This window comes from Ovis canadensis, chromosome 12 (genome assembly GCF_042477335.2).
Source record: "Ovis canadensis isolate MfBH-ARS-UI-01 breed Bighorn chromosome 12, ARS-UI_OviCan_v2, whole genome shotgun sequence".
NCBI classification, from domain to species: Eukaryota; Metazoa; Chordata; class Mammalia; order Artiodactyla; family Bovidae; genus Ovis; species Ovis canadensis.
The window spans coordinates 70102941-70247119 of record NC_091256.1 but is presented as its reverse complement, the minus strand read 5'-3'; the positions used below and the strand labels follow the sequence as shown (position 1 = coordinate 70247119).

At 43.7% G+C, this 144179-nt stretch overlaps 2 protein-coding genes and 2 long non-coding RNA genes across 12 annotated transcripts in view; all 4 read left to right on the top strand.

The window, feature by feature from the left end:
* The window catches only part of LOC138416629 (quinone oxidoreductase-like protein 2), a 31252-nt gene extending 30563 nt beyond the window's left edge, over window positions 1-689 (top strand). For both annotated transcript variants that reach the window (XM_069546148.1, XM_069546147.1), the window contains exon 10: window positions 600-689. In XM_069546148.1, coding sequence (XP_069402249.1) covers window positions 600-668 — 69 coding nt within the window. In that variant the 3' untranslated portion in view covers window positions 669-689. The remainder of the gene's footprint in view (window positions 1-599) is intronic.
* A 29702-nt stretch (window positions 690-30391) lies between these two features.
* SEC16B (SEC16 homolog B, endoplasmic reticulum export factor) lies at window positions 30392-96218 on the top strand. Of its 8 annotated transcripts, XM_069546139.1 has the most exons (27): window positions 47920-48083; window positions 51099-51452; window positions 52923-53035; window positions 53160-53254; window positions 54248-54375; window positions 55136-55244; window positions 56677-56821; window positions 59961-60112; window positions 60507-60568; window positions 62442-62577; window positions 63030-63260; window positions 71149-71246; window positions 73617-73698; window positions 77767-77884; window positions 79094-79205; window positions 81047-81152; window positions 82906-83046; window positions 84402-84521; window positions 85294-85366; window positions 86679-86963; window positions 87815-87882; window positions 91574-91726; window positions 91878-91976; window positions 92384-92492; window positions 92627-92706; window positions 94330-94428; window positions 95054-96218. In XM_069546139.1, the coding sequence occupies exons 2-27, from the start codon at window positions 51157-51159 to the stop codon at window positions 95120-95122; spliced, it is 3279 nt and encodes a 1092-aa protein (XP_069402240.1). In that variant the 5' UTR covers window positions 47920-48083; window positions 51099-51156; the 3' UTR covers window positions 95123-96218. The 8 variants fall into 8 exon arrangements, with proteins under 8 accessions (XP_069402243.1, XP_069402245.1, XP_069402247.1 ...); XM_069546142.1 differs by lacking the exons at window positions 47920-48083; window positions 53160-53254 and adding an exon at window positions 30392-30504 and having other exon boundaries at window positions 54255-54375; XM_069546144.1 differs by lacking the exons at window positions 47920-48083; window positions 53160-53254 and adding an exon at window positions 30432-30504.
* Window positions 96219-101499: 5281 nt separating this feature from the next.
* Window positions 101500-111360, top strand: LOC138416631 (uncharacterized). Its single transcript, XR_011247786.1, has 5 exons — window positions 101500-102328; window positions 103606-103665; window positions 104190-104316; window positions 110282-110511; window positions 111095-111360. It is a non-coding gene; the product is annotated as an uncharacterized lncRNA (long non-coding RNA).
* Window positions 111361-143707: 32347 nt separating this feature from the next.
* The window catches only part of LOC138416632 (uncharacterized), a 20959-nt gene continuing 20487 nt past the window's right edge, over window positions 143708-144179 (top strand). Inside the window, exon 1 of the long non-coding RNA XR_011247787.1 lies at window positions 143708-144009. This is a non-coding gene — a long non-coding RNA (uncharacterized lncRNA). The remainder of the gene's footprint in view (window positions 144010-144179) is intronic.

Genomic DNA, 144179 nt, shown 5'->3' with positions numbered 1-144179 from the left:
TTGCTTTTGCTCCTTTGTCAAAGATCAGCTGACTGTATTTGTGTGGGTCTATTTTTGGGTTCTGTAATAGTTCCATTGACCTGTTTGTCTATTCTTTCACCACTGCCGCAATCTTGATTACTGTGGCTAACTTTTAATTCATGTTTTATACCTTTGTACTTCTAAAAAAGGATTTCAGAGAGACTGTAATTTCAGTTACGCTGGAAACAAGGTAATTTAAATAAAAAGAAAAAAATTGTAGAAAATTACAGTATTGATCCTTCTGGCAGTGGCCCCATTCTTTTCAAAAGCTAGAATATTCAGAAATATTACAGTAGAGTATGGGCAGGCCTGGAGACTTTTAACCTGATGTTATTTATCTGATAATGTTAAAGATTATAGTTTAGACAGAAAAATTCAGAGGTTAGATTATCCTTATTGTTTTCCTTTGAGTTTGTGGTGATCAGTTAGTTAATATTGCATTAGATAGTTACATGCATTTGGTTGGAGACATCTTAATACTTCAGCTGTTTTAAGAACTGAGCGAGTCGAGTAACAAATCTTTGTTGAAATATGCATCGTTGCAAGTCTGACCACATATTTTTGGATTTTCTTTTTAGGTCAATGATGCCTTCCTTCGTGTCACACAGCGTAAATCCACAGGCAAGGTGCTTCTCTCCCTTAAATAAATTTTCACTTCAGCAAACTCAGCATGTCTAAATCCAAACTCATCATCTTTCCAAAGAAACCTGAGTTCCCTTCCATGTTTTTTTTTTTTTTCCCATATTACCACCTTCCTTATTAATCCAGTTTCAAGATCTTTTAGAGTCATCTTTTATTCTGTTTTCTTATTCCTAGATAGTGTGATCATGTACTTTATTGTCCAAACTTGGACACAGTTGAGAGTGAAAGGATGTTATTAGTAATTACACGAGGAGAACAGGTGTCCCAAGGTGTATGATCACCTATTCATAATGCATCCATGACCAGGTTCTGTCATCTCCACCTCCAAGAAGTCTTACGCACCACATCCTCTTTTCCATTCTGACTAATCATGTCATATCTGCTAATTCCAGTGACCTCCTAACTAACTTTCCTACCTTTAATCTACCCCCTCCCTCTCCATTCTTGTTATATGTTATTGCCTTGTTGACCTTCCCAAAGTGCAGCTACAATTGCGTGTTGTCTCAGAACCCTACAACGGCTCACCATTGTCTCCATGGCGGTGTTCGGACTCCTTGAGTGAGCGTTTCACCATGGCCAGGATTTTGCCTCTCTCTGCCTACCAGCCCATATTGGACAGCAGCATTGGTCTCTCAGTGTACACTGAGATTGCTTGTCTCCTCCACCTTCCTCTTCTCAAGCTGTTTCTCTTCTCCCTTATCTTTGTTAAACATAAGCTGTCCTGGCCTCTGAGACCTACCTCTGCCACGAGCTTTCCTCCTCAGGTGGGTGGCCATCTGTTCTCTGCTTTCTTATAGCACCTCCCTCAGGCTGTGTCACATTCTGCCTCGTACCAGCAGGAGTGGCATGTCGAAAGGAATGAACACAGGATTCTGAATTCCAGAGGTGGGTTTGAGTCTCAGTCTCAGCACATTGGAGGTGGTTACTTAAGGTCTTCAAGCTTTCATTTTCTCCTGAAAGTGAAGTGAAGTCGCTCAGTCGTGTCCGACTCTTTGCGATCCCATAGACTGTAGTCTACCAGGCTCCTCCGTCCATGGGATTTTCCAGGCAAGAGTACTGGAGTGGGGTGCCATTTCCTTCTCCAGGGGATCTTCCTGACCCAGGGATCGAACCCAGGTCTCCTGCATTGCAGGCAGACGCTTTACCCTCTGAGCCACCAGGGAACCCTGAAAAGTGGGTGTTACAGTCTCCACCTCACAAAGTTATTCTGAGCAATACCTTCAGTGATTGGGCAAAGCACCGGCACACAGTAGGTGATTAGCACTTGCTACTTACTTTTACTTCTTTTTTTCTTCCTTTCCCAAGGTAGCATAAGTTCCTAGAGAGCAGGTACCATGTCTGAATCACCTTTGTACCACACACACACCTAGTACAGTGAGTTACCCTTGAACTGAATTGAATTTGAATGGTCTAAAAGTCTTAAGTTGTGGGATTAAGTTAAGAACATGTTACCTTGGGAACAGCCCACATGTTCACCAACAGACCAATGGATATACTTACAATGGAGTATTATTCAACCTTGAAAAAGAAGGAAATTCTGACACTTTCAGAACATGGATGAACCTTGAGAATATTGTGCAAATTGAAGTAAGCCAGTCCCAAGAGGCCAAATACCATTTAATTCCATTTATGTGAAGTACCTAGAAATGTCAGATTCCTTGAAACAGAAAGTAGAATTCTGCTTGCCAGGGCCTGGGGTGGGGGAGGAAATGGGGAGTTATTGTTTAATGGGTCTAAAGTTCCAGTTTGGGAAGAGGAGAAAGTTTCGGAGATGAACAGTGGTGATGGCTGTAAAACAGTGTAAACATAGTTAATGCCACTGACCTGTACACTTAAAAATGGCTAAAAGGGCAAATTTCATATTGTATATATTTTACCAAAATAAAAAATAGAAGAATATATTACCCTCACATCTAAGTGACTTTATTCAGAGAAGAGAGCAGAGAGTAAAGAGAGTGACTAGCTTAGGTTGAAGGATGCTCCTGTCTCTGCCTGAGTCCTGGTCTGTGGGGAGAGGTTCTTTCTTTTTTGGTTATAAACATTGTTCTCCAGTCCTCTTTATCACCACTCAAAAGGGGGGAGAGTAAGATGGGGGCAAAAACACACCTGATGCCATCAGAATGGAGGTACTTCTACTTGTTCTTGATGAGCTCCAGTTCCGATAAACATGGTAAGAAGCTTTGTTTTCTTTTTCTTTTTTAAAAATTTTATTTATTTATTTGGCTGCTCTGGGTCTTAGTTGTAGCATGTGAGATCTAGCTCCCTGACCAGGGGTCGAACCTGGGGCCCCTGCACTGGGAGCTCAGAGTCTTAGCCGCTGGACCACCAGCGAAGTCCTGGGTTTCTTTTTCTAACCATTTGTCAGAAGTTTAAAAAAAAAACAAACCCATAAAGCCATATAAGACGCTGTTGAAGTATGCTTACAAGCAGGTATGGTACGATCATTAAACCAAGCAGTGAATTGACAGCTAGATAAAATAGACAAATTGCTTGAAAGATGTAAAATAAGAAATTTAGCACAAGAGACAGAAAATTGGAAAGAGGCTTTGTTTTATGATAAATATCCAGACCATTCAAAAACACCCATCTTCTCAGGGTTTCCTCACCAAAAAGCTTTTGGAAAAATTGCATTATGAAATATAAAGTGAACATTTAGGGAGAGAATTTAAAACCAAGAAATTAGCAGAAGGAAGGGGGAGGGGGATGAGAGCAGGGACCACCATGCGTCTGTTGTGGGCCCGCGTGGAGCTGCCATGAGAGCCAGAGCTCAAACTTCTTCCATGCCTGGCTGCCCATTTTAGTCTCCGGGGGCTGCATGCCCTGTGGTTCCATTGAATGACAAGCCTGTCTTTGCCTGCATTCTCCCCATACTCACTTCTTAACGTGAGCTGATTTTGTATTTAAATGAAAGTTAGTTTTCAAAAATATCAAGATACCAATTTTAGAATTTTTCTGCTACCCCTTGGGATAATTGAAAGACATGCTGGATAGACCCCAGGAGAGAAGGAAGACAAATCAAGATTGAGAAAAGTGTACAACCTCTCCCCCTTCCCAAGGGAGCTCCCTTTCCCACTGTTCAGAGCTGATCAGTGGATGTCACTAGTAATAAAGATCGATTGTCCCCAGCTCACTAATGTCAAAATGACTTAGATTGAAAGAGGCAGTTATTAAGGAGAGTGAGCTTCTTTAGGTTTAACAAGTATTGGTTAGAACCCCTAATGACCTGTTCTCTGCTTGTCTGTGTTCCTCCTTCATTGGAATGATTTGATTTGAAAGCATTTGACTCACATTTTAGTCATCGTTTGGTTGTTCCACCATCTGAGCCATTAGTTAGTCTGAAAAAAGAATCAGTGCGGCTCCAAGTGACAGCATTTATTCTATATTCACAGACTTTCCCCAGCTCCCCATTGTAGGCTGGCTGCTGAAGAAATCACTCCCACACAGTTCCCTCTTCTTTTTCTCTAACTGTGGGTCTATCCACCTGCACACACTTCTTTCGACAGCAGAAGTGGGATTTTGTGCTGTTAGCTGTGGGATAATCCTGTCTGCATATCACCCGCATATTTGTCCCTGCTCCTTCCTCTGCAGTCTGCACGGCTATAGAAAGCTATCTTTCCTGTTGGAGCTGTGGTTGTTGTTGTTCAGTTGCTAAGTCATGTCTGACTCCTTGGGACTGCAGGGACTGCAGTACACTAGGTTTCCCTGACCTTCACTATCTCCTGGAGCTTGCTCAAATTCATGTCCTTCGAGTCAGTGATGCCATCCAACCATCTCATCGTCTGTCACCCCCTTCTCCTCCTGCCCTCAATCCTTCACAGCATCAGGATCTTTTCCTATGAGTTGGCTCTTAGCATCAGGTGGCCAAAGTATTAGAGCTTCAGCCTCAGCATCAGTCCTTCCAATGAATATTCAGAATTCCTTTAGGAATTCTTTGGACCATAAAGACGGCTGAGCACTGAAGAACTGATGCTGGAACTATGGTAAAGACAACAAAAGATTTGTTCATTGGCAAGTAAAGGAAAATAATAGTATTTACACAAAATCACTTCTATTTAAAAGCCAAACTAAGGAAACTAAGTAAAATTCACATTATTATTTCTTTCTCTTATTTGCCTTCCAAGATTGTATAACTGGATCAAGACCAGTGATTTTTCAAAATGTTTACTATTTATACAGATCATGTGAGGAAAGGAAATGGTTGTATATGATGCCCATCCTCACTTAGCACTTGTTCAATTGCTAAGTCATGGTCAACTCTTTGGGACCTCATGGACTGTAGCATGCTAGGCTCCTCTGTCCTTCACTATCTCCTGGAATTTACTCACATTCATGTCCACTGAGTCAGTGATGCTATTTAACCATTTCATCCTCTGCTGCTCCAGTCTCCTTTCCCCTTCAATCTTTCCCACTATCAAGGTCTTTTCCAGTGAGTCGGCTCTTCGAATGAGGTGGCCAAACTATTGGAGCTTCAGCAACAGTCCTTCTAATGGATATTCAGGGATGATTTCCTTTAGGATTGACTGGTAGCAGTTATTGAAAAGAATGAGACAGGGACTTCCCTGATGATCCTGTGGCTAAGACTCCATGCTCCAAGTGCAGGGGGCTTGAGTTCAATCTCTGGTCAGGGAACTAGATCTCACATGCTGCAACTGAAGATTCCATGTGCCAAGCTGAAGATCAGCTCGGCAAGTTGAAGTTGGTGAGTGCTGCAACTAAGACCTGCTGCAGTCAAATAAATCAATAATGAGAAAAATCAGGGAAGACAAGAATATGTTAGGACCCGGTGGCAAAAGAAAGCATGGTGAGTAAAAGGGGTTGGACAAAGGCTAGTGGTGCTGGAGCCTAAGAAATGAAGGCGAGTGTTTAGGATGAGGCTTCAGGGGGGACCAGGTTAGGCAGTGCTGGTGGGTCAGTGCTGGGTGTTTTGCCTTTACACTGCAGGCAGTGGGATTCCATTGAAGGGTTCTAAGCAAGGGTTGGGAAGGGATGGAATGACCAGAATGGCATAGTCTATAATGGGCAGGAAGGATTGGAGAGGAGGAGATCAACTAGGAGTCTGTGAAAGTCCCAATGAGATAGGATGGTAACCTTGAACTATGGTGGTGATGATGGGGAAGGAGAGAAAGGAAAGGATGAGAGCTGTGCAGGAAGAAGAGAGAAAAGTTGAGATGACTCCTAGTTTCCTGATAGGTTTTTTGAGAGGAGGGACATCAAATGAGAACTGGGGAGAGCAAGATGGCGGAGGAGTAGGCGGACATGGAGAACATCTCTCTCCAAGGATACGTCAGGAATATACCTTCAGACACAGAAGTACATGCAGAACACCAGCTGAGAACAGCCAGCAGTACCTGACCAGCAGAAAAGAATATATAGAACCATGCAAAACTTGGTAGGATGAAAGAACTAGGAGGGGAAACAGGAGTGTTAGTAGAACTGGACCTGCCCTCGGTGGGTGGGGGAGCTGAAGCAGGTGTCTGATCCCCACATCAGGGCAATTGTCTGAGTCAGAGGAGAGATATTTAAGGCTGAGAGTGAAACAACTGATCTGTGGCAGCCTAAATGGACTGAGAATCAGACAGTCCTTGCTGCAGCCATGCATACCCTGGACAGGTATGCAAGTTCCTTGGAAGGTGCAGCGGCTGGGAGCTGGAGTTTAGGGATTGTGGAGCAATCCCAGGTTGAGGGCTGCTGTTGACTGCAGAGAGATGGATCAAGAGGATAAGAAGGAGGAGACTGTGGTGGGAAAGGCCTGTGGAGGAAAGCCAGGCAGCCATGGAAGCAAGGCGAGTCACATGTAGGGGGTGGAGCTATCACCAGAGCCTCTCCCTCCCCACACACCAGCTTCCAGCAGCTGAACAATAGAGAGGCTGGCCCATCAAAGGCCTGATGCACTGAACTACAGAGTAGGGCCCCAGCCAGGGGTGCCCCTCTATGTGCCTGATGTGCTGAACAACAGAGAAGGACCCCAGGCAAGGGAGCCCTCTAAGTGCCTGAACGGGTGGAGCTACAGAGAAAGATTGACCAAAGAGGCCTTCTGATTGCCACCTACAAGAGTCTCAAAAAGAGACTCTGACAGGGCCATAACTCATGCGGCAGACGGAGTCTGTGTCCCTTCACACTTGGCACTGCCAGGGTCCCCGCAAACCAAGCAGCTGTGCCATATTCACACTCAGCTCTCACTGGGGCAGAGCTGCCACAGTCATACAAAAAGAGGCGTGTCTGTGTGTACAGGGTCTCTTCTGTCATGTCTGGACATTTTGGACCCTGTAGACTGTGGTCTGCCAGACGTCTTTGTCAGAGAGGTGGTGGTGGCGGTGGTGGTGGGGCGGCCGTTCTCCAGGCAAGAACACTGGAGCGTATTGGCCAATTCTGGTTGCCATACCCTTCTAGAGCGCTATATTTCCTGCTGCCCTAGCCGCCAACTCCCCTGAATACCTGGTGCTGCAAGAACCCTGCCACTCAAGCAGCTGTACCACCTGCACACCTGGCCCTCACAGGGGCAAACCCAAGTCCTCCAGGGCAGCCTCAGGAGCAAACCTCAGTGGAGGACCCACACGTATAGGTGGAAATAAGACCACAGTTGAAACCCAGGGGTAGTGTGGCTAAGGAAGAAGGCCCCAAACCTTCCCACCGCTGTACAAACTGCAGATTAAATCCACATGATCAACTAGGCAGACTCTGTGTCTATGGAATAGATGAAAGATCATTGCGAACTCCTACAGAAAAAAACGCAGTAGTTCTGATAGCTGTGGACACTGGAGGCAGGAACACACAGGAGTAGGACCAGATTAGAATCTGAGCTGCTCCCACAGCAGGTCCAGAGATCAGCACAGTACTGGAGGGCGTCCTAGGGAGGTAAGGTGGACTTCCCTCCCTGCCAGCGAGGGAAAGGACTCTGACAGCAACGACTCAAGAAAAACTTTTATTATTATTACATTTTGACTTGTTCTCTGGATTCTTTTGGATTCCGCCCCCACCCCCACCCCCTGCCAATTGTAGTTATCAATTTTATTGGCACTATGAAATCTAATTAAGATTTTGAGCTTTTTTTTTTTCTTGGTCACATTTTTTATTGTTGTTATAAACCTCTGCCTCTGTGCTGGGCTTTTGTAGTTCTGTGGAGTTTTCCTTTATTTATTCTTTTCTTTTTTTAATTTTAATTTTTTAAACCTATTATTATCTTTTCTACATTTATTCCTTTGTTTGCTTTTCCTACGGTATTTGCCCCTTGCAGTTAATCTTTAATGTATATAAATCTTCTTCTACCTCTATTTAACTTTGCATATCTATCTTTCTTTCCTTTCCTCTCAACACATTTGTTAGTTTTATTTTCATTACTTTATTCCCTATTTGGAACCTTGCTTTAGTTTTGTTTTCCAGTTTGTGCTTTAATTAGTTTTGTTCTGGTAGATATAATTTCGGTTTCCTTTGTTCGCTGGGTTAATCTATTGTACTTTATTTTTGTTGGACTGTTTTGATTTTGCTTATGGGTGCATATATGTATATTCAGTCACAATTTTTATTGTTGTTATAAACCTCTGCCTCTACACTGGGCTTTTGCAGTTCTCTGGAGTTTTCCTTTTCTTCCCCCTTTTTCTTTCTTCTTCTGTTTTTTTTTTCTTTCTTTTCTCTTTTTTATAATTTTAATTTTTTTTAAGCCTATTATATTTTTTCTACATTTATTCCCTTTTTGCCTTTCAGACTGTTCTTTACCCCTTGCAGTTAATCTTTAATGTATATAAATCTTCTTCATCTACCTCTATTTAACTTTGCATGTTTATTCTTTCTTTCTTTTCTTTTTTCCTTTCCTCTCAACATATGTGTTAGTTTTGTTTTCATTGCTTTATTCCCTGCTTGGCACCTTGCTTTAATTTTGTTTTCCAGTTTGTGCTTTAGTTTTGTTCCTAACTGGTAAGTATAATTTTTGATTTCCTTTGTTCCCCAGGTCAATCTGTTGCACTTTATTTTTGTTGGACTGTTTTGACTTTGCTCATAGGTATATATGTATATGTATATATTCCATTATTTTAATTATTATTTGCCTGATTTTGTAACTGCCATTTGTCTGGGGTTCATCTTTGGTTACTTGTTTTGGGGTATTTGTTTTAATCTCACTTAATGCTATAACAAACCACGTATGGAATCTTCGTTCCTGACCAGAGATCAAACCCTGAGCCTTTGGAGTGGGAACACTGACTCCAAGACCCTAGGCTGCCAGAGAACTAACCCTTAGTTCACTTCAGTCGCTCAGTCGTGTCTGACTCTTTGTGACCCCACAAACTGCAGCCCGCCAGGCCTCCCCTGTCCATCACCAACTCCCAAAGTTTACCCAAACTCATGTCCATCGAGTCAGTGATACCATCCAGCCATCTCATGTTCTGTCATCCCCTTCTCCTCCTGCCCCCAATCCCAGCATCAGCGTCTTTTCCAATGAGTCAACTTTTCACATGAGGTGGCCAAAGTATTGGAGTTTCAAAGTTATGACAAACCTAGATAGCATATTAAAAGGCAGAGACATTACTTTGTCAACAAAGGTCCATCTAGTCAAGGCTATGGTTTTTCCAGTGGTCGTGTATGGATGTGAGTGTTGGACTGTGAAGAACTAAACCCTAGGGAGTATCAAATAGTGAGAACTCACACAAAGGAAACCACTTGAATACAAGACCCGGCATCACCCAACCACCAGTAGCACCCTGTGCTGGATGCCTCAACTAAATAACAAAGAAAACATAAATACAAACCTAATCATCAGCAGACAGGATTACGACCTCACTCAGCCTTGCCCAGGAAAAACAAATAAAAAAGCTCAGCACAAGTCTCACCCTATACCAAGCTTATACAAACCACTGGACCAACCTTAGGAGGCAGAAACCAAAAGGAATAAAGAATTCAACCTTGAAGCCTAGGAAAAGGATACCTCAAACACAATAAATCATATATATATATATATATATATATATATATATATATATATATATATAATGAAAAGGCAGAGAAATACAACACAAATAAGGAACAAACTAGAAACACAGAAGTCCAAATTAATGAAGAGGAAATAGGCAAACTACTTGAAAAAGAATTCAGAATAATGATAGTAAAGATGATCAAAAACCTTGCAACAAAATGGAGAAAATGCAAGAATCAATTAACAAAGACCTAGAAGAATTAAAGAATAAACTTACAGGGACAAACAGCACAGTTACTAAAATTAAAAATACTCTAGAAGGAATCAATAGCAGAGTATCTGAAGCAGAAGAATGAATTAGTGAGCTGGAAGATAAAATGGTAGAAATAACTTCTGAAGAGCAGAATAAAGTAAAAAGAATGAAAAGAACTGAGGATAGTCTCAGAGACCTCTGGGACAGTATCAAACATACCAACATTTGAATGATAGGGGTCCCAAAAGAAGAAGAGAAAAAGAAAATGTATGAGAAAATTTATGAAGAGATTATAGTTGAAAATTTCCCCAACATGGAAAAGGAAATAGTCAATCAAGTCTAAGAGGCACAAAGAGTCCCATACAGGATAAACCCAAGGAGAAACACGCCAAGACACATAGTAATCAAACTAACAAAGACTAAGCAGAAAGAATATTAAAAGCAGCAAGGGAGAAGTAACAAGTAATATACAAGGGAAACCCCATATGCTTAACAGCTGATCTTTCAGCAGAAACTCTGCAGGCCAGAAGGGAATGGCAGGATATATTTAAAGTACTGAAAGAGAAAAACTTACAGCCAAGATTACTGTACCCAGAAAGGATCTCATTCAAAATTGATGGAAGAATAAAAAGATTTTCAGACAAGCAAAAGTTAAGAGAATTCAGTAGTGTCAAACCAGCTTTACAACAAATGTTAAAGGGACGTATATAGTCAAGAAATACAAGAGAAGAAAAAGATCTACAAATTCAACCCCAAACAATTAAGAAAATGGCAACAGGAACATATGTATCAATGATAACTTTAAATGTAAATGGATTAAATGCTCCAACCAAAAGACACAGACTTGTTGAGTGGATACAAAAACAAGACCCATATATATGCTCTCTACAAGAAACCCACTTGAGACCTAAAGACATATATAGAATGAAAGTGAGAGAATTGAAAAATATATTCCATGCAAATGGGAAACGAAAGCTGGAGTAGCAGTCCTCACATCAGACAAAATAGACCTTAAAGAAGATTACAAGAGATAAAGAAGGACAATACATAATGATCAAGGGATCAATCCAAGAGGAAAACATAACAATTGTAAATATCTATGCACCCAACATAGGAGCACCTCAATACATAAGACAAACACTAACAGACTTAAAAGGAGAAATTGGAGAAATTTACAGAATAATAGTAGGAGACTTTAACACCCCACTCACACCAATGGACAGATCATCAAAACAGAAAATTAATAAGGAAACACAAGTCTTAAATGATACATTAGAGGAGACGGATCTCATTGATATCTTTAGGACATTCCATCCAAATGCAGAATACACCTCCTTCTCAAGTGCACTTGGAGCATTCTCCAGATAGACCTCATCTTGGGTCACAAATCAAACCTCAGTAAATGTAAGAAAATTGAAATCATATCAAGCATCTTCTCTGACTACAACACTGTGAGACTATCGGTTACAAGAAAAAAACTGTAAGAAACACAAACACATGGAGATTAAACAACACATTTCTAAATAACCAACAGGTTATTGAAGAAATCAAAAGGGAAATTAACAAATTTCTAGAAACAAATGACTATGAAAACACGACAACTCAAAACCTATGGGATGTGGCAAAAGCAGTTCTAAGGGGAGATTATAGCAATACAACCCTACCTCGAGAAACAAGAAAAGCATCGAACAGCCAACCTAACTTTACACCTAAGACAACAGGAAAAAGAAGAACAAACCACACCCAAAATTAGTAGAAGGAAAGAAATCTTAAAGATCTGAGCAGAAATAAATGAAAAGAAATGAAAGAAACAATAGTAAAGATTCAGTTCAGTTTAGTCACTCAGTCGTGTCCGACTCTTTGCGACCCCATGAATCGCAGCACGCCAGGCCTCCCTGTCCATCACCAACTCCCGGAGTTCACTCAGACTCAGGTTCATCGAGTTGGTGATGCCATCCAGCCATCTCATCCTCTGTCGTCCCCTTCTCCTGCCCCCAATTTTTCCCAGCATCAGGGTCTTTTCCAATGAGTCAACTCTTCACATGAGGTGGCCAAAGTACTGGAGTTTCAGCTTTAGCATCATTCCCTCCAAAGAAATCCCAGGGCTGATCTCCTTCAGAATGGACTGATTGGATCTCCTTGCAGTCCAAGGGACTCTCAAGAGTCTTGTCCAATGCCACAGTTAAAAAGCATCAGTTCTTCAGCGCTCAGTCTTCTTCACAGTCCAACTGTCACATCCATACATGGCCACAGGAAAAACCAGAGCCTTGACTAGACGGACCTTAGTTGGCAAAGTAATGTCTCTGCTTTTGAATATGCTATCTAGGTTGGTCATAACTTTTCTTCCAAGGAGTAAGCATCTTTTAATTTCATGGCTGCAATCACCATCTGCAGTGATTTTGGAGCCCCCCAAAATAAATAATAAAACAAAAAACTCGTTCTTTGAGAAGGTAAACAAAATTGACAAACCTTTAACCAGACTCATCAAGAAAAAAAGAGAGAAGAATCAAGTCAACAAAATCAGAAATAAAAAAGGAGACGTTACAACAGACAATGAAGAAATTCAAAGGATTAAAAGAGACTATTATGAATAACTATATGACAATAAAATGGATTACCTGGAAGAAACAGATGGATTCTTAAAAAGTCCAATCTTCCAAGACTGAACCAGGAAGAAATAGAAATTATGAACAACCCAATTACAAGTACTGAAATTGAAGCTGTGATCAAAAACCTCCCAAAAACAAAAGCCCAGGATTGGATGGCTTCACAGGAGAATTCTATCAAACATTTAGAGAAGAGCTATTGCCTATCCTTCTAAAATGCTTCCAAAAATTTGCAGAGGAAGGAACACTTCCAAACTCATTCTACAATGCCACCCTCACCCTGATACCAAAAGCAGACAAAGACAACACACAAAAAGAAAACTAAAGGCCAATATCACTGATGAACATAGATAACAAAAGTCCTCAACAAAATTTTACCAAACAGAATTCAGCAACATATCAAAAAGCTCATACTCTGTGATCAAGTTGGGTTTATTCCAGGGATGCAAGGATTCTTCAATATACACAAATCAACCAATGTGATATACCATATTAACAAATTGAAAGATAAAAACTATGTGATAATCTCAATAGATGCAGATAAAGCCTTTGACAAATTCAGCACCAATTTATGATTAAAACTCTTCAAAAAATGGGCATAGAAGGAACCTGCCTCAACATAGTGAAGGCCATATATGATAAGCCTACAGCAAACATTATTCTCAATGGTGAAAAAGTGAAAGCATTCCCCCTAAGATTAGGAAAAAGACAAGGGTGTCCACTTTCACCATTATTATTCAACATAGTTCTGTAAGTCCTAGCTACAACAATCAGAGAAGAAAAAGAAATAAAAGGAATCCAGATCAGAAAAGAAGTAAAGCTCTCACTGTTTGCAGATGATGTGATACTGTACATAGAAAACCCTAAAGATAGTATCAGAAAATTACTAGAGCTAATCAGTGAATTTAGCAAAGTTGCAGGAAAATCAATACACAGAAATCTCTTGCACTTCTATATACTAACAATGAAAAATCAGACAGCGAAATTAAGGAATCAATCCCATTTACCATTGTAACAAAAAGAATTAAATATTAAGGAATAAACTTACCTAAGGAGACAAAAGTACTGTACACAGAAAATTATAAGACACTAATGAAAGAAATCAAAGACAACATAAACAGATGGAGAGATATTCCACGCTCCTGGGCAGGAAGAATCAATATTGTGAAAATGACTATACTACCAAATGTAGCCTACAAATTCAATGCAATCCCTATCAAATTACTAGTAGCATTTTTCACAGAACTAGAACAAAAAATTTCACAATTCATATGGAAACACAAAAGACCCAGAATAGCCAGAGCAGTTCTGAGAAAGAAGAATGGAGCTGGAGGAATCAACCTTCCTGACTTCAGATCATACTACAAAGCTGCAATCATCAAGACAGTATGGTACTGGCACAAAAACAGAAATGTAGACCAACGGAACAAGATAGAAAGCCCAGAGATAAACCCATGCACCTATGGTTACCTTATTTTTGACAAAGGAGGCAAGAATATACAGTGGGGCAAAGACAGCCTCTTCGATAAATGGTGCTGGGAAAACTGGACAATTACATATAAAAGAATGAAATTAGAACACTTCCTAACACTATACACAGGAATAAACTCAAAATGGATTAAAGACCTGAATGTAAGACTGGAAATTATAAAACTCTTAGAGGAAAACATAGGCAGAACATTTGACATAAAGCAAAATCCTCTATGACTCACCTCCTAGAGTAACAGAAATAAAAACAAAAGTAAACAAGTGGGACGTGATTAAACCTAAAATCTTTTTCACAGCAAGGGAAGCTACAAGCAAGGTGAGAAGACAACCCTCAGAGTGAGAGAAAATAATAGCAAATGAAACAACTGACAGAGAATTAATTTCCAAAATATACAAGCAGCTCATACAACTCAATGCCAGAGAAACAAACAACACAATCAAAAACTGGGAAAAAGACCTAAACAGACATTTATCCTAGGAAGACATACAGATGGCTAACAAACACATGAAAAGATGCTCAATATCACTCATTATTAGAGAAATGTAAATCAAAACTATAAAGAGAGATCACTTCATGCCGGTCAGAATGGCCATCATCAAAAAGTCTACAAACAATAAATGCTGGAGAGGGTGCAGAGAAGAGGGAATGCTCTTGCACTGTTTGTGGGAATGTAAACTGATACAGCCACTATGGAAGACGGTTTGGAGATCCCTTAAAAAACTAGGAATAACACCACCATCAGTTCAGTTCAGTTCAGTTGAGTCACTCAGTCCTGTCCGACTCTTTGTGACCCCATGAATCGCAGCACACCAGGCCTCCCTGTCCATCACCAACTCCTGGAGTTCACTCAGACTCATGTCCATCGAGTTGGTGATGCCATCCAGCCACCTCATCCTCTGTTGTCCCCTTCTCCTCCTGCCCCCAATCCCTCCCAGCATCAGAGTCTTTTCCAATGAGTCAACTCTTCACATGAGGTGGCCAAAGTACTGGAGTTTCAGCTTTAGCATTGTTCCTTCCAAAGAAATCCCAGGGCTGATCTCCTTCAGAATGGACTGATTGGATCTCCTTGCAGTCCAAGGGACTCTCAAGAGTCTTCTCCAACACCACAGTTCAAAAGCATCAATTCTTCGGCACTCAGCCTTCTTCACAGTCCAACTCTCACATCCATACATGACCACAGGAAAAACCAGAGCCTTGACTAGACGGACCTTTGTTGGCAAAGTAATGTCTCTGCTTTTGAATATATGACCCAGCAATCCCACTCCTATGCATATACCCTGAGGAAATAAAAACTGAAGAAGGCACATGTACCCCATTGTTCATTGCAGCACTATTTACAGTAGATGGAACATGGAAGCCGCCTAGATGTCCATTGACAGAAGAATGGATAAAGAAGTTGTGGTACATATACACAATAGAATATTACTCAGCCAAAAAAAGGAATGCATTTGAGTCAGTTATAATGAGGTGGATGAATCTAGCACCTATTATACACAGTGAAGTGAGTCAGAAAGAGAAAAATAAATACCGTATTCTAATGCATATATACGGATTCTAGAAAAATGGTCCTGAAGAATTTATTCATAGAGCAGCAATGAAGAAACAGACATAGAGAATAGACTTATGGACATGGGGAGAGGGGAGGAGAGGGTGAGATATATGGAAAGAGTAACACGGAAACTTACATTACCATATGTAATAGATAAAATAGATAGCCAGAGAGAATTTGCTGTATAGCTCAGGAAACTCAGACAGGGGCTCTGGATCATCCCAGAGGGGTGGAATGGGGAGGCAGATGGGAGGGATGTTCAAAAGAGAGGGGATATATGTATACCTATGGTTGATTCATGTTGAGGTTTGACAGAAAGCAACAAAATTCTGTAAAACAATTATCCTTCAATAAAAAATATATTAAAAGAGAACTGGGTTTTGGCAGTGGAAGGGAATGTGACTGGGACAGAAGATTAACTTTTCTGCATATTCAGACAACCAAAGGATGTCAGGTATGCAGTTTTATACTTTTCTGGTGCTCAGAGGGGAGGTGTGGCCTAGAGATAGAGATTTGGAAGTTACTTGCCTGGAGGTGACCATGATGCCTGCGGCGTTGCTGAGACTGTGCCTGTAGAGCATGTAGAGAAAGAAGGGAAGAGAGTTTGTGAAAGTCGCTCAGTTGTATCCGACTCTTTGCGACTCCATGGACTATACAGTCCATGGAATTCTCCAGGCCACAATACTGGAGTGGGTAGCCTTTCCCTTCTCCAGGGGATCTTCCCAACCCAGGGATTGAACTCAGGTTTCCTGCATTGCAGGTGGATTCTTTACCAGCTGAGCCACCAGGGAAGCCCGAGAATACTGGAGTGGGTAGCCTATCCCTTCTCCAGCAGGTCTTCCCGACCCAGGAATCGAACTGGGATCTGCTGCATTGCTGGCTGATTCTTTTCCAACTGAGCTACCAGGGAAGCTACCAGGGAAGAGAGAAAGGAAGAGTTTAGATTGACCTTAAAAACCCTTCCTTTCAATAGAAGTATAGACTATTTTGTGACTATGCTTTGACCACTAACATAGACTTAGAGGTAGTTTGGTGCTTTAATATAAATCACAAGTGTTTATAAGGAAGGCTGTATTGCACAGTGGATAAAACACCATTCTCTTGATGGAGGGCTTGTGTCTAGGACTCCAGTTCCAGCTGTTTGACTAGAGGCTAGACTAATCTTTTTCCTTTTCTCATGTAAAAAAATGAGGATAATGTTGTGGGGTTTTTTTCCTACTGTGCATGGTGTGTAGTTCACGTGAGGGTCAAGTGAGATAATGTATATGAAAGTGCTTTGCAAATTGTCATTTCCATAATAGATTACAAGGTTGCCTAATAGCAATGTGTTCAAATTCATTTCAGCCTTGAAGCAAAATTTATATTTTTTCAGCCTGTGCTGGGCTGGGGCTTCCCGGGTGGCACTAGTGGTAAAGAACCTGCCTGCCACTGCAGAAGAAGTAAGAGACTTGGGTTCGATCCCTGGGTCTGGAAGAACCCCTGGAGGAGGGCATGGCAACCCACTCCAGTATTCTTGCCTGGAAAATCCCATGTATAGAGAAGCCTGGCAGGCTGCAGTCCATAGGGTTGCACAGAGTCGGACATGACTGAAGTGACTTAGCACACATCTTGGGCTGACTTGAAGCAAAAGAATTGCTTGATTTTAAAAAATTTTTTATTGAGGTATTTTTGAATTATGTGTTAATTACTACTGTACAGCAAAGTGACTCAGTTATACATACATACATACATATATATATGAAGGTGAAGGTGAAGTCTCTCAGTCGTGCCCGACTCTTTGCGACCCCGTGGACTGTAGCCTACCAGGCTCCTCCATCCATGGGATTCTCCAGGCAAGAATACTGGAGTGGGTTGCCATTTCCTTCTCCAGGGGATCTTCCCGACCCAGGGATCGAACCTAGGTCTCCCGCATTGGAGGCAGATGCTTTAACCTCTGAGCCACCAGGGAAGCCCACACATATATATACATATATATATACATACACATATACATACACACACATTCTTTTTCGTATTCTTTTCCATTATGATTTATCACAGGGTATTGAATATAGTTCCCCATGCTAGACAGTTGGATGAATTGCTTAATTTTTAAAGAGTATCTCTCAAATATTTCAACATTTGATTTTATCTGAAGCCATTGTGCTCTTTTGTACGGAACAATGGACAAAGTGATGAGGGCCCGATGATCTGATATACCTCAAAGACATACAGAGCCAGACAGGATCCAGAGGACACCTAAACTGATCCAGGGGGTCAGGAGAATCCTTTGTGAGGGATGATAAAAGAATTAGGGCTTTTCATCCTGGGAAGACCCAGGCTGAGAGGGGAATATAATTGAAGTTTATAAAATAATGAAAATCATAGGATAAAAATATGAACTTATGAAATCCCAGAGCACAAGAAGTAGGGGCAACTTTATCATTTTAAAGAAATAATTTTAGGGCGAAGTAAAAATAGCACTTCCTTCCACAGAAATAGTGAGTATATGGAACTTCATACTCTAAAGGTTGGCCAGGACCAAACCAACTAGTATAAGAGAAAGACATATTATTGGAGGGTAGAGTCATAGGAGATTATAAAGTGAAATTAAAACCATTGGGTAAATCTTTCTAATCTTGGAGGATGACAACATGGAGACTGACCATTAAGCTTTCCTGTCCCTGTCTGGCATTTGGTCCAAATCAGGGTTCCTGAGGGAATATGCCAGAAAGGACAGAGCACAGACTGAGTTCAGAGGGCATGGCTACAAGTTTTACCTCCTTGATCTTAGGGACTTACTTCTTTATAACATACCCCGGTTTCCCCAAGTGGGGGAAAAACGGTAATATCAGCACTAAAACCTGCCTAACTATTGTGAGAGATTCAAATGAAGGCCTTTTTTTGGAAGTGTTTGTTTATTTATTATAAAATATGTATCTATTTGACTGTTTCAGGTCTTAGCCACAGTATGCAGAATCTTCTTTGTGGTCCATGGACTCTCTAGTTTGGACATGTGGGCTCTCTAGCTGTGGCATGACGGTTCTGGGGCAACTTGGTTCTAGTGTGTGCAGGCTCAATAGTTGTGGTGCGTGCGTGGGCTCAGTTGTTCTGCAGCATGTGGGATCTTAGTTCCTTGACCTGGGATCAAACCTGCATCTCCTGCATTGCAAGGTGGATTCTTAACCACTGGACCACTAGGGAGGTCCCTGGAAGTGGTTTATAATTGATAAGCAGATGTTATCTATATCAACTTAAGAACGTCTGCTTTTATTGTAGCGTTTCTAGTTTTCTGTCCACTGGGTGGGTTGACCTTCATCTTGCCTTGCCTGATCCTGGTTGGCCTCCTTGGGGAGCAGTATTTCTCAGTTCAGAGCAAAGGAAAGGACTGAGGGCTGGGAACAATCCCGGATCCTCTTGGGAGGTGGAGAGAATGCAGATATATCTTCTCTCATCCCCCTTTCCTCCCTGGGAAGATGTGAAAGTAAAAGCTAAGGAGAAATTTGCAAGCATCTCTTCTCCTTTATATGTTTTGAGTGATAAAATGTCACCTAAAAAGCCAGTCTCTGGATAGCTTTGAGGGTTCTTCTGAATCTTGGGAAAACTACAAAAGGCCAATATAGGGGCCAGATGAGAAAAACCACAGGGACTGGTTTCTCATGGTTTCCTGTAGGTTTAGGATTTGACGGAGAGAGAAAAATTAGGACTCAAATTTCCTTTAAAGATGGTCATTGCAGTTCACTATGGCCGGAAAGCTGATGGACATCTGGAGGGAGAGAGCACGTCTTGTCTGGAGGGTCATCTGAATTTTGGGTGTGTCCCTTGGGAATCTGACTTAAAGCAGGTAAGGCAACAGCAGGAAGATACACTGATAACAAATAACTTACCTCCTTCATGGCAAATCGGGACTGCTTCACCAGGCTTCCAAGCACTCCACCATCCACCCTCCCCTGACCTCATTTCCCATGAGGTATAGTGGGAAGGGAATGGCCCATGAGTCAGGCAGCCCTAGATTTGAGTTTTGACTTCACCACGAATTATCTGAGTGTGCCTTAGTCTCCAATTCATAAAACGGTGATAATAGAAACTCCACTTATCTCTAAGTTGCAGTGAGGAGCAAGTGAGATTATATCTGTGGAGCACTTAGCATGGTGCCTGGAGTATCATAGTCCCTAAATCAATGTCAACTTCTGTCACTATCCAGTACCCTGGACTCTAAGGAAAGCAATCGCTGGAGACTGCAGCTGTGTGAAAGCAGGGGCCAGGATGCAGTTTGCTCACTGTTGCGTCTGTGGTGCACACACAGTGCCCGAAGAAACACATCTTTTCACTCCAAGAGACTGTCATTCCCTTCAGTGCAAGCTGTGCCCATTCTGAGCTCAGCTGAAGTCTTGTTTGCTCAGTGAAACCAGCTTATATTGACCTTGCCCCCTGGTACCTCCCATGGCACATAATTCAGCTCTCAGGTAGCCAAGGATTTGCACAGTTGCCTTGTTGCCAGGTGGCTCGGGGTAAAGAATCCACCTGCCACTGCCAGAGGCACAAGAGTTGTGGATTCGATCCCTATGTTGGGAAGATCCCCTAGAGGAGGGCATGGCAACCCATTCTGGTATTCTTGCCTGGAAAATCCCATGGACAGAGGAACCTGGTGGGCTACAGTCCAAGGGATCGCAAAGAGCTGGACATGACTGAGCAAGCATGCACCTGTTGTATTGTATGTGGTAGTGTTATCTTTCAGGGATGTTCAGCATTTAGGGGGTTAGAGACCCAGCCTGGGAGTAAATTCCTTAGACTCAGAACCTGCCTCTGATACTCTTTCCCCTGCATGGGACCCAGGGGTGGAAAGTGATCATGGTATCGCAGACCTGAGGGAAACTGTCCTTAGGTGCTCCTTTTGACACATGACACGGTGGGATGCTTTGCAGAAACCTCTCATTCTGAGGTCCTGGGAAACAGAGTCTGTGGCACTTAGAGCTTCCTCATTCCTGGTTTCTTTGAGTTGAAGGGACAGCTGTGCAAAGGATGTTATATTTTTGCTGATTTGTCTCAAAAAACACAAAGCAGCATTCAGAATGTCTTTCTCATAAGACCAGCATTCACATATCAATTGGAGCCACTTTTGTAACATAAGGTGATAGCTTAAAACATTCCCCTTCTTTTCCTTTTGTTCTGAAACTGCAAAAGCCAGTGGTAGAATCTGGGAACCAGGTCCACTGAGTTTCTCTCTCCCTTTCTTCTCTGAAGAAAGGTCAAGGGTCGTGTCTTTTTGAAGGGAGAGCAGGCATGGGGAAGTGACACCCACACCTGGATGCCTCCTGCTGTTAGTTTCTGCTCCAGTCTCCAAGTCCACTTTCTGATGTAGATTCCAGGGCACCCTTCTCAGTTCTCATGGAGCCAGGGACCACTGTGACCCACACGGACCCCTCCCTGCAAGTCAGCATCAATAACCTATTGAATAACTATTCAATAACCTGTTGAATAGTTCCCTTTTGACTTGAGCTTGTAACATTTCTTATCATTTTTTATTCATTTTTTTTATCCTGTTCTTTTCTTTAAAGGTTATATTTTTAAGTTAAAAATAAGCACAAGGAGACCTTGTGATCCTCTTCTCACTGACCTAGATATTTTCAGTGCTGGAGGACTGACTGCAGCATCTCATCTGGGGATATGGGCTGGCTCTCAAAGAGCCAATTAGCTAAATGTAACAATAAAATATTAATCCTATTTCCGACACATACAATCCTCTCCTTTTTTCCCTGTACCTATCCAACCTATTCATTCTTCAGTGTCTTGTAGAAAAAGCCACAGACTTGAGGATAAAAGATTTGGTCAACTCCTGACTTGAAAGTTACAAACTGTCTGACCTTGGGTGAGTCATGACATGTCTGGGAACCTTGGTTTTCTTGCCTGTGAAACAGAAACATTGATCATCTCTCATGGAGTGAGAATCGGGGGGCTTAGGGTCTGGCCTGGTGACTGGGGTACACAGAACAGCCTCCAAAGAAATACTCACCAAACTTCAGAAAGCCCCATTTGAGTAATCCTGAATCATTAATCCCTCCTATTTTGGGGTTTCTGTGTTATTGAGTCTATCTGTCTGCACCATACAAGTTAACAGTTAACTAACCTTGACTTTAAAACGTGGCTCTAGTTTCTTCACATTCCCAGTTGGTGGATGGATAGGTTCTTTGCAGAGCTGCGCCATGCATTGTTTTCCTCTTGTGTCATTGTTACAATAATAGGCACTTAATCCTTGATCACTGACTGATGGAGTACATTACTTTTTCAACTAAATTTCGGTTCTTAGCACAACGCAGGTTATTTTCCTCATCTTTATCGCTCCTTCACTGCTTGCTGCTAATAGTGAGGTAGCTGGAAGTCTTTGAGGCTTTCATTATCTTGTCACTTTGTAGCTTCTCATCAAATATATGCTCTATGTATATTCAAAGATACTGCTGACTTGCCATGAACACAAAACTGAATTGTTTATCCACTAGGAGAATGGGTTTTCCCCGAATCGCCTTTGTTTTCACACTTAGGCAGGGTTAAGGAGGGTCCATGGAGCTGGATGTGTGCCTGGTGAGGCTGCCCATTCCCCTGTTCTGACCCTGAGGTGCGAGCAGTGAATTTAATAGAAGCCCCAAGAGCCTGTGCTCTTTGGATAAGAACACTATTCCAGCTGTAACATCACCTCCATGGATTGCCTCTTATGGGTTGAACTGTGTCCTTCTCCTCTCCCCAGAAGACATGTTGAAACCCTAGACCTTAAATGGAAATAGAGTCTTCATCAGTTCAGTTCAGTTGCTCAATTGTGCCTGACTCTTTGTGTCCCCGTGAACTGCAGCACGCCAGGCTTCCCTGTCCATCACCAACTCCTGGAGCTTGCTTAAACTCATGTTCATCGAGTCAGTGATGCCATTCAACCATCTCATCTTCTGTCTTCCCTTTCTCCTCCCACCTTCAATCTTTCCCAGCATCAGGGTCTTTTCCAATGAGTCAGTTTTTTGCATAAGGTGGCCAAAGTACTGGAACTTCAGCTTCAGCATCAGTGAATATAGATGAATATTCAGAACTGATTTCCTTTAGGATTGACTGGTTTGATCCTCTTTCAGTCCAAGGGACTCTCAAGTGTCTTCTCCAGCACTACAGTTCAAAAGCATCAATTCTTTGGTGCTCAGCTTTCTTTATAGTCCAGCTCTCACATCCATACATGACTACTGGAAAAACCATAGCTTTGATTAGATGGACCTTTGCTGGCAAAGTAATGTTTCTGTTTTTTAATAGGCTGTCTAGATTTGTCAAAGCTTTTCTTCCAAGGAGCAAGCATCTTTTAATTTCATGGCTGCAGTCACCATCTGCAGTGATTTGGAGCCCAAGAAAATAAAGTCTGTCATAGATATAATCTTCTAGATATAGATATAATCAAGATGAGGTCATACTGGATTAGCGCATGTGTGCTAAGACGCTTCAGTCCTGTCTGACTCTTTGTGACTCCATGGACTATGGCCCACCAGGCTCCTGTGTCCATGGAATTCTCCAGGCAAGAATACTGGAGTGGGTTGCTGTGCCCTCCTCCAGGGGATCTTCCAGACCCAGGGATCGAACCCTCATCTCTTATGTATCCTGCCCTGGCAGGCGGGTTCTTTACCACTAGTGCCACCTGGGAAGCCCATACTGATTACAGTGGACTCTGATCCAGTGACTAGTATCTTTTAATTTATTTATTTAGAAATAATTTTTCTTTGTTTTTCGCCCTGCTGTGTGGCTTGTTTTCCAACTGGGGATTGAACCTGGGCTCTTGGCAGTGAAAGCACCTAACCTAACCACAGAACCACCGGCAAATTCCCCAGTGACTGATGTCTTTATAAATAGGAAGGACTTGGACACACACAGAAGGAAGACAGTCATGTAAAGATGGAGTCAAACATTGGGGTAATGCAGCCGCAAGCCAAGGGATGCCAAGGATCGCTTGGAGTCATCAGAAGCAAGGACGAGGCAGGAAGGATTCCCCCGGTGGGGCCTTCAGAGGGAGCATGGTTCTGCTGATTTTCGACTTCCAGCTCCCATGGGAGAATAAGGTTCTGTTATTTGTAGTAATTTGTTATGGCAGCCCTAGGAAATGAATCCACTGCCTGAGAGTCTAAAGAAAATGCAAAAGAGAGGTTCTAATTAGAATCGATTACCCATCTTCCCTGAAAGGCGTTGGTACTAATCCATCATGCCTTCCTTTGTCATTACTTCAATGCAAGACTCCCAGGCCCCCTTCCTTACACATCATTATATATCTCCTTATTTGACTCCCATCCTCCTGACTCCCAAACCATCTCCTATGTCCTCAGCCTCTTCTCTGAATGTCCTATCACCTTTTTGCTTGGATACCTGGCTCACTCTTGGGGATGAGGAGACACCCCTCAGGTGTCCCAGGACCTGATTATGGGATTGGTGTCTGCTTTGCTCCTCACGGCCACTCCCAGACCTATTTGAAAGACGGGCCCTTGAATCTCCAGAAACCTCCGCATTGCAGTCCTCCACTAACCTGCCATCACCCCCTCATCCAGTGATGCTTCAACCCCTGCTGGCTCACTTCCACCCTCATCTGTCCTCACTCTTGGTGGATGGACCGCTTAGATCAGTCAGCCCCAGTGCTGACTGCACTCTAAAATTATTCAAGAAGCTTAAAAAAAAAAAAGCACAGGCACCACTCCCCCTCCTCCAGGTTGATTGAACTGGAATCTTTGGGGGTTGGAGGTCTGTGTAGTTTTTAAGAGCTCCCAGTCATTCTACTATGTGAAGGTTTGAGACCATCAGTAGAGGTGATCCAAGTATTATTCTGGCTTCTTGGATCCTTAAACTTCCTTACTTTCAACAATCCTTTTTCCCCTCTCAGACACCCACTCAGTAACACTGGTGTTTGTCATTACTAGTACCTGTCCCCACTTAAAACTGTTGGTTTCTGGCATTTCACTGTGACTGCCCCTTCTTCACTTCCAGCTTGCTCCCTTTAGAACCCCAATTCCAACCATTCCCTGACCTCGCCAGGTCCAGCAGGCCATCATCTCTACCTCTTTCCTCTTGTCTGTTATGCCCCCTGGCCTTGCCTTCCACCTCACCAATGTGAGTCCATGACCCAGCTCAACTCCTCTGCCTCTCCACCCTTCTGCTGCCCGCACCTGGCAGACCCCAGGATCTGATAGCCCTCTACTCACCTGTTCATGTCTGCATCCAAGCACCAGCTCTCAGAAAGTGACTGAGCGAAAACACACAGCCCCTGACTGGTCTTAATTTCACGAACACAGCACTCAAGTGGATTTGGCAGTGCTACCTCATTTCCTTAGTTCATTCATTTCCCTTTTCTTTGAGAAGCTCTTTTACACCTTCCCTCTCCAGACCAGCTCACGGCAGGAGCCTTCTCACACCTCCAACAGGTCAGTCTTGTTCCTGCCTCATGACGTGTCAATTACAGTTCACGCTGTTTCCATTCTTTCTCCAGATCTTGCCTGGAGCACCCCTCACTGAACTGCCTCTCCTCAGCGAAGTGTTCGCTGACTCTTCTACCTAAAGGAGCCCATCTCAGCCCTGACACTCTCTAGTCTCCATCACTTTCTTATTTTCCTTAGGGCACTGACTGCCGTCTGTTTTATTACATGATGGACTGATTTTGTTTGCTTGTCTGCCTCCCTTATCAGCCTGGAGGCTTCATGAAGACAGTTTGCTTCTGGTTTGCCTAGGTCATGGCTAGACCCCCAACACCGGGGACAGAGCCTGGCACCCACTAAGCTCTCCAGTGACTGAAGACATGAATGAATGAACGAACAATAACAACAAAAGGATCTATGTTGTCTGTTTTTTTATTTTGAAAAATTTTTATTGGAGTATATTTGGTTAACAATGTTGTGTTAGTTTCAGGTGTACAGCAAAGTGAATCAGTTACACATATACCCATATCACTCGTTTTTAGATTCTTTTCCCATATAGGTCATTACAACTGTATGAATATTGCATACAGTTCCCTGTGTTATACAATAGGTTCTTATTATTTATCTATTTTATACATAGTAGTGTATACATGGCAATCCCAACCTCCCAATTTACCCTCCCCGCCCCCCCCCCCCGCCCCCCTACCCCTATCGCCTGGTAACTATGTTTATTTTCTCCATCTCTGTGTTGTGTGTTTTTGAACTGCTGCCTTGGGAGACAGTATAAACAATGATGAAACATTTGTAGGCCTGGATTCAAAGTCTGGGTTATCCTTGCTGGCTGTGGGACTTCTGAGCAAACTGCTCATTCTCTGTGAGTTTCAGTTTTCTCATTTGTAAAGAAAGGAGCAGAACTTCTCCGTCAGTGACACATGGAGACATGGGTATATGGGGAGAGTGGCACGCTGGGAGAGGCATGGGAGCTGCCTGTGCCTTCCTATATACCTCGTTCTGTGCGTCTCTCCTATCTGGCTATTACCAAGTTCACCCCCTTCCCCCCCAAAATCAAGGTAGATCATGGACCTAACTGTGAAAACTGAAACTGTGGAGCTTCTAGAAGAAAACATTGGAGAATATATTCATAACTTTGGGGCAGGCAAAGATTTCTTTCATGAGATCCCCAAAGCACTAACTTTAAAAGAAAGAAGAATTGATAAATTGGACTTTATCACAATTAAAAGTTTCTTCTTATTAAAAGACAGCTAAGAGGGAGGAGGGATAAATTAGGAGCTTGGAATTATATATATTTGTATATATCTGAATCACTTAGGTGTATACCAGAAACTAACACAACATAAGAAATAAACATAATAAATCATAACATAGTAAATCAGTTCAGTTCAGTTCAGTCACTCAGTCATGTCCGACTCTTTGCGACCCCATGAATCGCAGCACGCCAGGCCTCCCTATCCATCACGAACTCCCTGAGTTCACTCAGACTCACATCCATTGAGTCAGTGATGCCATCCAGCCATCTCATCCTCGGTCGTCCCCTTCTCCTGCCCCCAATCCCTCCCAGCATCAGGGTCTTTCCCAATGAGTCAACTCTTTGCATCAGGTGGCCAAAGTACTGGCGTTTCAGCTTCAGCATCACTCCTTCCAAAGAAATCCCAGGGTTGATCTCCTTCAGAATGGACTGGTTGGATCTCCTTGCAGTCCAAGGGACTCTCAAGAGTCTTCTCCAACGCCACAGTTCAAAAGCATCAATTCTTCAGCGCTCAGCTCACAGTTCAGCTCTCACATCTATACATGACTACTGGAAAAACCATAGCCTTGACTAGACAGACCTTAGTCGGCAAAGTAATGTCTCTGCTTTTGAATATGTTATCTAGGTTGGTCATAAAATAAATACATAGTACATATACAACATAGTAAATCTCAACTAACACAACATAGTAAATCAACTATACTTCGATATAAAAAGACCTTAAAAAAAAAAGACAGTTAAATGAAAAGGCAAGCCATAGACTGGGAGAAAATATTCCTAATAAATATCTCTAACAAAGGACTCAGATCCAGAAGTAGAACTCCTATGAATCAATAATAAAAAGAAAAAAATAAAGCTTAAAATGGGCAAAAAAAAAAAAAAAGAAAAAGAAAGAAAGAAAGAAAGAAAGAGCAATAATAGGAATTACTCCTTAAGGCAGCTGCATGGATTGTGTAAAATTAGTCTAAATGCTTTTAGCTGTAATAATTTAATATCTATTCACAACAACCCCTGAGGGAGTTATTATTAACCCCGTTTTACAGATAAGAAAACTGAGACCCAGAGCTATTCAATGACTTACCTGATATCAATGGGGCTAGAGAGTGGCAGAGCCAGGACCTCAGCTTGGTAGTATGGCTTTAGAGCCCACACATATTGTATACTACCTCTGCTCAAAAACCCTTTGCTTTTTCTCTCCTGGGAAGTTTAAGATGTTTTCCCTTCTCATAACTTAGGCTTGGACATGAGTTTGAGCAAACTCCAGGAGATAGTGAAGGACAGGAGAGCCTGGTGGGCTGTAGTTCATGGGGTTCTGAAGACTCGGACATGACTTAGCGACTGAACAACAGCAACTTAGCCTTATGGTGGGTAAACGCTGAGACTGGACTGTCATTAGACGTAATTTAATTTAAGGGATGGAGCTTAAAATCCTTTCAAGAGGAAACATTTGTGCATATTGTGGTCTGCTGTCTGCTGTGGTTCACCGACATCTGAGTTAATTCCTTGAATCTGCTGGTGAAACTGTGAAGTAGGTGCCTATAAGAAAGCATGTATTTGGGAACATAGCAGTCATTGCATTTTCTCCTTTTTATTCAGTTGTTCAGTTACATATACACAGGTCTATACCTTTTCAATTTACTGGAGATGTCTGAACCAAGGAAAATGCTAGTTTGTGAAAATATGGGTATACTTTTTGCATCTTTTCCTAATGTGTCTCTTTTTAAGTGAGGGAAGTGTGTGGAAAGTTAGATTGGCAGATTGTCTTTGGATCAGGGTCACAAGTCCCATGTAAACTAAGGCCCAGTATCGTCCATAATAGCCTGAGCAGTAGATGTGTTCTCAAACAGGAAACCTCGTATTTTGAATATTCTTGCCTATCTCTTTTTGCATCGATTCCTTTTCTTCTCATCCTTGAAATTGCCTTAGGTTTATTTTCCTCTCATCTCTTGTAGCTGACATTACCCATATGGCATTTATTTACATCTGCTTTTTACAGATTTCTGTTTGTATCCTTCATTTGTCTAGGTGAGTGAATATTAACAAGATAACAGAGCTTAAACTAATCATAAGACGAGATGGCAAATGCAGGTCATATTTAAGTATTCTTTGCATAAATCTAAGGAGGTGTTCTTTGCATATAAAGCAAGAAAATGGTAATTATGGGTGTCTTCTCTAGTTATGACAAATCAGGTTATGTATGATCTATTCTTAATATTTGCAGCACAGTGTTGTGAGATGATCTCTGAGAGCCAGAGCCCTAAGTTCCACTGTGTGACCTTGGGCAAGTTATTTAACCTCTCTCATCTCTAATTATTTCTACCTAAAATGATGAGGTGAATTCAAGATCATCTTAGGTTAAAGTTTTTTGGCCTCTACTTTGGATTATTTTTGTAATTGAAAGTAAGGAACAACATTTATTTTTTTAAAGTTATTTTCAAAATATTTCTATAATTAAACTATTTTATCTAAATCAGGTCTTTTTCTCATTTAAGTTTAAAATTGAGAGCTTCACCCATTCCAGAGTAGTGAATATATACACACAATATATGCTTTCTGATTCATACACACATCTACTTAATACATAGTCTTTATGGTGATGGGACATCTTGAATTTTCTATGATTGTACCAATTAAAAAAAAATTCTGTGGTGTTTCCATATAAGTAATTTTACATCCAAGTACATTCATATACCTCATTTCATTTTAATTCAGAAAATGTGGCCAGTGAATACGTAGTGACCTTGCCTGTAGTTTAATTATGTAAAATATGTTGGTTGTTTGGTCGCTGATCAATAAGAGCTTATTTCTCAATTTCTGGCTTTGTTGCTAAAAGCAGGGACTGACGGGTCCAACAATTCCAGCTCCCTTTTCCTCAGGTGGCATTTTCCCAAATGATTCCTGAGTCACCCATAGAGGAATAATCTGAGGCAGTATGGGCTACAGCCCTGTCACAGCTCTGTGTGTGGACATGCCATAGAGCCCCCCTCACTGCACCACACATCGTGGGAAGGTGTGAAGATATGACCCCCCTCTGCTGTCCGTCTCAAAGGAGAGGAGGGCCATGTGAGGTCTGGGCTACAATAGTGTTTTACATTTCTCTTTGGCATGGCTTGTCTGCTCCAGATAAGCGCAAGAACATCTTCAGAATTCTTGAGTGTATTTGGAACGTGAAGGAAAAAACCCAAATCTATTTAAGATTCAGCAGAGGGCCTCAGAAACAGAAGAGCTCAGGCAAGTTACCACTTGTCAATAATTTTTACATAACAGAAGCAGTTTTATTGCTTGTTCTGATTATATAAAGAAAAATTTTCTTTGAGACAGATTGAAATACATATAAAACTATAGAGAATAAAATAAAAATCATCTGGAAGCCCACCACACTAAGATATCTAATTAACACTTTTGTTAACTTCCACACACTTCTCAAGTATACATGCCATTCACATACAGATACTTTTATATACATGGGATGTAATAAATGCTGTTTATTGTGAAGCCTTTAAAAAAATCACATCCATCCCTGGTCGTTGTCCTTGTATCGCCTCCCCCTCAAACAAAGCAAATATTATTAACTGCTGGGTATATATATCTTTTATATACTTTTATCTATATAGATACATAGTTATATATAACCACATATTATAATATATATGCATATATTATAGCATATGGGATAATATTATACTTTTCACTCAATTATATGTCATAGAAACCCCAAACAGAATAACATTATACCTTTTTTATTTTGGCTCATTGATGTTTCATAGAAACCCCTTCAAATCAACCCCTTCAAACCCCTTCAAATTATATCTCTAATTCATTGTCATTAGATACCTGAATATTCCACAACTTAAATGTCTCATAATCCATTAAAAAAAACTCTCTATTTATGAGCATTTACTTTTTCAGTTTTCTGCCATTCCAAGCTCCTAATTTTTTTCAGCTCAGGCTCATAATTTTTTAACTTCCTAAAATCTATGATGCTGTCTACAAATCTAAATTTTACTTTCTTCACTTGAATTTTTTTGGTCAGTTATTAACTTGCTATCATGATTGTTTAGAAAGTCATCATAATATTTAGGTTTCTTTTGGAATTCTCATTTAGATACATGAAAGGGTCTGCGATTTCTTTCTGTAATTCTGTTATAAAAGAGGTAGTACCCAGACCTTCTCAATATGGTGGTCAGATCATGTTTCCAGCCTCAGGATCTACATATAAATCATTCCGTCAGGAAACTGTTGCTGAAGCAGAAAGGTTCTGGGCAGCTGACGTGGCAACACAGCTTACAGTGTGTGCCAGTTGTGAGGAACAGCAGGCTGTCATGTTGGGATATAGCAGAAGCAGCAGCAGCAACTCCTGATTTAGGGGCAAAAGATGTAAGTACTTACTTTGACCATTAACCAATTAACACAAAGCAAACTCAAACTGAAGAAGGCTAAGAGGGAATTCAGTTCCCACTAGAGACCCTTTAGAAGATTCATTTGAGAAACATTTGGTCTTAACCAGAGTAGAAAGTTTTCAAGCCGGCACATGGTTTTCAGCAGAAGGGGAAACTCACAGGGTCTTGTTTGAAAAAAACAAGCTTTAACTGTGGCTAACGCCCCTTTCAAGTCTTAACTCCTCCAAGGACCTGCATACTCTGGCAGGGGCTGTCCCCTGTGGGATAGAGTGCATTGCTAATGTGCAAAAAGGACATGTGATTTCAGCAAAGATAAAAATTTTAGGCAGGTTTGGTTATGGGAAGATCAAAGGAGGCTTAGCACATAGAGTGTTTGAGGGAGGGAGAGAGCCTGCTAAATATTTAAGGTGGATTCAAACTGGTGAAAGCTAACTTAGAGGCAGCGGTGGAAACTTCTATTCTCAAGCTATATAGGTGACCAGGGGCATGGGGCCTGCCAACCCAATGACAAATGAAGCCCTGGCACGGATCCTTACCTTGAGCTGCTGTTCCTGAGACTGCCACCCTGGAAATCATGTCTGGAGTTTCTGGTATTTTCAGAGTTTCTAAACCATATGTTTATGTGTTGGTGATTTTTTTTTCCCTGTTGAGATCTTTTACTCTGATGTTCAGCTCTTTATAAAGCCTCACAAAGGATCAGCAGTGGTCCACCCTAAGTGTGGTTAACTTACTAACAGGTATTTCTGATGGTTACCTCTATGCTGGGGGTGCCTAAGTGAACAAGATGAAAGAGGTCTCTGGTCCAATAATGTTTGCTGCCCAGCAGGAAAAGCAGATGTTATGAGAAGAGGCATGAACAGTGGGTGGGGAGTCAGGAGACCTGAATTCTGGGCAAACCATATGGCACTCTGGGCTGCAGTTTCTGTGCTATAAAATGAATGGGTGGGAGGGATAACTGTCAGTAATTGATTCCTTATCTACTGTGAGTTTTCCCCTTGCTGAACAGCTTTTTACCCAGCATTGAATTTGCTCCATGTCTTATTTGGGAATGAGTACTTTATTTATGAAATAAATTTCACATGTCATCAACTAGGCTTTATCAAATTGTGATTTTATTTTTTTAAATAATTTTATTTATTTATTTTTTGGCTGTACTGGGTCTTCTTTGCTGCGTGGGCTTTCTCTAGCTGCACCAAGCGGGGGCTACTCTCCAGTTGTGATGTATCGGCTTCTCACAGTGGTGGCTTCTCTTGCTGCGGAGCAGAGGCCCTAGGATGTGCCGGCTCAGAGGTTGTGGCTCCTGGGCTCTAGAGCAGAGACTCAACAGCTGGGGCACACAGGCTTAGTTGTTCTGCAGCACGTGACATCTTCCTGGATCAGGGATCAAACCCGTGTTTCCTGCATTGGCAGGCGACTTCTTTACCACTGAGCCACTAGGGAAACCCAAAATGTGATTTTCTGTGACCTAAACTTGAAGGATCCTTTTTGGATGGGTGCACATATAGTATGATATTGGTAGGAGGAAAGATTGTTTCTGAAAAAGGTATCTTTAAGGTAGTGATTCCACACAGATTCATCTTAAATATCTATTTCCAAATGGTTATCGATTAGAACTTTTCTAACTGCTGCCGATTTTTGAGGAGCAAAGACACAAGAGCCTGGCACTAAGGAAAATGAAATTTCTTAAAATAGGTGTGACCCACAGGCTACAGCTTGACAGAAATTAAATTGAATCAAGAATAAGTCAGGCTGTGCTTCCAATAGAATAGGGAAAAAAAAAACCTACCACAAGTGACTGTGTGTTACGTCCTCAGCTTTCTGAAACCCAGCACCATCAGCTCAGTCATTTTTAGCTTTGGAAATTGTGGGCGTCTCATTAACATGTTTTAATAGAATCTGAAGGATAAGATCAATTTCTTTAACATAATTAGTATGCATATTTCCCCCATCAGCCTTGCCTAGCACCCACCTGGGCATTTATATGTCCCTTGCTGCCTCCAGCCCTTCTCAGTGGCAGAAGTGTACTTCCTGACCCAAGTAATCCCTTCTCCTGGGCTATGAGCTCTATGGCCTCCTAAGGGACCACACCCATCACTCATTTCCCTTGTTCCCCCATCTCTTTAGCTTCTCTTTTACACTGGCTTTCCACTCCACCATAGGGAAAAACATATTCAAGTGTCTCCCGTTTTATACCAACCAAGCAGCCAGCCAATAAACAACCCTCTTTAATGTTCTACCCCCTTTCTCACCATTCCACGAACCCTATGGAATCCCGCGGATACTTTCAAGCTCCTATGTAACTGGATCTCTTACTGGTTTTATTCTCTTTACCTCTTCCTATGTCTTGATGCCTTGGTTTCCTTGATGCTGTTCCAACTCTGCCCTCTTAGTCTTCATGAACTTCTCTTTCTTTGCCTTTTACCTTTAATTCTTCATCTTATTTGTTATTTTAAAGTCTGTGCTGTTCCTTGACAATGTCATTCATGTCCATGACTTTCATTATGACTTGTGTGCTGATAACACGTAAATCAAAACATATACAAATCTTCAGGAAAGAAGCAACATATAAACAAATAAATACCACCCACCACACATTTGCGTCCCTGCAGACTTTTCTCAGGAGCTCGTGACTCATATTCACTGTCCGAGACAAGTATACTGGTATATATACTCCCCTGAAAGGGCATTATCTTCCTCTCTAATTGAATATGGTGCGTCACCAGAGCCTGTCCAGCTGGGCTTCCCCTCCATGCCTTTGAACTTACTGATTCCTCTTCTGGAACCACCCCCATGCTTCAATTCACCTGATTAAGTCCTAATTATCCAATAAGGTTTAATGCGTTTTTTCCTTCCTCCTAGGAAGATTTGCTTGAGTTGGTTGCCCTTCTGTGATCATATAAGAAGCTATGTAACTTTTATCACTTTTATCTAAGGTGATTATTTTGTTTGCCTTTCCAGCTGATAGTGAAAACCTAAAAAGCAGAATTATATTCTTATTCCTGTGTCCCTAATGTCTACAACAGCATGAGGTACATACTAGTTATCCAAGAAACTATTATAGATTGAATGAATGGTGGGCCAATGGCTGCCTGCAGCTCCAGGTTGCTATTCTATCATCTCAGTCAATCCAGTGGGAAAACTTATTTCCCAGCAGTTCAAGCATAAGCTCGGGGAGCATGCTTTGTAGACATGTCCCTGGACATGTGCTAACTACCAAATGAATCACTTCAGGCAGGGAGCTGCAGGACTCTGTCATGTATGAATTTGGTGCCCATTCTTAGAACAGGGATGGGATCAGTCCTATCCATGCTATATAAACTGAGAGAGGGCAGGGAAGCTCATCATAGAAAAACAAATGATTTATTACCAGAAGCTGGAGGAAAGGAGGCAGGCAGGCAGTAGTAGCACATGTCTGCCACATTGTGTGCAAACAATCTGGATGCTAGGGACAGCTAGGGCTACGCTCTGCTCTGCATGCTGGCGGAGACAGCTAGGACAGTCTCTTCAGTCTCAGCCCTCATCACTGCTGTCTTTATCCACTCAAGCTGCTATGATGTGATACCATAGACTGGCTAGCTTACAGACTGCAGTAGTTTATTTCTTATGGTTTTGGAGGCTGTCAAGCTGAAGGCCAAGGTGCTGGCAGGTTCAGTGTATGGGGAGGGCCTGCTTCCTGGTTCATAGATAGCCATCTTCTCACTTCTCATATCTTCTCACTTGTGTCTTCACAAGGTGCATGGGATCTCTCTGGGGTCTTTTTTTCTGGGGGGGGGGGTGGTGGTTTATAAGGACACTAATTCCATTTATGAGGACTCTGCTTTCCTGACCTAATCACCCCTCCTCCAAAGTCTCCACAAATACATCAGTCTGGGGATTAGGTTTCAACATATGAATTTTGGAGGGATACAAAAATTCAGCCTTAGCAACTCTTTTTTGCATTCTAGGCTCCAGCCACACGAACGTAAAACCTACTGATGATGTGCTAATGCGCAGGTCCTCCTTCACCTCGGAGCCCTTATCATATCCATCCTCCTGCTGGAACACCTGCTCTCTTGCTATCCCTTCCCTTCTTCCAGATAAACAGACTCGCATCCTTCCTGGGTGTGAGCCTTCCTTCATGTGATCTTCACTGAGACGTCTTTCTTTGCTGGGAAGACTCCTCTGCCTAGGTTTGGCACCTCTGGGCTGTGCTTCATCTGTCTCTTACTGCCATCCTTTCCTAGCACTGATCACTGGAGTTGCCTGTTAGCTTGTCTGTAGTCAACTCCAGGAAGATAAGGAACAAACTCACCTCGGTCACTTCCTGTGGCCTGCACTTAACACCTAAGACAGTGCATGGCACATAGTAGGCACTCAGTAAATACATGGTAAATGAAGTACTCAGCTTCTCACCCATTTCTTGGTTGTTAAACAGGAATTGGGATTTTTTGGGGTTTCTTCTACATAGTCCTGGGACTTAGCAGCTTTATTAGAGAAACCGTGGAGAGTCAGCTTGTGCAGGAGAAAATATTCTTATTACAGTGAATAATGAATCATATGTGTTTAAAATATTATTTACTGAATGAAGGAAATAATTTTTAAAAATTCTCCCGGGGTGAGGCTGTATACCCTAGTCAGGTTCATTCAGTGACATTATCCCTCTAATGAATGTCATTTGGACCAGCGCTAGGACATGGTGTCGCAGTGTCACGATGTCATGGACCATAGAGAGTATTCATCCTTAGTGGAAAAGGAAGTATTCTCAGGAGGTTTGTACAGAAGCTATGTCGCAGAAGCAATGTTGAGCAAGGCAGTAAGTATTTTCTCAGCATGCAGAGAATCTATAACATCCATATATGGACAGCTCCCAGAAAATAATGAACTTTGGCCATCTCCCTTTCTATGACTACAGACATTTATTCTTAGAAAAGAAACTTCTCCATCAGCTTGTCGTGTCCTTCAGTGTCCTCCAGAAACTGAAATCTGAGCTTTGTTTTTTGGCATCATAAGCGGCTCCTATGGAAATTGTCCTGGTGTGCTAAATTCAGCATTAGAACAGCACTCCTGGGGATCTTGGCTTTATCTGTAGTCACTTATTCCAGGCCGAGAGAACAAGAATGTGAGTGCCACTAAAATGTGTGTATGCACTCATGCTGTGCACACATGGGCTATTTCTGTATGTGCAACAGCGGGCAGAGGAGTAGAACCAGCAAAATGGTATGCACCTTTACTGACTGACAAATGAGACAAGGAGGAAACACAGAAGCTAATCTTTGAGTTTCTATTTTTATGAATATATATTCCCATATGTATGTCAAGTTCAATGAGCCTATTTACAGTGACTGATAACTTTGAAGTATGGAATGGGTATTTAAATAATTGCAATTTTGTATTAAATATGCTTGCATGTGTGCTAAATTGCTTCAGTCGTGTCTGACTCTTTGCCACCCCACAGACTGTAGCCCTCCAGATTCCTCTGTCCATGGGATTCTCCAGGCAAGAATACTAGAGTGGATTGCCATGTCCTCCTCCCGACTCAGGGATCACACCTGTGTCTCATATCTCCTTCGTTGGCAGGTGGATTCGTTACCACTAACACCACCTGGGAAGCCCGGTATTAAATATTTCACATGGTTTTTACTAACCAGTACGCTTTTCTGAACAAAGCCTTGAGTAGAGGTCCTGTAATTGATTTTTTTGCCACTTGATGACTGATACTGACACTGCATGAGTTTGGTGAAATCTCTTACCTTTTCTGGACTCACTGTCATTGCCCCTAAACGGACAAACTCTGCCAATACCCCTGGGTGATATAAATAAAGAACCAAGGATGCCTGTCTCAGGGGAAGACAAGCTATGAATGCAGTGGATTGTGATGATGAGAGAGAGAGAGCAGGAGAAAAATTAAAAGCAATAACCCAAGATTAGATTTGAAGCCAATGATAAAGGCTAGCTAAGATAAAGGCTACGAACTACTATGATAAGAGAACCTAAGAACTTACACTCTGAACAGCCCAGAAGGGAATGCTCCTGCTATGATCTTTTACACAACGACACTGGCAACAAGCACTGGCGAACACTTCCTATGTGCAGGCACCATGCCAAGTGCTTTTCCTAGCTCGTGCATTCATCTGGCATCAGATATTCACTGAGCACCTCCTACATGCCGTGAACAGTACATTGTCTTACTCACCCAACAACAGCCTTGTGAAAATATCTATTATTATGCAATCACTTAACAAATCAGAACACTCAGGTTAAGTAACCTACTTGAAGTCTTACAGTTAGTCAGGGGAGGCTCTGGGACTCCAATCCAATTCACACCGCAAAGCCTGAGCCCTTAACCATTGTATTGTATGGTACTCATGAGCTTTGCCTACAGTTTAGATTGTCACGCCTTTAACAGCAGGTAAGGAACCTGGAAGATGATGCTGTGAAAGTGCTGCACTCAATATGTCAGCAAATTTGGAAAACTCAGCGCTGGCCACAGGACTGGAAAAGGTCAGTTTTCATTCCAATCCTAAAGAAAGGCAATGCCAAAGAATACTCAAACTACTGCACAATTGCACTCATCTCACATGCTAGTAAAATAATGCTGAAAATTCTCCAAGCCAGGCTTCAGCAGTACGTGAACCGTGAACTTCCAGATGTTCAAGCTAGTTTTAGAAAAGGCAGAAGAACCAGAGATCAAATTGCCAACATCCGCCAGATCATCAAAAAAGCAAGAGAGTTCCAGAAAAACATCTATTTCTGCTTTATTGACTATGCCAAAGCCTTTGACTTTGTGTGGATCACAATAAACTCTGGAAAATTCTGAAAGAGATGGGAATACCAGACCACCTGACCTGCCTCCTGAGAAATCTATATGGAGGTCAGGAAGAAACAGTTAGAACTGGACATGGAACAACAGACTGGTTCCAAATAGGAAAACGAGTACGTCAAGGCTGTATATGGTCACCCCGCTTATTTAACTTCTATGCAGAGTACATCATAAGAAACGCTGGGCTGGAGGAAGCACAAGTTGCAATCAGGATTGCTGGGAGAACTATCAATAACCTCAGATATGCAGATGACACCACCCTTATGGCAGAAAGTGAAGAGGAACTGAAAAGCCTCTTGATGAAAGTGAAAGAGGTGAGTGAAAAAGTTGGCTTAAAGCTCAACATTAAGAAAACGAAGATCATGGCATCCGGTCCCATCACTTCATGGGAAATAGATGGGGAAACAGTGGAAACAGTGTTGGCGTGCTGCAATTCATGAGGTTGCAAGGAGTCAGACACGACTGAGTGACTGAACTGAACTGAAGGAACCTGGAATACAGAGAGGCAGAGGTTTATGGCAAACCTCTATTTAACAGGCACTGTGGTGTTTTGCCATAAATGATTTTAGTCTATCTGCATCACAGCCCTGTGAGGTACTTTTTCAGTGCAGTTCAGTCCAGTCGCTCAGTCGTGTCTGACTCTTTGTGACCCCATTTCCTGCTGCACGCCAGGCCTCCCTATCCATCACCAACTCCCAGAGTTTACTCAAACTCATGTCCATTGAGTCGGTGATGCCATCCAACCATCTCATCCTCTGTTGTCCCCTTCTCCTCTCGCCTTCAATCTTCCCCAGCATCAGGGTCTTTTCAAATGAGTCACTTTGCATCAGGTGGCCAAAGTATTGGAGTTTCAGCTTCAAAATCAGACCTTCCAATGAATATTCAGGACTGATGGACAGGGAGGCCTGGCGTGCTGTGGTTCATGGGGTCACAAGGAGTTGGACAAGACTGAGCAATTGAACTGAACTGAACTGATTTCCTTTAGGATGGACTGGTTGGATCTCCTTGCAGTCCAAGGGATGCTCAAGAGTCTTCTCCAACACCACAGTTCAAAAGCATCAATTCTTCGGTGCTCAGCTTTCTTTATAGTCCAACTCTCACATCCAGACATGACTACTGGAAAAACCATAGCCTTAACTAGATGGACATTTTTTGGCAAAGTAATGTCTCTGCTTTTTATTATGCTATCTAGGTTGGTCATAGCTTTTCTTCCAAGGAGCAAGTGTCTTTTAATTTCATGGCTGCAGTCACCATCTGCAGTGATTTTGGAGCCCCCCAAAATAAAGTCTGTCACTGTTTCCACTGTTTCCCCATCCACTTACCATGAAGTGATGGGACCAGATGCCATGATCTTAGTTTTCTGAATGTTGAGTTTTAAGCTAGCTTTTTCACTTTCATCAAGAAGCTCTTTAGTTCTTTGCTTTTTGCCATAAGGGTGGTATCAGTTGCATATCCGAGGTGATTGATATTTCTCCTGGCAATTCCAGCTTGATTGATTTATCTTGTGCTTCATCCAGCCCAGTGTTTCTCATGATGTACTCTGTATATAAGTTAAATAAACAGGGTGACAATATTCAGCTTTGACGTACTCCTTTCCCTATTTGGAACCAGTCTGTTGCTCCATGTCCAGTTCTAACTGTTGCTTCCTGGCCTCCATATAGGTTTCTCAGGAGGCAGTTCAGGTGGTCTGGTATTCCCATCTCTTTCAGAATTTTCCAGAGTTTATTGTGATCCACACAAAGTCAAAGGCTTTGGCATAGTCAATAAAGCAGAAATAGATGTTTTTCTGGAACTCTCTTGCTTTTTTGATGATCTAGCAGATGTCGGCAATTTGATCTCTGATTCCTCTGCCTTTTCTGAAACCAGCTTGAACATCTGGAAGTTCACGGTTCACGTACTGCTGAAGCCTGGCTTGGAGAACTTTGAGCATTATTTTACTAGCATGTGAGATGAATGCAATTGTGCGTTAGTTTGAGCATTCTTTTGACATTGCCTTTCTTTGGTACTTTTTAGACTTTATTTTAAAAATGAGGAGACTGGGACTGATAAGGTTGGAATGACGGTTTTCCAAAGGCACATGGCTGAGAAGTGGCGATGTTAAAACTAAATCCAGATTTCAATTCCTATTTCCCTTCTCCTGTGCCTTTGCTCCTTCCCAAAGTGCTTGAGGGAAGGAAATTGCACAAGGAAACATAAATGGGTTGGGGCTGTGAAACCTAGAGAGAAGAAGGCTAAGCGGCATGACATTTCCCTCTATTTGAGGAGTTTAAGTGAGTTTGAGTCATGTATGTGTGTTACCATCAAGGAAGAGTATCTTCATTTTTGAAAATATTTATTTATTTGGCTGCATCAGCTCTTAGTTGCACAGGCTTAGGAGTTGCAGATTGTGGCCTTAGTTGCCCTGTGGCATGTGGGATCTTAGTTCCCCAACCAGAGATTGAACCCATGTCCCCTGCATTGGAAGGCAGATTTTTAACCACGGGACCACCAAGAAGCCCAAAGGGAGAATAATTTAACTCTAAAATATTGAGGTGTGTTTCTATAAGGAGTCTGAGGACTTACCAGCTGGAGAACAAACACTTCCTGCCCCAGGTAAAGCAAGAGAGTCATTGGCCACCTAGGTACTCTATAGAGTCTTATGTAAGAGAGAATTTTTATCCAGCAGTGGAAAGCTTGGAGTGCTACAGGTCTGGAAATCAAAGAGCTGTATGCCTTGGCCTGAGTCTCTCTGGCTTAGACACTTAGACATCACCTGCATGGATGGATTCCTTCCAGAGATTCTTCCCAGCTCATCAATTATGTGTCCAAATGTCTGCTCTTGTTCAAATGTGTCTCTCAAACCTTTCCATCAAATGGCAGGGAGTGACTCCTGGGGATGCAAGGTATGTGTATGTGAACATGTGTCTGTGTGGGATGTGTGTGTACCTGTTTCGGTGAAAGTATGAAATTTTTTTGAAGTTTTTCATGTTTTGTTGTAAAAAGTAATACAGATTTGAGTTTTATTCCATTATATTCCATATTATAATATTTTTGTTTGTTAAAAATTAAGGTAATATTTTAATTTGCTTATAAAATAAAATTAGTGCTGATCCTGTGGCATCCTGACAGTGGCTACAAGTTGTCCAGTGTGAGAAGCATAGGACTGCGTTGTCAGGAAGTTTCTAATTCTGAAGTTCTTACCTTAACCCATCGTTTTATGTCATACGTAGTTGTGTGACATAGTCTCTCAATTTTTCCCTGATCTCATGGTTCAGTGGGGACACTGGGTTAAATGTAGAGGAGGAGCTGTGGATTTCAGAGCAGTAATGGATAACCAATTAATTCCTGACTGATGACTTGTACTGAATGCTTCCTGAGCACTTTATAGCATTTTCAGGGAAATGGTAACAGTTAACATTTATTGAGCATTTAGTATACATCACATTTATAGTTTTTTAATCTAAAAATGTACCCTTAAATTATAGCTCTCTGAGAACGGTTCTGTTATTATCGTTCCCATCTTATAGAGCAAGAAAAGGAGATATAGAATAACTTGCCCAAGTTCACACAGCTAGCAGATAGTGGAGCTGAAATTCACACTCAGCTTTATTCTGTCTATTTCCAGTTGGCTTTGGGGGCTTGGAGGACTCTCCCAGCATTTATAGCCTTTTATTTCATTTAGCAGGTGTGTGAGTCATCTTTGCCTGATGGAAGCTTGATGTGGGGTTAAAAGTCAGAGCAGTATCCATCTGCCATCCCACTCATCCAGGTTCAGGGAGCATCGATAAAAAGGGAAGGGTGAGAAGAGGAGAGACTGAGGCCCCATCTCCTTCACTTCTAGGGTAAGAGCGACAGTCCCAGGATTGGCATGGGTAGCTCATGCTGCCTGTGCCAGGTTAATTGTCTCTGGACCTTATACCAGGTTTTCCTGGCACATGTCCTTGCTGATAATGGAACTGCTGACAGGCATGTGCTGCTATGCCTGTCACCTGCCACCCAACCCTCCTGAAGAAGGAGGTTTAACCCTTGGTTGCCAATCCCTGGCTGAGGCCATGAACTCCATATCTCCAAGGCAGACTCCAGGGGCTGGATTTGCTGGAATCTACAGGCTGCTCTGTGCTAAACCTTCTGCTCCCCGCCCCGCCCCTGACTGCTTCCTGGAGCCAGCACTATGAGATGCTAGCTGACTAAAAAGCACTTCATTGTATCAGATGTTTTTGGAAAGTCTGGGGTCGCCATTATCCAGTCATTCCCCTTTAACTGAAGTTTTACATTTTGAATCATGATTGAATGTTTTTCTTTTGCTGTCTTATTGGAGAGGCCTCTTATGTATTTCTAGGCACCTCCCTTAAACAAGGTATGCACAGAATTTGTGTTTCTGTCTCATTTATGCCCTATGTGGCGCCCCTTCCACCAGTCTTCAGTCAGTCCCCTTAACTCACTGCCTTAACATTGCCTTTTACTTTCCCTAGGAACTCTCTGTCAGAGTTTAATTCTATACTCAGGCTGGGAAAACTACTGGATACAATCTGCAGCCGAGACTGTTGCTATACATTTCAGAGGTCCATTCATCTATGGATGAAGTCTTTATTGTGCTTTGTCACACACCAGATGCCGTGCTAGGCCCAGTGGTCATAGCATGGACAAAACCCCAGATGCTCAATATCCTCATGGAGCTTCAGATCCATCCAAGGGACCAGTCACAGCTGCCTTTCCTGCCTACTGCTTCCTCTGAGGACATGTTCCTGTTAAAGCCCACTCCTGTTTTCCACATTGGCCAATCCAAACCATCACCATATTTCTCAAGTTTATCAACATAAGTTCACTTTGATCTCTAGCAGTCTATTCTGCAGAGAAGTCTCAGTAAGTACCCAGTCCCTTTTTGAACAGACTTGTCTCCATCCAAGCCTATCTTCGCCGCCTTTATCTCTTTCTAGGAGGAAAAAATGCCCTTTCTTTAAGCTAGGCTTAACTGTTACTTCTATACTTCCGTATGATCAGCCTCTTTTGAGATTTAGTCCTTCAGTAATTTTGTTTCTGTATCTCCAATCTCCACATGAATCAGCATTTAACCTTTTTCATCTTGTCCACACGAAGCCAGTTCTTCAATCCTGAGTGCTTCATAGTAGTCCTGGCTATTGTCCCCTCTTCTTCATACCCAGGCTTCTCAAAAGAATAATTCTTACTGTCTCCTTTTACTTACTTCCCATTTGCAGCACAAGTGATTTCTGTGTCTAATTCCTCACACCATTGACTGTATTTCCAAGGAAATTGTTTGTGTCGTGATCATCAAACCTCCTTATTGGCAAAACCAGTGTAGGGAGAATACTTTCACTGTTGCCTCTTTCAATGTCTCTCCTGCATTTGGCATTGTCGATGACTCTCCCATTTCCGAAGCCATCCCCTTCCCTGGCTTCTGGGACACCATTCTCTCCTGGCTTTCGGCCCACCTTCATTATTGTCTTTCACAGGCTCCTCTTTCTGTGTCCAGCTTTTCAGTATCTACTGCTTCAATGAACTGAAAATTTCTTTAGGGAAAGGATTATGTTATTAATCTCAGTGTCCCCAGTGCAAGTGACAATGCTGGGCATGGAGTGGGTGTTCAATAAAGATTTGTTTCGTGAATGTATGACTTCCAGAATCATCTTTCCAGAAGAGCAGATTGTGCGCAGCCAACCAATCTTGGAAGCTTTGGGGACTCACTGCTCTGTTTTAGCAAATTGGGTAAATAATTAATTACTGCTATGACAGGACCACATTTGGATATAGTATTGATTAAAAACCATGTTAGTTGACTTTGTCTTTGAAAACAAGTTTATTGTAGAAAAGTTAGAAAACTTGAACAGCTAGAAGAAAAAAATAAAATCATCCATAGACCCATTACCCAGACAAATAATTACTGGTCATCTGTTGGCATAAGGCCTCTCAGTTTGTTTCCTAAATTTTTACTTTCAGAAAAGAAATGGGGTCAAGCCTGGAGAGTATCTCAGCCAATGAGCTGGCCTTTATAAGGCTCACCAGTCATTAAATCCTAGTGCTCAGGGATTCATGGCAAACCTGACCTGGATCTAGGTGGGTGTTCACATCTAGCAGCACTATTATGGTGGGAAGAGATTAGCTGCAGTATTAGCAGCGATGATGCTTTTATTAGATAGATGTCAAACTAGGACATTTGCACCTGGTTGAAGCAAGATCCTCTTAGTGGTCTGGTATCTGGAGAGGAAGGCAGAGAAAGGAAATTCACAATTAGTAATTGACCAGGGCTCCAGTTCCAGGGTTCGACTTCCCTGGTGACTCAGATGGCAAATCATCTGCCTACAATGTGGGAGACCCGGGTTCGATCCCTGGGTCAGGAATATCCTTTGGAGAAAGAAATGGCAACCCACTCCAGTACTCTTGCCTGGAAAATCCCATGGACAGAAGAGCCTGATAGGCTACAGTTCATGGGGTCACAAAGAGTTGGACATGACTGAGCGAATTCACTTTCACTTTTCTTTCCAGTTCCAGTGGACAGTTGGCATACAGAATAGAAATTGGGCAAGAGGACAGGACACTTGGGGAAGGGAAAAATGTTAAGACTATAACTGTTTCAGCATATGAGAGCCTATGGGCTCATGTGAGGGCCCTGCAGTCAGGACTTGAGGTGACAAGACCAATTTTAGCCCAACTCCTGTCGGGGATGAGCTGCTAATGTACTGTCAAACTGAGTGAATTTTGTTAGAAACCAGGAAGACTTGAGCCGCCAGGTTGAAAGACTTAGTAACTGTTGATTTATGGGGCTAGGGAAGGCAGGGACTGATAAATCCCAAACCTTTTGGAGTGCTGAAACCCCATACAATCTGTTTCATTTCATGACCCATATAACTGTGGTATGCCATATGTCTACATAAAATAATTAAAGCTAATTAAAATTAATTTTGGTTGGTGAGTATATGAAGAGTTTCATAATAACTCTTGAGATGACTGGAGAGGCTTTGGGATGTCACAAAAGGAGCATTTGCAATAATGGGGCTAGATGTTTAACCCAGACGTGTGAGATGAAAGCTAGAAATAGAATGACAATTCTGTGGTTGAAAGAACACTGGACTAGGAGTTAGGAGTTGTAACCATTGTGCCGGGAAAGTGATTATCTGAAAACAACAACAACCTGGTTTCACAACACTTGCCAGTTTCTGTGCTGTAAATACCCCCACTGTGGTGGACTTCAAATTATCAACAGTTTTACTGTTGGCTCCCATAATTCTTGAATAATTCATAATCACACTTTGGTAAGCCCAATGCAAGACAAGTCCCGTACATCTAGATCATCTTAACTGAGCTTCTAGCTAGCTTTGTGATGTTGACTAAATCACTTTATCTCTCTGGATCTGGTTTTATCACCAACCAAATGAAGTTGCTAAAATAACCTGTAAGGTCTTCCAAAGCTAACATTTCAGTGACACAGCGGTGTTATAGGGCAGGGCTGGGCTGTGCTGTGCTTAGGCGCTCAGTCATGTCTGACTCTTTGCGACCCCATGGATGTAGCCCTTCAGGCCACCTCTGTCCTTGGGGATTCTCCAGACAAGAATACTCGAGTGGGTTGCCATGCCCTCCTCCAGGGAATCTTCCCAATCCAGTGATCTAACCCAGGTCTCCTGCATTGCAGGAGGATTCTTTACAGTCTGAGCCACTAGGGAAGCCCAAGAATACTGAAGTGGGTAGCCTGGCCCTTCTGCAGAGGATCTTCTTGACCCGGGAATTGAACTGGGGTCTCCTGCATTGCAGGCAGATGCTTTACCAGCTGAGCTACCAGGGGAGCCCTTGGGGCGAGGCTAACATCATGTTATAAGCCAAAAGAGTTATATCAGATTTTCATGAATGTTATTGTGAGATATTGGGACACATAATTTGACATCTGAGACTGTGTTGTAATCAACCATGTTCTGATTCCTGTGGTCATTGTGTGTGTCCTTTTCCAATACCTCTTACATGGAGGATTAAAAATGACAGGTTATTAGTGAGCCAAGCCTCAGAGCCCACCAGTGGGGTTAGAAACCACGACCCAGAGTCAGAGAATTCTACATTCAGCTGTCATGACCTCAGAATCAGTTGAAGGGCTGTGGCAAAGCTTTTTCTTAAAACATTAATTAATTAATTAGGCTATTTCAGGTCTTAATTTCAGCATGTAGGATCTTCCTTGTGGTGCATGGACTCCCTAGTTGTGGCACTCAGGTCCAGATTGCTCCATGACCCGTGGGATCTTAGTTCCCTAACCAGGAATTGAACCCTTGTTCCCTGGCTTGCAAGATGGCTTCTTAACCATTGGACCACCATGGAAGTTCTCTGTGTCATAATCTTATAGCTTAGATACCTTAGCCTATCTGGTCATGAGATCAACCGTGGACTGTTAGTCCAGGCCTTCCCTGGACTAATAAACAGCATGACAGGTTAATTTGCTCAAAGATTTTTGATGACAAGGACTGTGCCCTTCATATTTATGTGTGTCAAATCCTAACACATAATAAGGACTCAGTAAGTGTTTGTTGAAAGAAAGGATAAACATCTGAGCCTTTTTAGAACAAATTCTGAATTTGATTTGTATTTTCTCCCAGCTCTATTGAGATGTAATTGATGTATAACATTGTACACATTTAAGGTAGACAGCATGATGATTTGCTAAATTTTAAAACATTAATTCAAAGGTAGACATGAGCTTCTTTGTGTTCACCTGAAGAAATTTATTTTTCAAACAAGAGAAATTATTTTCTTGTTGTAATAGAAACTTCTCAGTGCCTTCAATTCAGTATTGAGCATTTAAATTTGCCTTCCATCTGGATAATACAACTGATGCACAGTCAGAATCCAATGGTGAGAAATTCGAATGAGGAAAACATAAACCAGCCATTTACTACCCACCAGTGAATACTCTGGGCTTCTCCAGTGGCTCAGACGGTAAAGAATTTGCCTGCAATGCAGGAGACCTGGGTTTGATCCCTGGGTTGGGAAGATCCCATGGAGAAGGAAATGGCAACCCACTCCAGTATTCTTGCCTGGAGAATCCCATGGACAGAGGGGCTGGGTGGGCTACAGTCCATGGAGTCACAAAGAGTCACACACGAGTGAGCAAATAACACACACAGTGTGTACTCTGCCTACCTCAGCCAGTAGAATTAGATTATCTCCTTTGAAACGAAAATAAATACTTATTTATAAAGCATACATAATTATATATCATTACCAACATTTAAAGGCATACCTCATTTTATATCGCTTCACTTTATTGTGCTGTTTTACAGCCTGAAGTCTTGGGGCAAAGCTGCGTTGAGCAAGTCTCACGGCACCACTTTCCCACAAGCACTTGCTCACTTTGTGTCTCCACATCACATTTTGGTAATTCTGGCAATATTTCTCTTGTTTTCTGTTTCATTTTGTACACTGGCAGTATTTTAGATTTTTCCATTGTGATCGTATTTGTTGTGGTTATCTGTGATCAGTGATGTTTGACATTACTATTATAATTGCTTTGGCAATTTTTAGCAGTAGAGTATTTTATATTTATTTATTTGTGTTTGGCTGTGTCAGCACCTAGTTGTGGCTCGAGGGCTCAGTAGTTGTGGGTTTAATTGCCCTGTGGCATGTGGGATCTTAGTTCCCCAACCAGGGATCAAACCTGTGTCCCCTGCATTGGAAGGCAGATTCTTAACTACTGGGTCACCAGAGAAGTCCCCAAGGATTTTAAAATTAAGGGATATACATTAAAAAACCTTGTGTTCTTTATTTACGTTTGGCTGCACTGGGTCTCTTTTGCTGCACGTAGGGCTTTCTCTAGTTGCAGCGAGCAGGCTTCTCATTGCAGTGGCTTCTCGTTGCAGAGCATGGGCTCTAGAGTGCAGGGTCAGTGGTTGTGGGGCATGGGCTTAGTTGTCCCATGGCCTGTAGAATCTTCCAGACCAGGGATCAAACCTGTGTCCCCTGCATTGGCAGGTGGATTCCCAACCACTGGACCACCATGGAAGTCCTGCATTTTTTGTATTTTTTTAGACATACAGCTATTGCACACAATAGACTACATATCATGTACAACGTAACTTTTACATGCACTGGGAAACCAACAGATTCCTATGACTCACTGTATTTCAGTGGTCTGGAACTGAACTTGCAATATCTCTGAAGTCAGCCTGTGGTCCTCATGATGACCCTTCTAAGTTAAGTGTTGTTATTTCTCTTTCAGGGGATCTTCCTGACCCAGGGTTCAGACGCATGTCTCCTGAGTCTCTTGCATTGGCAGGTGGATTCCTTACCACTGAGCCATCTGGGAAAACCCACCTTGTTATTCCTCTTTCAGAGAAGAAACAGAGGTTGAGCAATAGAGCCTCCCGTGGCCCAGACAGGAGTTAACAACGCATAGGTGGCACTCTTCTCCCCAGGCCAGGCTGCCTCCGGGCTTTCTGCACTTCCTCTCCTTCGGGTCTCTGTTCTTTGTTTGCTGTGCAGGTTTGGATTCTTTCACATGTGCAGGAACCTGGCTCAGCCCACTACCAGGCAAACAGGAGCAGCAGCCTCTGACTGGGTTCTGGGCAAACACGCCAAGCTGGGTCTGGACGAAGGAGGGACTGGGCTGTACTTTGCCCTCGTGAATCAGCCCATGGAGGCTGGGCAGTTGCAAAGGTAGCTGACAGGCTGTAGATCTGAGAGCCAGGTAAGTCTGGGTAGATGTGGCACCTGGACTTTGACAGTGTCTAGAAGGGGAGAAGACACTCCTGGAGCGTGCGAAGGGAAGGTGGCGGCTGTCAGAGCAGGTGTGTGGGGACTCGGGCACCCTTGTAGGCTTTGTCTTGGCTGTGCTTGCTGTGCTGTCAAATTAGGAAAGGCAATATTGACCTCAGTGGGGCCAGGAAAGGTCATTTATGTGGATGTGTGAGTATGACTTGTCCCTGTGCATGCAATGCCTTTATTTGGAGTATCTTAAGTGCTTTTCATTTGGGGTCCTTAATTGTAACCTGAGCCCTAACAAGCTGGTATTGATATCTTGGCAACAGAAATCAACTGGAGTTGACTTTGGTGAAGGGAGTGGGTAATGTGTCTTTGCAGTCAGAGAAGGGCTGTCTAGTGAAAATATCTGGGGATGAGGTGGAAGAGGCTTTCATCTTCTTTTTTTTTTTTTAATAGGTTTTTTTTTTTTTTGCTGTGGACCATTTTTAAAGTTTCTATTTATAAATTTGTTTCAGTGTTGGTTCCTGTTTTATGTTTTTTTTTTTTTTTGCCATAAGGCATGTGGAATCTTAGCTTCCTGACCAGGGATTGAACCCACACCCCCTGCATTGGAAAGTGAAGTCTTAACCACTGGACCACCAGGGAAATCCTGAGGCTTTCTTCTTGTTGAGCTTCCTTGTGTCCAAATGCTTTCAAATCCCATAGGCCTCAGGAAGGACTCAGGTAGCCTTTCACTGTGTCTGGGGCATTTGGCCTTTGCTGGGATTTGCTGGAGAAGGCTCTCGTTACACCTGACTCTTTCAAGGAAGTAAGCTGACATGGGAAGGAAGATGCAAGTTTTCCTGAGCTGTGATTGTTCTGGAGGTAGAAGGCATTTCTGCCCCTTGTTCTTCTGGAGCATTCTGCTCACAGCTTTCTGCTCATAGCTGTGGACCCTGGCTCCGCAGCATTGGAGCAGAGTGACGTCTTGATTTCAACACATACACCCTTTGACCTTTGCTTCTGATATTTATTATTATATTGAGCTGGGAGTTTCAGGAGTGGGAGCAAGTTGTGGATCTGATCAGAACTTTTCAACCTAACGTAGTTCCCAAGGGAGAAGGAACATGGGGTCTGATGGAGCCATGTATCCTCCTGACCCAGGAGACTCCGGAGCAGCTGTAAGGGGTGATGGGTGCTTTTCTTTGAAGGCAGCTGGGTGCCAGTGCTGCTCTGTGATACAAGCAGAGAAGCTTGGAAGGTAACTCGTCATTGGGAGCTATATCCCAGTATGAAGAATAAGTGGGGAAAACCAGTTTGATCCTGGGGAGACTTCCAGGTTTTAAAATCTCCAGGCAGGAGACACAGCTCTCTAGTTTGTCGCAGAAGCAATCCCAAACCCTGTGTCTCCTCACTTCTCCTGGAGGAGGGGCAGGCATGGGCAAGTTATAGAGCATAGTTCTCTAAGACTTTAAGGATTTAGAAAAGATGTCTCTTGAAGTCACTTTAAGCTGCTTCTTCTTCTTTTTAAACATCTGTTGATTTGGCCATGCTGGGTCTTAGCTGTGGCAGTGGGATCTTTGTTGTAGGTGTGGGCTCCAGAACAAGCAGGCTTCAGTAGCTGTGGGATGTAGGCTTAGTTGCCCCGAGGCACGTGGGTTCTTTCTGGACCAGGGATCAAACCTGGATTCTTCACCACTGGACCACCAGGGAAGTCCCTAAGCTTCTTTTTATCTAGGAAATCTTTTCAGCTACTCACCCTACGCTAATCTCTATCTCTGATAACACTGTTATTTATTGAACCACTACTGTATACCAGGCATGGTGTTCAGCACTTTACATAAGTATCCCTAACACTGAGAGTGACCCTGTCAGCTAATGAGTACAGTCCTTATTTTATGGGTAAGGAAATTAAGGCTGGAAAAATTTAACTCGCTAATAAGTGGCAAAGTCAATATTTTTTTTTATTAGAAAATAATGTATTTATTTATTTATTTTTGGTCGTGCTGGGTCTTTGTTGCTGCATGCAGGCTTTCTCTAGTTTGGGAGTGTTTCTCACCCATGGGCTTCTCATTGTGGTGGCTTCCCCTGTTGCGGAGCACAGGCTATAGGTGTACATGCTTTAGTAGCTCCAATATGTGGGCCCTAAGGCTCATGTGCTTCAGTAGCTGTGGCTCTCGGGCCCTAGAGAACAAGGCTCAGTAGTTGTGGCTCACAGGCTTTAGCTACTCCTTGGCATGCGAGATCTTCCTGGTGTGCCTAGTTAACTTCAGTTGTGTCCAACTCTTTGTGATCCACTGGGCTGTCGCCCGCCAGGTTCCTCTGTCCATAGGATTTCCCAGGCAAGAATACTGGCATGGATTGCCATGCCCTTCTCCAGGGGGTCTTCTCGACCCAGGGATTGAATCCATGTCTCTTTAGTTTCCAGCACTGGCAGGCAGATTCTTATCCACTTTACCTCCATTGAAGTTCAGAGTTAGGATCTGATCTGGGTCTAGCTCTGTCTAAAGCCCACTGTATTTCTATGACAGCACAGGGCCTCCTGAATAACTGTTTGTTGGTGGAATAGGTGAGCACACATGTCTTAATTGGAATACTTTGACTGTGTTTTGGAGCTTTATATATTGTTGTTCTCTCTCCCAGGCCTCCCACATCTATTGTTGCTCCCAATATACTTTAAAATTTTCATAACAACCTCAATATAATTGTCTAGCCTGTTATTTATTTCAAGTATCTGCTTGCGATTTTTTTCAGGTGTCTCTGTCTCAGTGCCTGTGTGGTTTGTTTTAGATAGAATTGCCAGTCCAGGTTCGATGCAGGATACAGGATGCTTGGGGCTGGTGCACTGGGATGACCCAGAGGGATGGTATGGGGAGGGAGGTGGGAGGGGGGTTCAGGATGGGGAACACGTGTACACCTGTGGCGGATTCATGTTGATGTATGGCAAAACCAATACAATATTGTAAAGTAATTAGCCTCCAATTAAAATAAATAAATTAATTTTTTTTTTAAAAGAAGATTTTTGAGGACCATGGGTGCTTCTTTCACAAAACCCAATTAAACATCATGCTTGGATATAGGCCTAAAATGATAATTCTTTTTTTTTTTTTTTGATCTGGCAGGAAGATAAAATAACTACACAGCTGACTCAAAACACTAGAGAAATTCAGAAGATCTAGGATGGAACCTTGGATTCCCCAGAGGCTGCCTCAGCCATCGGGGAGGCCCCCAGCACCATCAAAGGATCCAGACCGAGGGCTTCGGAGAGATAGATACTATCAGCCTATCCCTCACTCTTGGCACAATGGAGAGAGGGTCCATCAAAGGCAAGACATGGGCAGGAGCCCCCAGCCACAGCAGGACCCCAGAGCAGACCACCAGGAGCCTCACTATGCAGCCAGATCTGGGGAATGGCATCCACCTGTGCCCGGGGTTGACTATTATGAAGGTGGTTATCCCAGTCAGTTGTATTCAAGGTATGAGTTTAGAGCTTGGACTTGACCCAGCTCTCCTAAATGCTTATGAACAGATCGTTCTTTTCCGTCTTCCTTTTCCTTTTATTTCTCTTCTTCCTTTTCCTCCTCCTCCTCCACTGACTTAGCTAAACCCTTTCCTCTCCCAGGCTGGATTTTGGTGACTGAAAATATAGTTTATTTCCTTTTGTTAATCCCTAGGGGAGCTTCTTAAGAAGCCATCACAACGAGATTGGGTGTTGGGGGCAGAGGAGAGGGTAGAAAGAATGGTGAAATTCAAGACGGCAGATGAGACCCTCTTACTCTGGGATCACAAAAGGCAGGATTTGTGGACTATGGAAAGCTTTTCCTGTGGATGTCTATAAAAAGTTCCTTACCCTCGTTGATAACTCTAACCCAGGGTTAGCACCAAACCCACCAGCAACATAAGAGTCCTAGTGCCTAGATCAGCACCTACAGTGTGATGCCTACACAGAAAACATATACATTGAGTGAATGACTGGGAACTTAAACAAATCAGAGAGCAGATAGAAGCCTGGAGTCTCCAAGCTCAGAATGAAAAGGTCTCTGTGAGGTAATGCTGGGAGAATCTGGAGTTTCTACTTCTGGCCTTCATATTTTATGGAATGTTGCAAGCCATCTATTGTTTTACTTTAGCTTTTTCAGGTGAGATGATATTTTCCTGCATCTAGGTTTAACGTTGAAATTATGACAGCTATTGTAAAGAATGCTGCCCCTATGAAATAGTAAAGAATTATTAATTGATAAAAATAGTGTTGAATTCTTGAAGGAAGGTCTGTTAAGGGTAGAGGCAATAACAGCAAGCAGATTTAAAATGGTCCAATTTGACTTTTCTGTCTCATTTCCGTCTATAGTATGCATGGGAATTACAGTGGTGTATTGGGTACTTTACACAATTATCTTGCGAAGGGGTTTCCTAAGGTGATATCAGGGCAGGGTTTTCTTAGATAATATTTTGTGTTGTTGGATGTGTATATTTGAGGAGTAAAAGGGATCATGAGGAAGGAGAAGAGACACTTGGCTGTGGTTTTACTGTAAAAATTGCAGCCTTGTTCTGACACAATGATCCTATTCCTGCTCCGATTCTAGATTTTTGGTTGTAGGATGAACCATAGCTTTAGAGCAGATTCTGGATAGGTATCACAGTTTTGTCCTCTGAAGTTGTTTTGTTTGTCAAGTCCTTCATTGTGTTTCTTTTTTTAAAAAATCAATCATTTATTTGGCTGTGCTGGGTCTTAGTTGTGGCACTCAGGATATTTGATCTTCGTTGTGGTATGTGGAATCTTTAGTTGGAGCATGTGGGATCTAGTTCACTGACCAGGATCAAACCCAGGTTCCCTGCATTAGGATCATGAAGTCTTAGCCACTGGACCACCAGGAAAGTTGCTCTCCATTGGTTTTTCTCTTTGCTATGCTCATCCTTGAATGAGTGGCCTTTTTTTGATTCTTTAGGTGGAGCATTGAGGATCTCTATCAGAGCTATTACTCTCCAGCCCTAAGGGAAGAATATGCTTATGGAAGTTATTACTACCATGGATACCCACAGCAGCTTCAGGAAGAAAGAGGTATGGAATAATCTCCAAGAAGCCTTTGGGATGGTACCACTGGTCTGACAGGGCAGAGGCCAAAAGGGCCATGCTCAGAGCCTCATCCTAGGCCTCCACCCCCACCTGCTTCTTTCTTGGTCAGATGTTGCTGTTGCTAAGTGGCTTCAGTCATCTCTGACTCTGTGCGACCCCATAGATAGCAGCCCACCAGGCTCCCCCGTCCCTGGGATTCTCCAGGCAAGAGTACTGGAGTGGGTTGCCATTGCCTTCTCCGCTTGGTCAGATGAGGCCACAGCAAACACACTGCTGCTAGCCGTCTTGAGAAGACATAGAAAACAGTCATTTTTCTTTGTACATGTAGGTGTAGTTGATGGGACTGAAACTATTATTATGAGTGTTATGGAGAGTTTGTACTTCATCCATTTTTTTTTTCTACTCATTATAACCAAGATTATAGTCTCTCCCTGATCAAGTAACAGTGAAGTCAGTTCTTAACAGTGAAGTCATCAAGTGTGTGGGTGGGCTGTTATGAGTCTGACCATCACAGAGTGGCAGATTTGCACAAAAAGGAATTTATACCCTATACCAATAGTAAGGATTTAGGTATGTGTTAATGGCAACTTCTGACCTGCTAGTAAAGAGAAAAATCTGTTTCAGTACTGAAAACACATACACACACACACAGGATCCCCACTGTTGTACTATCCTGTACAGTCATGCTGATTGGTTCAGAGAAGACTGAGATTCATCTTACAGACTTTCACTGTTGGCTTTCACTTACCAACTTTATTCAATTTGGCAAATACAGTTAGCCCTCCGAATCTGCAGGTCTGTCTCCAACTGGTGATTGAAAATATTTGAAAAAAAGAAAATTCCAAAACTTAAAACTTGAATTTGTTGCTTGTTGGCAACTATTTACATAGCACCTATGTTGTATTGACAACTATTTGCATAGCATTTATATGGTATTATTAGTTTTAGAAGTCATCTAGAGATGATTTAAAGTTTGTGGAGGATGTGCATAGATTATATGCAAATATTACACCATTTTATTAATATATAAGGGACTTTAACTTTCTCAGGTCCTGAAACCAATCCCCTAAAGCATACAGAAGGATGACTGTATGTCTTTATACCTGCCTTACTCCAGTAACCCAGCTTCACAACTTGCTAGAATCTCTGAACTTTTAGGAATAGGAAGTGACCTGTCTTTGTTTTGTTTTCTCTGAGGGTGCAGTGCCAAGGCAAGGGAGTCCTTATATCTGGCAGGAAGATCATCGAGATCAAAAGTACCTCAATGAGCATCAACATGAAAACCAGAATAGGCCTTTTGGAACAAATAGGGAGACCCAGTTCCAGTAAGTGCGAAAGGAGAGGCTGGTTCAACATAATTCAGCCAAACTCAGACTATGTTTGGCAAAATTGATGTCATCTGGTACTGGTCCTTCATCTTCAGAAGCCCGTCTGCTTTTGTTCTGGCCACAAGGATGGAGCTCAGGCTGGCCCGAGCCAGCTGTTCGCATGGACCCTGGAAGGAGGGGTTCTTAATTCTGAGTGGCAGTTCCCCAAACCTGCCCAAGTCCCCAAACCTGTGAGGTTACTTGAGGTCCATGCTGAAGGAGGGCCTTAATTCTATGTTGGCCTTGGAACAGATGAGGCCTTGCAGAAGTTCTCATGATTGCATCCTGCCTGGGGATGGGGTGCTTCTCCTCTGCCCGGTCCTGTGCCCTAACAATGGTCTCTCCCCTGGGACGAGAAGAGCAGGGAGGAGCATTTTGTACATGTACCTGTCTGGTACCCTTAGGCCTTTCCCCTCCCTGAAACTCACCAACCTGCCTGCTCTGATTAAAGTCATTCTGGGATGTCAGACCACAGAGATCCAGCCTTCTCTGCAGAGTTTGGGGCCACTTCTAGTAACTGTACTATGAACTCCGTTCCTGTTTTTCTGGTTTAATAGACCGTGGCAGCACAAGGGAGGACAAGGCTTTTCCCTGTGGCACATGTGCCAACCCGACACCTGCCCACACTTTGCGGCAGAGCAGCCTCTAGTACAGGGCAGCTCAGCCTTGCTGGTCTGCCCTGGATCCCCTCTCACATGCTCCTGTCACTTTGCTACAGATCTAAGAGTCGGAATCCTTATAAAGACAGTCCTGCTTCTAACTCTGGACAGGAGAGGCCCGGGGGCCTGTTCATGGAGAGTCCGCTAACTGGGGCACAGAAAAACAAGGTAACCTGAAGTGACACAGGGCTGGTGATCTGTGACACTGCATCAGAGCTGACATCATCAGCAGTGGCAGGGCAGGGCCCTGGGGGTGGGGTCCCTAATGCCAGCAGTCTAAGGGGTACCATTCCTCCCCTCTTGGCAGAGCCTTCATGCCTACGTCCTCCTTTCCCTGATTCCTGTTTCAATCTTCTGGGTCTGGGGCCCTTATTGAGCCCTTTTGCATTTTTTTTTGCCAAGTTAGCTGTCATGAAGTATCACCCAAGTCACTCCAAGGTGGGAAAGAAAAGAAGTGTTTCTGGTACTCCGGTGAGCTAGCAATTTGGTTTACTTAGGAAGTGGGAAGTTGCTAGCATCTTTTAATTTGGGTATGAAAAGCAGAATTTAAAACCTTTCTTGACTCTTCCATTTCTCTCTTCTGAAATCTTACTGTGTGTACCAGTTGGGCTATGAAATGGAGCTCTTGAATTTTTTAAACTTTCAATTTTGGAATAACTTTAGATTTATGGAAAAGTTACAAGAGACAAGGTCTTAATTTTTGACAGTCTCGTATTAATCTTCTATCCCTGATTAGATTTGTATAATTTGGGGGAACGGTTTCTTCTGTATACCTAATACTTAACAGGGCCGGGCACCTATTAGGACTAACAGTAACAACACAATAACAGCAGTCATATATGAGTACAGTACTTTACAGTGTGGACAAAGAGCTTTTGTATCCATTGTTTGCATCTGCTTTACAATCCTCCCAGAATATAAGCTCTGTGAATTTCTTTTTTAAAAAATATTTATTTATTTGGCTGTACTGGGTCTTAGTTGTGGCATGCATCTTCATTGCAACATGCAGGATTTTTTTTAGTTGCAGCATGTGGAATCTTTTAGTTGTGGTGTGCAAATTTTTAGCTGCATCATGTGGGATCTAGTTCCCTGACCAGGGATCAAACCTGTGCCCCCTGTATTGGGAGCACAGAGTCTTAGCCCCTGAACCACCAGGGAAGTCCTTTTGTACCCATATCCTTAGGGAAAGCATTGCACCTGGAGCATAGTAAGTGCTCATTAGATAGTTGGTGAATGAATGCAAAAGGTAGGTACTTGAACTTTATAGGGTAGGTATGATTATCTACATTACAAATGAAGGTACTGAGCTTAGAGCGTCTACGTTGCTTGTTCAAGGTTACAGAGCCTGGTATTAACAAAGCTGGGATTTGAATTAAAACCCCCTGACCCCAGGACCTGCACTCTACCCATGGGGCCTAGATGAATCCTTTAGCGAGAACTGTCAGTTGAATGATCCCTTCTTTTGCTTTCAATATGTCCACATTCATTAGATTTATTTGAAAGTTTGAATTTTGTTGCTTTGAAGAAACACTTCAGAGGACTGTCTCTCTGAAAGTGTCTCTGATTCTTCCCATGTGTTCTTGTCATTTTTAACTTCCAGCCATCACTGATGGAGGAGTCCAACCTTCTCTGGCAGCATGAGTCTGGTCTCACCTCCAGCAGCTATGAGCTCAGTCAGTACATGGCAGATGCTTCCGAGCTCTATGACCCCAGGACTTCAGCAGCCTGGAGCCCAGTTCAGGCTGGTGGGTACTGACGTGATTAAAGGAGTTGGCTGAGTCTGATGAGAAGAGGGCTGGGTGGCACAGCTCTTGGAAGGTCAACTTTACCCAGTATTTCCAAGAGTAGATCCCTTGTCTGCCTCATTTGTATATGTAGGTCCCCTGGGCAGAGTGGCCAGCTTTGGCTCCATTCCCTGTCTTTTCTTTTGTACTGAAGAATGCATCATAGCTGATTCTTGGAAAGGAACATGGCCCATGGCCATCATCAGGTTGGGAGAAGAGGCCCTCAGAGGTACTGTAGGTAACGAGGGAAGAAAGTAAAGACCAGAGTCAGTTTGGGAAAGTCAAAGCAGGTCACAAAGGTCTGGATGTAGGAGGTTTGTCCTGAGTATTGGGGCTATGAGAGCCAATCCCCAACCTGTCACCCTCATGAGAGTCTAGGCCTGGTACATTATCATTTGTACTAAACCATCAATTCCTTGCATTATATTCTTTTTTCTTTTTAAAATTATTTTTTTATTGGAGTATAGTTGCTTTACAATGTTGTCATTTTCCACTGTACAGCAAAGTGAATCAGCCATATATATACATATAGCCCCGCTTTTTTGGATTTCCTTCCCATTTAGGTCGCCATAGAGCACTGAGATGAGTTTCCTGTGCTCTACAATGGTTTCTCTTAGTTTTCTATTTTATACCTGATAGTGTATATATGTAAACCCCAATCTATCGATTTATCCCATGCTCCTTTCCCCCCTTGGTGTCCATACTATGTCTGTCTCTCTCTTTCTGCTTTGCAAATAGGTTCATCTGTACCATTTTCCTAGATTCTACATATATGTCTTCATATATGATGTTTGTTTTTCTCTTTCTGACTTATTTCACTCTGCAAGAAAGTCTGTAGGTCCGTCCACATCTCTGCAAATGGCACAATTTTGTTCCTTTTTATGGCTGAGTAATATTCCATTGTGTATATGTGCCTTATCTTCTTTATCCATTCCTCTATCAATGAACATTTAGGTTGTTTCCATGTCTGGGCTATTGTAAATAGTGCTGCAATAAACATCAGGGTGCATGTATCTTTTGGAATTATGGTTTTCTCTAGGTATATGCCCATGACTGGGATTGCTGGGTCATATGGTAGTTCTATTTTTAGTTTTTTAAGAAACCTCTACACTGTTCTCCATAGTGACTGAACCAATCCACTTTCCTACAAACATTATAAGAGGGTTCCCATTTCTCCACACTCTCTCCAGCACTTTTTGTTTGTAGATTTTTTGATGATGGCCATTCAGACCAGTGTGAGGTGATATCTCATTGTAGTTTTGATTTGCATTTTTCTAGTAATTAGTGATGTTGAGTATTTTTTCACGTGCCTCTTGGCCATCTGTATGTTTTCTTTGGAGAAATGTCTATTTAGGTCTTTTGTTCATTTTTTTTATTGGATTGTTTGTTATTTTGATATTGAGCTACATGAGCTGTTTATATATTTTGGAGATTAGTCCCTTGTGTGTTGCTTTGTTTGCAAATGTTTTCTCCCATTCTAAGTGTTATTATTTTGTCTTGTTTATGGTTTCCTTCGCCGTGCAAAAACTTTTAAGTTTAATTAGGTCCTACTTGTTTACTTTTGTTATTTTCATTAGTCTAGGAGATGGGTCAAAAGAAGATCTTGCTGTGATTTATGTCAGAGTGTTCTGCCTGTTTTCATCTAAGAGTTTTATAGTGTCGGCCTTACATTTAGGTCTTTAACCCATTTTCTGTTTATTTTTGCGTATATAGTGTTAGGGAGTGTTCTAATTTCATTCTTTTACATGGGTTGTTCAGTTTTCCAAGCATCACTATTGAAGAGATTCTTTTCTCCATTATCAAATATTGGGTAACCATAGGTATGTGGGTTTATCGCTGGGCTTTTTATCCCATTCCATTGATCTATATTTCTTTTCTTGTGCCAGTACCGTGCTGTCTTATTACTGTAGCTTTGTAGTATAGTCTAAAGTTAGGAAGCCTGATTCTTCCAGCTCTGCTTTTCTTTCTCAAGACTGTTTTGGCTATTCAGGGTCTTTTGTGCTTCCACACAAATTATAAAATCTTCTGTTCTAATTCTGTGAAAAATGCCATTGGTTGTTTGATAGGGATTGCACTGAATATGTAGATTGCTTTGGGTAGTATAGTCATTTTCACAGTATTGATTCTTCCAGCCCAAGAACATGGTATCTCTCTCCATCTCTTTGTGTTGTCTTTGAAATCTTTCATCAGTATCTTATAGTTTTATGAGTACAGGTCTTTCGCCTCTTTAGGAAGGTTTATTCCTAGGTATTTATTCTTTTTGTTGCAATGGTAAATAGAATTGTTTCCTTAAATTCTCTTTCTGATCTTCAGTTGTTATTGTACAGGAATGCAAGGCATTTCTGTGCATTAATTTTGTATACTGCAACTTTACCAAATTCATTGATTAGCACCAGTAGTTTTCTGGTGGCCTCTTTAGGATTGTTTATGTTTAGTATCATGTCATTTGCAAACAGGATATTTTTACTTCTTTTCCAATCTGGATTCCTTTTATTTCTTTTTCTTCTCTTTTTGCCATGGCTAGGATTTCTAAAACTATGTTGAATGATAGTGATGAGCACAGGCATCCTAGTCTTGTTCCTGATTTTAGAGGAAATGATTTCAGTTTTTCATCATAGAGAATGTTTGCTGTGGGTTTGTCATGTATGGCCTGCCTTTATGATGTTGAAGTAGGTTCCCTCTATGCCGACTTTCTCGAGAATTTTTTTAAAAATCATAAATGGGTGTTGAATTTTGTCAAAAGTTTTTTCTGCATCTATTGAGATGATTGTATGGTTTTTATTCTTAATTTGTTAATATGGTACATCACATTGATTGATTTGCATATACTGAAGAATCCTTGCATCCCTGGGATAAATCCCACTTGATCATGGTGCATAATCCTTGTAATATGATGTTGGATTAGGCATTATAGTCTGACATATTCTTAAAGGCCTAAATCTGACTTAGAGCATGTATTTCTTCTAATTATGTAACCCACCCAGAATCTTATCTGGGTCCCAGGTGAAATTTGGAAAGAAATATGTCTGTGGAATATTTCTTACATAAAGCAAAGCAGTGGTAGTAATGCTAACAGTGTCCACCTGTTTTGGTTGGTCAGAGGACATCTCAGCAGCTGGTCCCAAGGAACCCATGAAGTTCTATGTCCCTCACATGCCTGTGAGTTTTGGGCCAGGAGGTCAGCTGGTGTGTGTGAGTCCCAGCTCTCCCAGTGATGGACAGACAGCCCTTGTTGAACTGCACAGCATGGAGGTAAACAAGATTCTGTGTCCCCTGAATGTCAGCACGTTACTCCCTGCTTGCCTTTGCCTGAGCCCTGGCATCTCCAGAAATAGAGTGCTCTTGGAGGGGTCTGAGTCATGTACCCTGTGGACTGGGGTGTGTGTGTGTGTGTGTGTGTGTGTGTGTGTGAAGGCATGCGTGGGGCTCTTCTCTGAAAGAAGTAATGCTAGACTGATGTTTTACCTGTGATGCTGTTGGCTCATATCCAGAAACTAGAGAGCTCGTTTTTGTCTTCCTGCTTTCTCCATGAGGCATTGAGCCCCATCCTAGGACCACAGCTCTGGGTTCTGATATGGACTCAACTGAGGAATGAGACACTGGGGGCACATAGTCTTGAAGACCAAACTTGAGTTTTTTGTTCCAGGTTATTCTTAATGATTCTGAGGAACAAGAAGAGATGAGGACTTTCTCAGGACCGCTGATCAGGTAAATCACCATAAAAGTTGCCAAATAAGGGCTTTTGAAACCTATAAAATCTTCCTGCCCAAGTCAGCATTTGGGGCTTTGGGCTTGGCTTCCTTGAAAGAAAATATCTGTCCCCATTGGAATGGAATCTTTGTGCTATAAGTTGGAGCCAGATGTGGCCTGAGCCATTTTGACAAGCAATTTGAGTGTTGAAAGACAGAAAATGTTTAAAAATCTGAAATCAATTCTATTTCACAAAGGCTATGTGGTAGGAGGTTTTAATGTTCTGGGTACTTAATAATACTTAAACTGGTAGAAAAGTGGAGCACAGCCTGGGAAATCATAGGCAAGTTGCTCATATGGAAAACATTTTTCTGGAGAGATGTATAACCCAGTCAGCGTGTTACTAGACAGTGTGCAAGTCTGCCCTCTGCAGGACTTAGCTAGAACTGCTTTTCAATTCCTAGTCATGTTTCTGATAAATACTGAGGATGTTCTTTGTTGTGGAGAAAAGAATTCAGGCTGGTGTCAGAGGTGAGATAATACATTCTGAAGCCCTTTAAATATCGTCACAGCTATACAGATGTGTCCTTATCCTGAAGCTTCCCCCTCCAGGAAAATCCCCAGGGTATTTTGACAGTTCCTTCAAGTAAAAATGAATTGTCTCCATTTTTACACACAGGTGTAGTAGCAGTGTGGCCTAGAGTACCGAGTTGGGTGTTTGGACACCTAGGGTACGGATGTCCATTTGACTGACTTCATTAAATAATCTCAAGCAAATAATAATTCCTGTTTATTGCATACTTTATATATGCTACACAATTGGCTAATTCCTTTTTGTATGAGGTAGACTTTAAAACAGTGTTTTAATAGAAGTATAGTTGATTTACAATGCTGTGTTAGTTTCATATTACAGCAAAGTGATTCAGTTATATATAAATCTGTTCCTTTTCAGATTCTTTTCCATTATAGGTTATTACAAGACATTGAGTTGGAGGTAGACTTTTAAAGACATTTTATTTTGTTTATTTATTTTAGCTGCACCAGGTCTTCGTTGCTCCACGCGGGCTTTCTCTAGCTGTGGCAAGCGGGGGCTATTCTTCGTCGCAGTGCCCTGGCTTCTCACTGTGGTGGCCTCTCTTGTTGTGGAGCACAGGCTCTAGGCATGCAGGCTTCAGTAGCTGTGGCACACACGCTCAGTAGTTGCAGCGCCAAGAATCAGTAGTTATGGCACATGAGTTAGTTGCTCCACAGCATGTGGAATCTTACCAGACCAGGGCTTGAACCTGCGTCCCTTGCAGGTAGATTCTCATCCACTGTACCACCAGGGAAGCCCTGGAGGTAGACATTTTAATCACCCCTGTTTTATCAAAAAGAGCAGAGGCTCAGAGGCGATAAGCAGCTTGTGTAGACTGAGAAGTTTAGGCTAGATTTAAATCCAGGGTTGTCTGATCTCAAAGTCTGTGCTCTGACCTGCCACCCAAATAAATAGTCATTTCAGGTCTCTGGGCCTCAGTTTCTTCCTCTGTAAAATGGAGACAGTGTATGAGAGAATCTCTGAGGTCCTTTCCTGTTCTATATGGAAACAACGGTCCTGTAACTACAGACTCACTGTCCCCATCCTGGGTTGCTGCTACTGCTGCTGCTAAGTCGCTTCAGTCGTGTCCGACTCTGTGCGACCCCATGGACTGCAGCCTGCCAGGCTCCTCCGTCCATGGGATTTCCAGGCAAGAGTACTTGAGTGGGGCGCCAGTGCCTTCATCCTGGGTTGTCCTGTTTCTATTACTGTCTCAGTTCCAGCCCAGGCAGCGCCCTCACGCTGTAGGAGGGGCTTGTGGTCCTGCCTGGGAGAGGAGTCTGCCCCTCACTCTTTGCTCCTTGAAATCTCTTCCAGGGAAGATGTGCACAAGGTGGACATCATGACGTTTTGCCAGCAGAAGGCAGCACAGAGCCGCAAATCTGAGACACCGGGGAGCAGAGACTCGGCTCTACTCTGGCAGCTGTTGGTTCTCCTTTGTCGGCAGAACGGGGTCAGTATCACCGCGGCCGGAGGATGGGCAGGTGCAGGCTGGACTGAAATTTAAGTTTTCCTGGGAGAGAGAAGATTCGTCTTGGGGCAAAATTATAAAAGGTAACATTAAAGAAGCAACAAACGGCCTCAAGAAAAGAAACTGCTGAGGTCAATGCCAGAGTGCAAACGCTAACTTTTCCCTGCCCTTCTCCACTAGCCTCTGGTTATTGCTCAGTTCTTGGGTTACCTCACCAAGCAGATAATACACCTATGAGAGTGTGCATATTTCTGGTCATTGTGGCTCCTGACAGGCAGAAAATAGGCATGAGAATGAAGGTGGAGTTTCAACTACCACAATGCAAAAAGGACTGTCTTGTGTTTACCTGTGGGTCTCCTCCTGAAGCGGGCGTACCAGCTTCTGCAGCCTGGGGTACCAGCATGGCGACGAATGGGATTCTTTTTGCCTTGCAGTCCATGGTGGGGTCTGACATCGCCGAGCTGCTGATGCAGGACTGCAAGAAGCTGGAGAAGTACAAGCGGCAGCCGCCTGTCGCCAACCTCATCAACCTGACGGACGAGGGCTGGCCAGTGCTGGGCTCGGGGACCCGGGACCTGCTCACCGGGGAGATTCCTCCCAGCGTGGAGACGCCTGCGCAGATCGTGGAGAAATTCACCAAGCTGCTCTACCATGGAAGGAAGAAGGCAAGTGCCGCGCCCACCCCTGCTTAAAATAGTCCGGGCAGCCATATAGCTCACCCCTCCCCCAATGGTATGAGTGACATCTACTCATTTTATAACTAAGTTCAGAAAGGTACAAAGGAAAAAAAACAACAACAACACAAAGTCCTACCACTAAAAGATAATACCTGTTAACATTTTGATATATTTACTTCTAATATTTTCTATGCATATGTATAAATATTAAAAGTTAAATTAAATTACATATACAATTTTTTTCCTTTTTCCCCTTAAGACTATATGGTGAAACCCTCTCATGGCATTAAACTGTGCCACTAAAATCTAGACTATATTCCATTATATGAATGTATCATATTTTATGCACAATTCACTGTTGTTGACTATATAGGCCATGTACACTTTTGCCATTCTCTGGTAACTCAGTGGGTAGAGAATCCACCTGAAATGCAGGAGACCAGGTTTTCACTCCTGGGCGGGGGAAGATCCTCCGAAGAAGGAAATGGCAACCCACTCTAGTATTCTTGCCTGGAAAATCCCATGGACAGAGGATCCTGGTGGGCTACAGTCCATGGGGCTGCAAGAGCCAGACACGACTTATCCATTAAACCACAACCACCATAATTATACAATTCAAAAGTCTTGTTATATAAATATCTGGATGGTCTTTTTATTATTTTTTAAGATAGATTCCTAGAAGTGGAACTACTGGGTTAAAGAGTATGTACTTTTAAAAGGCTCTTCATATATATACTAAATTAGTTTCCAGGAAGTTTGTTTACAAATGAATACCTCCATCAACTATATCTAAAATATACATGTCAATACTGAATACTTTAATTCCACTGATGAAGTGATGTCTTCTGTATTTTTTGATATGTAAGTTAGACTTTAACATTTTTATATAATTTATTCAATTTTAAATAGAAGTATATTTGACAAATGAAATGGCAAGATAATGTATACAATGTGATTTGATATATGGTGTGAAAGGATTCCCCTCACTGAGTTATTAACATATACATCACCTCATATATGTCCCTATTATTTTATACCCTAATTTTGAAGTTGAGCTCACATTTTACAAAAGTCTGAAGTGAAGTGAAGTGAAAGTCACTCAGTTGTGTCTGACTCTTTGCTACCCTCCATGGACTGTAACCCACCAGGCTCCTCTATCCATGGGATTTCCCAGGCAAGAATACTGGATTGAGTTGCATTTGGTAAACTTAAATATTTGCATAAATGGTTGAAATCAATTTGAATCATTTAAGAATAAAAAGATAAAAGGGATATAACAGGAGAAATAATGCTGTTCCCTGTTCCCTCCCAGCCGCAAGATTTTTCCTCTCTGAAATATACAGAGGTATTTCCTCCATATATAATTATTTCCTCCGTCTTTGCCCTTATAGCATATTACATATCATGTCTTCACTTTCCTTTTGTCATTTAACAAGATCTTATAGGAAACACTCAATATTAGCATTGGTAAATTTTTTTCCATAAAGGAACAGATAGTAAATATTTTAGGCTTTGCAGGCTTTCCTCTACTTAGTTCCACTGTTATTGTGTGAAAACAGCCATGGATAATCTGTTAATAAATGGGTGTGGCTGTGTTTCAATAAAACTTTATTTATGGACATAGAAATTTGAAAATATCACTTTCATGTGTAATGAAGCATTATTCTTTTTTTGATCTTTTTTCAATCATTTAAAAGTGTAAAAACTTTTCGTAGCTTGTAGGCTGTACCAAAACAGGCAGTGGGCTGAACTGGGTCTTCTGGCCACATTTTGGTGACTCTTGTTTCTTATTATATACAAATACCTTCCTCATTATTACTTACAGCTACATAGGTGTCTATAGGTGAATTATAATCAATTCAATTGAACTTCTGTAGATTGACACAGGTCATTTCTAGTCTTTTGCAATTACAAATAATGTTGCAATGAATAACACTGTCATTTTGCACCTTTGGAGAGAATATACGTAAGGAAAGTTTGTAGAAGTGGAAACTTTGGATCAAAGGGTATATGGTTTGTAATTTTGATAGATATTTACAAACTGACTTTTTAGAGGTTGTATTGATTACTTTACCAATATACGAGAGTGCTTGCTTCCACCTACTCTCACCAACCCAGTGTGTTTCTTTTTGATATGTGCCAGTGTGAGAGGTGAAAAAAATGTAGTTATTTGCACTTTTGTTATTATAAATGATGCTGGATATCCTTTAATCTGTGAATATTTTTGTCACGGATTTTCCAAAATTTTCTGTGGAGTTTTGATACCCACATATTGATTTGTAGGAACTCTTTACTTTTTAAGGATTTTCTGTCTGAAATCACTTTTTTGGGGTGATATATAGAAAGGCTTTTCCTGCTTCAAAATTAATTTTTGAAAATAAAGTTGAAATACTTTTGTGACTTCACCTTTACCTTTAAATCTTTAATTGTGTGTGTATCTTTGTATGTGATGTTATCTTTTAAACGAGAGATAGACATGATACTCAGTGAAAATGGGATCAACTTGTAGCATATATGTGTGTGTATATAGTCATTATATATTTAATATACATATTCACTATATAGTAGGGAGTGCTATTTCACCAGTGATTCACTTACTCAATAAACATTTATGTAGCAGCCACTTCTAAGGTATCAAACCCAGTAGGGGGATACAGAGATAAATCAGTGATAATCTCTTTCTTAAGAATAAGTAATGACCATAACAACAACAATAATAAAAGAAAATATTTGAAAAATACTTTCTATGTGCCAGATACTCACCTATCAGCTTATATGCATGATCTCATTTATCTTCATAGAAACCCTCTAGTTTAGGTTCTATTCTTATTCTATGTATTTATAAATGAGGAAAGTTAGTAATAAAGCAAGAGTTAGATTTAGGAAGCCTGGTGGTACCTGATCTCGGGCTTGTAACCACCCACCACATCATCTGTCATACTACGACCCAAAGGTAGCAAGGGTAGATAGAGCCCTGTGGGAGTTTAGGGTGATCTGTGAGGAGCTGGACTCCACAATATTTTTAAAATCTTATATTAACACTTGACTAGGGTCTTAATTCTGGCATTGTGCAAGACTGATATCCTCTATATAATTTCTCAATTCATCACTTATTCTTAAATTATATTTTTGGGGATGCAGAGTTTTGACTAAAGTAGTAATTCCCCACCAATCACAGTGGTTGTCAGAGGAGGCCTTACAAAGAGCTTAGAAAAGAAGAGAAGCGAAAGGCAAAGGAGAAAGGGAAAGATACACCCAACTAAGTACAGACTTCCAAAGAATAGCAAGGAGAGATAAGAAAGCTTACCAGTCTTTAGTAAATCCTTCTAAAAAACACTACTATGAAATAGTTTAATGTACAAAAATATCAATCTTCTTTTCCCCAAAAGAACATTTCTTTTTTTTTTTTTTTAAGATTTCACCTGGGTTTCTTTTCTTTTAAATGGAAGTATAGTTGATATATAATGTTGTGTTAATTTTTGTTGTACAGCAGAGTGATGCAGTTATAGATATACTTTTTCTAAATATTGTTTTCTATTATATTACAGGATTTTGAATATAGTTCCTGGTGCTATACAGTAGGAACTTGTTTCAAAAAGAGCAATCTTAATGTCATTTTTACTTCTACTGACTATGATGCTGAATTTCCTAACTGTGATTGTTTAAATTTATTCTCTCTTCAAATATGATAATATGGGAGATGTTGGGATAATCAAATACATTCTCATTTGGAGGTGGAAATACCTCATTAGTAATCTCCTGTCCAAATATAAAATTATTTTGGGGACAGTAAGGAAATTGCATGGTCAGTTACAAAGTTGTGTCTGACTCTTTTGTGACCCCATGGACTATAGTAGCCCACCAGGCTCCCCTGTCCATGGGATTTTTCCAGGCAAGAATACTAGAGTGGGTTGCCATTTCGTCCTCCAGGGAATCTCCCTGACTCAGGGATCAAACCTGTGTCTCTTGGGTCTCCTGCATTGGCAGGTGGCTTCTTTACTACTCAACCTCACATATAAATTAAACTCTTACTGAATAGTTTTAAAAATTAAATGAAGAGATAAATATATGTATGTGTATGTTTTAAAAGCAAGATCTGATGCTGTAAAGAGCAATATTGCATAGGAACCTGGAATGTCAGGTCCATGAATCAAGGCAAATTGGAAGTGGTCAAACAAGAGATGGCAAGGGTGAACGTTGACATTCTAGGAATCAGTGAACTAAAATGGACTGGAATGGGTGAATTTAACTCAGAGGACCATTATATCTACTACTGTGGGCAGGAATCCCTCAGAAGAAATGGAGTAGCCATCATGGTCAACAAAAGAGTCCGAAATGCAGTACTTGGATGCAGTCTCAAAAACGACAGAATGATCTCTGTTCGTCTCCAAGGCAAACCATTCAATATCACAGTTATCCAAGTCTATGCCCCAACCAGTAATACTGAAGAAACTGAAGTTGAATGGTTTTATGAAGACCTACAAGACCTTTTAGAACTAACACCCCAAAAAGATGTCCTTTTTATTATAGAGGACTGGAATGCAAAAGTAGGAAGTCAAGAATAACCTGGAATAACAGGCAAATTTGGCCTTGGAATGCGGAATGAAGCAGGGCAAAGACTAATAGAGTTTTGCCAAGAAAATGCACTGGTCATAGCAAATACCCTCTTCCAACAACACAAGAGAAGACTCTACACATGGACATCACCAGATGGTCAACACCGAAATCAGATTGATTATATTCTTTGCAGCCAAAGATGGAGAAGCTCTATACAGTCAACAAAAACAAGACCAGGAGCTGACTGTGGCTCAGATCATGAATTCCTTATTGCCAAATTCAAACTCAAATTGAAGAAAGTAGGGAAAACCACTAGACCATTCAGGTATGACCTAAATCAAATCCCTTATGATTATACAGTGGAAGTGAGAAATAGATTTAAGGGCCTAGATCTGATAGATAGAATGCCTAATGAACTATGGAATGAGGTTCGTGACATTGTACAGGAGACAGGGATCAAGACCATCCCATGGAAAAGAAATGCAAGAAAGCAAAATGGCTGTCTGCGAAGGCCTTACAAATAGCTGTGAAAAGAAGAGAGGCGAAAAGCAAAGGAGAAAAGGAAAGATATAAGCATCTGAATGCAGAGTTCCAAAGAATAGCAAGAAGAGATAAGAAAGCCTTCTTCAGCCATCAATGCAAAGAAATAGAGGAAAAGAACAGAATGGGAAAGACTAGAGATCTCTTCAAGAAAATTAGAGATACCAAGGGAACATTTCATGCAAAGATGGGCTCCATAAAGGACAGAAATGGTCTGGACCTAACAGAAGCAGAAGATATTAAGAAGAGGTGGCAAGAATACACAGAAGAACTGTACAAAAAAGATCTTCACAACCCAGATAATCATGATGATGTGATCACTAATCTAGAGCCAGACATCTTGGAAAGTGAAGTCAAGTGGGCCTTAGAAAGCATCACTACGAACAAAGCTAGTGGAGGTGATGGAATTCCAGTTGAGCTGTTTCAAATCCTGAAAGATGGTGCTGTGAAAGTGGTGCACTCAATATGACCAGCAAATTTGGAAAACTCAGCAGTGGCCACAGGACTGGAAAAGGTCAGTTTTCATTCCAATTCCAAAGAAAGGCAATGCCAAAGAATGCTCAAACTGCCACACAATTGCACTCATCTCACACACTAGCAAAGTAATGCTCAAAATTCTCCAAGCCAGGCTTCAGCAATATGTGAACCGTGAACTTCCTGATGTTCAAGCTGGTTTTAGAAAAGGCAGAGGAACCAGAAATCAAACTGCCAACATCTGCTGGATCATGGAAAAAGCAAGAGAGTTCCAGAAAAACATCTATTTCTGCTTTATTGACTATGCCAAAGCCTTTGACTGTATGGATCACAATAAACTGTGGAAAATTCTGAAAGAGATGGGAATACCAGACCACCTAACCTGCCTCTTGAGAAATCTGTATGCAGGTGAGGAAGCAACAGTTAGAACTGGACAGGGAACAACAGACTGGTTCCAAATAGGAAAAGGAGTACATCAAGGCTGTATATTGTCACCCTGCTTCTTTAACTTCTATGCAGAGTACATCATGAGGAACGCTGGACTGGAAGAAGCACAAGCTGGAATCAAGATTGCTGGGAGAAATATCAATAATGTCAGATATGCAGATGACACCACCCTTATGGTAGAAAGTGAAGAGGAACTAAAAAGCCTCTTGATGAAAGTGAAAGAGGAGAGTGAAAAAGTTGTCTTAAAGCTCAACATTAAGAAAACGAAGATCATGGCATCCGGTCCCATCACTTCATGGGAAATAGATGGGGAAACAGTAGAAACAGTGTCAGACTTTATTTTTTGGGGCTTCAAAATCACTGCAGATGGTGACTGCAGCCATGAAATTAAAAGACACTTACTCCTTGGAAGAAAAGTTATGACAAACCTAGATAGTATATTCAAAAGCAAAGACATTACTTTGCCAACTAAGGTCCGTCTAGTTAAGGCTATGTTTTTTCCTGTGGTCATGTATGGATGTGAGAGTTGGACTGTGAAGAAGGCTAAGCGCTGAAGAATTGATGCTTTTGAACTGTGGTGTTGGAGACTCTTGAGAGTCCCTTGGACTGCAAGGAGATCCAACCAGTCCATTTTGAAGGAGATCAGTCCTGGGATTTCTTTGGAAGGAATGATGCTAAAGCTGAAACTCCAGTACTTTGGCCACCTCATGTGAAGAGTTGACTCATTGGAAAAGACTCTGATGCTGGGAGGGATTGGGGGCAGGAGGAGAAGGGGATGACAAGAGGATGAGATGGCTGGATGGCATAACGGACTCAATGGACGTGAGTCTGAGTGAACTCCAGGAGATGGTGATGGACAGGGAGGCCTGGTGTGCTGTGATTCATGGGTTGCAAAGAGTCGGGCATGACTGAGTGACTGAACTGAACTGATTTTTTAAAATTTGCAGCTTTTGATCCATGTCACCAAATTAATGGGTGTGATTACTTTGACATATGAAGTTGACTAGTTAATAAGCACTTAATATTTAGTAAGCAGTTAGTTATAGTGTTAGGTGGGGTAGGATAATGGCCATGTATACTGGCTTAAACATAATAGCAGCCCTTTTCTCTTCATGTGACAGTACTGGGCAGGTGAAGAGAAGATGGGGCAGCCCTCCTCCATAAGCAACCCAAGGACTCAGCTGTGTGAGGCTCTACCATCTTCAACCCAGAATCTCTAAGGCTCCTGGGTGTCATCTGCATTCCAGCCAGATGGGGAAAAGGCCATGGAGGATTGAGCATGGGGAGTCCTATGGGCCAGACCCAGAGGCTGCACGCATTGCTTCCATTTCCATCTGATACCCTAGAACTCAGCCACATCTCAGTGCCAGGGAGGTGGGAAATACGGTCAAGCTCTTGGCCCAGGAAGGAGAGCATGGATTTGGGTGAGGAACTAGGTGTCTCTGCCACAGTTGTTAATGAACAGTTCCTCTACTGTGCCCTGTGAGCACCATCTTACAACTCATCTTTAGAGACTCAGTCCTTGGTGTGAAATGCCTCTCTCATTCTTGGTGCTTAGGCTCATGACATTTTCTCAGGAGATAAAGGTAACTGGTAACCATGTTGGTGGGGAGCTAATGAAATCATGTAATAGGTTCTGATAACATGAAGGTTCGAGAAAGGGACACTGGAGAGAGAAATACCTGCCAGCTGAAGCTGGTTCCCTACTCTTTCTTTCTCAGATTCACATGGGAGGCTCTGCGAGTCTTCCTGGAAGCCTGGCCTCTACCTGCTCAGGGGGCAGCGGCGCCCAAGCGCAGTTGCTGGTTGTGTTGGAGGAAGGTGAGCAGAGGTACTGAAGGTGATGTCTGTATTTCAGGAAGCCTTGGAGTGGGCCATGAAGAACCATTTGTGGGGCCATGCTTTATTCCTCTCCAGCAAGATGGACCCAAGGACCCACAGCTGGGTCATGAGTGGGTGAGTCGGGGACTTGCACAGGAAGAGCCCAGTGGAGCAGAGGGACCTCCCCTCCAAACGTGGGGATGAGGGTAGGGAGAAATACAAGACGCAAGGAAGAGCCCAACCCTCCAAGCGTCTTTCCAATTCTAAGTCGGGCGTAGTATTTCTCTTCTCCAGATCCTTATAACCTAGGTGCAGATACATTCTTTTTAGCTGCTGAGTTGAACAAAACATTTTAGTGACATTTTCTCAGGGTCAGAGCTTCCAAAGATTAAACAGGACTCTGCATTGCAGTAGCCTTCTCTCATTGGAAGAGAGAAGTTCCTAGAACTCTAGAGAGTTCCATCAGTGAGGGGTGGATCACTTAAAGGTGACTGACAGAGCGTTAGGACTGAGAGGTAGTAACTCACTGCTTAGTCCTGCGGCGGGCTGTGGGTGCTGAGAAGTAGGGAGGGATCCGGAGTAGGAGGACTGTGAGCTGTGGTAGAAAGGGGTTTATCGGGCTGGAGGTTAGATACGGAGACTTGCTCTAGTGGGAGATGTCAAGACTGAAGGGGTGCCCTCGGTCATAGTTTGCACTGGCATACCAGAACCTGGGTGCCAGGGGGCACTGGGAAGAAGGCTCAAACCAGAGTGGGATAGGAATGGAGGTGTGAGTACCTAGCCAGGAGTTTAGAACAGGGGCAATGAAACAGTTGAGGAGACTCAGGATCAAATGGAGGTGGTGGGTGTAGCGGGTGCTGGGGTCAGCCCTTCAGGCTGCAGTTAGCATCCGCGGGTGGTTGGGGACAGATGTGTGGCAGGATTGGTGTGGGGTGAGGTGGGGTGGTGTGGGGTCGGGGGGCACCTCCCATAAGGAGCAGGCTTGGGTCAGACAGTGAGAAGGATGTTAACTCAAAATTTATCTTCTCGTGTTGGTTAAAGCCTTGAAGCTACCTTCTCAGCTCGTTGTTTTAGTTGCTCAGTCATGTCTGACTCTTTGCAACCCTGTGGACTGTAGTCCCCCAGACTCCTCTGTCCATGGTATTCTCAGGCAAGAATACCGGAGTGGGTTGCCATTTCCTTCTCCAGGGGGTCTTCCAACAAAGGGATTGAACCTGAGTCTCTTGCATTTGGCAGGCAGATTCTTTACTGCTGAGCCATCAGGGAAGCTTTATCTTATATTTAAGTGAAGTGAAGTTGCTCAGTCGTGTCCAACGCTTTGTGACCCCATGGACCGTAACCTACCAGGCTCGTCTATCCATGGGATTTTTCAGGCAAGAATACTGGAGTGGGTTGCCATTTCCTTCTCCAGGGGATCTTCCCAACCCAGGGATTGAACTTGGGTCCCCTGAACTGCAGGTTGACTCTTTACCATCTGAGCCACCAGGGAAGCCATCTTATATTTAAATTGGCCGTAAATCCTGCTGGGCAGAGTTGGATAAGAAGATGGACACCCCCACTTTAAGTTGGGTCTGTGGGGCTCACATCTGTCCCAGTGCCTGGGAGTCTGTTCTTCACCATGGCCCCTGCTGAGTCTCTTTATTACTCCGACCCCCAGTCTTCCCAGTAAATAGTGACCACCATGTTCTTCATTATGTTCCTGGGCCAGAATAGTGAGGAGCACTGGACTTCTATGAGGAGAAGCACTCCCAGCTCTGGAGGAAGGATGCTTTTAAAGACAGCATTCTGAAGGATAAACTTCCTTTAGGTTTTGGAAGCGAGCATCCCACAACCCTGAGCTGTAGCGTACATCTCTGCTACAGATTTCCGCCTTGGGCCATTGATGTTTGATGGGGCCCAGTGAATCGTGAAATATCTCTCTTACTGAGTATGCTTAAATCTCAAATCAGCCATAGAGCTTATTATATCCTTGTTAAGCAGATCCCACGGTTTGTCATCAGCAGGATCATTTCTGGTCCCTGCTCTACGCCTCTTCAGTTACTGAAAATGACTATTTAGTACTTGTGAGCAAAGGCACAAGAGACCAGGTTAGCGAGAAGCCCCCAAAAAACAGCACTGAGAACTGTAGGCCTGGCCTGGAGGAGGACTGCCTCGGGACAGTGGGTCTCGAGGGTGGCTGGGGAGGAGGGGTCTGGAAAGAAGAGGTTCAGGTTTACCGTTGGGCTCTCAGGGTTCATTGACTTATGCGTGGCTCATCTCCGTGATAGATGAAAGTCTATAAAAATGGTTTGCTCAAGAGTTAGGGTGTCAGTGCTGAAGTGCAGGTCTCCCCGGGTGGTAAAGTCTGTTTGGGGTGTGTGGGATAGGTGTCCGAAAGTGGGATGGAGCTGAGCCATAACCGAAAGGCAGAGAGAAACTCAAGTTTCAACAGAAGCCACCACAAGGCAATGGGTTAAAGGTGCTCTTGATTGGGCCCCCACTGATGGTTGGTCCCTCTCTCTGCAGCTTCACCAGCACGCTGGCGCTCAACGATCCACTGCAGACTCTCTTCCAGCTCATGTCGGGGAGGACCCCACAGGCAGCCACGGTACCCTTCATAACAGGAGCCCAGCATCCGAAGGGTTGAGTGGGTGGGGACTGCTCAGGGACGAAGTGATGGCTTTAGAGATGACAAATAAAATAACAACTGCCCCTTAATCACCTCCCATGTGCCTGGCCCTATGCTAATTAATGTGATGTATATTATTTCATTTAGTACGTGGAGGTGGGAATTATTATCTCGGTTTTTCAGTCATGAAATCTGAGTTGCAAAAGTTTAAAATGACCCAAGATCACAGAGCTAGGGGCAGAGGAGTCAAGATCGGTCCAGGTCTGTCTGATTCCAAAGATCTTGCTCTTTCTACAAATCCACAGCTACCTGCTGAGTGAAGACTAGCAAGTGAAGCTGAGGCTGCTCTCCCCGCTTACCACACCAGGCTTCCTTTCTTCCCCACCACTGCACGGGACCCTTCAAAGAGGGACACTTTAGATTCTGCAGGTCATCAGTGTGAGATGTGGTTCAAGAGAACCCTGAGGCCATCTTGTTAGTTTTCCCATTATAAGAGACTTGATCTTTCTGTCCCAAGGTATTCCTTCCTTATCCTCGAAGTCCAATAATTTTAGTAAGATATATCTTGTTGTTGACTGTCTGTGTCGATTTTGGGGGGGATAGAGCACGCTCTTTTAATATGTGCATCCATCTCTTACAGTTCAGGAAAAAATTCTTGAATTATATCCTTCAGGATTTGTTTTGTTCTCTTATATTGGTTTTCTTTTCAGGAACTCCCTCTATATACAAAATATAATAGTATATATATATATGTATATGATTGATTCTTTCTTTTCTTCTTTTTTGCTGTGTCCCTCCTGTGTGTCCCTTACTATGTTTTCATCAGTATCTCTTGCTTGCTGTGCTCTTTAAAATTTTGTCATTAAAAATATATATATATATAATTTATTTATTTGACTATTTCTGGTCTTAGTTGTGGTGCTTGGGTTCTTTGCTGTGGGAGTGTGGGCTCCAGAGCACGTAGGCTTAGTAATTGCGGTGTCTGGGCTAATTTGCCCCATGGCATGTGGGGTCTTGGCTCCCTGACCAGGTATAGAACCCACATTCCCTGCACTGGAAGGCAGATTCTTAACCACTGGACCACCAGGGAAGTCCCCTCCATTTTTGTCTTTATTTCTTTGATTTTTCTGCCACTTCTCTCCTGAGCTTTGCGGTCACATTTGCCTCCTCCTGTTTTCCACCATCTCTTTCCTCTGCTCCTATAACTTAGCTTTAGCCCCTTGCTCCATAAAAGAAATTGTTTCATTATTTTACTTACATTCATGATGAAATATTTGGTGACCTTTTTTGTTTTGTGGTATCTTTTTTTTTTTTTTTTTGGTGAGTGTTCTCTCTACCTTCTTCCCTCCTTTTATCTTGATGGTATATTTGTACAAATTCTGTATTTGTTCCTTCACAGGCTTCAAGCCTTCCTTGGACCAGTTATTTATAGGAGGTTTGAGCTGGGGAGATGCCAGGGCCATGTTCCAGGCCAGCTGGCATTTCCACACAACCTGGTATTTTCTGTGAGCGTCTTTGCTTCTCCCCAGCCGGTGGAGATGGCTGTGGGATCTCCTCTCTCTGCCTCCCGAACCCACCTCTGCTTAATCTCTTTTGGAAGCCTTTTCTTGTATTTAGAGGCTTGGGTTTTTGTTGACATTTAGTTTTAATGAAAACACACTCACACTTTTGCTCTTTTGTCCTTCTTATTGCTTGTGGACAATTTCAAGAAAAGAAAAGAGAAATGCTGACTTTCATGCCCCTTCGTCAAAGCTATATTAGAACATGGGATGCACCTCACAGTTCTGCCGAATGCCTGTGCCCTGCAGTGAAATCCTACCATGTCACAAAAACGCTAAATGCAGGGAGTGATGTAATCAACATATGGTCCATTGGGTCTCATTGCACTGATAGAGTTTGCTAAATGATCCCTGCTTCTGGGTGAGAAAACCAAGGAGCCAGAAGTGATATGGCAATGTGGTATTTGACACCCGTGTTGGAGAGTTTCCTAGCATCATAGAAGCCAGTAAAAGGCTAGACTTTGGTACTTAGAATAAGAGGTGTAGTGGACGAAGCATGGTAATTGGAAAACAGAGATGTGGGCTTCTGTCACAGGCTTAACCTAGTCTCTGCTCCTCAGAGTCTAGCTGTGTGAATGGGTCTTGTTACTTAGTCTCAGAGTCTCAGCTTTTCATCTTTGTGGGCATTTGATGCCTAACAGAGTTATTGTAAAAATTAAAGGAGAGAGAATATCTGAATGTATTAATGACCATACTTGGCCCATTGAAGTTAGTTAATAAGTGTTCTTTCTCTCCCCACCTCCATAGACCTGCTTTACAGAGATTTCCGCCCTCCACCCCCAAATCACCTGGGGAGGAGACAGAAGAATTGCTTCTAAGTTTTTGTTCTTTTAGCAAGAGCTTTTCTGTTGCTGGTTCCCTTAGTTCCAGCCAGAAAGAGCCTGGCTCACACGTTAAAATGGGGATAATAATAGTACTTAATGCATGTGATTGTTCATAGGAGAAATGCTTAGCACAGGCTATGGCCCAGGGTCAGAGTGCAATAAGTGAGAACTGCTATTATTTTTGTGATTTATTATCATCATTCCTCTCATTCACACTGCTTTGCCCAGATAAACAAAGAGTATCTTTAAAATGGAGCTGGATAAAGCATCTTTTGTTCTGAGGGATAATTACAAATACAATACCAAATAATTGTGAATTGTTTTGACCTCCAGATCTTAGCTATTACCGTCAATCTCCTGTTCTGTCCATTCTGTGTAACAAATTGGAGGACAGACTGGTCTGCAAATCACCTCCTTTCCTCTGCTGTGCTTCCATGTGTGTGTGTATTTACACCTACATGTAATTTCTAAAGTGCAAACCACGTGCAAGGCACTATGCTATGGGCTTTACCAATCTTGTTTTATCATCAACAGTAATCCAGTCAGGTAGACATTATGATCTCGATTTAAGAAATGAAGAAACAAAGCTTCAAAGGCATTAAGAAACTTGCTCCAGAGGCAGGGCCCCTGTTGAATCCAGAGCCTGTGACATTGGTTTGTTTATTGCTATTTCCTCTGCCCTGAAATTCCCCGTCCTTCAGGAGAAGGACCGCCCATCCGGTCCCATGGGGCTTCCACCCGCGTCCACTTCTCTGACTACCCTCTACCGCCCCCTCGTGGAGCTCTGCTGCCCCTGCGTCTCACTAGCGACTAGTGCTGCCTGGGCGCCTTGGGCCTGTTTTCTCACTCCTCAGGAGGCGGTAGGAATTAGATTTCACAGAGTTGTGCGAAGATTAAAGAAGGTCATGTGTAGAAGATGACTCTGTAAAAACAGAAGACATTAGCCATTTGGTAAAATACTAAGGAGCCCAGTGTTCCCCTGTTTTCTTACAGGTTAATATGGACTCTTCTCATGAACCAAGGTTTTGTGATCCTCCTTCTTCCATGGAAATATCAATTTTTAAAAAAAAATTTTGTCCCCAGCTATCGCGATTAGGGGCACCAGGATGAAATTTGAAAATTAGTGACTAGTAGTGTGATTTTATTTTTATCTGCCTCCCAATATTGGAGAAGGAAATGGCACCCCACTCCAGTATTCTTGTCAGGAGAATCTCATGGACGGAGGAGACTGGTGGGCTGCAGTCCATGGGGTCGCTGAGTTGGACACGACTGAGCAACTTCACTTTCACTTTTCACTTTCATGCATTGGAGAAGGAAATGGCAACCCACTCCAGTATTCTTGCCAGGAGAATCCCAGGGACAGAGGAGCCTGGTGGGCTGCAGTCCATGGGTCGCAAGAGTCAGACATGACTTAGTGACTCAACCACCAACGGCCACCTCCCAATATTCCTGTATATGTGTGTATGTAATGTGTCTGCCTACCCATCCTTCTAAGAGTTTTGCTTTTTAAAAAGAGAAAACTCAGAATCAGTGAGTGGCCGCACTGCAGGCAGCCAAATAGGGATTCCTGGCAAATCAGAAAATAGACAACAGCCTTCCTTAACCTATGTTCTGGCTGGGGCTGTATTACTCAGCCAATGTTCCATGTTTCTGCTGCTTTTCAGTGTTGTGGGGACAAGCAGTGGGGAGACTGGAGGCCACACTTGGCAGTGATTCTATCGAATCAGGGTGGGGACCCGGAGCTGTACCAGCGCACGATTGTCACCATGGGGGACACCCTGGGTAAGCAGAGACCAGCTCCGTCCCCTCCTCGCCTCTGTCCCCAGGCCGGCTTTAAACACCCTGTGCTTAGACTTAGGCTCCGTGTTGGGCCTGAGTCTATGCCTCAGGCATTCCTTTGACCCAGGAGCCTCAGTGTTTTGGGGACAGAAAATCCAGAGAGAGGAGTGTCCTTCTTGCCTTTCCGTTTCCCAGATTTCTGCTGCGAGCGAGTGCAGGCCAGGCCCCTGAGACTCCGGGGTCCCGCCGCTGCAGGAGGCTGCCCTGAGTGGTTGATTCCTGTGCCGGGTCAGAGTCCCCGGCGGATGGAGTTAACACCTGGAGCATCTCCCCTATTGTTGTTGTTAGTCCCCCAGTGACCCAGCCCGACCAGATAGGAAATTCTATTTTCGCCTGAGCTACCCTGGGGAACTGTGTAGTCTTTATTGCTATCATCTCTTTGTGAATGTGGCCTTTTAAACACTTAGGGGCTGTTGGATGTTGCGGATCAGTGGTTCTCAGACTGGGTCAAGGGACAGAATATTTAGAAAATCATTGCTTTGTGGCACTTCGTGAAATACTGCTCTGCTAAACTTAAAATAGCTGCAGGTAAAGTGCCCAGTCAAATGACAAGTTATTCAGCACCTGAGTAGAAAGAACTAACTTTTGTTGAAACTTCTTGGGTGCCAAGCTAATTACTTTGCCTACCTGAATTAACTCAGTGTTGAAGTAATGAAAAAGGTATGGGAGAACATTTAAAAACTGGGAACAATTTGGTAATGAATGTGATTTTTATGAGCACTGGGAAAAGTCTATTGTTTGATTTTGGCGGGGGAGGCATGAATGCCCCAAGAAGCCGAGTTTAAAAACCGCTGCTTCCAACAGTCTGCTTCTCTGCTCAGGTGTAGGCATTTCTTACCTATTTCTCCCCTTCCAGAAGGACTAAAATGCGTAGAAACGTCCTCATCAAAAGTCCATTGAGGGGAATGTGAAATAGTGCCTTCTTCTGGCTGAAGAGAAATGAAGTGTAGTGTCGGAGGGCAAAAATGGGGTGGGAGAGGGAGTAAGGTGTGGAGTCTGTAGCTCGTGTCTTGGAGAGCTTGTTGTTTTATCCCGTGAAGCTGTCTGCTCTGACCTCAGAGCCTCTCTCTAACCCTCTCCCCTCCCGCCAGGATGGTGGGTCCCTCCCTTGGCGGGCGTGTTCCCTGACCCAGGCTTGTTCTCCGCCTACAGCTGGGAAGGGGCTGGTGGAGGCTGCTCACTTCTGCTACCTCATGGCTCACGTGCCCTTCGGCTACTACACCGTGAAGACAGACTACTTGGCCTTGCTGGGCAGTAGCCACAGGTATGCCAGTCTTCTGGGGGGCAGAGAGTGGGGAGGACGTCTTCCAGGGGATTGGGTTAGCCCCAGCTGGGTGGCGTGGCTTCATTTTTCCATTGTCGTTTGTGAATGTTCAGCTGCTGCTGACGGTTTTTCAGCACAGGTGGGCTCTGGGCTGAGAGCCGCCGGGAAGAGTGCCCCATCACACCGCCAGGGGTCCTCAGGCCCAGGCCTTGCTCCCGGAAGCTGCGAGCTGGTGCCCGTGGGTTGTAGTGTGCCCCTCTGGCCACTCGGTGGCGCCCTGGCTCCATGACCAGAGATTGACTCAGAAAATGCTAATAGCGCGGTGGCTTGAGGCTCTGCGTTAGGCAGCCCCGGACCTATTCTCAGAACTGGCCTTGGGCAAAGCCTGCAAGTGGAAGAAGAAGTTTGTGTTTCGCCCCCACAGCTTACACTGACTTGACACACAAGCTACTCAAAAGTTAGGCCTGTCACTTGTTCCCCGCTGGGCATAACATGAGACTTCTCACAGAGAAGGACCTTGATAAGCCCCTAGACAGTGGATAAATGGATGAAAAGACCAGGTTGCTCCTTAGCCACCCTCCACATTCTGGATCTTTCTTTCTCTCTCTCTGTTGATAGTTAAGATTTCCTAAGCTCTTACATTGTACCACGTGTTTCATTTGCACCGTTTCCTTTAATCATTACACATGGACCCTGTGAAGAAAGTGTATTTTTAAGCTTCGCTTTGTAGAGGAGGGAAACTGAGGCACAGAGAGGTGGAGTAACAGGTCTAAGATTGTACAGCTAAAGTGCAGTCAGGTTGGACTTGGAATCCAGACTGTCAGGCTTTTCTTCGTAGAAATGCGTTGTCTCATGACCTGTCTGTCAAGGTCATGGTCTCCGATAGCACATAGTTAAGTTGTCAAAGAAGCCTGTCTCGGCCAGATGTGACAAATAAGTGAAATGGGTTATGTAGCGTCCCCAACCCTTTTGGCACCAGGGATTGGTTTTGTGGAAGACAGTTTTTCCACGGATTTGGATTGGTGGGGGGAAGAAATCCTCGTATGGTTTCGGTATGATTTAAGTGCATTACCTTTATTGTGCACTTTATTTCTGTTATTATTGCATCAGCTCCACCTCAGATCTCCAGGCATTAGATCCTGGAGGTTGGAGACCCCTGGGTTAAGGTGTCCCCCTCCTGTGTACTGTATGAGGATGTTTCTGGAGATCCAGCCCTGACCCCAGGGGAAGCCCTGGTGATTATGGTTTCAGCCCCCACGGCAGCTGTTTTGGGGCCCGTGGGGACTCTGAGGGACCCCAGATCACGTTCACTCAATCTGCTTTCTCACTGGAATGAGCGTGCAATGTAGGGTCCGTCATTTGACTTTGGGCTTTGCGGTGCTACCCTCTCTCTGCAGGGCCTTTGTCTTCAGTGCTCTCGGAACATCACACGGCTCCCTCTTTCCTGCTCTTCTGCTCAGGCTGGGGTGACCTTTCCCAGACACCCCCTCTGGGCTCTCAGGGCACTCAGGGTGGTGCTCAGCATGCTCACAGGGGGGATGCAGTGCCCCCTGAGCTGAGCATGAGAGCATCTTGCCTTAAGTGACCCTCAGGAAAGATGGCAGGAACCACCCCCACTCCCTGAAGCCCCACCCCCACCCCCCCCCCCGCTTGGCCCCGCCTTCCCCCAGAGCCTTTGGGGGCACAGATTCTCCTTCTTCTCTTGGAGCTGCCCCAGGGATCAGCCCAGGACAGAAACTCTGCCTTGAATGGATGCAGCTGGTGTTTGGCTATCTATGAGTGAAATCCGTCCCCCATCCGCCCCAACCTCAAACTCTTTTATTGTTATTCCCTGGTTTTAGTCAAGAGTTTTTGAAATTTGCAACAACTGAGGCTATCCAGAGGACGGAAATCTTCGAGTACTGTCAGATGCTGGGCCGTCCCCGATCCTTCATCCCTTCTTTCCAGGTAACTGAATGCTCACGAGGCCCTATCAGCATCTGATGGCTGTGGGCGGCTGGATTCTCAGCCTTGCTCTCTGGCAGGCGGTGGCTGGGCTAAGTCATCCACTGGACTTTTCCTCATGAGCTGGAGTGTGGGAAGGGTTAGGATTTCTTTCTAGGTCCCCTCAAGGTCTGTGTTTTAAGACAGGAAAGCAAAACATGGCAGCAGCCTCTGTGCGGCGGGCTCCTGCCTCCCTCCTGACAAAGGGGAATCAGGCAGGCGCCCCTGGGCCCCGCTCTTGTCTGCAGCTCCTTCCGCTATTCTGTCTCCAGATGGCTCCGTCTTCTCCTTGGCTCCACGGCCATCCTGCCCGGAGCGGCCCCCGGCTGTTCACGTTCCTACTCTCCTCTGACCTGCAGCTCCCATCTCTCTTGGATGCCTCCATCTTTAACTCTGGAATGCCTCCCTGCTCTGTCCTTTGGCCCCTGTCCTTCCTTTTTCCTCTCAGGGCTGCAGGTGTGTGGGCAGCATCCATGTCCAGGTTCTAACCTGTCAACCTCTCTACTGGATGCCCTGGTGTCCCCTTTGATCCCCAGAGACTTCTTCAGTGATTGTAGCGAGAGTGTATCCGGTGGCAACACACACACACAGACATGCAGACCACCACCAAACACAAAACAAAGCCTTGGAGATGAATGGATTACTGTCTATAGGGCCGTGACCCAGTTAGTATCTTCTGTAAGGTTTTCACACACACACACACACACACACACACACACCACCACCAAACACAAAGCAAAGCCTGGAGATGAGTGGATTACTGTGCATAGGGCCGTGACCTGGTCGGTATCTTCTGTGAGGGTCTGACCGGAGGCCCGCCTTTCCCAGCGCAGCCCTGCCCAGCGGGCTCCTCTGTGTCCGCGCAGGTCTTCAGTCTGTCTCTTCTGTACTCATCCCACCTCTCAGCTGTCTTTGGGCTGATAGCAGTGAGATTCGCTGTTTTTAGGGAATGAGTTTTGCACACCTGGCACTGTGCTATGATCCTCTAACTGAGTGATCTCTAATTCTGTGAGGCAGGCATGATTACCCTCTTTTCACAAAAGAAGTTCCAAGGAGTTACGTGCTATTGGCTCACATCTCTTGGGTACCATTTGCTCTAGGGACTTTACATGGATTATCTCATTGAATCTTTGAAACCACCAAGGAGGAGATCGTAGTATCATCCCCATATTAGAGCGAGGAAACCAAGGTGCGGAGAGGAGGTGGGTGAACTAGTTTCATGCTCCATATCAGCATAGAGCTGGGGTTTGAACTTGGGTCTGTCTGATTCTCAGCCCCTCTGTTCTCCATCTGGCTCTGTCCCTCATGCGTCTCTGAACCCTTACCTGTATCTGCCTGTACTCTCCCTCTTAGGCTTGAAGCCCCTTCCACCAGAGGCATTTTTTTCTTCTTTTACCTGTGCCCCTGGCGCCTGGTCCTCTGCCAGACACCAGGATTCCCAGAGATACAGGCTGCCTGATAAGAAGTGGAGAGGCTGGTGCATTTCCATGGTGACCAGTGCCTAGGGAGACTCAGCGGATGTGCCTTCCACCCCATTCTCTGCAATGATGGAACTGCAGGCTGGGTTTGGAACTGTGCCTATACATAGATAGAATGCCCTAAATGTTGCAAGGCCCTCTTTAATATTTGGACCCAGAGTTAGAGAAGTTGGCAGTCCACTGACTTCCAAGAAGTCTTATCTCCACTTCTCTCTTTCTGGCCCTGCTCCTCTTCGCAGGTGTATAAGCTCCTTTATGCTTCCCGTCTGGCAGATTATGGCCTCACGTCCCAGGCCTTGCATTACTGCGAAGCCATTGGCACAGCCCTCCTGAGCCACGGAGAGAGCAGCCACCCTGTGCTATTAGTGGAACTCATCAAGGTGAGCTTCTCAAAGGGTTCTCTGCAGGTGTGTTATCTTCAGTGTTCAGAGAAAGCTATTGTAAAGCGGCTCAGAGCCCCATTTCATCTTCTTTGAACATGCTATAAAATTGGAGCCCCTGGCTGTCTTTGACCACATATGCATGCCCAAATGTGATAAGCAGAGGCCTGACACTGCATAAAGAAGGATGCTACGGGTGGGAGGGGCGGGGGGCGGGAGTCGGTTTGAAATAGGGGGACTGGAAACCAGGCGTGTGCTGTGCAAGGAAGTCATTCTTGCATCTGCTTTTTTGGTACAGTAAAAATGCATGTTATGGCAAACCATTCTAATTATAAAAGCTGGGCTAAGAAAATATATTTTAGTGATTAAAATGGGAAATGATCCTTATTAAAATGCTTTTAAATGCATGGAATATTTTATCACATGTGAGATACATTCAAAAAAGAGAAAACAAAAACATCAACTTTTAGTTCCTGGGAAAGAAAACAATCAGGCAAATAGTTGTTCCAATTAATTGAAGAAAAATCCATTAGCTGAGAGTAAAAAGGCAGCCTACCATCACTTTTTGCTTTGCTTTAAATGAGGCCCAAGTGTTGGATTCTGTAGCCAGTAAAATCTGTGCTACTGAGTGCCCTTAATGGCAAATTCCTGCCAACAGGATGATGGTTGTAGGCAGCTCAGGAGACAGAAGGGAGGAGTCACAAAGTTTGGGGACTTTACGATGGGATGTTATTGTTGTTGTTTAGTCACTGAGTTGTGTCCTACTCTTTGTGACCCCATCAAGGCTCCTCTGTCCATGCGATTTCCCAGGCAAGGATACTGGAGTGGGTTGCCATTCTCCCCTCCAGGGGATCTTCCTGACCCAGGGATCAAACCTGTGCCTCCTGCATTGGCAGGCAGATTCTTTACTGCTGAGCCACCAGAAAAGCAATGACTGAATAATCTTGCAACATAAGCAGTCCTTCGACCGGCAACATGGGCATCACCTCGTGGGGGGCTTGTTAGCAATGCCTGATCTCAGGCCCCACAGACTTCTGGGATCGGAATTAGCATTTTAACAAAATCCTGGGTGGTTCCTACCAGCTCTGAAGTTTGAGAAGCACTGCTCCTGAGAACAGCTTTGCAGAGACGTAGAGCAGAGTAGCAGTTTCTCCTCATATTTTATTTAGTATCTAACACCAGGATGGTTTAACTGTTTATGTTGCGATTTGAGGAAGGTATCTGCTGAATTTGCTATTTGGCAGTTCTTTGTAATCTGATTTACAAGTGAGCAAAGGCTTCCTTTTTTCTTACTGCCATTTCTCCTACTTCTCTCCCTCCTTTTCTCTCTCTTACCATCTGGAAACCGGGCACAGCTGGCAGAGAGACTGAAGCTGTCAGATCCTCTGGTTTTAGAACGCCACCGCCACCGAGGAGACAGGGACCTGGAGCCGGACTGGCTGGTGCACCTTCGGGGGCACCACAGGGAGCTGCAGGTGAGGGGGGGATGGTCCTCTAGACACAGCGTAGGCAGGCACTGACCTCAGCAAGTCCCCCAAACCATGGAGGGCTGTGGTGTCCTCTGTCCCCAAGGCAGCACAGCCTGGTGGGGGAAGGCGTAGCACTCAGCTTCCGCTAACGCTCTCCCCTCCCGGGGGGAGACATTTTCCTGTGTTCCCCTGTGAGACAGTGGGACCCTCTCCCGAGTCACCCAGCCACCCTTCTCTGAATGACCATCAAAGCTTCCGTCTCTCTCTGTGAGGAACAGTGGCTCACGGTGGCCTGGTGCCACTTTCATGTAATGTAGAGCAAATGCTTAAAAGACTTCCGGACCTTTCCTTTTTTTTTTTTTTTTGTTCTGACAATTGCAAAAGCGGCTGGTAGTAATTGTCACAGTAATTGGAACAAGGCCTCCTCCATCTCCTTTCTTCCTCTGTCTGTGAGAAAGAGGCAGGTGGATTTTTTTTTTTAGACACACGTGGCCCTTGCTTCCCCCGTGTGCTTTGGGCCCTGGGGCCCCGTGGTTTAGTTCCCTCTTCTTGCCCCTTCCTCTGGGAGAGGAGGATGCCCTGGCCTCTGCCTGCTGTCTCCGAGCAGAGCTGGGAGGTAGGAAGACCCGTGGGCCCCCCACCCCCAACCCCTCACAGCCCCCACATTCACCTGAGGCTCCCTTACCTCGTCACTGCCGAAGTGTCTTCATTTCAAATCATGTTTCCTATTTTTGTTTTCCTTTGTGTCACCTAAGAGGATTTTACTTTATCTTAATAGCAAAAGGAAGCAGGAGATGTTGGGGGTCCTCAGTCTGCTCAAGTGGTTATTTCGGAAGCCGGAAAAACTCCAGGTACCTAAACTAATGAACTGAGTGTGTAAATAATCGACTCTTGGGATCTGATTATAGGAGATAACCTAACAAAAAACTTTCCCCTGTCCTTGCCTGGAGTGCCTTCCTCGCCTGTGTCAGCCTGACCTGTGGTCCAGGCTTCTCTCTACACAGCCCCGCCGGCCACAGCCTTCCCTGGCACTTCTGTTTCCGCATTGCTAGAGGTTTTGTTTCACACTCAGGCTTTAATCTTGTTGTTGCTGAGTCGTTACATAGTTGCCTCGCTTGTGTCAGTACCAGCTCCCGGGTGGATGCATTTCTTGGTGCCCGAAGTGGTGGATCACCTGTATTTCACGTTAGCGGTGGGGGGGGGGGGTACATCGGAAGTGCCTATGCTGTTTGAGCATCAGTTGCCGCATACGTGAAATAGGCTTCAAAGTGTTTTCAGCAGATCCCTCCTTTTCCCTTAGGATGCTTCAGTTGTTGCACTGGGCAGACATTATTATCCCAGTTAACTCCATGCTGTTTCCCCAAATAGCACTCACTGGTGGGGTGAGGACAGGGGTCTCACAGCTTTGCTTCTGGCTGGTTCCCAGCCTTTTGTACCTCCTTTAGGGATGATTAAGGGGATAGCAAGGATGGGCAGGCCTTGGTCTCTGCATCCCAGCTTTGCTGCTGTGCCCCGGAATCGGTGAGGGGAGAGGGATGTAGGAAAGCAGGCTGGGTGCTCCTGAGCGGTCACTTCCCCTGGGAAACAGCCATGTCTCCTGCTGCCCTATCAAGCGGGTAGGTCAGCCGACCTCATTGTTCCCATAATTTGGGCCAACCATTGTCCACGTCCACAGTCCACGCCTTGGTCTGTCTTGTCAGCAACACAGCCGGAGCCAGAAAGAATGTCACCGAGTACCCTTCCTGGGCCAAAGCTCTTATCTTTCAAAACAAAGCCATCATTTCTGTAGTCTGATTTGGGTTTTACATTGAAACTTTCTAAATGTCAAGTACCCCAGTCCATTAGTAAATCCATAAAAAAAAGTTTATCCAAAAGCTAAAAAGTGTGGAGTTAGACTAAATGGTCATTTCTGCCATCCCAACCCCCTGGTTTAAAAGGCTCAGAGATCATACAGGCTGTGAGGAAGATAGTTTTGAAAACTCTAAGTCATAAGCGGTGGAAGGTGTTACAATCGCTGCTGTGTTATACTTGTCCCATTGATGGTGGCCACATCAACTGGCCTGTCCTCGTCACTGCTTTCCAAAGAGCAGGCTTATTCCTGGCTAGTCCACACAAAGGCCACATTACAGGTCTCACCTCTTCTTCTTTATCCTGTGTCCTTAGAAAACACTTTCTATCAGGATCTTTCTGGACCTCAAGGCAACTCAGAAGCCTATGGTGACCACTCAGCTCTGTGGCCAACTCCGGAGCAGTCAGGCCCGGCCCAGCTCAGCCCACAGCAGCTCGGCTCCTACCCAACAGCTGGCGGTTCTGGGCAGATGGGGGTCCCAGTGCCTCTCTCCTCGGTTCCTGAGACCCATCTGCTGGGGCCCATTGGCAGCGTGGCAGTGACAGGGGCTCCCAGAGGAACAGCCTGGGAGGAAGCCCAGCAGATACACCTGGCCCCTGGTAAGAGCTGCCAGCAAGGCAGCGAGCCTTGGGTGGGGAGGTGTGGAGGGGAGCAAGCAGAGGAGGGCGGTGCAGGGGCCAGTGTGGGATGTGGGGTGGGAGCTTGTGAAGCCCTGGGTGGTGGGTGTGCACGTGATTGAGGGCTTCTGGGTGTCAGACCTGGGCTGGTAGCTTCGCGTTCATCCGAGGGAGATGGCTCTCTCCCATTCCAGCCCCGCTCTCTGCTGGGACAAACACAGCACAGCCTCCAGCAGCCGCTCCGGCCCTCCTTTTGGATTCCGTAGTTTCCAGGAGAGAGGCGTAGAAGGCAAGACAGGGCCACTTGTGCCTCCAGCTGCAGTTTAGGCCGAGGCCTCTTTCTGACGTCATCCGTGTCAGGGGCTGCAGGCAGAGGCGCGTGCTTCTGTCTCGTCCCGTCAGGTCTTGGACAACAGGTGCCGAGTGTGGGTGAGCCGTGCCGAGTGATGCCAGGGAAGTGCAGGAAGCCAAGCGGAAGGGCCAGATCTTAGATGTTCCAAGACAAGGGCCCATCCAAGATGGGAGGCTCACATGGAGGGGAAGCCTGGGAGGATCCCTGTGACCCAGCCTGACTTGGCTCTCATTTCAGGGTTCCCATGGAATGACCTTGGTTTGGGGTGGAGGTTGGGTGAGTGGCATGTTCTGGGGTGGCCAGAATTGAGAGGCTTGTGCAAATGGACCTCATATTTATTCTGATCCACTGGGGGCTATGTGCCCAGAGCTCCGGCCACTTGGCAATTAGGAAAGCTGGCTGTGTTCCCATTACCCTTCTTCAGGAGAGAAGGGAAAGACCCAACTTCGCATCCTGATTTCTGTTGTGTTTTATGCCATAGGAGAGAACACAGTGTCTCCAGAAACCCTCCAGCATCCTGGTGGGCAGAAGGCTGTTTCCAGACCCCGGGTGAGAGGACAGAGTCCCCAGAAGACAGCACCCACTCTGAGCTGTGGATTCCCTCCAGCTGCCCCAGTTGCTGAGCCACATGCAGGCACCTTCCTGTGCCCTGCACCAGCCCTTCCTTCCACACTGCCCCTTGCTTCTTTCTACACCGGATCCCGAGAGGTGGAGAGGAGGCTCATTCTTGTTCATTTCACTCCTGCCAACCTGTGTCCGTGGGGGCAGGACTGGGTTTGCCTTTGGTCTCGCACATCAGCCCCCTCCGATGCCCTCTTCTTACTGATGCACTGAACACTTGCTGTGCTCTGCGCCATCAGGGAAGACTCTTGATATTTCTATCTTTAACATTTTTACCTTGCTCTATTTCTGAGAAGGACCTATGGCAGCTGTGTCTCTTCTCTTCAGGTCTTGGAGGTAACCATGTCTAGTTAATCGTCTATTCAGCTGTTGAGTGAAAGAATCCCTCCACTAGTAACAGGCATTGCTGGTCCAAATTTAAGATACTCTCTAGCTTTGCCTGGTTGGAAGTGATGTCATAGAACTATCTTGAGTAGTAACTAAGCTACAGACCTTAAAACATGTTTTTCCCCCTAAACTAGTGCTTTATTGTTATACAAAATCTGAAAAACAGAGAATGTCATATAAAGTGTCAAACAGCCATCACTCAGACTCTCATAGCCAAATAGTTTATTTTCTTCTTAAATTTTTTCTATGTACACATTTCTCATGCTATCTGAAAGCAGAGCCTTCCTATGAAACCTTTTTTAAGTCTAAATGAAGTGAAGGGAAGAAGCAATTACCTCAGTACACATCTTGCTCACAATGCACAAAATGAATCGAGATGAAGCACAGATGCTCACAGATACGGTCCAAACCCACATGAGATGCTGAATGCAGTTTCCGGTAAAGGAGCTTAGTGGGGCCAGTCTCACTGATTGCGGTACGAGCTGCCTCTAAAATGGCTTCTACAAAACAAACGCTGAATGCTTTTTTTGCTTTCTGACTTTTTTGGTAAAAGTGAAAGTCCTCTTTGGGTTTTTGTTTGTTTGTTTGTTAGTGAAAATAGGTACTAATGTCAGTCTTTGGTAAAAGCAAAGTTGTATGATACAAACTTTCAAAGAGTGAAGGAGGCCGTCCATATGGGTGTATATATAGATGTGTGTATGTGCTTCCCAGTGGTGCTTGTGCTAAAGAACACGCCTGCCAATGCAGGAGACTTAAGCAATGCGTGTTTGATCACTGGCTTGGGAAGATTCCCGGGTTGGGAAAATGCCTGGAGGAGGGCACGGCAACCCACTCCAGTATTCTTGCCTGGAAAATTCAATGGACAGAGGAGCCTGGCAGGCTACAGTCCATAGGGTTGCAAAAATTCAGACATGACTGAAGCGACTAAGCCCACATGCATAAATGTGTATATATATACACATACATGTCTTTCCGACCCCATGGACTATAGCCTATCAGGCTCCTCCATCCATGGGATTTTCCAGGCAAGAGTGCTGGAGTGGATTGCCATTTCCTTCTCCAGGGGATCTTCCTGACTCAGGAATCGAACCCAGGTCTCCCGCATTGCAGGCAGACACTTTACCATCTGAGCCACCAGGGAAGCCTGTTATACATGTGTTTTTAAATGGTTGAAAACATACGTAGATGAAGCTTTATTTTCTGTTTTTAACACTATAAAATGATATTTTCCATGTCATTCTTAAATATGATTTTTAGTATTGGTGTGATAAATTCACTGTATGGAAACATCATTGCTCATGTGTTTATTCATTCACAAATACAGAGATCCTGCAGTGTCCCTGGTCCTCTTATCGAGGCTGGGGATACATAGGGAACTAGACAAAGCCTACCTTCATGGGGCTTCTGTTCAGTAGAGGTGACTGCAAATAAACCACTGTACACTTGAGGGATGTTCCTTTAGATGGTGTGGGAGGCAGTGCGTCTCTGAGCTCAGCATGGAGGGTGGACATGAGCCAGGTGAGTATTCAGGGAACAAGTGTTCGAGGCAGAGGGCATAGCAAGAGCAAAGACCCTGTAATAAGATGACCTGGCACAACTGAGGGAGAGTATGGGCTGTGTCTAGAGAGAGGGACAAGGGAACTCTGTGATGGTCCAGTGGTTAGGACTTTTGCTTGTGCTTTCATTACTGAGGGCTTGGGGTCAGTCCCTGGTTGAGGAACTAAGATCCTGCAAGCTGTTCAGTGTGGTCAAAAAAGTAAAAAAAAAAAAAAAAGAAAAAATTGAGGAGAGGGCTAAGAAGCCAGACTAGAGAGACAGAGAAAGGCAGGATCATAGAGGGCCTGGTAGGCCCTGGAAGGAGCTCGGATTTTAATTCGTCTTTACTACTTTGTTAAGCACTTCAAGTGTCTCTCTCTTCCTTTTCTTTTCTAATCTTTCTCCTTACTCCTCCCTTCCCTTCCCTTCATATGTAAAACGCAAGTGATGGACATTCTAATATATAAGCCCTTGTGTATTTCTTGAATTACTCAATTAGGAGAGAAATTCCTAGAAGGAAAGTCGGACAGCTTGGGTTTAAATCCTTGCTCTGCCCTTAACTAGCTGTGTGACCTTATACGGGTTGCTTTTCTGTGTGTTAGTTTTCTCGTATGTTAAATGGGATGATAATAACAGTACCTACCTAACAGGATAGTTGTAAGGATTAGATGACTCACTGTATATAAAATGCTCAGAATACTACTTGGTACACAGTAAGTTCTATACTCATTAGAATAAAAAATGAAACTTTTTCTGTATTTGCAAAAGTGTTTTTTCTAAAGGTTATACCAATTATCTTTTTCTGAGAGTACAAATTGTAAATACAGCACAAAAGGACAAATACTGTATGGTTCCACTTATACAAGCCGTCTAGAATAGGCAAACTCATAGAGACAGAAAGCGTAGAGGTTCTCAGGGGCCAGAGGGAAGAAGGAAAAATGGGGAGTTAGTTTTAATGGGAACAGAGTTTCTGTTGAGGTTAATGAAAATTTCTGAAAATGGAAAGCGGTGATGGTTATGCAACATCACGAATATTCTAATACACTGAACTGTACGCTTTAAGTGGTTAAATGGGTAAACTGTAGGAAATGTATTGGGTTGGCCAAAAAGTTTATTTGGATTTTTCCGTAAGGTGTTACAGACAAACCTGAGCGAACTTTTTGGGCAACCCGATATATTCTACCACACACACAAAATTAATACACAGGGATGTGGGTGTATTTTACTTCCCCCAGTACAGCTGCTCACAGGTCATCTTGAGCAAGTCAGCTAGGAAGTAAGGTCTGGGATGAGTTCGATTCGGTGGTTGTCAACCTTCCCTGATCTTTGCATTTAGGGGTTCCCTGAAGGGTGTTTCCTGGCTCTCTTCATCTCCAGTGGAAGCATTCCATACCCCTGCTCCAGGCCTTGGCATAGCTCTGGAAACCTGATGCTCCTGGGGACTGGTAGCACAGTGGCCAAAACCCTGTAGGATTAAGGATGATCTGAAGATTGAGACTGGGCTCTGCCCTTGTCCTGAGGCCTTCAGCAAGTTATTCCTTGTGGCTAAATCGTGGTTCCCCATCAGTCATATTAGATCCTGTAAGGCTATCCCGCTGATCTATCGAGCAAGGTCAGGTGAGGGAATTCATGTAAATGTGCCTTTGTAACCTGTCAAGTGCTATAAAGATGTTACTTCTCTTTTCTCTAATTCCAGGTGCCACTGATTCCCAGAGCTCGAAGTATTTCCGAGAGTCCCACTGTATCAGTCAAGGAGGATGGGGAGGAGTCCTCCCAGGAGGCAGATAAAAAATCTTCCCAAAATACTGTCCAGAGAGAAAAGCTTGGAAACGTGAAGGAGAACGCAAAGGTGGAGGGATGTTTTTCTTCCCGGATGGTGGTGCAGAGCTGGGGAGCTGGGCTCTTGTGGGGTCCCCTCCTCTCCTGTCTCACCACCGTCACAGTGAGGGGGGGGTTAATCTCCACCCTGCAGACCACAGAACTCCCCATCTCTCTTCCAGAGCTCAAGGTTTGGCTGGTTCAGCTGGTTCCGCTCGAAGCCCACCCACAACTCATCCCCCTCTGGAGACGAAGACTCGTCCGACAGCTCGGATTCTGAGGTAACCTTGGGTGGAAGATTGCGGGAGGCTGGGCAGGGAAGCTCCCTCTCCTGTGGCCCCTTCTGAGGAAGTTTCCTCAGCTCCAGGAGGGCCTGGAGGTGGCCTCTCCACCCTGGTCTGGATGAAACTGGTCTTGTGATGGGAGGTTGTGGGAGACAGATTGGTCCAGTGAGGGGAGAGGCAGATGACGAAAGGCCTTAAAAGTTAGGATGTAGAATTTTAACTTTCGAGAGCCGGCAGTGACTTGGCTTATTGAGCAGAGCAGTGGTATGAAGAGAATGGAGTGTGCTGGAGAGGAGGCCAGCCCTGGTTGAGGGTGGAGGCCACCATGTGGGTGCTGCAGGAATGCAAGCAGGTGGCACGGACGTGTGGACCATCAGCGCCACCCTCCTTTCTCCACTAAGCAGGAGATGCCCAGGGCAGCGTCTCCACCTCAGCCCAGCCCAAGCGTCTCACTGACACCTCCCCCAGATCCCCAGTCTCTGCTGGGTGCCAGTGCCTTCTCCAGGGACACAGGTATGCCAGCCTCCTGTCCTCTGGGCCCGCTGTGGTCTTCTCCACATGTTCCAGGGGGGGATGGGGGAGCCTTCTGGGAGTGGGGAGTCCTCTGTCCTGGGAAGCTGGAACACCCCCGATGCATTGCTTCCTAGGTGGAGATGAAGGCCGAGGGTCAGCGTCTGGTGCGGGGACAGCTGAGGGCCCGGGGAGTGGAGGCTTGTCGGGACCTGAGGTGAGCAGCCCACCTGTGTGTGAACTGAACTTTCGTGGGGGCTGGAGGTGCTGCCCCTCGAGGGCCTGAGAGTATGGAGAAAGCCTCTGTAGTAGTTTGCTAGGGCTGCCAGAACAGGGTGTCATAGACTGTGCCGTTTAAACACCAGAGTATCTCCTCGCAGTTCTGGAGGCTGGAGAGCTGAGATGGAGGTGTCTGCAGAGGAGGTTTCTCCCAGGCTTGTAGATGGCCATGTTCTCCCTGCGTCTTTATGGGGTCTTTCCCTGGTGTGTGTCTATGTCCAAATTTCCCCTTCTTACAAGAACACCGGTCATAATGGGTTAGGGCCCACTCTAATCACTTTAAAAAAATTAATTTTATTGAGTATGGGGCTTCTCTCATGGCTCAGATTGTAAAGAATCTGCCTGTAATGCAGGAAATGAGGGTTTGGTCCCTGGGTCAGGAAGATCCCCTGGAGAAGGGAATGGCCAGCCATTCCATTATTCTTGCCTGGATAGCTTTACAGTGTTGTGCTGGTTTCTGCTGTACAGCAATGTGAATCAGCCATAAGTATACATATATCTGCTCTTTTTTTGGATTTCCTTCCCATTTAGGTCACCATGGAGCACCAAATACAGTTCCCTGAGCTGTGCAGTAGTTAATCACCTCTTTAAAGACCCTGTCTCTGAATACATTCTGAGTCTCTGGGTTAGGACTTCAAGACAAGAAGTCTGGGGCAGGAACATGAGTTAGCCCACCACTGCTTCCTTACGTGATGTCTAGAGAGTGGCCTTGGGACTTCCCTGGGAGTCCAGTGGTTAAGACTCTGTGCTTCCAGTGTAGGGGCATAGGTTCAATCCCTGGTTGAGGAACCCAGGTCCCACATGTCACAAGGCACAGCCAAAAAAAAAAAAAAAAAGAAAAGAAATGAAAAAAGGGAATGTCCTCTTTCTCTGTCCCCAGTAGGAACTAGAGTTCACCAGTATCCCTTGCAAGGATTGTGATAAAGCCTTAACAAATTGTCCAGTATGGATTTCATGCCAATTGCTAGGAAAACAATTTTATTTCTTGGGGCCTGGTTATGGCACTCTTGTAGTATTTTAGGCTTTTCAAGGAATATGAGGTTACTTTTTATGATGCTATTAGTACATTTTTTGTGGCCTTTTCTTCTCACAGCAGCACCTGAGCCTCTGCAAAGCTCCCCCAGGCCCCTGGGGTGGCTGTGCCCACTGGAACTGTTTGTTTGCTCAGGATTCCCTGAGCTCTATCACATTTGCATCTTTCTTTAAAAATTTTAAACTTTATTTATTATTTTGTTTATTTCCGCTGGGTCTTTGCTACTATGTGGGCTTTCTCTGGTTGCAGTGAGTGGGTCCCTTCTCTGGTTGCAGTGGCTTCTCTTCTCACAGAGCACACGCTCTAGGCATGTAGGCTGAGTCGATGTGGCGCTCAGGCTTAGTTGCATGTGACATCTCCCTGGAGCAGGGATGGAATCTGCGTCCCCTGCATTGGCCCGCGGGTTCCCATCCACTGCATCACCAGGGACTGCGTCGCTTGACCAAAGTTGATTCTCAGGGAAGCCCCTTATAGTCTAGAATCCAGGAAGAGGTGACTAAGAGGATTTTCTATTATTTTCCATCACAGGGTGTTTCCACTGAGCTCTACTTCAACGCTGGTGTTCTGCCTCCCCCACCCCCTGTGAAAGGGAGTGTTCCTCTCTACAACCCATCTCAGGTTCCCCAGGTAAGGAGGTCCTGAGGGAGAGGGGTTTGGAGCATGCGTTCTGAGTGAAGGAGACCCTGGTTTATAACTTACTGATAACAACTTACTATGCCCGAGTTCTTCAGCAATGACTAACCTCTGTAAGCCTCAGTTTCTGCATCTGTAAAATGGGGTTAGTAGTAACTACCTTACCGGATAGTTGTGAGGATTAAATCAGGCAGCCTGAAAATGCTCAGTCAGTGTCACTATTATTAATATTGCTCTTGAGCTTTCATAAGCCTCAAGACTCAAGAGAGACAATTTGTGTTGGTGTTAATTGTGTGGCTGCACCAGAGCAGTGTCCTGAGGGTGAGGGGTTCAATGAAAACTTTGGTTGAAACTAAACTCCCTGCTTCTGCATGATCTGAGGCAGACTGCTTGCTTGGATGTGTTATTGACTTCTCTTCTTTATAAAATCAAGTTTCTTTCTCCTTATTTAAGAGGTAAAGGTGCTGTGTGAAAGAGAATAATGAGAATACCACATGGGAAGCCGAATGCTCCTGAAGCATTCTAGACTTTGAGGATGCATAAGCTCAATACAGCCAGTCAGCCCTCGGCGGAGTCATGCTTGGGGTTATAACCTCGTGCTGTGCTTGTCTTTTTCCAGCTCTCCACGGTTACCAGCCTGAACCGGGCAAATCGCCTAGCTCAGCGCCGCTATCCAACCCAGTCATGATGAGAAGGACCACCCATCCCAGGCTGGTCTCCCTGAAGCACAACTGTTATGTTGCTCTTGTTTCTTAATTTCCCAGCCCCTCTGCCATATTTGGGCCCCAAAGAGGGTTGTGCTAGCCAGTTGCTTCCACTGGGTATGGAGAAAGCAAGGGGACAGGGTCTCCCAGGACACAGCTCAGTTCAATCTCTTAAGATTAGCTTCACAGTGATGGTGGAAATGACTTCTTCAGGTGGAAAAGCTGGGTATATCATCAGTCTGGAGGGGAGTGGAATACCATGATGGCAGCATTAAGGATGCGGCTCTAGATCCTTGGAAAAATCAGGGCTTAAGAATTCCTCTGCGGGAATCAAAGATAACAGCACTGGACTCCGCAGCAGCAGTTACTGGGGGAGAGGCACTCAGAGCAATATTCTAGATTAACTTGACTCCTTCCACAGCCTTAGTTACAGACCAATTCCACAGCCTTAGTTACAGACCAATTCATGGCTCTCGTTAGCGAAGGATTTTTGAATCTTGGAAACTCGATCGTTGTTTCCTGTCATCATTCTCTTGGGTGACATTTCGGCAGTTTCCTTCTTGGTTTTGGTTTGTGCACATTTTTTTTTTAATGTGGTTCAGATTAATTATATTTCTCTCACTTTCTTAGCTGGTCCTATTTTTTCACATTCTGGCATCTGGCTATCAAGTTAGATTGCTGTAGGCATCATATTGTCATGGTAACTACTGAACCTAATGATGCAAATGGATGAAACATCAGTGTAATAAAGGACGGAAAATGTTCCCTAAAAATTCACCCCTTCCATAAGAGGAGAATTGAGTGTCTGAGATTGTTAATACTTCCCTTCCTCCCTCAGGCCTTTGCAAATTGATGTTCAGAGGGTCAGAGGAGCCCAAGGGAGGAGGGGGCCATCTCGGAAATTTCCATTTCTCCTTTCAAACCCCCAGTAGGAATGACTCTTGCTGTTTGTCAGATTTGTTGAAAATTGCTCCTCACAAAGAACATTTCTTTGTATGTGTAATTGTACATACAGGTTTTGTACTTTAATGTACTGTAGTTCTGATGTTGATAGCGATTAAAGCAAATAATTTTATAGCAGATGCTCGTCTATGGCTGATTTTTGCAGAGAGAGAGTACACACTGCGTACTGAGACTGCGTACTCAGTCTCTTCCCTGAGGTCTTTCTAATAATGGTTTCATTGGGTGATAAGGTGCAGACAGCTGGAAAAAGCCCTTAATTAATGAAGAATCTAGGGACTGATCCTCTTAACTTGTCTACCGTTATTTTTACAATTAAAAAAAAAATGAACAAACCTGCCTCTCATGAAAATTAGTTACTCCATTAACTAAATGTTGCATATTCTGTCCTCTAAGAAGTTTATTCATCTCTCAGATTAAATTAGGAAATGTACGTGTAAGTGTTTTGCATCTAGAAGGCCCTCGGTGAGTGCTGTTCCTCGTCTTCCTGAAGACTGCAGCCCCTTCAGTTTGGTGTGCTGACACCCAGTGGCGGCACAGTGTCAGGAGTGTGAGTTTCAGAGGCACCAAATTGTTTAGACTTGAATCCTGGCTCACCCACAGTTCACCTTGTAATCTTGGACAGGGTTATCTAATTGTTCTTGTCTTCAATTCCCTCTTCTATAAAATGAGGATAATAATGACTATTGCAATTATTATAATTACAATAGTAATTATAATAGTACTACCACATAGGACCCTGGAGGAGGGCATGGCAACCCACTCCAGTATTCTTGCTTGGAGAATCTCCATGGACTCCAGGCTCTAGGAGAGGAGCCTGAGAAGCTGCAGTCCATGGGGTCGCAAAGAGCTGGACATGACTCAGCACAAGAGGCATCACATATGGCAGTGCGAGGATTGAGTACTCTTGAAAAAGTACCTAGTACATGCTATACATTTTATATGTGTATTTCTAAACAATTATTAGTGTACAATCTAATAAGTAAAATCGCGTTAATCTTGTTGCCTACCAGACTTAACTGGATTTTTATTCACTTAAAAATTTTATTGAAGTATAGTTGATTTCATGGCTGCAGTCATCATCTGCAGTGATTTTGAAGCCCCAAAAAATAAAGTCTGACACTGTTTCTACTGTTTCCCCATCTATTTCCCATGAAGTGATGGGACCAGATGCCATGATCTTCATTTTCTGAATGTTGAGCTTTAACCCAACTTTTTTGCTCTCCTCTTTCACTTTCATTAAGAGACTTTTTAGCTCCTCTTCACTTTCTGCCATAAGGGTGGTGTCATCTGCGTATCTGAGGTTATTGATATTTCTCCCAGCAATCTTGATTCCAGCTTGTGCTTCTTCCAGTCCAGCGTTCCTCATGATGTACTCTGCATATTAGTTAAATAAGCAGGGTGACAATATACAGCCTTGACGTACTCCTTTTCCTATTTGGAACCAGTCTGTTGTTCCATGTCCAGTTCTAACTGTTGCTTCCTGACCTGCATACAGATTTCTCAAGAGGCAGGTCAGGTGGTCTGGTATTCCCATCTCTTTCAGAATTTTCCACAGTTCATTGTGATGCATACAAAGGCTTTGGCATAGTCAATAAAGCAGAAATAGATGTTTTTCTGGAACTCTCTTGCTTTTTCCATGATCCAGTGGATGTTGGCAATTTGATCTCTGGTTCCTCTGCCTTCTCTAAAACCAGCTTGAACATCAGGGAGTTCATGGTTCACGTATTGCTGAAGTCTGGCTTGGAGAATTTTGAGCATTACTTTACTAGCATGTGAGATGAGTGCAATTGTGTGGTAGTTTGAGCATTCTTTGGCATTGCGTTTCTTTGGAACTGTAATGAAAACTGACCTTTTCCAGTCCTATGGCCACTGAGCCATGAAATTAAAAGACACTTACTCCTTGGAAGAAAACTTATGACCAATCTAGATAGTATATTCAAAAGCAGAGACATTACTTTGCCAACTAAGGTCTGTCTCGTCAAGGCTATGGTTTTTCCAGTAGTCATGTATGGATGTGAGAGTTGGACTGTGAAGAAGGCTGAGCACCGAAGAATTGATGCTTCTGAACTGTGGTGTTGGAGAAGACTCTTTAGAGTCCTTTGGACTGCAAGGAGATCCAACCAGTCCATTCTGAAGGGGATCAACCCTGGGATTTCTTTGGAAGGAAGGATGCTAAAGCTGAAACTCCAGTACTTTGGCCACCTGATGCGAAGAGTTGACGCATTGGAAAAGACTCTGATGCTGGGAGGGATTGGGGGCAGGAGGAGAAGGGGACGACAGAGGATGAGATGGCTGGATGGCATCACAGACTCGATGGACGTGAGTCTGAGTGAACTCCGGGAGATGGTGATGGACAGGGAGGCCTGGTGTGCTGCAACTCATGGGGTCGCAAAGAGTCGGACACAACTGAGCGACTGAACTGAACTGAATAGTTGATTTACAACGTTGTGTTAATTTCTAGTGTACAGCAGAGTGATTCAGTTATATATATGTGTGTGTGTTTACACACACTCATTCTTTTTCATATTCTTTTCTGTATAGTTTATCACAGGATATTGAATTCCCTGTGTTGTTTATCCATTCTCTGTATAATAGCTTGCATCTGCTAATCCCAAACTTTGAATCCATTTCTCCCCTACCCACGTCCCCCTTGGCAATCACGAGTCTGTCCTCTATGTTTGTGAGCCTGTTTCTCTTTCACAGATAAGTTCATTTGTGTTATATTTTAAATTCCACATATAAGTGATATCCTATGGTATTTCTTTTTCTGATTTACTTCACTTAGTATGATAATCTCTAGGTCCATCTGTGTTGTTCCAAGTGGCATTATTTTGTTCCTTTTTACGGCTGAAGCATATTCCATTGTATATATGTACCACGTCTTCCTTATTCATTCATTTACGTTGTTTCTATGTCTTGGCTATTGTAAATAGTGAACACTGGGGTGCAGGAATCTTTTTGAATTATGGTCTTCTTTGGATATATGCCCAGGATTGCAGGATCATATGGCAACTCTATTTTTAGTTTTTTGAGGAACCTCTATACTGTTTTCCGTAGTGGTTGCATCAACTTACATTGCCATAACAGTATAGGTTGTTTCCCTTTTCTCCACACCCTCTCTAGTTTTGGTTGTTTGTAGGATTTTTAATCGTGGCTGTGACCTGTATGGTGACGTGTAATGGTGGTCACCCTCATAATGGGTGACCTATATGAGGATGATACCTCATTGTAGTTTTGATTTGCATTTCTTTGATAATTAGTGATGTTGAGAATCTTTTCATGTGCCTGTAGGCCATCTGTATGAGATTTTTCCTTCTTGATGTAGGTATGTAATGGAAAGAATAAATTAAAATTACTTTTCGATAAGTGATCTTATGACTAAGCTGGTTTCTCTCCATGCATCCCAGCTGCCACCAGTGTTAGGCCATGTGGCTTAGTGCCCTCAGGAACAATGACATAGGGGAAGTCCTATCTCATAAAAAGAAGCATTTTAGAGGAAGAGAGTGAGGACCTAAGAGGAAGGCAAAGATGCCTGTGTTTTCTCACTTCCGCCTCCTGTTGGGATTATTCATGGAAAACCAGTGACTACAGTGTCAACAAAGTAGGCCTTGAGCTTGGTTACTTTCCAGGCAAAGGAAGTAGTGCGTGGAGCAGCGGACACATTTTCTGAGGGGAAGATCAGAGGGTTTTATGCAGTGGAAAGGCCGCGGCACTTATGCTATTTCATGTTTGGAAGCTTGTACTCCAGCGAAGTCAGAATGCATCCATTCATTGGTGTGTGGTTGGTTAAAACAAGTCCTGCTGTTCATTGGTCAGGAAGGAACCCTCAGTTGAGTGCAGTAAGGGTCTGATGAACTGGGGTCACTCGGAGGTCATAGTTGTTTATCAGCTTTTATTAGTGGTGGTGATGGTGGTGAGGTTGCTAAAGGTCATGATTGTTTTAGAGCTCTAGTGGTTAAAACCAGTTTTGGTGAAACAAAGCAAATGCAGCTGTAAGAACAAGATATTTTTTCCCTCCTATATAGGTAAAAGCTTGGGGATATAGAACAGGCTGTGCTAGAAATATGCTGCCAGGAACAGGGAGCCTGAGAACACTGGGGCTTGTGGCCTGTTTCCTCATCTACAGCTCCTGGGGGGCTGCAGGCCTCTGCAGGCCCAGGAGAAGCTGGCTTTGGCTTGGGAGCTGTAGCATCCTGGCCTTGGGGATGACCATGGTCTGAGGCAGAGCCTCTGGGTCCCTGCAACCTGGTACACATGGGACTCTGGCAGGCAATGATTGTGCACCAAAGGTCACAAGGGACCCGTTGTGCCCCAGCAGATGCCAAGTCAGGACTGAATCAGACCAGCCACCTGCAAGGAGAGGGGCTGGCTGTGTCAGCCACAGACCTTCTTTCTCATTTTGGAGAGAAGAAATAAACAGATCTTTCTCTCTTTAAGAAAAAGACTTACCCAAAGACACTCTTTAAAAGGGAAGAGACTGATATATTGTTAATTGGCAAGTTTGTTTTTGCCCCACACTCAATAGGGTGTGAACTTAGAGGAAGAATAGTTATAGGAAATAAAGAAGCTACATTTTCCTTAAAAAACAGAGTGGTAATGTGCAAATTTGTAATCCTGCTATATACATATAATTTAATATTTATATGGAAACATTTAAACCTAATGTTCAGTAATTTGGAAGAGAATAAACCGTTAAATTCCATTTAAGTGTCTTTATCACATATCACCATTCCTGCCTTCTGTCTAATCCACTTATGTGGCTATAAAACTGCAAACAAGCCTTGCTTCCTCAGTCACCTATACAGCCTCCTCTTTCGGTCCTAACTCAAGCTTCAGGTTGCTCAGGATCAAAGCCTCTGCTAGCTTTTTTTTTTTTTTACCCTAGAAATCACCTTTCTTTTTGGTTTCTTCCTCTGAGCCACCAAGAATAGCAAGACTGCCTCCACCTCTTCACTAAAATCAGAATATTTTCTTCCCAAGAGGAAATATGTAAAACACTCCTGATCTTGGAAAGAATAATAGGTGTGTAATTTGGGTCTCTCCACTCACAGGGGTTTTTCTGTCACTTTCTCAGCCAAGAGAGTGAAATGGAAGTGCCTTTTCCCCTCTTGTTTTTGCCATCTTAAGCTGGAAATTGCATATGGTGTGGTCTGAATATAATAGGATGTTAGGTACTTTCCTGAGTTTGCCTCAAACAAGACCCCCAACACTGCCTTCTCTCATGAAGTACTTATACCAGGTACCATTCATTCAGATCCTTCAGAAATGATTTCTTAATGAGATTTAAAATTATTTTGGATGAGGATTTAGAGCATGTTCAACAGTTTTCATTGCAGTCTCACTTAGTAGACGAATCTGCTTGCCATACTCTTTCTTTTTATATATATCTCTAGGTAATGGTACTTCAAGGGAACTAGGTCAATAGCAGTGTAACTCAAACTTGACTGACCCATGCAAACTGCTTGTTATTTGAATGTGAGATGCCTTTCTGGTCTTTATCCAACTTAGAGCCGATTCAGTGTCCCATTTTTAAAGAATCTCTAGAGAGGAGGATTCCATGGCTTCTCTTGAGGTTTCAGTGTAGAGTTTCACACTCTCAAACATTAGGAAGGTATTCCTAGTACTTTATACCCAAATTGCTCATGTGGCTCTTTAAGACTCTCAGCTGGTCCTCAGCGAGATGGAAAACAGCTGCTCACCACCACCTGTGCTTGGAAGTCTTCCATGTTTTGGAAGCCCATTAAATCATGTCTCAGCTTGTGAAATGAAGGCTTACAAAAAGGGGTTTTCTTGACCAGAGTTGGGGATTAAATCAGCTAAATGTTTGGAATCTTTTGGTAGCTATGATGACCAGACATTCTGCATTGCAATAACAATAGATATGTGTTTATTGAGTACTTATGTAACAGGAGTGGCACGAACATGCAGCCGTTAGTCTGTAATTGTTATCAGGAGACCTTGAGCGTGGCCAACAGTCAGCCTCCCAGTGGTCCTTGCGGCAGAGAGTGCAGATTAAGGCCTTCTCCCCGGGGCCTTCTCGGCCTTCCAGCCTCCGGGCCGGTGGATGAGCTGGGCAGCCTGAGGACAGGCTGAGGGCTGGGTCCTGAAGAGCTCCAGAGTCCTCACCATGGCCGGGCACAGGCCTGGAAGCAGCAGCGAACCTTTCCCGCAAACCCACAGTCCCATGGAGGCCTCAGCAACTGGAGTGTACGGACACGGCCTTAAAGGTAACAGCTTTAACCAGTTTCTCTCCAAGTTTCAACAGTTGGTCCAGCTTAGATCAGTTGTCACCTAGGAAGTGGCCAGAGGTCAGGGTTAAGTTGCAAGGACATTGTACTTCAGAGTATCTCTGTGGTTGGGGCTGTTCTCAAAGAGGGGCCATTGTTGTGAGCTGGTGATTAACCTGAGTGGTATTTGCTACAATGTGTATTCCTATTGGTTCTAACAAAGGATTCTCTCCAGTTCAGATGAAAAGCCTGAGGTGCCAGCTGGGCCCTGGGCATCTGGCTCCTGCAGTGATGGCGGCTGGGCAGGCTCTGGGGACCTGGCCCTGAGGGTGCTGCCAGTTCACCACTCTTCTTCAGCCAGGCCTGGGCACTGGTGGGAGAACCAAGACTGGGGCTGGATGAACTCTCCTGGGTGGATAACCGGCCCATGCAGGGACCTCTCCTTGTAGCTAGGGCCTGGACCTCAAACCCTAACATTTTGATATTGTTTGGCCTCACTGTGGGTTGGGCACAGTTACTTGCATTTGATAACACTTTGTGTCAGACACTATGCCATATACTCTGTGTGTGTGTAAGTATGTGCTTAGTCATGCCCTGTATACTAGTACTGCAACACTTTATTAACGGGGAATCTGAAAGCTCAAGAGAGAGTTAAAGGAATTTGTCCAAGGTCACTTGGCTTGTAAGGATGGAGCTGGGATTAGACTCCAGGTAGTCTGGCCTCAGCAGAGAAGGCAATGGCAACCCACTCTAGTACTCTTGCCTGGAAAATCCCTGGTAGGCTACAGTCCATGGGGTCGCTAGGAGTCAGACACGACTGAGCGACTTCACTTCCACTTTTCACTTTCATGCATTGGAGAAGGAAATGGCAACCCACTCCAGTGTTCTTGCCTGGAGAATCTCAGGGATGGGGGAGCCTGGTGGGCTGCTGTCTATGGGGTCGCACAGAGTCAGACACGACTGAAGCAACTTAGCAGCAGCAGTAGCAGTCTGGCCTCAGAATCTGGGCTTTGAGCTACATTGTCCCATCTATTGTTGGTTAAGATCAGGGTGAAGTTTATTGCTGGTAGGTAGAATAGCAAATTCAAACTTCTGGGCTCAAGTGTAAAGCGGCATTAAGCTGCAGGGGGTGAGCATGAAGCCTGAAGGAACAAGGGTCGTGGTGCACTGTGATGACAAGGGCAGGGACCAGTGGCATCGGAAAGGAGGATGGCCTGGTTTAGGTGTGCCAGACTGCCATCACAGAATACCTGCTTGCTTCTTCCTGCCTTTTCCAGGATCTTGAGGCTGAAACAGACTGACTATTGCATTGGAACTCTCTCAGGGAAGGGTCCAAGGTGAGGAGTGCATGTGATTTGTGTGTGTGTCTCTTTTTACCTTTTTTTTCTAGACTTTTATTTCCTTGTCATAGTTGCTGCCTATCTGGAAGATAGCCCCTCCTTTAAGCATCTTCCAAGTGGCTGATAGTATGTAGCTATTCATGGAGTCCTATTTACCAGAATAGGGTATGACAGATCCTAGGTCAATAAATCCAGACTTAGGGCTAGAAAACTGTAGCTAGGATGTTATGTTCCCCCAGTCTGGCTTCTTAGAAATCTGGACTTTTAAAAAACTTGTCTCTGAGTTCTAAAAGTCCATTTTGGAAGATAGAGGATGATGATCATGGTTTATTTTTCACTGTCCTTGTGTTCTACAATCATGATTTGAGATCACAAGATCTCATTGTCCTGGAGTAGACATAATCTGAGTTGGGGGCCATAAGAATCTATTTCCAATACTTCTCTGAATATTTGGATGAATACTCATGAATTGAGGACAAATCACAGCCTTACACTCGTGACTTCTTTATGTAATTTTTCAGCTGCTTCTCCTTGAAGACAACAACATACCAGCCCCGACCTCACAGATGGTGTTAGTCATCCTGATAATGCACCTCAGTTAATATCTCAAGTCAGGATCCAGCTACACTTACTTGCTTTGTGCACCAGGTACTTGAACAACAAGCTGTAGATACATTGACGTTTGCTAAATCAAATTAGTTTTTAAATGTACTGGAGTGGCTTGCTATTTGAAGGTAATTGATGTTAAAACCCTAAAATTAAAAAATGGTTTGCAAAGAAAATGTTCACTTCAAATGAATCACTCAGTTTAGAGAGGCTGACTTTGTGGACTTGGGGGAAGATACCACAGTAAGAGAAGACTTCCAGTTCTAGGCTCATATCTCCCACTAGCTAAACTGGTGATTTTAAGTAAATTAATTGAATCTCTCAGTGTCCTCAAACTTCTCAGCTAAAGACTTGGATTTGCTTATTCAACAAATAAATTAGGACCTCTCATGGAATGGATGGGCTTCCCTTGTAGCTCAGTCGGTAAATAATCTGCCTGCAGTGAAGGAGACCCGGGTTTGATCCCTGGGTTGTGAAGGTCCCCTGGAGAAGGAAATGGCAACCCACTCCAGTATCCTTGCCTGGAAAATCTCATGGACAGAAGAGCCCGGTGGGCTGCAGTCCATCAGGTTGCAAAGAGTTGGGCATGACTGGGCGACTAACACTTACTTACTTACACTTATGAAATGGATAGGTGAAAAAAAGGACTAGCTCAAAGAGCTCACGGATGGGATGGGAAACCAAGTAAACAAGTATATTTCAAGATAGCGATTGCTCCAGGAGCTAGCAATGTGCTGCAGAGGGCCCTGATACTGCCTGCCAGGGAAGGAGGAGACTGGAAGGTTCTCGAGGGAGTAACTATTGATGAAAAGACCGTGGATGGGAGAGGTTAGTCAATTTTCCTGTGTGTAGTGTTCAGTCACTTGGTCATGCTCGACTCTTTGCGACCCCATGGACTGTGGCCCATCATGCTCCTCCGTCCATGGGATTTTCCAGGCAGGAGTGCTGGAGTGGGGTTGCCACTTTCTCCTCCAGTGATTGAGCTCGCATCACCTGTGTTGGCAGGCGGATGCTTTACCGCTAGCACCACCTGGAAAGCCCTTAATTAAAGTTTTGATTTCCAGGCTGATGGTCTTTTCCTTTGACTATGAGAACATAATTTAAAATATAAAGCTGTTTTATTAGTACATCGAGAGTGTGTCTGTAGTAATAAAAACGTCGATAATAATAACTAAGATTTTGTGCTAGGTGTTGTTACTTGAGTTCACATGTTTACATTCATTAAATTTTCCTAACATAAATGAAGCAGGTATTTGGAAGAAATTAAACGTGGAGTTCAAATAACTTGGACAGCACAGCACAGCTAACGATGGAGCTCGGAAAGCTAGGTGCTGGGTGCTTCATGTATGTTGTCTTATTTAATCATTAAGATAGCTCAAAGCAGGTGGCTTTATTCAGCCTCACGTCACAATTGAGAAAATGCAGGCACAGAGAGTTTAGGTATCTTTGCCAAGATCACACAGTATTTTGAGGTGGGGAGCTGGGATTTGAACCTATGCAGTCTGGCCCCAGAGCCTAGACCCTTACCTTCTGTTCACTTAGTTTAAAGTGGTTGACTCTGTCCTGCAAACTTGAGCAGGACGACTGAACGTTATCCCCAGTCTGACACTTCTGTCTCATCTAGGGTGAATCTCTGTTCCTCTGTTTTCCATCTGTAACTGAGGAACACTACTCATGATCTTAAGTGTTTAGGCATATGTCTTTTTTTTCCCTTAGACTTGTGACTTCACAGGGACAGGGCTGATACAACTTACCTTTATATTTCCAGAACCTTTCACAGTGCCTATGTCTAATAAGGGCTCAGTATTCAAAGTAGACCTGAATGAATATTTCCTCATTATGAGTACTTGAAAACTGTAAGAAAATATTTACAAATTATTTCTGGCCTAGAGGTTGCCATGAAGAATCATCCTATTGTTAGAATTTGATCCATCTCCAGGAAGATCCCCTGGAGAAGAGAAAGGCTACCCACACCAGTGTTCTTTCCTGGAGAATCCCACAAAAAGAGGAGCCTGGCAGGCTACAGTCCGTAGGGTCCAAAGAGTTGGACACGACTGAGCAACTAACACTCACTGGATCTTTAGGAGTTGAGACAGGTCTCAGTACATAGGAAACACTAAAAAAAAAATCCATAAATAAATGATAGCTTAGTAAGGGAGGCAAGGGGTGCAAATCAGAAGTATCACAACTTTTGGGAAACTGTCCATGGAAGAGGTGATAGAAATCGCTGGGAGGGGGAGCCCAGGCTCCTTGCAGAGATTCCCAGTAGACAGCCTTCATGGCAGCTGATGGAAGGGAGGTACCTGCTTGAGGTCAAGGCGAGTGGTATTCTGCAGTGACAGCTCCTCATTTGACCCTCAGGGGTGCTTATTTCTGGCAGAAGCATTTTTTGGTTTTAGAAGGCACTTCACCCCCTTTACAACCTGTGTAATTGCTGTTGGAATGCTTTGCTCTGCTAGTGTCTTAATTAGGTCAAATTTTATACTAAGGGCTTTACCTTAACGCTACATTTGCAATTCTAAGACCCCACCCCTACTCTTGGCACTGCCAGGAAACACATTCTCTAGACGTGGCAACATCCTGACCCGGGGGCTTGTTTTTGCATTCTTGCATGCAAATGCAGCATGGAGTTGGGAGGAGGGGCAGAAGGGGGGAGGTGGGGACGGGAGCCAGGCCAAAGGAACTGTGTGTGTCAGGAGAATCATCTAAATGCTTCTAGAAAGGAAAGCCCATTTCTAAGTTGCCTTGCTCCAAGTGCTGCCTGGATGGAGATTGGTTGGATAATTGCAGGATCCGAGGCTGTTCGTGTTTAGTTAAATTATATAGTCTTGCTCTCTGTGGGTTTTACAAAAAGCCACCTTTTTATTATCTGCCTTTCATCAAGCAGAACACACCCCTAGAGTTACACCCTTCCTCTCCCCTCCACGCCACCCCAATAATGAGAAGGAAGCCATCTGCCAAGAAAACAAACACAATATAAAAATTACACAAATACATAATCCCCAACCCAGAAGGGAAGGAGCAGCTGCCACCTGGTCCAAACAGAAAACAGCTTAATATTTATACAGAAGAGAAGGTCCCCCAACTGGCTGTAATTCCTCTGTGGCGTGGGGGTAGATGAGGGGAAGTCAGGGATGGGAATTACCTCCAAGGTCTGGGTCTAAGTAGGGACACGCTGGGGATCAGGTCATTAAGCTCAGTGTTGCTGTCCCCTGTCAAAAGGTGCATTCAGGCGGCACCCGGGGAGGCCATCAATCTGTCACCGGAAAGGAATTGGAGAGGGGAGAAAGGAGGCAATTGGAAATGAGGATCGCTGGGGACTTTTCCTCCAGCGGGAAGTGTCGCTAGAGAAATATGGAGCAGGGCCACCCCCAAGGTAAAGTAAACGCGGGGCTCTTGCCCTTGGCCTTGGGGAACAGTGCCTAGGAGAGATGAAAATCTCTGCCATCACATTTCAGACAAGCCTCTTTCCTTACTCCCAATCTGCTCCCGGGTTGGGGGAGAATTTTACTCCCCTTGCCTGAGAAGTGCCCTTTCCAACATTTCAGTCAACTCAGGGCTTGCACTGATTTATATATAACTTGTATCTAATTCCTTAATCAAATGCTCTCTGACTGAATGGAAATGCAGTTATTAGAAACTGTGCAGTGCATGCAAGCAAGGCAATCTTCCGTTTTATTGATAAATCAGAACGTTGAGACAATGCTGCCAAACGGCATGACAGTTCTTTCTAAGGAAGAGGCAGTTTACAGAGCTGTGTAAATCAGAAGTGCCCTTAAACTGTGGTTGGGGAGACATGATATGGCAAAATGTCTACCAATAAAGTGGAGGATTACAGCAAATTACCCCGTTTATACATGCAGACGAAGCTTCGTTTCTCGTGCCATGTTCGAGAGCCAGTAAAGCTTGCAAATGTGATGGGAGCCACTATTTCTGCCTCTGTGCAGCTGTTTATCAGCAGCTTTTTAACACATTTTCACATATTAATGAGGTGGCATAGCAGTTCCAGAATTAGAACAGTGGGATGTATCATTGTCTGCCTTATCTGAAGATATGCCTGCTGTCAGCATCATTGGCAGGGTGTGTACCATGGAAGATGGAAATTTCGGGGGATGAAGCGGGTGCATGTAACCTCTGCTTCCCTGTGCCTCCAACCCCCTCTTCTCTGATTGTACCTACATTGGCCTTGGCACTGGTGTGTTCAGCTCTTGCTGCACTTTGCAGCTTTATCTTTTTGTTTCATTTTTTAAATTTAATTGAAGTGTAATGGTCTTATTACATTAGTTTTAGGTAGAAAGCAGAGATTCAATATTTTCATAATTATAAAATGATCACCATGATCAGTCTAGTTACCACCTGTCACCATACAAAGTTATTTTAATATTATTGAATATATTCCCCATGCAGTACATTACATCCCTGTGACTTATTTATTTTATAACTGGAAGTCCATACCTCTTAATCTCTTTCACCTGTTTTACTCATCTTCATGCCCCCTCAACTGTAGCAATCACCGGTTTGTGCTCTGTAACTCTGATCCTGTTAAATTTTGTTTTTTGTTTTTTATTTTTTAGATTCCACATACAAGTGAAATCAGATGGTATCAATATTTATCTTTTTCTATGTGATTTAATTTACTTTAGCAAAAGGCCATCTAGGTCCATCCAGGCTCTTGCAAATGGCAAGACTTCATTCTTTTTTATGATGAGTAATATTCCATTGCATAACTATATCTATATCCTATGTGCTTTAGCATGCCAGGCCTCCCTGTCCATCACCAACTCCCAGAGTTCACTCAGACTCACGTCCATCGAGTCTGTGATGCCATCCAGCCATCTCATCCTCTGTCATCCCCTTCTCCTCCTGTCCCCAATCCCTCCCAGCATCAGAGTCTTTTCCAGTGAGTCAACCCTTTGCATGAGGCGGCCAAAGTACTCCGTAAATAATGAACGAATGAATGAGTGGGTTGGTGGATGGATGAAAGTCTTTGTTTGCTCAGAGACTAACCTCTGCAGGCAGCCTACCTGTCATCATGGTTTCAAGGAGCAAAACAATGAGGCTCGGTTTTCCTTGAATTTGCCTACAAGTGGTTAAGTGGCAAATGAGATCTCTGAGCTAAAAGCCATCAGAGAATTTACGGAGCATCTAACCTGGAGATTTCCAAACACAGCTGGAGCCAGACACTGCAAACTTTTCACCAGTTTCTTTAGCCTTTACTCGGCAAAACAAAAAGATCCTAAGCCCCCTGCATTTTGGGAGGATGAGAGGGGAAGTTTAATTAGTCTGTGAAATCCCAAAATCTGGACCCATGGTTTAACTTATCTCTGTCTTTTGAAAAAAAAAAAAAATTCACTGAAACAACCCTACTGTTTTTTATTTATTATTTTTAACTGAAGATAATCACTTTACAGAATTTTGTTGTTTTCTGTCAAACATCAACATGAATCAGCCATAGGTATACACATGTCCCCTCTCTTTTAAACCTCCCTCCCATCTCCCTCTCCATCCTACCCCTCTAGGTAGATACAGAGCCCCTGTTTGAGTTCCCTGAGACATTCAGAAAATTTCCATTGGCTATCTATTTTACATATGGTAATATAAGTTTCCATGTTACTCTCTCCATACATCTCACCTTCTCCTCCCCTCTTCCCAGGTCCATAAGTCTGTTCTCTATGTCTATTTCTCAATTGCTGCCTTGCAAATAAATTCATCTGTACCATCTTTGTAGATTACATATATATATGCATTAGTATATGGTCTTTATCTTACTTTTTCTGACTTACTTCACTCTGTATAATAGGCTCTAATTTCATCCACCTCATTAGAACTGACTCAGTTGTGTTCCTTTTTATGGTTGAGTAATATTCCATTGTGTATATGTACCACAACTTATATTTCTATTCATCTGTTAGTGGACATCTAGGCTGCTTCCTTGTTCTAGCTATTGTAAATAGTGCTACAATAAACATTGGGATTCATGCGTCATTTTCAATTTTGTTTTCCTCAGGGCATATATGGAGAAGGCAATGGCACCCCACTCCAGTACTTTTGCCTGGAAAATGCCATGGACGGAGGATCCTGGTGGGCTGCCGTCTATGGGGCCGCACAGAGTCAGACACGACTGAAGCGACGCAGCAGCAGCAGCAGCAGCAGCAGCAGCAGCAGCAGCAGCAGCAGCAGCAGCAGCAGCAGCAGCAGCAGGGCATATACCCAAGAGTGGGATTGCTGGGTCATATGGTAGTGAAACCACCCTATTGATTTTAAGTGAGACACTGGGCTGCTTAAAAGAACTAGCTCATTTCAGCAAATGATAAGCTGCCTGAAGCCCTGCCGGCTCCTCTCTGTCTTGACTCTTCAGAGCAGGGGCCCAGGCTGGGCCACATGAGTCATTCAGGGATGCCATCACTAGGCGATAGGAGACTTTTTACATCCAGGTCAGTCCCTGTAATAGGAGCACAGAAGCCAACACACTGATGTCTAATACATTTTCTTCTGCTCCAGACGTAGTTGCTCTGTCTTTAGATGGAACATATATGTGCTCCAATCATGTAAATACAGAGCTCCTCTCTGAGCTACAAGAATTCTAGTTGGTATGAAAAAAAAAAAAAGACTCTACACAGATGCATCTGCTCAGTCACGTCTCCTTTATCTGAGTCCCTGAAGCTCATACTGTCTATGCCACACAGCACAACAGCCCTTCGTTTTTACATTGTCTTCTGTGCTGTGGATTATTCACAATCTTCTCTCTCCTAAAGAATGGAAATACTCTATTTTAATGCTGTTATTCATTGATAAACTTTTTTTTTTTTTTTGTCAACAGTCTTTTTTTTGGAAGCTGTTGGCTGCTCACAGTCCTACATATGTTGGAGAGATCAGAGATTCTGTCGACCTGGTTTCTAGCCCTGGCCCTATGACTGATGGATGACAAGTGTACGAGTGAGAAACTCACAGTACCTGGATCCCTGTCACTAAGAGGGAAGAACAGAACTGACCTACCTCATGCAATGAAGTGTCATATGCATTAACGGCCTAATGATGCTAAAGCTCTTTGAGCATGTAAATGTGAAACATTGTCATTATGGTTAATACTAGTCTCCATGTTGTAAGTTTTTTCTTTTCTCAAAGAGAAGCAGAAAGATTATTTAAAGAAATACTGAATAGAAGGCTACAGTTTGTTCTTAAGTCATGACTGACTTTGATCAGAATAGTGTAAACAGTGAGTATGCGGTCTTGAAGTCCTCAAGATAATTATTTCTACTTCAGGGCATGAAGACTTCTCTTTCTCCTCCTCCCATCAAGGGAAAAAGAAAGAAAGAAAAAACTTGGAAGGCTAATGCTCTTAAAATATAAGATGATTTGTCAGGTCTGGAAATCAGTTCAGTTCAGTCACTCAGTCGTGTCTGACTCTTTGCCACCCCATGAATCGCAACACACCAGGCCTCCCTGTCCATCACCAACTCCTGGAGTTTACTCAAACTTACATCCATTGAGTCGGTGATGCCATCCAGCCATCTCATCCTCTGTCGTCCCCTTCTTCTCCTGCCCCCAATCCCTCCCAGCATCAGAGTCTTTTCCAATGGAGTTTCAGCTTTAGCATCATTCCTTCCAAAGAAATCCCAGGGTTGAACTCCTTCAGAATGGACTGGTTGGATCTCCTTGCAGTCCAAGGGACTCTCAAGAGTCTTCTCCAACTCAAGAGTTTGGAAATAGTGTTTCCTAAAACTCTTGCTACAAAAGAGGCCAAACTGAGTAGACAGAGCTGGACTCAGTCTTAAACATCTTGCTATGGAAGGACCCCGAAGCAGGAGAGGTTGCAATGAGTTTTTAAAGCCCCTCCAGTTATATTTTAATTCTAGGATTTCAAGAGAGAAAAGATTCTTGGAGACCCAATATCCTTGTCCAGTGCCCTTTCCCCTTGTGACAGGCACTGGTGAATCCCCGGTGGTATGTCTCCTACCGCTGTTGTAACAAGTTGCCACAAACTTAATGGCTTAAACCAACATGAATTTATTATCTTGCAGCTCTGGAGCTCACAAGTCTGAAAAGAGTCTTAGGGACTAAACTTAAGGCGTCAGCAGGGCTGGTTCCTTCTGGAGGATCTGGGGAGACTCTTCCTTGCCTCTCTCAGCTCTGGTGGCTGCCCACGTTTCTTGACTTGTGGCCACATCACGACAGTGCCCACTTCCATCATCACATGGCCATGCCCTCTTCTCTAGCAGTAATCTCCCTCTTCCTCTCCATTAGGGCTTTTTGATTACACTGGACCCACTTGGATAATCCAGGATAATCTCTCCATCTCAAGATCCAGGCCAAGGGAACAGCGAGTGTCAGGTCTCGAGGTACAGCGTGCTTGATGTGTGATAACAGCCATGAGGCCAGCATGCTGTGGGTGATGGAAGGGAAGGGAGTGGAAGAAGAGCTCCCTGAAGCGGGGAGGCAGATCTCATAGGATGTAGGGGTCAAGGTAAGGACTTTTGTCTTTGAGTGGGAGACTGCTATTGGGTTTTGAGCAGAGCAGTGACTGACATGACCTTTACATTTTTCAGGGATCACTCTGGCTTCTGGGAGGAGACAAGACTGGGTGAGAGACAGGAGGCTCTTGGAATAATCTAGGCAATAGGTCATGGTGGTTGGATCAGGTGGTGGGAAGTGCTGAAATTCTGGATATATTCTCAAGGTTGAGCTGTTAGAATTTTCTGGTGAATTGGCTGTGGGGTGTGAGTGAAATACAGGAGTAAAAATTGACTCATAGGTTTTTGGTTTTAGCAGCGGAAAGATGGGGAAAACTGCAGGGAGAGAGAGATGTGGGGAGAAGATAGTGTGGTTTGGACATGCTAGGATCTGAGAATCACAAGTGGAGATGTGCCAAGCCATGCAGCTGGATTTGCTAGTCTACAGTTCAGGGGAGAGGCAGGAGAAGTCTTCAGGAAATAAATATCAAAACCTACAATGTCTGCTTACTTGTTAAAGGACAAAGGCCAAGCCCTTTAATATGACATTTAAGGTTTTTTATGGGTTGATTTCAGCCTCATCTCTCACTGAGCTCCTATACCCAATGCTTCAGTGATTGATATTTTTCAAAACTCCTTGCCCTTTCCAGCTTCATAGTCTCTGGCTCGTGTTATTCCTTTGACCTGGAAAAAGCACCCTTCCCTTGCTATCAGAATCCTGTTCATCCCTCAAGTCCTGTGAGCCTCTTCTGATTGCTTTAGTTGAAATCCATCATGCCCTTCTCTGTGCTCCCATGTAGACAGACAGTGCATTCTCCCTCTGCCTGATATCTGACTTTTTTTGTTTGTCTGTGTCCCCACTAGATTGTGAGTTCCTTGATGGCAGGGAAGGATCATGGTTCATTGGTCCTTATATCTCTAAGATGTCTCCAAGATGGAAACAGACAGGGGTGAGATTCTAAAAATCAGAACCCTCAGTCCGTCAGTTTGCCATTGCTGGTTTGGGGGTAGACATGCACGGAGGATGCGGCCAGACAAGAGTAGACTATTGACCACACAGTGTTGGTTGAAACCCCCACATGGAACCCATAGACCAGGGAGCTGGCTTCACCCCGTGTGCATCACACTTTCTTCTTGGTCTCCTGAAGAGCGCAAGGACGAGACTAAAAACTGGCTTCCTTTGTCCCTTTCTTACACCCAAGCCTCGACCTCTGTGTGAAAGCAGGAGGGCATGGACAACTGAGTCTAACAGGGAGAAGGTCCAGGGGAGTACAGCCTAGAGCAGAAGTGGCCTAAGTTAACCCCTGAGGCACTGGGAGATGGCCCGGGGCGTAGGAAGCTGAAGGCTTAGCTTCTCTAACTGACCAAATACAGGAACACAATCTGGAAATTAAATGAGGGCCTAGAAGGGAGAGCAGAGAGCAGGGCAGGGATTAACAGCCTTTGACTTTTCAAATAATGGCTATTTTATCTATGGCTGTGCTGGTCTTTGTTGCTGAGTTGCCTTTTCTCTAGTTGTGCATGGCTTCTTATTGTGGTGGCTTCTCTTGTGCTACGTGGGCTCTAGGGTGCTTGGGCTTCAGTAGATGTGGCTCCCGGGCTCTAGAGCACACGTTCTGCAGTTGTGGTACACAGGCTTAGTTGTTCCTCACTATGTGGAATCTTCTCGAATCAGGAATCAAGCCTGTGTCTCCTGAGTTGGAAGGTGGATTCTTTACCGCTGAGCCACCAGGGAAGCCCTGACTTGTTGATTGCACAGACCACCCCACCGTGCATCACGGCCCGGCAGTGCTCCTTGCGGTGGCTTCTCTTGTGCAACACGGGCTCTAGGGTGCTCGGGCTTCTCTTCTGGCTCCCACACTAGTGCACCTCCTCCTTGGCAGTGAGCTGCAAGGGGAGGAAGCCTGAGGCCCACCTCCAGATGGAGCCCACCCCCACATCTGGCTCTGATTTTCACCAAGAAGGTGTTGAATGAGGTTTCACTGAACTTACTGAATTGGAGAAATCCTCAGGAATGCACGTGTATCCCTAATGGAAAGACTTAAGGGTTACTTTGTGTCAGTGATAGCAAGTGACATAAACATCTAAGATTTTCCTGGAATCCTAGTATAAGACATAGTATAGTGTAGGGGGTGAGAGGGAGGGCTCTGGAACTGTGTGATCGTGGACAAGTTAATCTTCCAGGGCCTCAACTTCCTCATCCATAATGTGGAAGTAATGATATTTCTCACCTCATAGATTTTTTTTTTTTGCATTGGTTAAACAAGTTAATACTTAGAGCTGGGCGCATAGTGAATGTTGGGTATGTTTTAGCTATACTATGTGTCAGTTAATTATAAAATGTCAGAGTTGTATGTTAGAGGGTATGTCTAGGTTCTGTGTTTTAAGAAGGTTTAAAACTTTTGAGGAAGGTTTATATTTTTATCACACTGTCAGTCTTTACCTCAATAGGCAGTTCTTATCCTGGCAGCAAAAACGACTCTTCTTGTCCAGAGGGACAATCTTATGGGAGCTGGTTATGGGACTGTTATTTAGGCAGCTGCTTTTTGGCATGATCCCAAGTGAAATGTTTGAGCTGGCTCTTCCCTCAGGCTCAGAAGTCACCTGGCTAATGTGAACTTCAATGGTCCTGGGATGCTCAGCTGGACTCTCTGGCTTGTGTTACCCCAAGCAGGTGTTCTGAGTCCAAAGGGACAGTAATTGGCGACAATGGTTGTTGGAAGGTTACCAAGGACTGGCTGGGAATATTCTCATCAGTGCGTGCGTGTGTGTGTGTGCGTGCGTGAATGCATGCGTGTGTGTGTGTTCTCTCCAGATAGGTAAAAAGGGTCTTGCTGCATGCATGCTCCGTTGTGTCTGACTCTTTGTGACCTTACAGATTGTAGCCAGTCAGGCTCCTCTACCCATGGAGTTTTCCAGGCAAGAACATTGGAACTTCCCGACCCAGGGATCGAATCTGGGTCTCCCACATTGTAAGCAGACGCTTTACCGTCTGAGCCACAAGGGAAGCCAAGAGCATTGAAAGGGGCTGCCATTTCCTATTCCAGGGGATCTTCTTGACTCAGGGCTTGAATCTGCGTCTCTTGCATCTCCTATATGGAAAAGTCTAAAAAGGGCCTTACTAGGAGTCTTTGAAGCCATATTTTCTTCTGAGCTTTTCTGGCTTTTATTGTTCAGAATTTCACTTCTGTCTTGGTAGTCTGAGGGTCTTTTCAATACAGCCTTCGGCTCTTTTTCTCCCTCCTGTTAATATTGTCCGACCAGTTAGACCTGTGACCTGAGAATCCTCAGAAGCCTTTCTGATGGTGTCATTTTAATGCTGTTACTTACCTTTTTAAACTGCATTTCCCCACCCCCCCCCCCCCCCCCCCCCGCCCCCTTCCTCTGAGGACCATCCTTGAGCAGTGAAAACTCTTCATGGTAAGAGGTAGCTGGCAGTGGCAGAGGGAACTCTTAGGTAAACAAAGACTTTTGTTTTGCTGTCTGGTTAATTAAACCTCCCCTTTCCTCATATTCCAGTGTCATTAACGCTGGTCACTTTCTGAATTCTGATTTACTTTTGAAATCAGAAAAAAAAAATCAATGCTTTAAGTCTTCTCTTTCTTTGGAACCCTATTTATTTAGTTGGATCACTTATAATCTTTTATTTCCTGTGATAGATTTTGCACACGAATATTCATTCAACAAATATTAACTAAGAGTCTGTTGGGGCGAGACCCAGTTCTAGCATTGAAGGGAAATATAAATATGATACGTTTCTATCTCTCTCTCTATACATATGACATAGATTATTTTCTAATGATATAGGACCTCATGACTTTAGCTCAGTTTGTTTCAGGGAGGGAATAATTCTGATGTCATGGAAATGTGTGAAGATTCATCCTCCCCTTGAGGATATGTACATTTAAAGGGAGTGGTCCACACTTAAACTCTCCCCAGGGCATTGATGCTCATGGCCCACGACCCCTTTGGGATGGACTTCACGGCTGCCTGTGGGGTCCTCTGCTTGCTTCTGAGAAGAGGCAGTTCAGTGTGAGTCAGTCCCAGGCTCTGCTCTCTGCTTCTCCAGCTGCTGTGTGCCTTTGGGTGAGTTACTCAACTGCTCTGAACCTCAGTTTGATTGCCTGCCAAACAGAGAGAGTAGCACCTACTTCATGATGTAAAAGTTGAAATGAGTTCACATATGTACCATATATGGTAACTAGAAAGTGGGGAATTCATGTAAATTCCCTCTATTCTTATACCAAGATTTACATTTCCTTCTCTCTTTAATTTTCTTTTCTCTTGTAGTAGGGGTGAATGCCTAAATCACTTCAATTATTCTCTCTGGGTTCCAGGCACATCTGAGATTAATATCAGCTAGAACTTGAGCATCATTGCCAAAACATGAGCTCCTTAAGCTGACATGCGGACCACATGAAGGGACTTTTCTCTCAGTGCTAGGTGATGCTAATTGCCAGCTGATCTGAAGCCAGAGTTGCTTTCCTTTGTTTAATAATTTATATCTTCTCTGAGAATGCCGAGCTAAAGTTTAAAACTACAGAAAGTAATGATTTATCTAAATGCCAGCAAAGCTAAATGCAGTAAAATCGCCCAGACTCCCTTTGTGGGTTGCTACTCATGCACCACCCCGAACACCAGGTGGCATTTGAGGGAGTATTCGTGTGGACAGCAAGAGAGTTAAGCTCCTGAGGTGTTAGGTCTCAGTGCAGCCTCGCTCCGTAGGTGTCACCAGCTCAGGCTGGCTAAGACGCCGGTAGGACTCTTATGGGTGTATTATAGTCCTGAGGCCCACCGCATAGGGCTGAACTTTATCTCCATTTATTCTTTCATCAAGCATTCATTGAGTACCTACTATGTGGCAGGTCAGCTGCTGGGCATTGTGCAGAGTTACAGAGCTAGAGATTGCCTCTCTGAAGCTGCTCACTCACAGTCTGGTGCAGAAAATGTCCATCCGTGGTCAGTTATCCTGTTCTTCACTCTCCCCACCCATGCTTCCCAAGTAGCAACAGAGCAACAACCTCCTCCAGTATTTTTCCTTCTTTGTGGCATTTTGGGAGTTTGGGACTTGGGGAGGGTGAGGGAATAAGACTGGAATAATAGGAATAACCATTTAAAGCAGTTGCAGTGTGCCCAGTATAGTACTTGTTGTTGTTCAGTTGCTCAGTCATGTCCAACTTTTTGTGACCCCACAGACTGCAGCACGCCCGGCTTCCCTGTCTTTCACCACTCCCGGAGCTTGCTCAAACTCATGTCAATTGAGTCGGTGATGCCATCGAACAATCTTATCCTCTGTCATCCCCTTCTCCTCCTGCCTTCAGTCTTTCCCAAGCATCAGGGTCTTTTCCAATGAGTTGACTCTTCACATCAGATGGCCAAAATATTGGAGCTTTAGCTTCAGCACCAGTGCTTCCAATGAATATTTAGGATTGATTTCCTTTAGGATGGACTGGTTTGATCTCCTTGCTGTCCAAAGGACTCTCAAGAGTCTTATTCAGCACCATGGTTTGAAAACATCAATTCGTTGGCACTCAGCCTTCTTTATGGTCCAACTCTCACATCTGTACATGACTACTGGAAAAACCATAGCTTTGAACATAGGGACCTTTGTAGGCAAAGTTATGTCTCTGCTTTTGAATATGCTGTCTAGGTTCATCGTAGCTTTTCTTCCAAGGAGTAAGTGTGTTTTAGGCATTTTATATCTAATATCTCATTTAACAGATCTATCCAGAAGGAAATGAGGTTTATGAACTATAGATGGGAACAGATCTGGAATTGTCACAAGTGTTCCTTCCTGATCACACTGAGAGATCCAGTTTCACTTCACGATCACACAGTTAACAATGAGCTGTCCCTGATTGTGGTTTGACTTTGTGGAAAACTCGGTACCCTAAGCTGACTTTGATGGCTCAGGTATCTAAGGAAACCCTCTCCATTATAAGAAGGTTATGAAATCTGTCACTAAGGCGTGGCCAGAGATATAAACATATCTTTGCACCTTTGCTTTCCTCTAACCAGAGATCTCTTCCCCTACATGCACGTGGTTGGCTCCCCCACCTCCTTGGCCCCCTTCTCCAGCAGATCTCCCTTAGCACTGTTGTTACACAGAATGCCCCTGCTCCCTGGCATTCCTTTTTTAAAATTTAATTTTATTATTATTTTTTGGCCATGCTGAGTCTTCATTGTGGCGCGCATACTTTCCCTAGTTGCAGTGCAGCGGCACTTCTAACTGTGGGGTGTGGACTTAGTTGCCCTGTGGCATGTGAGATCTTAGTTTCCTGACCATGGATAGAACCTGCATCTTCTTCATTGGAAGGCAGATTCTTAACCACTGGACCGCCAGGGAAATACCCTGCTCCCTGGCATGTTTTCTTTTTAAAAATTTAATTGGAGGATAGTTGCTTTACCATGTTATGTTGGTTTCTGCCATACAATAGCACAAATCAGTCATAATTATATATATATGTCCCCTCCCTCTTGAGCCTTCCTCCAAACCCTGGTACCACCTCTCTAGGTCATCACAGACACCATACTGGGCTCCCTAGGTTGTATAGCAGTTTCCCACTTCTTGCTGTTCAACTTTTCTCCATAGCACAGATAGTCATCAAACAGAATACATTTTACTTCTTTTTTCATTTGTCTTCTCTTTCCCCTTATGAAAGGCAAGTTCCACGAGGCCTGACAGTCTCTCCATTTCTGTTTCCCTGCTACAGTCTCAGCAGCCAGAATAGCACCTGGCCCAGAGCAAGTGATCAACAAATGTTTGTTGAATGAATCAGTGACCTGATGCTATTAATATTAGGAAGAAATGACTTCATGTAGCCTAAGTATGGCAACCCACTACAGTGTTCTTGCCTGGAGAATCCCAGGGACGGGGGAGCCTGGTGGGCTGCCATCTATGGGGTCGCACAGAGTTGGACACAATTGAGGTGACTTGGCAGCAGCCGCCTAAGTGTAGAGTGAGGCTTTTCCTACAATGACAGGATCAGGAAATGTACCATTCATTGATTGATTCATTCATTCAGTGGGTGTTTACTCTGCAATTAAGTTGTGCCTGGCACAGTGCTGGGCTTTGGGGGTAACAAATGTAATGAGACATGGTTTCTGCTTCCAGAGAACTCAGTCTATTGAGGGAAATGGACCCATAAATAATATTAACGGTGATAATGATGATGGCTTGCATTTAATGGAGTGTACTATAGGCCAGATGCTGTTCTATGTTTAGATGTATTAACTCTTCTTACAACAAAATGAGGTCAATATGACTCTTATGCCCAATTTGCAGATGAGGAACTAGAGACACAGAGTCCACACATTTTGCAGTGTGGCTGGTGTGTGTGACAACAGCTTGCGTTGTAACTGGGCCCTTCCTTAGAGTAGAGAGGGGCAGCTCTGAGAGGCTTATGGGTAAGAATCGCTCTCTTGCCGCCATTGCCTGGTTCTTAGAGTTGCTGGACCTGTCTCCTTCCCTCACTTCAAGCCTCACTGCTCTGGACCTAGTCTCCCCTGAGCTCTCAGAAAATGCTGTCCTTCTGACCCTCACGACCCCCTGTTCTTTTGCTCCTGAGTCTGTAGGCCTCTCCAGTGCTCTAGAGCAGGCAGGATGGCTCAGCACAGACCTCCCGATTCCTCACTCTGTACTCTCAAATCTGCCCTCAGACACCCGACATCGGGTCCTGTGTCCTCTGGGGGAGGGGAGACACTGTGACCATTCCCCAGATTCTGCTCCCTCTGTTGGGGGAGGGGCTCCACGAAGGCCCACCTTCACCAAAAGGGTCTTTTGGGAGTCTCCAAAAGGAGAGTGCAACACCGTTACCCCTCTCACCTTGTCTGCTCTCCCCTCAGTCCCTTCTGAGCCTTGGGTGACCACCCTTTGCACATCAAAATTCTAGGAGGTCACTTATCTTCCTTGCCTAATGATGTGTTATAGAAAACAAGCTTCCATTACTTGCAAAAGTGTGACGGGAACATGAATATTAATAACTCCCATGGGTTTCCTGCAAACATCCATCACTGAGGCTTAGAAGGCTTGTTCAGGGTTGCTTGGCATGGGGGTAACTGCTCAGCAGAACAATAATAAAGCATTCATGAACCCAGCTCAAGCGGAGCACTTCCTGGGGTTTTGAGCTGCCGTGTTCCTGCAGGGCTGAGGTGGGGGAAGAGCTCCCTTGCACCTGGGTTTCGGCAGGAAGATGCTTCGCTTTGGTTAGGGACAGGACTTGGCAGCTGCACCGGGACCCAGTGGCACTGCATCAGGGCTTGCTTTTGATCGAAAGGAAAGTTCTCTTTGGTGACAGCATCTTGAAGAGCGGGTGCATTAGATTTAAGCTAAGTCAGGCTGGAGTGAAGCTAGAATCCAGAGCTGGTCCAACACAGATTATTAGAACTTCCAGGCTCAGTGTCATCTCTTTGAATACATGGAGGCCACACAAGGCAGGAGAAAAATCAGCAGCAGGGCCAACAGTAGAGAGTCTGGAGAGGATCATTCCTTTGGAGAACCCTTGAGCAAGGGCCATCGGGATAACGTTGCCCTTGTCCTACCTTCAGGCTTTCCTAATAAAGTCTGCTGATGTAGTTTTCTCCACAAAAGTCCTTTTCTCCAGGGAGTCTTCAGGCATATACTATTTTCTGCTCCCTGGGTCTCTGGATGCCTATTAGGATCTCAGGGTTGACTCAGGCTGTGGTAGAGCTCCTAGGTTTCCCATCTCAGGCAGTGCTGTTCTAGTAACGAGTGCTCCCAAGATCTGAAGGGAATTCCTGGCAGAGCTGGAGCATGGTTAGATTAAAGGGAGATGGGGTTGAGAAACATAACAGCTCTGTTTCTTAGGTTCTGTTGCCCAGGAACCTCATGTGATCTTTCGGGTTTGAGCTCCTGGTTTGATGGTTGTTCAAGAACACTATAGCCTGGGTCCCCTAGTTGAAAATTACTGTTGAAATTTATTTTAATGTATACTGTGTGTGCTATATTTAAACATTTGTTACTGTTGTCCAGTTGATAAGTCATATCTGACTCTCATGTGATCTCATGGACTACAGCACCCCAGGCTTCCCTGTCCTTCACAATCTCTCAGAGTTTGCCCAAATTCATGTCCACTGAGTCTGTGATGCTATCTAACCATCTCATCCTCTACCACCCCCTTCTCCTTTTTCCTTCAATCTTTCCCAGCATCAGGGTCTTTTCCAATGAGTTGGCTCTTCGTATCAAGTGGCCAAAGTATTGGAGCTTCAGTTTCAGCATCAGTCCTTTCAGTGAATACTCAGGGTTGATTTCTTTTAGGATTGACTGGTTTGATTTCTCGGCATCCAAGGGACTCTCAAGAGTCTTCTCCAGTACCACGATTCAAAAGCATCAATTCAAAATCATTCATATTTCTAGCTCACAAAAATAAAACAAAAAAATCATTTGGGTTTTCTAGAGAAAAATATCTTCTTAGGTAATTTAAATGTGATTAGGGTAGCATCTCTTTTGCTGAACTTTAGGTCAATAATGAAATCTACAGTGTTAATGAAAATGCTCATTTTCTTGGGTAGCAGCATGCAAAATCTCTCTGCTGCACAATTAACAGTGGTAGGGAAGTTTCTGCCATTTCTTCTAGCTGTCAGATTTTCTTGTAGGTGGAATTCCATTGTCTTGCATCAGAATAGGCCATGCAGGTGAAAGTTATGGAAACAGCCATGGCTTTCTTCCTAATATGCTTTATTGTAGGAGGTCATTGCCCCACAGAGTTCTGGCATTGGGTGTGTTGAATCACAGTGGCCTCTGCCTGGAGATGTTTATCTGGGAGAAAGCTTGGTATCATCATGGAAGGAATAAAAAGTTGAGGTCAGAAGATCTACAAAGTGAATGCTCACTCTAAAATTTGCTAGCTGTGTGATTCTGCCCTTTCTGAGCTTCAGTTTTCCCATCTGTAAAATGAAAATAAAAATAACAACTGCTCTTTCTACTTTATAAAATTATCCTGAGGATAATATGAAACCCTTTTATGGGTAATAGTTTTGAAGACTGTGTTGCTAAAGGGTTGTTGTTTTTGTTGAATATTGTATAGGAATAGAGTTAAACCTTTTCTAAGAATGCTCCCAAAACACTCTTTGAACTATTGTAAAGTGGTTGCCAGGCATGTGCAATAAAAGTGTATAACATAGGGAGGCTTCTTTTCCAGTCAGAAAGGGAAAAAAAAATTGATATGGTGATTATAGCATGTAATGTTGACTATTTAAGCAACCTCTATTCAACCTCTATTCTTACGTCAGTCCTTTCTCCTTTGTAAAAAAAACCCTGATTTTGATATATGTCTGCCCTTACCATGATTGCATGTTTCAAGGGAGGCAGACTTTAGCCCAGAAGCAAGATTGGTCTAAGTCAATGGTTCCTAAACCTTAATGGGCATCAGAATCATGCAGAGGGCTTGTTAAAACACCAGTTGCTGAGCCCCACCCCTGATTTAGTAGGTCTGGGTGGTGTCAGAGAATTTGCATCAAGTGATGCTGATACTATTGGTCTGAAGACCAGGCTTTGACAGCCGCTGTCTGAGCCAATCCTGGTGATCCCCTCCTCCTTACCAGTTGTTGTTTTTCTGTCGCTAAGTCACATCTGACTCTTTGCAACCCCATGGACTGCAGCATGCCAGGCTTCCCTGTCCTTCACCATCTCTCGGAGTTTACTCAAACTCACGTCCATTGAGTCGGTGATGCCATTAAACCATCTCATCCTCTCTCGTCCCTTCTCCTCCTTGATGTTTAGTGGTTAGGATTAGGGGCAGGAGGAGAAGGGGACGAGAGAGGATGAGATGGCTGGATGGCATCACTGGCTGGATGGCATCATGGACTCGATGGACGTGAGTCTGAGTGAACTCCGGGAGATGGTGATGGACAGGGAGGCCTGGCGTGCTGTGATTCATGGGGTCGCAAAGAGTTGGATATGACTGAATGACTGAACTGAACTGAACTGATAGATACATGAGGCAACTCTTCCCAGTGAGATGTGATAAGTTTGCAGGGGGCTTATGGGAAAGGGGTTCTCACTTTTCAAATGAGACACAGAGAAGAGATGGCTCCTTTTCCACCTCTGAATGAAGTCTTTGAATGGAGCACCTGGGACTGCTGCAGATATTCTGGGACTATTAAGGGAGCAACACTAAAGACAAGTGAACGATCTGAGAATGACCAGTCTTTTTTGGAACCAGGGGCTGGTTTTGTAGAAGACAGTTTTTCCACAGACTGGAGTGGGGGGTAGGGACAGTTTTGGTTTTGCCTGGCCCTCCACTTCCTACTGTGCGACCCCATTCCTAACAGGCCACACACCGGTGCCATTAGGGACCCCTGATGCAAAGCACCTGGGCCCCTAGTGATGTCTTTAGGTTTCCCAATTAAATATGGAGTTGCCTGCCTTATTTGTTAAGTCATTTTTAGTTGGAATTCTCTGTTACTTTCAGTCAAAGACAATTTAATTGATAAAACAATAATGTTAAAATTTCTTTTCTGTCATGAGGACCGTGGGGTAGGTTATGGGACAGAATCCCTGAGCCTTACTGCAGGAAATGTCAGATGCCTGGCATTAGAGAATGCACTCAACCATGAACCATGTACCTTCATTAAGGTCTAACTATTAGAAGAAGGTTCAGGAAGAACCAGTTTAGGAAGAGCTGGAGGTGGTGAGCAAGTCAGGGTATGAGTAAAGAGTTTGCAACCAACCTGGGAGATGTGACCATATGAGGATAGGTTGGGAGCACGAGGTGGAGGAAAGGTAAGCTTGATGCCTTAACAATAGCAAACTTATGAGGATTTTGTGGTCTGGTAGGTGGGAAGGTGAACCCAGGGTTGGAAAGAACAGCTGAGGAAAGGCAGACTAAGAGGATCAGAATTGGAAAGTAGAAAATAAGCAAATGTCAGAGGGACTTGGGAGCTTATATACTGATTGAGCTATTATGTCCCCAAATGACACATATTTTTTTACTATTTTTACACTGGTAAAGCTATTCTTGAGCTTCCCAGGTGGTGCTAAGTGGTTAAGAACCCGCCTACCAAGGCAGGAGACATAAGAGATGTGGCTTCAATCCCTGGGTCTGAAAGATCCCCTGGAGGAGGGTGTGGCAACCCACTCCAGTATTCATGCCTGGAGAATCCCATAGACAGAGGAGCCTGGCAGGCTACAGTCCATAGGGTTGCAAAGAGTTGGACACAAATAAAGTGACTTAGCACGCACACATGCAAAGCTATTTTCAGTTAAAAGACAACATGGGTTCCTGAGGTGGACTTTATCCAATGGTTAGTATGCCATCAGGTCCAGCCTGTATTTCATGATAATTACTAGAACTCTCTTTCCCTCAAACTCTAGGATTGTTGCAACTGGGTTCTTCTAGCACCGGTGTGCCTGATCTGTGATCTTTCAGTGTTTATCCCATTTCCTTCCTATTACTTACCCCAATGTCTTCAGTGGGCTGCTGCCTACCAACCCTCCCTGCAAAGATTACAGGCTGTGGTTCTGCTCCTGCTCCTCTGTTCTGTGCCAGGCCCAAGAGTCCTTGCCCTCAGCACGGGGGATGCAACAAAGAAAAGGAAGAGCCTTGATCTCAGGATCCTCAGGCTAGGGCAGCACGGTCCAGCATAAAGAAAATAAAAGCCACAAGTGTAGTTTTAAGTCCTCTAGTGACCACATTAAAAAAAGTAAAATGAAATAGTGATATTAATTTTAATAGCCTTTTTTATTTATCCCAGTGGTTCCCAACCAGGGGAGATTTTGCACCCTGGGGGCATTTGGCAATGTTTAGCAATGTCATTAGGCAAGTTTCAGTTGTTACAACTTGGAGTGTGCTGGTAGCATTTAATGGGAAGAAGCCAGAGATGCAGCTGAACATCCTACAGTGCATAGGGGACAGCCTCCCATAGCAAAAAGCCATGTAGCCCCAAATGTCTATGCTATTGAGGATGAAAAATCCAGATTTAACTCAATACATCTAGAATATTTTATTTCAACATGTAATCAAATGTAGAAAACTCATTAATTTGATATTTTACATTTTTTAAAATTCTGAGTTTTAAAGTCTGGTGTGTATTTTACACTTACATCTCAATTCAGGACAGCCATGTTCCAACTGCTCAGTTGCCACATGTGACTAGCAGCTACCAGACAGGCATAGGGGGTGTGTAGTCAGAGTCCAGGAAGCTCTGAGTGACCCCAGTTTCCTGGGCATAACAAATATGGTGAGAGGCAAAATCCTGGTACCTTTGTGAGATGGACTTGATAAGGAATTGGGATAAAAGGATTGCATGGGGTCTCTCTGATCATTAAACTAGGTAAGAATGCAAACACATTCAAAACAGTGCCTATCCAGCCTCTTGCATTATTCCCCTGCAAAAATGTCATCAAGAGGTTGTAATTTATTATTCCCTTAAGGCAAAGGTCAGCATACCCTGTTGGGAAGATTACAAAGGTGGTAGCTTCAATGCAGCTCTGAGGATTTAGATATCGATCACTGAGGCTTTCATGCAGTCAAAACAAACAACCAAGCAACATGCTTTGCCTCTTCCAAAACACCCTATAGTTTTTCCCTTTTGAAAAATGAGAAATGAAAGGGTTTTGGGTGAAAAAGAAGGTGTCGTGTAATAATCAGAGCTTTAGAACCATCCAAACCAACCTTAGTGTAACATGCTGTACTTGGTAATCCCCAATTTGAAGGCTTCGCAGTATCTCATTAGTCTGGAGTTGCAGTACAGATAACTCTGTATTGAGTGGTAATTAAATGTGACACAGAAGCAGGGGAATGGATTAGTGACACATCCAGGGGTTCCTCTGAGGGGGCCTTTCCTGCCTCTGCCTGTGAGGGAAGGTGTAGAGAGGCTTAGTAGAACTCCTCCTGGTACAAAGGCAGAGTGAGATTTCTCATGTTATCTGCAGGCCAGGGCAACGTGCCAGTCAGTGTGGGGCTAAGACCTTTTGGAAGCAAGGCCTCGTCTATGAAGTGACAGGGTCAATTCTGTGGTGCTGCTGGTCTTTTCTGGGCTACTTCTGGGAATCCATCCTCAGCTTTTCTGAGCAAGCTGTTTATTCTGTCTTTAGTAGGACAAGGGCTTGCCGTGTTTACTTGAAGTCAGAGTGAAGAATGCTTTCCGTTCTTCTAGGATCCTCCAAATCAGAGCATACCCAACACAGGCAGGCCTTGTCTAAAATGGATAAAGACAAAAAGAGCACTTTCTCATTTTTTACAGTGTCAACATGATGCTTAATTTCATAGAATTGAAGGTTTGGAGAGAGACTCATGTAGTTTACCTTTCTGCTTCCAGAAAAGCTGTCATTCAACTTTCTCACACATCTGAAAATCCACCCTAATTTTTTGAAGTCCACCGGGGAAGGAGGTTTAAAAAATCTTTTTGGAAACATTCAGGTTCTCTTCAGCCCTCAGTGAACATATAGAGAGCACTGGCTCTGAGCAAGAAATTATTTAGGAACCAAGAAATTAAAGGAAAGAGAAGACAGCTTCTGTTTTGAAGGAGCTCATGAGACAGACCTGAAAAAGCAGGGGGCAACAAGTGCCAAAGGAATGGCACAGCCATGAAGGCCTATAGGCGTTGAGGAGAGGACACTGAGGTGGGCTGAGCGAGGTGAAAGGCCAGCCCCACTGGTCTTCTGGGGTTGGATGCAAGAGAAGGGCCTGGTGTGAGGAAATGCCATCTCATGCTCTCCGATCCACTGTCCCCCTTTTAAAATCCAGTCCCTGCAATGTGATGTCAGCAATGCAAGGCAGCACCGGTGCAAGACAAGTCAGGCTCGGTCCCAGCTTCTAGGAACTCACAATGGACCAATGCAGATTTTCAGATCTTCCATAGACACGTAACTCTTGCTTACTCATTTAACAAATCTTTGCTGGTCTTCTGCTCTGTGCCTGGTCCTGTTCTTGATGCTGAGGATACAGTGAGATACAAGGATACAGATACAGAGGATACTAGACAGATTTAAGTCCTGCTTTATAAAGTTCATGGTGTAGAGGGGTGGGAAACAACAAATACATAATTACAAGTGTGATAAGAATTATAAAAAGGGGGTAATACATGCTCTGGGAGTATATATGAGGTATTCATCTGATCTAGGAGAGAAGGCTGCCCTTGGGAAGTGTTGTTTAAGTTGTAATAGGAAAGAACAAATCTGACTCCATGTTGGATGTTTCTTTTATTTTAACCTTTGTGTTCTATTGCTGGGCTTTCCGGGTGGCACTTGTGTTAAAGAACACACCTGCCAATGCAAGAGACATAAGAGATGAGGGTTCGATTCCTGGGCCAGGAAGATCCCCTGGAAGAGGCCATGGCAACACACTCCAGTATTCTTGCCTGGAGAATTTCATGGTCAGAGGAGCCTGGCGGGCTACAGTCCATAGGGCTGCAAAGAGTCAGACATGACTGAAGTGACTTAGCATACACATACACCTTCTATTGCTATAAGTTAAGAATGTTGCCTATAGCTTGAAATATACAGGATAGCTGACTCTCAAGGCTCTGATCTTTAAAGGGATAACACTTTCCATTCTTATAGAGGTAAAAAGTTGCAGAATGGAGAGTGACATTTGTCTTGTAGGAAGTTAACAGGGACATCACAAAACGACCTACATGGAGAGCTGCAAGAACAAAGGATTCTGACACTAAGAAGTTTACAATAACCAACTACATCCCCTCCCCTTTTAGTATAAAATAAACCTGCATTCTAACTTGGGGAAGATGGTTCTTTGGGACACTAGTACCCTATCTTTCTGTTTGCTGACTTTCCAAATAAAGTCGCTATTCCTTGCCACAACAGCTTGTTTTTTGATTTATTGACCTGTTGTGCAGTGAGTGGTTTGAGCTTGGACTCTGTAACAAAGCCAACAGATGAGTGAAGACTTGAGTAAAAAGGTGAAGGAGGAGAGAGGAACAAGGGGAGAAGAATGGGCCTGTCATAAGGAAAAGATGCCAAAATAGCCAAAGTGGAGAGAGTGTGGTGCTTTTTGAAGAACAGAAACGCATCCCAGATGGTGGTAGCAAGGATGGAGATGAAGCCCAAGAGTTAGGGCAGGCCCCTCCTGGGCTGGAACATGACCACATGTGCTCTGGGCACAATGGCCCAAACAAATCAAAGCTAAAACAAACATCCTGTCTAGTCTCCCAATGACATGTGTGCAGGGGAGACTGCAAAGTTGCACAGTTTTGGAAGACTGGTGAAGACCCTGGGCATCTTGTCTAGGAGGGTCTCTGCCCAGACCCCTGCACTTGCCACCTCCCCTCCTGCCCCACCAGCTTCTGGACTCAGGACTTATGGATGCCCTCCACCTCCAAGCTCCACTCCACTGGTCCCTGGGTTTCTTGTGATGCTGGGGGAATTGCTGTGAGGCTGAGTTCTCAAGTATCTGGTACCTGGTCCACTCAATGAGTGTGTATTTCTGCTGTGTCAGGAGGGGTACCTGGTATTTGATTCTTTCTTCTGCTGAGCTAAGCCCCAAACTCTGAGGAGGCTCCAAGCAGCAGTCTCTACATGCCACTGAGTTAGTTCATCATTGTGCTCCTGCCTCAGTTTCCCTGCTTAATACTTCCAGGTACCTGCTGAGGCTGGAGGTTTTCCCAGAAACTCTAGTCCCCAGTGTTTACTGAGAACCTGAGACAGTGATGGAGTGCTGGGGATGGTGTTAAAACAACCAGAAGAACTGGCCCATGATCACATACATTCAAGTGTTGGTAATAATTTAATGTGTTGAATTATCATTAGTATTTTGAAAATGTGAAAATCATCTTTTTCATTACTTCAAAGGAGAAGATAGTTCTTATTATAAATATGACACTTAAATAATTTCATCGTTTTTAAAAAATTTTGATCTTGTAGGTGCCAACAATTGCTTCTTTCTTTTTTCAGTTGACAGCAGTTTTAATATTCATTACATTTTTATGTTACAAAATCTGCATGAGGTAAAAACTGGCACTGGTTCCAGGGATGGACCTGAGTCCAAAGTTGTTAATTTGACACTGAAAGCATTTTGCCATTCAGCTCAGCCTCCTGCCACTGCTCCTGTCCATGTTCTCCACCCTTAGGCTCTCTCCTCTATGTTTGTGCTCAAACTGTCCCCTTGGCCTGGAATGTTCTTCTCCTTCGTCTTCACATGCCATCATCCTTGTCCATTAAGACTTTTTCTCTTCCATTTCCATTGGCTTGCCTGTTTCCTCCCCCAGCTCTGAATTCTCCCTCTGCCCCTGGTTCCTCATTTTCCATCTTCTTTATAGCCTTTCTCTTGGACCCCTGCTCAGATATGAATCAGCTGTGTATAGCTAACACCAATTTTTGAGGTCTAGCCTAGAAAGCTAATGACAAAATATCTTCCTGATTGTATAATACAATTAAAATAGTTTCTTTTTAAATTGAGGCGATATGCAAAGTATGAAGATCACAGGGCTTCCCAGGTGGCGCTAGTGGTAAAGAACTCGCCTGACAGTGCAGGAGATGTAAGAGATGAGGGTTTGATCCCTTGGTCAGGAAGAACCCTCATAGAAGGGTATGGCAACCTATTCCAGTGTTCTTGCCTGGAGAACCCTGTGGACAGAGGAGCCTGGAGGGCTATAGTCCATAGGGTCACAGATAGTCAGACACGACTGAAGCAACTTAGCATGCACGCATGAATGAAGATCACAGGGGCTTCCATCAACAATGGAGGGGTAGTCAAGAGGGCAGGCAAATTACTTAGCCTCTCGGAGCCTTAGTTTTCTCCTCTGTGAAATGGAAATGATAAACCCTGTCTCATTGGCTTACTGTATCAGTTGACTATTATGTGTAAAATGCTCAGTAGAGCTCCTGGCAAGCAATAATTACTCCATACTTCCAATCCCAAAGAAAGGCAATGCCGAAGAATGCTCAAACTACCACACAATTGCACTCATCTCACACGCTAGTAAAGTAATGCTCAAAATTCTCCAAGCCAGACTTCAGCAATACGTGAACCGTGAACTTCCAGATGTTCAAGCTGGTTTTAGAAAAGGCAGAGGAACCAGAGATCAAATTGCCAACATCCGCTGGATCATGGAAAAGGCAAGAGAGTTTCAGAAAAACATCTATTTCTGCTTTATTGACTATGCCAAAGCCTTTGACTGTGTGGATCACAATAAACTGTGGAAAATTCTGAAAGAGACCACCTGACCTGCCTTCTGAGAAACCTATATGCAGGTCAGGAAGCAATAGTTAGAACTGGACATGGAACAACAGACTGGTTCCAAATAGGAAAAGGAGTACATCAAGGCTGTATATTGTCACCCTGCTTATTTAACTAATATGCAGAGTACATCATGAGAAACACTGGGCTGGAAGAAGCACAAGCTGGAATCAAGATTGCCGGGAGAAATATCAGTAACCTCAGAGATGCAGATGACACCACCCTTATGGCAGAAAGTGAAGAGGAGCTAAAAAGTCTCTTGATTAAAGTGAAAGAGGAGAGTGAAAAAGTTGGCTTAAAGCTCAACATTCAGAAAACAAAGATCATGGCATCCGGTCCCATCACTTCCTGGGAAATAGATGGGGCAACAGTGGAAACGGTGTCAGACTTTATTTTTTGGGGCTCCAAAATCACTGCAGATGGTGACTGCAGCCATGAAATTAAAAGACACTTACTCCTTGGAAGGAAAGTTATGACCAACCTAGACAGCATATTAAAAAGCAGAGATACTACTTTGCCAACAAAGGTCTGTCTAGTCAAGGCTATGGTTTTTCTAGTGGTCATGTATGGATGTGAGTGTTGGACTGTGAAGAAAGCTGAGTGCCAAAGAATTGATGCTTTTGAACTGTGGTGTTGGAGAAGACTCTTGAGAGTCCCTTGGACTGCAAGGAGATCAACCCTGGGATTTCTTTGGGAGGAATGATGCTGAAGCTGAAACTCCAGTACTTTGGCCACCTCATGCAAAGAGTTGACTCATTTGAAAAGACCCTGATGCTGGGAGGGATTGGGGGCAGGAGGAGAAAGGGATGACAGAGGATGAGACGGCTGGATGGCATCACCGACTCAATGGACGTAGGTTTGAGTGAACTCCGGGAGTTGGTGATGGACAGAGAGGCCTGGCATGCTGCGGTTCATGGGGTCACAAAGAGTCGGACACGACCAAGTGACTGAACTGAACTGAACTTGGTAACTATTGTTATTAGAGTAACCCATGGTAGCATTTTCAAACTCTTATTTATACTGTTATTTCTGTTAAAAGTACTTAGCAAATTCTAACCAACAGTCTTGCAGGAAAAATTCAGATCCATTCCGTTTTCAAGCTGCAGGCTGCTTCTCTCAGGGCAGAGAAGTGACCTGCTTTCCATCCCAGAAGCATTCACAGATGTTACCAGGAAGTGGAACAAACGTCCTTGACTCTCTTGTCTGGGCCTTCAGATCGTGGGTAGCAGCTGAACAGTCACTTCGGGGTGAAACCAACAGAAGGTGAGGGTTCAGTCACTTGACTCAGTAGCAGGTGCTGTTTATAGCACTCAAGCTCCTTCCTGGAATGGTTTCATGTTTGTGACACGCACCATGTGTTAAGAGTGCACGCGTTCCGAGTTTGGTCATAACACGACAACCAATGGTTGGCATAGCCTTTGGTTTAGACAACCAGATGGAACCCCCTGGGTTGAGGGTGAACTCCTCCTTATCTCACCCAACCTTCCTCCTTGTACCACGAAGGCTGTCAGGATGACTGCTCACATCCTGTTAGGGAGAATTACCATAATCACGAATGGGTAGTTAGGGACAATATTCCAGTTTAAAGACTTTCATGGGCCGTGAAAACTAGCAAGTAAATAATCATTTATCAGCCAGTCACATAGAGGACGCCACATGGAATGACATTTCCAGCACTTCAGCATGCACAGAAGCCATATATCATAATGGGACATAAACGTTACGTGCGAACAGGCTGTAAAACTGAACAACTGTTTACCTCAGTGGAGGTTTTATTTACATGCCCTCCGGCAGACACTTAAATGTGCTTCATATGGGGCTGAGGATCACAGCTTCCAGCAGAGCCTGGGTTAAACGGGGATGCTTTGGATACACACCGATTGCAGCGTGATTTCAGAGGCTCTGGTAAAGGCCTCTCTAGCTCCCTCCAAAACTCACTTTGCCTGCTTGATGCTTAAAAAAAATCTCTTGGAATCAAAGCTTTATAATCACAGAAAATTTAATTTGACAAATTCAACATTGGATTCAATGTGAAATACCATGGAATACACAAATAGCCAACATTTATAGCACTCTGTTCTTTATTGAGCACTTTTATTGAACCTTCTTTATGCTCTAGCACCCCAGTAGGTTGAATCATTGCCCCCAGTTGTGAGCCGGGACCTGTAACTTAGAGAAGTTCAATGATTTGTCCAAGGACACATGCGAGGCCCGTCAGGGCTGGGACTTGAATCTGGTGTTTCTGAAGTTGTCTCCTTACTGCACTTTCCACGAGAGCAGGCTCTTATGTGAAATACCATACAGAGGAAGTCCTTGACTTAAATTTATGCCACCTGAGAGCCAGTTTTTAAGGGTAGAGATGCAGATGAGAGTTGGGTCAGCGGTCTTCCTGGGTCCTGCTCACCTGGGGCAGGCCTGGAGGTCCCCCCCCTCTGTGATGCCCCCTGCCCACTTGCCCTGCCCAACCTGATGGGTGAGTGTACACACACTTCCTTTAAGCTCCACGGAGTTGATCCCATTCCACACTTGCATTCCCTGCTGGAACTGGAGCTCTGTTCTGATTCCTAGTCTCCTTGGCCAAAGTCCTAGGAACTTGCTGCCTCCTTGCTGGTTCTCTGTCCCTCTGCTCCTGCCCTTAGCTGAGGTTTTGTTCCTCTGCACAGACTTGTCAGGACTGGCTGCGGACTGTAGTTTTCTCTGACTATTATAGGAACTTCCAGTTGTTCATTATTCCTTCGTTCATTGAACACATTTTTATAGAGCACCCAGGACAGACAAGATACAGTTCAGAGTCAGTTCTTCTCAGTTCTCAAGGTAACCCTAATGAAGCAGGAACTTGCCACATACCTTTCGAGACTGTGTGTGTGTGTTAAGTGGCCTTAGTCGTGTCTGACTCCCTGCGACTCCATGGACTGTAGCCCGCCAGGCTCCTCTGTCCACGGGATTCTCCAGGCAAGAACACTGGAGTGGATGCCAGGCCCTCCTCCAGACCTTTAGACACTATGTAAGTGCTATTGTTGACTAGCTCACCAGTCAACCCAGTTAAAGCTGGGTCTTTTCCCTCTAAATCTCTGATCATCTACTGTCAGCCAGAAGAACTGATGGTTTAGTGGGGGCACTGAAGGGGCGGGAGGTGAGTCTGGATCATGGTTGGGGTCAGAACATGGGAAATGGGTTCCAGGAGACCTTTAAGACACCATGGGAATTAAAAAAAAATTTGTCAGAGTTCAGTTGCTTTAACCCACTCCAGTATTCTTGCCTGGGAAATCCCATGGACAGAGGAGCCTGGCAGGCTACAATCCATGGGGTTGAAAAGAGTCAGACCTGACTGCGTGACTGAGCACAGCACAGCACACACAGTTGCTTGAAAATGTTAGCTTTTGCTTACAATCAAGTGAATCAGCTCTATGTGTACATACATCCTCTCCCTCTTGGGCCTCCCTCCCATTTCCCCTCCCAACTCCCACCCCTGTAGATCGCCACAGAGCAGTGAGCTGGGCTTCCTGTGCTATAAAGCAAGACAGCATAGGAATTTCACAGTATCAACAAGGTCTGGCTGGCCCTGGCTCCAGGTGAGACTGTGAGTGCTCTGCTGAGTGACAGTCGATGAGCCACAGAGGAAGTGGGATAATTTATAGAAAAGGGTGACAAGGAACGACCTTCAGCATCTTTGTTTAATAACATTACCTTCACAAGCTGCAATCCTTTAGTTTCGCAGATACCAGTGGCAAGACTTGAATGAATTTTATCTGAATTTCTGCTTTATTTATTTCCCCGCTAGCTTCATTTTTAAAATCACCTTTGCGGAATGACAACTCAATCAATTCAATAATATGCAATTTTACACAGTAGGAACCTATTCCCATACCCCCCCTTCATATTTAAAATTGTCGGCTGCTTCCTAGAATAGCCTATGTGTGTTTCAAAGCCAAGTCATTTTCATCTCCAGACCCCCAAGGTGGAATGGCACTGTGAGATGGACAGAGTCCTGACTTGAGGTTGAAGATGCTCCCCTCTTCCCTTTCTTTTTTCACATGCATCTCTCGTTCATCACAGCCTGAGCTGCCAGCTCACGTTCAATTTCCCATCAGTTCAGTTGTGTTAAGGAATCATTGGCTTGATGGGCTTCAGTTTAGAGGCTTTCTGAGATGCTTGGCGTTTTCTTACTTTGTTTCCCATCCTTTTTGGAATCTTGCCAGAGCAAATGAACATGAAATGAACGTGTATATTTTGGCTTTGTTTTCTAGGGCCGGGTAAAGTGATGGACAGGATTATATTACTCGAGGAATTAAGGAGGAGATGGGCTGCACACATTGGTTGATCCACAGAGTCTGTGAGTAATGAACTGGAAAAAAAAAAGCTGCTGATTGAAAATTTGAATCATTAAAAGCTTTGAAATCAACAGCTTCTCTTAGAATTTCAATCTTCTGTGATTTGCTTAGAGTCAGTGCGGCAATGGTCTGAGCCATAGGCCACATTGTCAATCACAGTGAGCAGGGTTTGCTCAGGGCCTCTGTTGTTTCAGAGATTAAACACTTACACAAGCTACAGTAACTCTTCTAGGGCCCTGGCGTGGTCATCATGGTATAGTACTCCCTGGACTTTCATTGATTTAGAATTCACGTTTTCCATTATTTGTAAATGACCCTCCAGGTTCAAAATATAATTTGTATTCTTATTGAAGCATGAATCAGAATTGCACTTGCTGGCTGGGATGCTGGGGTGCAGTGGTGGATTGCATGGCTGGCCTAATGCTTTGCCCTCTCTGCTCAAGGAAAAAAATGTTTTTCCACTTTTTGTATATACATATCATGGGGGAAATGATGTGATATAGTGGTTCTTTGTGAATTGAGGGATATTGGAAAGAATTACTCATGAGTGTCAGGCTGTACTGTCGGTATATCTTATTGTAATGAGATCAAGTACAGCAATGCTTTTCTCATCTGTGAATGACTTATCTGGACATTAGGAAATAACTTATTTTGTAATCAGCCTGTAAAGAAACGGGCTGCTGAGAAGACAATATAGATGTTCCCACATCCATCCACACTACAACGCATGCTCTTAGCTCAAAGATGATCTCCTCAAGCCCTTATCCAGAACTGCCCTCTGCCCTTTTTGATTTAGATTTGTCTTCAGGTGCAAAGAGTTGAACCTAACATGCTCATGGCATGTGTCTTCTTTTTGGCTCACATGGGCTAGTTTATTTCAGTACTTTCCATCTTCATACCTTTGCCTGTTATCTCCTTCATCTCTAGTAAACATGCAACATGCATACTCATATGTTTAGAGTATGTTATGAATGTATGACATTTAGATTTATATAATGGTATTTCAGTGTATTTTCTTTTCTTTTTACTATTTTATTTACAGCCTAACTTTTCAGAATTTATGCATGTTGGTGAATGTGCATGCAGTTAATTCTTCAGCTGCATTGTCTTCCAGAGCACGTGTCCACTATGTTTTGCTCACAGTACCAGATACAGATGCCATTGGTGGCTCAATGCTTTGCTGCCACAGTGCTGTAAAGACCATCCTTTTCTATGCCCATGTATGGTCCTGGGTAAGTATTCCTGGGTGGTAGCACTAGAGTCAGATTATAGGTTATAATATAGGGGTGACTGAACACTTCATCTCACATGGTATTCTCCAGACGACTGTTCTACTTTTTTCTTCTATAGGAGTGAACTAGGCTTCCTGTATCTCCACATTCTCATCCATATATATTAGCATATTTCTGGGTATTATTGATACAGAGCATCTCATCATATATTTATTAGTCATTTGGGTTTGTCCTTCTGGGAATTGTGTAATCATATCCTTGTCCATTTTACTATTGGGATTCCTGTCTTTCTCATCAATTTGTTGGAATTCCGTGTGTGTTTTAGACATTATTTTTTGTCGGTTTTAGCTGATGCAATTTTCTTCTGGTATCTTTTGTTGAAGGAAATTGCTTTTTATATGACAAACGTTTTATTTTGGAAGAATTTGAGATTTACAGGAAAGATGTAAGGATACTGCAGAGTGTTCCCATATTACCTTCTCCCTAATGTTAGCTTGTTATTTATTTTAAAAATATTTATTTATTTATTCGGCTGCCCCAGGTCTTAGTTGCAGCATTCAGTATCTTATTTGCGGCATACGGGTTCTTTCAGTTGTGGCAGCAGGTTGTATCCAGTTCTCTGACCTGGCATTGAACCCAGGCTCCCTGCATTGGGAGCCTGGAGTCTTAGCCACTGGACACCAGGGGAGTCCCCCTAATGTTAACATCATTTTTGGCATATTTGTCAAAACCAAGAAATAACACTGGCTTAAGAACACTAACTAAATCACAGATTTTTTTCAGATGTCACCATTCTTTTCTTTGCTGTCCTTTTACTGTTCCGGGATCGAATCCAGGATACTGCTTTTAGTTGCCATGTCCTTAGTTTCTTTTGATCTGTGCTAGGTTCTCAGTCTTTCCTTGCTTTTCATGATGTTCGATGTTTTGAAGAGTACCGGTCAAGAATTTTGTAGACAGTCTCTCAATTTGGGTTTGACTGCCGTTTTCTTATGATTAGCCTGGGCTTACACATTTCTTGGGAAGAAGACCGCAGAAGTAAAGCACACTTCTTTTCACATCACATCAAGGGGTACATAACAGCAACATGACTTATTACTGGTGATGCTAATCTTGAACACTTGGTTAAGGGGATATCAACCACTTGTCTCTACTGTCAGGCTGAATTTGTTTCCTTTCCGTACTCTGCTCTTCGACATGAGTCAGTAGGTTCAGCCCACACTCAAGGGGAGGGGAGTCAAACTTCACCTTCTGGACAAGGAAGTAACTATATATATTATTTACAATTCTATAAGGAAGAAGAAATCCTTGATTATAATATAATCAAAAATTGCCAAATTTTCACCATATGGCTTGTGCTTTTGAGATCTTGTTTCCTATCTGAAATACCACGAAGATATTCTTCTATACTTTCTTTACATCCACACACCAATATAATGCTCATCTTTAATATTTAGGTTTTTAATCCATCCAGATTTTACCTTTATGTAAGGTGTGAAATAGGATCTAACTTACAATTTTCTCCTTAGGTCTTTTTTAAAACTCTCTTTCTTAAACTGATTGTTCCCCCACTGATTTATCATGTCAGTTGTCCACATATCCAAATTTCTAACTTGGAACTCTTTGGGCTCTGTTTTGTCCCATTGGTCTATTAGTCTGTTATTGTGCCACTACATAATAGAGTTATACTATGGCCTCATAGTATGCCTTCATATCTGGTAGGGCAGGTATTGTGAATTGAATGGTGGCCTCCAAAAAGATATGTCCACATCCAAATCCCTAGAACCTGTGCATGTCACTTTATTTGAGGGGGAAATTTGTTACATGTGTAATTAAATTAAGGTTCAGTTCAGTTCAGTTGCTCAGTTGTGTCCGACTCTTTGCAAACCCATGAATCACAGCACGCCAGGCCTCCCTGTTCATCACCATCTCCTGGAGTTCACTCAGACTCATGTCCATCGAGTCCGTGATGCCATCCAATCATCTCATCCTCTGTCGTCCCCTTCTCCTCCTGCCCCCAATCCCTCCCAGCATCAGAGTCTTTTCCAATTAGTCAACATGAGCTGGCCAAAGTACTGGAGTTTCAGCTTTAGCATCATTCCTTCCAAAGAAATCCCAGGGTTGATCTCCTTCAGAGTGGACTGGTTGGACCTCCTTGCAGTCCAAGGGACTCTCAAGAGTCTTCTCCAACACCACAGTTCAAAAGCATCAATTCTTCGGTGCTCAGCCTTCTTCACAGTCCAACTCTCACATCCATACATGACCACAGGAAAAACCATAGCCTTGACTAGACGGACCTTAGTCGGCAAAGTAATGTCTCTGCTTTTGAATATACTATCTAGGTTGGTCATCACTTTTCTTCTAAGGAGTAAGCGTCTTTCAATTTCATGGCTGCAGTCACCATCTGCAGTGATTTTGGAGCCCCCCAAAATAAAGTCTGACACTGTTTCCACTGTTTCCCCATCTATTTCCCATGAAGTGATGGGACCAGATGCCATGATCTTCGTTTTCTGAATGTTGAGCTTTAAGCCAACTTTTTCACTCTCCTCTTTCACTTTCATCAAGAGGCTTTTTAGTTCCTCTTCACTTTCTGCCATAAGGGTGGTGTCATCTGCGTATCTGAGGTTATTGATATTTCTCCCGGCAATCTTGATTCCAGCTTGTGTTTCTTCCAGTCCAGCATTTCTCATGATGGACTCTGCATATAGGTTAAATAAGCAGGGTGACAATATACAGCCTTGATGCACTCCTTTTTCTATTTGGAACCAGTCTGTTGTTCCATGTCCAGTTCTAACTGTTGCTTCCTGATCTGCATACAGATTTCTCAAGAGGCAGGTCAGGTGGTCTGGTATTCCCATCTCTTTCAGAATTTTCCACAGTTCATTGTGATCCACACAGTCAAAGGCTTTGGCATAGTCAATAAAGCAGAAATAGATGTTTTTCTGGAACCCTCTTGCTTTTTCCATGATCCAGCAGATGTTGGCAATTTGATCTCTGGTTCCTGTACCTTTTCTAAAACCAGCTTGAACATCAGGGAGTTCACGGTTCACGTATTGCTGAAGCCTGGCTTGGAGAATTTTGAGCATTACTTTACTAGCATGTGAGATGAGTGCAATTGTGTGGTAGTTTGAGCATTCTTTGGCATTGCCTTTCTTTGGGATTGGAATGAAAACTGACCTTTTTGAGTCCTGTGGCCACTGCTGAGTTTTCCAAATTTGCTGGCATATTGAGTGCAGCACTTTCACAACATCATCTTTCAGGATTTGAAATAGCTCAACTGGAATTCCATCACCTCCACTAGCTTTGTTTGTAGTGATGCTTTCTAAGGCCCACTTGACTTCACATTCCAAGATGTCTGGCTCTAGATTAGTGATCACATCATCATAATTATCTTGGTCATGAAGATCTTTTTTGTACAGTTCTTCCATGTATTCTTGCCACCTCTTCTTAGTATCTTCTTCTTCTCTTAGGTCCATACCATTTCTGTCCTTTATAGAGCCCATCCTTGCATGAAATGTTCCCTTGATATCTCTAATTTTCTTGAAGAGATCTCTAGTCTTTCCCATTCTGTTCTTTTCCTCTATTTCTTTGCATTGATGGCTGAAGAAGGCTTTCTTATCTCTTCTTGCTATTCTTTGGAACTCTGCATTCAGATGCTTATATCTTTCCTTTTCTCCTTTGCTTTTCGCCTCTCTTCTTTTCACAGCTATTTGTAAGGCCTCCCCAGACAACCATTTTGCATTTTTTGCATTTCTTTTCCATGGGGATGGTCTTGATCCCTGTCTCCTGTACAATGTCATGAACCTCATTCCATAGTTCATCAGGCACTCTATCTATCTGATCTAGTCTCTTAAATCTGTTTCTCACTTCCACTGTATAATCATAAGGGATTTGATTTAGGTCATACCTGAATGGTCTAGTGGTTTTCCCTACTTTCTTCAATTTGAGTCTGAATTTGGCAATAAGGAGTTCATGATCTGAGCCACAGTCAGCTCCTGGTCTTGTTTTTGTTGACTGTATAGAGCTTCTCCATCTTTGGCTTCATAGAATATAATCAATCTGATTTCGGTGTTGACAATCTGGTGATGTCCATGTGTAGAGTCTTCTCTTGTGTTGTTGGAAGAGGGTATTTGCTATGACCAGTGCGTTTTCTTGGCAAAACTCTATTAGTCTTTGCCCTGCTTCATTCCACATTCCAAGGCCAAATTTGCCTGTTACTCCAGGTGTTTCTTGACTTCCTACTTTTGCATTCCAGTCTTCCATAATGAAAAGGATATCTTTTTTTGGGTGTTAGTTCTAAAAGGTCTTGTAGGTCTTCATAGAACCGTTCAACTTCAGTTTCTTCAGCCTTCCTGGTTGGGGCATAGACTTGGATAACTGATATTGAATGGTTTGCCTCAGAGACGAACAGAGATCAATCTGTCATTTTTGAGATTGCATCCAAGTGTTGCATTTCGGACTCTTTTGTTGACCAGAATGGCTACTCCATTTCTTCTGAGGGATTCCTGCCCACAGTAGTAGATGTAATGGTCATCTGAGTTAAATTCACCCATTCCAGTCCATTTTAGTTTGCTGATTCCTAGAATGTCAACGTTCACCCTTGCCATCTCTTGTTTGACCACTTCCAATTTGCCTTGAATCATGGACCTGACATTCCAGGTTCCTATGCACTATTGCTCTTTACAGCATCGGATCTTGCTTCTATCACCAGTCACATCCACAACTGGGTATTGTTTTTGCTTTGGCTCCATCCCTTCATTCTTTCTGGAGTGATTTCTCCACTGATCTCCAGTAGCATATTGGGCACCTAATGACCTGGGGAGTTCTTCTTTTGGTATCCTATCATTTTGCCTTTTCATACTGTTGATGGGGTTCTCAAGGCAAGAATACTGAAGTGGCTTGCCATTCCCTTCTCCAGTGGACCACACTCTGTCTGACCTCTCCACCATGATCCGCCCATCTTGGGTTGCCCCGCAGGCATGGCTTGGTTTCATTGAGTTAGACAAGGCTGTGGTCCTAGTGTGATTACATTGACTAGTTTTCTGTGAGTATGGTACTTGAGATGAAATGAGCCTGATGACCTGGATAGCTCCTAAATCCAGTCGCATGAGACAGAAGAAGGAAAACACAGACACAGAAAGATACAGAAAAGAAGGCTGAGGTGAAGACAAAGAGATTGGAGAGATGCAGCCACAGGTCAAGGACTGTGAAGGACTGCCCTCATCCTGCAGAAGCTAGCAGAGGCCCCCTACAGATTCCACCTTAGAGCTCCCAGAGTAAGTGTGGCTCTGCCAACACCTTAATTTTGGACTTGTGGCCTCCAAAACTGTGAGAGAATGTATTTCTGTTGTTTTAAGCCACCTGGTGTGTGGTACTTTGTTACAGACTCCTCTGTCCATGGGATTTCCCAGGCAGGAATACTGGAGTGGGTTGCCATGCCCTTCTCCCAGACTGAAGCCCTAGGAAACTATAAAATACAGTAATTAACTGCTTCAGTCTCTTGTTTTTCAAAATTCTCTTTTATTCATGGATACTTATTCTTTCATTCTCATTTTGGACAGTTTAATGAGATGTTTAAAATAATCCTATTGAAATCTGGTTCATAATTCCATTAAATTTATAAATTAATTTAGGGGAGATTTTCATCTTTAGAAGATTAAATAATCTTATCTTTTAGTTGTGGCAGCAACTATCTAAATCTATCATCATTGGGTTTTTTTTCCCATTAATATGAACTTATACGACCTAAGGGCTTTAAGATTTTCTCTATGAAATTCTCATGTATTCTTTGTTATTTCCAAACAACAACAGTTGTACTTTTCCCTGGCAATCTTCCTGTGTCATTGCACTGGCCAAACAATGAGGGCTATATAAAGAAGCTGCAGTAATAGTAAGCATTTTTATCTTATTCTAGTGTGAAAAGGAATGCATTTAAAACATATTGATTACATGTGAGGTTTCCTGTGGGTGTTTGGTAGATTGACTTTCTTCTTTGGCAACTTAAAGAATTTTTTTCTATTCCTGATTCAAGGGGTTGGGAAAATAGACCCCACATCTTGATAGGAGCAGATGCAAAGTTATATTACAAAGGTCCTGGACAAAGTGATAAGTGGAAAATTGTGACCATTTTTGTGTTTTCACTTCCACAGGGTAAGTTACTAGCTATATCTTGCATAGAGAATTTCTGGTTGGAAGACAGGTGGTGAGTTGGGGACTTCTTAGATATGAGAGAAGTATCCATGACTTATAGGTTGGTGTTGATGAAATGAAGCTTTTAATTTAAAAAATTGAAACAGGGCCAACAAAGGGGTGGAATACTGAAAAAAAAAAAACACCAGTAATGCTTTGTGAAGTTTTTCTTTTTTCTTGTTTGGCCATGTGGAATGGGAGATCTTAGTTCCCCAACCAGGGATCAAATCCATGCCCCTGCAGTGGAAGTATAGAGTCTCAGCCACTGGACTGCCAGGGAAGTCCCCAAGATTTTTTTTAAAAAGTGAATTCCTAATAGGTACAACCATCAACTTGATCACAAATTCACCAGCAAATAGTTTTTGTCATTATGATAGACCAAGCACTGTCACAGTGACTGGAGGAGTACAAAAAATAAGACAGATTGCCCTCAAAACACTTTCAATTTATTAGGATTAGAAAGATACTGCAGTCCCTCAAAGAGGGCCAATAATACAAGATAAAATGTAAGAGACTTGAAAAGACAGGCTCAAAGAGATGGCAATAATGCATTCATCTCTTTAAAGAGATTAAAAATTTGAATATATCTTCAATAATACAATAAAAACCAGTGGAGGAGATTCACTTTTCATAACTAGGCCACAAAAGTATTTGAATTCCAAAAGCAAGAGATGTTTATATTAAAATTTCTTCACAAATGACACCCTACTAAGTAAATTTCCTAGAGATTTGAAAGAATTAGTATAACTTTGAAAACAGCTTCCCACAGTCTGACTCTGTGAACTAAATGTAGGAGACATGAGCAGGTTTCCATATCTGTATTGGAGTCTCTCCACTTACAAACCGCTAATAACAAAACTGACTTGAAGTATGTGTTGACATGGGAATTGGCTAGTAGAAACCACTGTGGAAATCTTAAGTTGCTGTGGAACTAGGTCAATAATGGGCGTTGGCTTGCCTCCAGTTGCTTCTGAAAGGGAGAAAGAGTTTGATGACAGCTGAGTGACCACTTAACCTGCTATTCGGGCAGCTTGGCTGGCAGGATGCCTGGTGATAAGCAGCAGAAGAAAATTTACAGAAGACAAAAGTAGGAGCTGAGAAAGAGATCAGATACCCTGCTTCTCATCCTGGGCACTGCAGGCATTCTGAACAGGACAAGTCTTTGATGTACAGGACTGCTGTGTTGAGGGAGTTTGGCATCTCCTCTGGTTGAACATGAGTGAGGGTTCCCCAGGCGCTCAGTGGTAAAGAATCCGCCTGCCATTTCAGGAGACACAAGAGACACGGATTTCTTTCCCTGGGTCAGGAAGATCTCCTGGAGAAGGAAACGGCAACTCACTCCAGTATTTTTGCTGGGAAATCCCATGGACAGAGGACCCTGGTGAGTTACAGTCTATGGGGTTGCAAAAAGTTGTACATGCCTGAGCGACTGAACCCATACACACTCTGTTTGAACGTCACTGAGACAGAGAGCTAGGAGCCTTTAGGAAACAATGTTGCCGGGGGTTTAGAGGGAGCAGAGTCTGAAGATGCCAGTTAATGGAGAAACTG

What these genes read in the sequence shown, in the direction of transcription:
- SEC16B (XM_069546139.1), top strand. Translation starts at nt 51,157, where the DNA reads ATGGAACCTTGGATTCCCCAGAGGCTGCCTCAGCCATCGGGGAGGCCC. An exon ending in CTGGGGCACAGAAAAACAAG is followed by an intron (nt 55,245 to 56,676) that starts GTAACCTGAAGT and finishes TTTAACTTCCAG; the next exon opens with CCATCACTGATGGAGGAGTC. An exon ending in GGCACCACAGGGAGCTGCAG is followed by an intron (nt 84,522 to 85,293) that starts GTGAGGGGGGGA and finishes TTATCTTAATAG; the next exon opens with CAAAAGGAAGCAGGAGATGT.